This window comes from Budorcas taxicolor, chromosome 3 (genome assembly GCF_023091745.1).
Source record: "Budorcas taxicolor isolate Tak-1 chromosome 3, Takin1.1, whole genome shotgun sequence".
In the NCBI taxonomy this organism is placed as follows: Eukaryota; Metazoa; Chordata; class Mammalia; order Artiodactyla; family Bovidae; genus Budorcas; species Budorcas taxicolor.
In genome coordinates this window covers 18,751,136-18,895,314 of record NC_068912.1, presented here as the reverse complement: position 1 = coordinate 18,895,314, position 144,179 = coordinate 18,751,136, and the positions used below count along the sequence as shown (strand labels likewise).

General features: G+C 40.9%; 1 protein-coding gene and 1 non-coding gene across 2 annotated transcripts; both read right to left on the bottom strand.

Moving 5' to 3' along the window:
- Window positions 1–31,941: 31,941 nt before the first annotated feature.
- Window positions 31,942–122,458, bottom strand: HRNR (hornerin). Its single transcript, XM_052637321.1, has 14 exons — window positions 122,321–122,458; window positions 121,494–121,749; window positions 120,336–121,144; window positions 119,549–119,960; window positions 118,920–119,335; window positions 117,845–118,256; window positions 117,216–117,631; window positions 94,230–94,306; window positions 90,906–91,044; window positions 89,150–89,507; window positions 88,880–88,957; window positions 85,277–88,678; window positions 43,535–43,600; window positions 31,942–32,171 (listed from the first exon to the last, which is right to left on the bottom strand). The coding sequence occupies exons 1-14, from the start codon at window positions 122,456–122,458 to the stop codon at window positions 31,942–31,944; spliced, it is 7,209 nt and encodes a 2,402-aa protein (XP_052493281.1).
- TRNAS-GGA (transfer RNA serine (anticodon GGA)) lies at window positions 82,578–82,649 on the bottom strand. The gene has a single exon. It is a non-coding gene; the product is annotated as a tRNA-Ser (tRNA).
- Window positions 122,459–144,179: the final 21,721 nt, after the last annotated feature.

Here is a 144,179-nt window from a genome sequence, read left to right as displayed (position 1 = left end):
GTGCCTATGTCACTTCCAGACTATGAGTTCCCTCAGATGGTAAAGAATCTGCCTGCAATGCAGGAGACCTGGGTTTGATCCCTGGGTCAGGAAGATCCCCTGGAGAAGGGAATGGCTACCCATTCCAGTATTCTTGCCTGGAGAATTCTGTGGACAGAGGAGCCTGGTGGGCTACAGTTCATGGAGTCGCAAAGAGTCAGACACAACTGAGCGACTAACAGTTTCACTCATATGATTCCTATGTTACTTACAGACACAGCACATTGGTTGTCACATTAAGGTCCCCCTAAGTGTTTGCCAAATTGAATTGAAAGAGGAGTAAGGATCATGACTGCAGTGATCTGCATTGACCACTTCTATTTTTTCACAGGATTAGGATCTGTCCTTTTTCTTCCCGTGTTTACCTCAGAGGATATGATTTCACATGGATATAAACTGAATCATATGTTAAAGGTCGTCCTTGAGGACCTTGCTCTCCACACCATCTGTTGTAAATGTATAGCACAAGTCTCACTGAAGCTGGGTGAAGTCACATAGGCTTACAACTTATACAATATGATCATCAGGGATTGGGAAGGAGTGGTAGCAACTATTGGGAAATGATAAATTATATGATTCCAAATTCAACCATTATTAGGCTGCATGCTTTGTTCTAAGTGTTACTCAGAGGGCTGCAGAGTCAGTATCCATTCTGTGGCCATGTTTCCTCTGGATGCCTGATTTGGGCCAGGTTGTCACGCTTCATCAGAGGTGTGACCGAGACTGTGGAATTGCAGGGGAGGTGGAATTTGTTGAGGGCTAATTTCCTGCAGGAGCTGGCTGTCACCACAGAGGGAAGAAAGCATTGTGGGTGAAACATGTTTTTGGGGCCAGTGCTCTCCTGCAGGAGGGGTTGGCAAGCTTTTCTGTAAAGGATCAGGTATTAAATATTATAGGCTTGTAGACCAGATGGGCTACTCACCTCTGCTCTTACAGCATTAAAGGACTGTATAAGCAGACAAGCACTGCTGTGTTTCAATAAAACCTATTGACTGACCTGACCCTTAAATTTCATAATTTCACGTCACGTTTTTTTCAACTTAAAATGTGGAAAACATTTTTAGCTTATGAGTTGTATAAAAACTAATGATGCTCTGCTGCTGCTGCTGCTGCTGCTAAGTCACTTCAGTCATGTCCGACTCTGTGCGACCCCATAGACGGCAGCCCACCAGGCTCCCCTGTCCCTGGGATTCTCCAGGCAAGAACACTGGAATGGGTTGCCATGTCCTCCAATGCATGAAAGTGAAAAGTGAAAGTGAAGTTGCTCAGTCATGTCCAACTCCTAGCCTACCAGGCTCCTACGTCCATGGGATTTGCCAGGCAAGAGTACTGGAGTGGGTTGCCATTGCCTTCTCTAATGATGCCCTAGATAGGACCTATGGGATGTAGTTTGCCATCTGCTGGCCCTCTTTATTTGCTTCTCAGGAAGATTCACAGGTGCAGAGAATCTAGAGGGAACAGAAGGGCTGGAATGTGTGGGACATCAGGCCACTAACTGTTGGGAGAGAAATAAAGTTGGTGTATGTGAGGTTACAGGAAACCAAACAAGTGACCATGAAAGGGAGGTAAAGTTTGACTTGGTTAAAGGAAAAAACTTTTAATGTTTGTGTTAGCTGAAAATGCAGTGAGCTCTTTGGGAAGTTGGCTGAAAATTCAATGAAGTCTTTGCATAGTAGTTAAATTTTTTGTCAGGGGGTATTAAAGGAGCTTTCATGTATTATGTAAGCAGTTTTAATCCTTTCAGTGTTTTATTTTCTGATTTTCCTCCAAAATCAACAGCCAGTGTTTGCTGAGCTTAATTCTCAGTTTGTGTCATGAAAAAACAGGTATGTTGAGTGTGCCTTTTGGCCTCTTGTCTACTATTTGAGAATTACTAATGCAAGAATTGTAGCAGATTGTCACAGCAGTCCTTTTGAAAACCGAGATTCATGATTTTGTCAGAATAAGTTCTCCACATTAACAGGGTGGGCATGAAATCCCCCTCCCCAGTCTGCCATTGGTTTGGTTGCTGGTTTTCCCCTTGGAGGTGACAGGGTTCAGGAGAAGAGATTTCTTAAGACATGTGGCATGTTCTAGGTTTTTCAGTGCCTTATATGTTGGTAGAAGAAAGGAAATTATGTTCCCCTTTATGCCAAGCACAGTGCTCTGTGCCCTTATGTACATCATTCTATTAATCCTCACAATTAGAGAAAATATGAAACTTGTTTTTAGTCACTCAGTTATTAAGTGGAGAAGGAAGACTCACATCTATTTCTTTCTAAGAATAACTAGGGAATGGGGAACTCTTCCTGTCTTGGGTAAGGAAGGATTTGGGGAACAGTTCATGAGGAATCTAATTTTGACTTAAAAAAAAAATAACCAAGAAACAAATAAGACTGGTGAGGATAAACAGTGAGTTTTCTTCCCACCCCTGTTCACATATTCACTCTTGTCTGCAAGGTACACTGTTCTCGCCATCAACTGGGCCTGAAATATGCTAGGGAAAGTCTCTCTGCTTGTCCTTTCCTCTCCTTTTTCCCCATCTCCCCATAAAGTTTCTGAGAGCTCTTTGTAGTTTAGAATCTATGAATGAGGAAACTGTAAAAATAGGGACAGAACAAGCAGAGAGTGTTGCTGGTCATGATTGGGATATTCAGTTCGTTCAGTTCAGTCGGTCAATTGTGTCTGACTCTTTGTGACCCCATACACCACAGCACACCAGGCCTCCCTGTCTATCGCCAACTCCCAGAGTTTACCCAAACTCATGTCCATTGAGTTGGTGATGCCATCCAATTCTTTGATGCTCAGCTTTCTTTATAGTCCAACTCTCACATCCATACATGACTACTGGAAAAATATAAATGGAGTCAAAAGAAGTCAGCTGTAATATAAAACTGGCCAAGAAGCCTTTCTTCTCATATCCTTCTCTTCAGGTGTAAGGGTCATTTTTTCTAACTCAAAATAATAAAAATGGATCTGATATAACTTTATAGTTTATCATGGTTTATTTGGGAGTTGGGCCAGGCAACGTGATCTATCTTTGGGCTCCAGACTCAGGCCCTGGAATAAGTGCTTAAGGACTGACCTTCCTATTCAGTTGCTTCTTTGTCTCAGTGTTCTCTCTTTTTCCTTCAAGTTCTCACAAATGCCCTAGTTAGTTGGACTCCAGAGCTCATTCTTATTTGTATCCTCTTATTATTGTGACCAACCTAGACAGCATATTCAAAAGCAGAGACATCACTTTGCCAACAAAGGTCCATCTAGTCAAGGCTACGGTTTTTCCTGTGGTCATGTATGGATGTGAGAGTTGGACTGTGAAAAAAGCTGAGTGCCGAAGAATTGATGCTTTTGAACTGTGGTGTTGGAAAGACTCTTGAGAGTCCCTTGGACTGCAAGGAGATCCAACCAGTCCATTCTGAAGGAGAACAGCTCTGGGTGTTCTTTGGAGGGAATGATGCTAAAGCTGAAGCTCCAGTACTTTGGCCACCTCATGCGAAGAGTTGACTCATTGGAAAAGTCTCTGATGCTGGGAGGGATTGGGGGCAGGAGGAGAAGGGGATGACCGAGGATGAGATGGCTGGATGGCATCACTGACTCGATGGATGTGAGTCTGAGTGAACTCCGGGAGATGGTGATGGACAGGGAGGCCTGGCGTGCTGCGATTCATGGGGTCGCGAAGAGTCCGACACGGCTGAGCGACTGAACTGAACTGAACTGAACTGAGCTGATTCTGTCAATTTCTTTCACTAGTGTGTTTCCATCTCCTTAACTTGCTGTATGATTCTCTTACTGACATGGCCATTTATAGCCTGTGTCCCTTAGTTCCTGGCTTCCCTTGTAGCTCAGCTGGCAAATAATCTGCCTGCAATGCAGGAGACCCCGGTTCAGTTCTTGGGTTGGGGAGATCCCTTGGAGGAGGGCATGGCAACCCATTCCAGTATTCTTGCTTGGAGAATTCCCATGGACAGAGGAGCCTAGAGGGCTACAGTCAATGGGATTGCGAAGAGTCAGACATGACTGAGCAACTACATTAGGCTTTCTGCATGCAGACCTGGTCTGTCAAAATGAGCAGATGGGAGTCCTCCTTAGGGGTCCTCCAGGTGTTACAGAGGTGGCACAAAAGACCTACTAGTATGGGAAAGAGCAGAAAGGATGTTGGAGCTTCAGATACAGGGGCAGTAAGCTGAGACTTTGGTTGCTGGGAGTCAGATCCAGAACTTTTAAATTTTAGTGTTTGTGTGTGTGTATGTGTATGTGTGTGTGTGAGAGAGAGGGAGAGAGAGAGAGAGAAAGAGAGAGAGAGAGAATGAAAGGAGGGGGCAGGCAGTAGGGAGGAGGGACTGGAAAAAGAGGGAATGTAATGAATGTAATGAGTGTAAAGCTGATTGGGTCTCAGTTTCCTCTCTGACCTTCTAACCAAACACTTGAAGGCTCTGTCTATAAATTCAAGGTATTGCAGTCACAGTGATCTGGTGATGCTAGAAGACCTAATAAATCACCTTTAAGAGTCATGTGTAATATCAGATTTGGCACAGATATCAAAATGAGTGCTCATATGTAACTCTAGTTAACTCCACAAATAAAATATTTTAAATAAAATCATTAAAATTTAAACTTATACTATTATCAGATGCTAACCAAGGAAGACAAGTATATATTATCCTTTTAAATAAGATTAACACTTAGTGGAAGGATTAAAGTGGAATTGATAAAGTCATGATGATAATGGTTCCTTTGCACATGGCTCTATTTATAGCCTGGGTGTGTGGTATAATAAAAACTTTTTGTTTGCTTGCTTCCACTGTTACTTGTTGTCTCAGAGCTGCCATTCTGATGAACATCTTCATCTGTACCTTGCACTGTCCCTAAGTTGACTTTGCCCAGATACTTGTCTATGCCATCCATTGAGGTGTCTGACCTTGATGAGACCCTGAATGTATAAACTGCTTAGTGACTGGCCATAAGTGGATTCATATTTTTTTCTTAAACTGGATGTGGACCACCCATGGGTTTGTTCTGACTGCATCTCTGAATCTTATGATTGCCCTTCATTATCACTGGCCTGACCAATACTGGATCCATGATGTTTTCTTGTTCTGAATCTAATCTGTGTAAATGATGATTGCCTATGATATGACCCAATTTGTCCATAAATAGATCCATGTCTTTATCTTGTGATGAAACCTAATCACCTTGGTAGACCCTGCTCACCTATGAATAAATGTCCACTCTTGACAAAATGCAGACCTATTTCCAGATTTCCTACAGCTTGAGTAATCTCCTTCTCTTGTGCCAGACCCAGATTTCTCAGGCACATCGTGGGAAGGGGAATAGTGTCTTTCCCTGTTTTCTGACTGTCCTTCAGCATCTCTGACTATAACTGGATGCTCCTTGTCTATTGATAATGGACTCAGTAATTGATGACTTAATTATTAAGACTGAGTAAATGATGATTGTATATGAGTATATCTTGAGTGTCCACAGCTATGTCTTGTTTGCCCATGGATAAATTGCTCACTTTTGGATCTGGGCTGTTCACGAGTAAGTCCAGACTGACTTCCAGCGCTTTTATGTTCTTGGTGAGACTCTGAGTGTCTAGATCTCTAGTCTTCTGACTTCCTGTTTCTCAACTGTTCACAATCATACTCAAACCAGGCACAGACTGATGTTGACTTTCTGTATGTCTCCTGATTGTGCGTTATGAGTACTGTAACTGGACCCTCAGTAGACATTGCCGTAACTTGATCCATCCCTTGTATGTGCAGATTGTCTGTAAGAGTCACTATAGATACCTCCTGATTGTCCATAGCCATGTCTTTCTGTTATACTACACCATATTATCCTTGGGTGGACCCAGAATGTCCTTGAATTGCTGTCTGGCCATGCTGACATCCTGAATGTCTAGACTTGTCTTCTAATTCTCCATGGCTGGAACCTTGTCTTCCTCTTGTGTTGGACCAAGATTGCTCATGACTACACTCAGACTGACCACAAGTGGAAGCTGTCTAGTCAATCTCCTGATTGTCCACCACAATCACTAAATGGACTATAACTGGATGCCTATTTTCTGCTGACACTGATAGCAGGCTGTGTGAATGTAGACCTTGAATGTCCATTGCATTCTCTTGATTGTCTGTGGCTAGGTTGTTGTCTCTTTTTTTCTGCTGGATCTAGATTTTTTAGGGATTAATGCTGGTTCTCCATCTGAGTCTCCTGATTATCACTCACCTCCACCAGGTGAAGGTGACTAATAATCAGATTCTTGTTTATTTGTATTAGTTCCAGACTGTGTTAGTGGTGATTGTCTAGGAGCCGACTCTAAACATTTAGCACTATCTTCCAGGTGTTCATGGGTGTTTCTGTGTCTTTCTGTTTTGCTGGCTTTAGCTTCTCCATGATTAGATCTAAACTGTCCATGAATTTATGTGTGGCTGTGACTGGCACACTAAGCACAGGCGGCTGCGAATGGAAGCGCTGCCGAGAGGAGCTGCTCCATGTCCGAGGTCAGGGGCAGAAGCCGGGAGGACCCCATGCCCGAAGGACGACGGCCAAGAGGAGTTACCCCACGCCCGAGGTCAGGGGCAGTGGCCGAGAGTGCCAGGCTGCGACGGCGCAGGAACGGCCGAGAGGAGCTACCCTGCGTCCGAGGTTAGGGGCTGCAGCCGAGAGGAGCCACCCCATGTCCGAGGTAAGGGGCGATGGCCGAGAGGAGCCACCCCGCGTCCGAGGCCAGGGGCGGCGGCTGAGAGGAGCCATCCCGCATGTGAGGCCAGGGGCGGCAGCCAGGAGGAGCAACCCCACGCCCGAGGCCAGAGGTGGCGGTCAGGAGGAGCAACCCCACGTCCAAGGAGCGGTGGCTGCGCGGGAGCAGGAAGGCCTAGAGGAGCCATCCCACGTTGAAGGTCAGGAAGGGCGGTGGTGAGTAGATACCCTCATCCAAGGTAAGGAGCAGCGGCTGTGCTTTGCTGGAGCAGCTGTGAAGAGACACCCCACGCCAAGGTAAGAGAAACCCAAGTAAGATGGTAGGTGTTGCGAGAGCACATCAGAGGACAGACATACTGAAACCATAATCACTGAAAACTAGTCAATCTAATCACACTAGGACCACAGCCTTGTTTAACTCAATGAAACTAAGCCATGCCTGTGGGGCAACTCAAGACAGGCGGGTCATGGTGGAGAGGTCTGACAGAATGTGGTCCCCTGGAGAAGGGAATGACAAACCACTATAGTATTCTTGCCTTGAGAACCCCAGGAACAGTATGAAAAGGCAAAATGATAGGATACTGAAAGAGGAACTCCCCAGGTCTGTAGGTGCCCAACATGCTACTGGAGATAACTGGAGAAATAACTCCAGAAAGAATGAAGGGATGGAGCCAAAGCAAAAACAATAGCCAGCTGTGGATGTGACTGGTGATAGAAGCAAGGTCGATGCTGTAAAGAGCAATATTGAATAGGAACCTGGAATGTTAGGTCCATGAATCAAGGCAAATTCGAAGTGGTCAAACAAGAGATGGCAAGAGTGAACGTCAACGTTCTAGGAATCAGTGAACTAAAATGGACTGGAATGGGTGAATTTAACTCAGATGACCATTATATCTACTACTGCAGGCAGGAATCCCTCAGAAGAAATGGAGTAGCCATCATGGTCAGCAAAAGAGTCCGAAATGCAGTACTTGGATGCAGTCTCAAAAATGACAGAATGATCTCTGTTCGTCTCCAAGGCAAACCATTCAATATCACAATAATCCAAGTCTATGCCCCAACCAGTAATGCTGAAGAAGCTGAAGTTGAACAGTTCTATGAAGACCTACAAGACCTTTTAGAACTAACACTCAAAAAAGATGTCCTTTTCATTATATGGGACTGGAATGCGAAAGTAGGAAGGCTAGAAACACCTGGAGTAACAGGCAAATTTGGCCTTGGAATGCAGAATGAAGCAGGACAAAGACTAATAGAGTTTCGCCAAGAAAATGCACCGGTCATAGCAAACACCCTCTTCCAACAACACCAGAGAAGACTCTACACATGGACATCACCAGATGGTCAACACCGAAATCAGATTGATTATATTCTCTGCAGCAAAAGATGGAGAAGCTCTATACAGTCAGCAAAAACAAGACCAGGAGCTGACGGTGGCTCAGATCATGAACTCCTTATTACCAAATTCAGACTTGAAGAGTGTAGGGAAACCCACTAGACCATTCAGGTATGACCTAAATCAAATCCCTTACGATTATACAGTGGAAGTGAGGAATAGATTTAAGGGCTTAGATCTGATAGATAGAGTGCCTGATGAACTATGGAATGAGGTTCGTGACTTTGTACAGGAGACAGGGATCAAGACCATCCCCATGGAAAAGAAATGCAAAAAAGCAAAATGGCTATCTGGGGAGGCCTTACAAATAGCTGTGAAAAGAAGAGAAGTGAAAAGCAAAGGAGAAAAGGAAAGATACAAGCATCTGAATGCAGGGTTTCAAAGAATAGCAAGAAGAGATAAGAAAGCCTTCTTCAGTGATCAATGCAAAGAAATAGAGGAAAAGAACAGAATGGGAAAGACTAGAGATCTCTTCAAGAAAATTAGAGATACCAAGGGAACATTTCATGCAAAGATGGGCTCGATAAAGGACAGAAATGGTATGGACCTAACAGAAGCATAAGATCTTATGAAGCGGTGGCAAGAATACACAGAAGAACTGTACAAAAAAAGATCTTCATGACCCGGATAATCACGATGGTGTGATTACTCACCTAGAGCCAGACATCCTGGAATGTGAAGTCAAGTGGGCCTTAGAAAGCATCACAATGAACAAAGCTAGTGGAGGTGATGGAATTCCAGTTGAGCTATTTCAAATCCTGAAAAATGATGCTGTGAAAGTGCTGCATTCAATATGCCAGCAAATTTGGAAAACTCAGCAGTGGCCACAGGACTGGAAAAGGTCCATTTTCATTCCAATCCCAAAGAAAGACAATGCCAAAGAATGCTCGAACTACCAAACAATTGCACTCATCTCACACACTAGTAAAGTAATGCTCAAAATTCTCCAAGCCAGGCTTCGGCAATACGTGAACTGTGAACTTCCTGATGCTCAAGCTGGTTTTAGAAAAGGCAGAAGAACCAGGGATCAAATTGCCAACATCCGCTGGATCATGGAAAAAGCAAGAGAGTTCCAGAAAAACATCTATTTCTGCTTTATTGACTATGCCAAAGCCTTTGACTGTGGATCACAATAAACTGTGGAAAATTCTGAGAGAGATGGGAATACCAGACCACCTGACCTGCCTCTTGAGAAACCTATATGCAGGCCAGGAAGCAACAGTTAGAACTGGACATGGAACAACAGACTGGTTCCAAATAGGAAAAGGAGTACGTCAGGGCTGTATATTGTCACCCTGCTTATTGAACTTCTATGCAGAGTACATCATGAGAAATGCTGCACCTGAAGAAACACAAACTGGAATCAAGATTGCTGGGAGAAATATCAATAACCTCAGATATGCAGATGAAACCATGATTATGGCAGAAAGTGAAGAGGAACTAAAAAGCCTTTTGATGAAAGTGAGAGAGGAGAGGGGAAAAGTTGGCTTAAAGCTCAACATTCAGAAAACGAAGATCATGGCGTATGGTCCCATCACTTCATGGGAAATAGATGGGGAAACCATGGAAACAGTGTCAGACTTTATTTTTTGGGCTCCAAAATCATTGCAGATGGTGACTCCAGCCATGAAATTAAAAGACACTTACTTCTTGGAAGAAAAGTTATGAACAACCTAGATAGCATGTTCAAAAGCAGAGACATTACTTTGCCGACTAAGATCCATCTAGTCAAGGCTATGGTTTTTCCAGTGGTCATGTATGGATGTGAGAGTTGGACTGTGAAGACGGCTGAGCGCTGAAGAATTGATGCTTTTGAATTGTGGTGTTGTAAAAGTCTTGAGAGTCCCTTGGACTGCAAGGAGATCCAACCAGTCCATTCTCAAGGAAATCAGCCCTGGGATTTCTTTGGAAGAAATGATGCTAAAGCTGAAATTCCAGTGCTTTGGCCACCTCATGCGAAGAGTTGACTCATTGGAGAAGACTTCGATGCTGGGAGGGATTGGGGAAAGGAGGAGAAGGGGACAACACAGGATGAGATGGCTGGATGGCATCACCGACTCGATGGACTTGAGTCTGAGTGAACTCCGGAAGTTGGTGATGGCCTGGTGTGCTGCGATTTGTGGGGTCGCAAAGAGTCGGACACAACTGAGTGACTGAACTGAACTGATGAGGAGATATGGAGAAGGCAATAGCAAACCACTCTAGTATTCTTACCTGGAAAATCCCATGGGTGGAGGAGCCTGGTAGGCTGCAGCCCATGGGGTCACGAAGAGTCAGACACTACTGAACGACTTCACTTTCACTTTTCACTTTCATGCTTTGGAGAAGGAAATGGCAACCCACTCCAGTGTTCTTGCCTGGAGAATCCCAGAGATGTGGGAGCCTGGTGGGCTGTCGTCTCTGGGGCCACACAGAGTTGGACATGACTGAAGCGACTTAGCAGCAGCAGCAGCATGAGGAGATACTGATTGCCCAGAGCTGTCTCATGTCTGTTTAAGCTGTTTTTTCTTTCTAGTGTTGGATCCTGACTATCCACTTGGATATTCAGACTGACCACTAATGGATGTCTGTCTAGCCCTAGAGTCTATAGGGGTTTATAGTGTTATCTCTTCAGTTTCTAAGACTGAATCCTAGTTTTTCTCTTGTGTTTGAGTCCAACTATCTTTGTCTATACTGACTGCCAGTGGGTTTATTCTGACTTTTACTGTATCTTCAGATTGTATTTCATCATCATTGGTCTGAGTATAACTGTGTCCGTTGATGTCTGCATCACCTGGATCTAGGATATGTTAATGGTGCCTGTTTGTGAGTGGACCATGAAGTTCTGGTGCTGCCTGTTGATTGTCCACAAGTGGATCTATTTCTTTCCCATATGTTGAACAAAGTTTGGGTGGTTGAGTGGATAACCATCTTTGATGAGTTCCTGGCCTATCTTTTAACTGTCCATGGCTAGAGCCATCTTTTTCTTGTGCTAGATCCAGACTGTACATGCCTATATTCAGGTGGGGTTTGGGAATAGTCTATCCAATCTCTTTATTGTCCTTCATTATCACAGTAAAATTAGGGTCAGGGTAAAATTAGATCTCTACTGTTTGTACTGAATCTAGATTGCAGAGGTCAAGGACTGACTGTGAGAAATGTCCAGAGCTCTCTCTTAAACTGACTGTGGCTGAATCCATGTCTTCTTATATTGGGTCCAGATTCACCATATGTAGATCCAGATTGTCCATGGGCAAATGTTTGTCTTGAGGATCTTGCACTATCTTGTGATTGTCTGTGGCTAGAGTCTTGTTTCTTAATTTGTCAGATTTTGATTATTTATGGCTATGTCCAGATTATTCATGTCTTGATGCTGACTGTATCTGAGTTTTCTGATTGTCTTTCACTATAACTAGGTTGGCTATACCTGGGCACCATTGTCTACTTGTATTGACTCCAGAGTCTGTAGGTAATGATTGGCTATAAGATGATCCTGAATGTCTGGAACTTTCCTGATTGTCCATGATTGGATTCATGTCCTCTTATCACTGACCCAGATTTTCTTGCATAGAACCAGCTAATCCAGAACTACTTATTTTAGCCTGTTGAGGTCTTGACTATCTAAAGTTGTTCCTTCTTTGGCCATGGTTAGAGTTTTGTTTCCCTTATGTCACTGGGATGAATCTAGCTGTACCCACTGACACCGAAGGCATGCTACAGGACTGGGTAGTGACTACCTAGTAGATGTGTAGAGATGAAGAGTTGTTGCTGAACCACGCAAAGACACCAGGATTCTTGGCCTCCAGAGGAGAAGAATTCAATCTGGGGCCAGAGAGGAGGCTTGATCACTCAGAGCTTTTGTATAATGAAGTTTTATTAAAGTATAAAGAAGATAGAGAAAGCTTCTGACATAGGCATGAGAAGGAAGCAGAAAGAGTACCTCCTTGCTAGTGTTAGCAATGGAGTTATATACTCTCCAGTGAATCCAAAGAATGTCTGAAGGTTGTCAAGACCTCACCAGACCTACTCCCATAATTTACATTTTAAGATAACAGGATTAGCCAGAAGGTTTAATCCAGAGACTGTCCTCAGGCAGGATGCATTATTGTTATATAATCCTAAGGAATGTAGAGGAAAAAAAAAGTTTGTTCTTTCTTCCTTCTTGAGAATTCCAGATCCCTGTCTCCTTGGGGACCCATAGACTTCTTATCAACCTGCCTAGGAAATGACTCTCTCAGAGATATATGGGAAAAAAGTAAGGGATAGAATTGTTCAACCTTAGATCAAGCAGAGCCAGCTAAGCAGACCAGAAGTAATGGCCACTGAGGGAGGAGGACTCCATGAGAATATGGTATTGTGGGAGCCAAGAGGAATAAAGAGGAAGAGGTCAGTTGTGCTAAATGCTAAGATATCAAGCAGTAAAAATGAACATTGGCACATGGATGTTATTCAGCTGCCTTTTTGTATTTCAGGATGTGTGTAGGCATTCAAACCTAACGTGACCAATATAAATAGAACCATAAAAGGCACCATCATCTATCAACTTGGTCAGACTGTATTGTTGGAAATCATTCTTCATTCCTCATTTCCTCAGTATATAATCCATTAACAAGTCATATTAACTTTCTCTTCAAAATATCTTCCATTCATCATTTTTCCATTTTCTCTGCTACCAACCTAGTCAATGCCACCACCATCTCAGCTATATTATGGCAGTTACTCTCCCTCTTTCTTCTTGCTTCATTGCACAATCTACTCTATACAGCAATCAGCTTAAAGTTAAAAAATGTAAATCAGGGTGGTACTGCCTTACTTACAGCTCTCCAAGGGCTTTCCATATTATTTAGAATAGTAGATAACTTACTTATACCCTTTGTGATTGGATCCCCATTTGCTTTTCTGATCTCGTTTTGTACCTCTATTCCCTCCTTTTTTTTTTTTTTATCAGGTTGAAGACATACTGAATTTTTAAGCTTGGGATATTGTGTCTGTTCAGCCTGTACCTTCCCAAAGACCTTGTTTTCTAACATGAATCAATTCAGTTCAGTTCAGTCACTTAGTCGTGTCCGACTCTTTGTGACCCAATGAATTGCAGCACGCCAGGCCTCCCTGTCCATCACCAACTCCTGGAGTTCACTCAGACTCGAGTCCATCAAAACAGTGATGCCATCCAGCCATCTCATCCTCTGTCGTTCCCTTCTTCTCCTGCCCCTAATCCCTCCCAGCATCAAAGTCTTTTCCAATGAGTCAACTCTTCGCATGAGGTAGACAAAGTACTGGAGTTTCAGCTTTAGCATCATTCCTTCCAAAGAAATCCCAGGGCTGATCTCCTTCAGAATGGACTGGTTGGATGTCCTTGCAGTCCAAGGGACTCTCAAGAGTCTTCTCCAACACCACAGTTCAAAAGCATCAATTCTTCAGCGCTCAGCCTTCTTCACAGTCCAACTCTCACATCCATACATGACCACTGGAAAAACTACAGCCTTGACTAGATGGACCTTAGTCGGCAAAGTAATGTCTCTGCTTTTGAATATGCTATCTAGGTTGCTCATAACTTTTCTTCCAAGGAGTAAGTGTCTTTTAATTTCATGGCTGCAATCACCATCTGCAGTGATTTTGGAGCCCAAAAAAATAAAGTCTGACACTGTTTCCACTGTTTCCCCATCTATTTCCCATGAAGTGATGGGACCATACGCCATGATCTTCGTTTTCTGAATGTTGAGCTTTAAGCCAACTTTTTCACTCTCCTCTCTCACTTTCATCAAAAGGCTTTTTAGTTCCTCTTCACTTTTTGCCATAACCATGGTGTCATCTGCATATCTGAGGTTATTGATATTTCTCCCGGCAATCTTGATTCCAGCTTGTGTTTCTTCCAGTCCAGCGTTTCTCATGATGTGCTCTGCATAGAAGTTAAATAAGCAGGGTGACAATATACAGCCTTAACATACTCCTTTTCCTATTTGGAACCAGTCTATTGTTCCATGTTCAGTTCTAACTGTTGCTTCCTGGCCTGCATATAGGTTTCTCAAGAGGCAGGTCAGGTGGTCTGGTATTCCCATCTCTCTCAGATTTTCCACAGTTTATTGTGATCCACACAGTCAAAGGCTTTGGCATAGTCAATAAAGCAGAAATAGATGTTTTTCTGGAACTCTCTTGCTTTTTCCATGATCCAGTGGATGTTGGCAATTTGATCTCTGGTTCCTCTGCCTTTTCTAAAACCAGCTTGAACATCAGGAAGTTCACGGTTCACGTATTGCTGAAGCCTGGCTTGGAGAATTTTGAGCATACTGATGGTAATTACATGGTTACTGATTCTTTGTTTTATGCATAGCTGACTTCTGTTTGTAATTCTGGTTTCTGCTCAATTGATGCCTCCTCAGAGTAACTCTCCTTCCTGCCTAGATACTCTTACATATTTACTTTTTTTACATTATTTATTTATTAATTTATTTTAATTGGAGGTTAATTACAATATTGTAGTGGTTTTGCCATACATTGACATGAATCAGCCATGGGTATACATGTGTTCCCCATCCTGAACACCCCTCCCACTTCCCTCCCCATCCCATCCCTCTGGGTCATCCCAGTGTACCAGCCCTGAGCATCCTATCTCATGCATCAAACCTGGACTGGCGATCTGTTTCACATATGATAATATACATGTTTCAATGCTTTTCTCTCAGATCACCCCACCTTCACCTTCTCCCACAGAGTCCAAAAGACTGTTCTATACATCTGTGTCTCTTTTTCTATCTCGCATACAGGGTCATCGTTACCATCTTTCTAAATTCCATATATATGTGTTAGTATACTGTATTGGTGTTTTTCTTTCTGGCTTACTTCACTCTGTATAATAGGCTCCACTTTCATCCACCTCATTAGAACTGATTAAAATGTATTCTTTTTAGAGGCTGAGTAATGTTCCATTGTGTATATGTACTATAGCTTTCTTATCCATTTGTTAATGGACATCTAGGTTGCTTCCATGTCCTGGCTATTATAAACAGTGCTGAGATGAACATTGGGGTACACATATCTCTTTCAATTCTGGTTTCCTCAGTGTGTATGCCCAGCAGTGGGATTGCTGGATCATATGGAAGTTCTATTTGCAATTTTTTAAGTAATCTCCACACTGTTCTCTATAGTGACTGTACTAGTTTGCATTCCCACCAACAGTGTAAGAGGGTTCCCTTTTCTCCATATCCTCTCCAGCATTTATTGTTTTTAGATTTTTGGATAGCAGCCATTCTGACCAGCGTAAGATGGTACCTCATTGTGGTTTTTATTTGCATTTCTCTGATAATGAGTGATGTTGAGCATCTTTTCATGTGTTTGTTAGCCATCTGTATGTCTTCTTTAGAGAAATGTCTGTTTAGTTCTTTGGCCCATTTTTTATTGGGTCATTTGTTTTTCTGGAAGTGAGCTGCAGGAGTTGCTTGTATATTTTTGAGATTAATTCTTTGTCAGTTGCTTCATTTGCTATTATTTTCTCATATTCTGAAGGCTGTCTTTTCACCTTGCTTATAGTTTCCTTCATTGTGCAAAAGCTTTTAAGTTTAATTAGGTCCCATTTGTTTATTTTTGCTTTCTTTCCATTACTCTGGGAGGTGGGTCATAGAGGATCCTGCTGTGATTTATGCCAGAGAGTGTTTTGCCTATGTTTTCCTCTAGGAGTTTTATAGTTTCTGGTCTTATGTTTAGATGTTTAATCCATTTTGTGTTTATTTTTGTGTATGGTGTTAGAAAGTGTTATAGTTTCATTCTTTTACAAGTGATTGACCAGTTTTCCCAGCACCACTTGTTAAAGAGATTGTCTTTTCTCCATTGTATATTCTTGCCTCCTTTGTCAAAGATAAGGCGTCCATAGGTGTGTGGATTTATCTCTGGGCTTTCTATTTTGTTCCATTGATCTATGTTTCTGTCTTTGTGCCAGTACCATACTGTCTTGATGACTGTAGTTTTGTAGTAGAGCCTGAAGTCAGGCAGGTTGATACATTACTTAAAAGTTGTGTGGTGTCTCTCTTCCTGCTATAGAATGTATAAGCTCCTGGGACTTTCCTGGTGGTCCAGTGGTTAAGGATCCACCTTGCAATACAGGGGACACAGGTTTGATCCCTAGTCAGGGAACTAGGGGCAACTAAGCCCATGCCATGGGGCAACTAAGCCCATGCATCACAACTAGAGAGCCTACATACTGCAAATAAGACCAGACATAGCCCAATACATGAATTAATTAATTAAAAAAAGAATATGTGAGGTCTTTGAGGGGATGATTTTGTCTGTCTTGCCATCTGTAGTAAACTTAGAACCTGGAACAGAGCCTGGCTCAGAGTAGGCACTTATGAACAAATGAATATATTCATCCATATAGGGTGTCCTTCCTTAGCACATTGTTCACATTGTGCCCTTTGCACACTTAGCACATTGTTCTACATCTAGTATGTAATATACTAAATTATAGTTGGCATTTTATGAAATTGTCTCATGTGATAAGTAATCTTTGTAGTTTATTGATTTTTGTATCTTAAGAGCTGATTCATCTTTGTATCTCTAGCATATATAGAATACCTGTTTGATAGTAGAATTCAGTAAATGTTACCTGAATAAATGAAGTCATTGAATTATAATCAGATGAATTATTGAACTAGAATTTTACCATCATTTGTCTAGATAATAGGGAATCACAGGATTGGTCTCCTGAGATCAGCTTCTATTTCACTGAAGACTTGTCTAAATTTTCATATGTCCTAAAGGTTTTAGGAGGACATAGGAGTTTCCTACATCTTTAGATTCAACAGTACAGGAGGCAGTTTGACTCATCTGGTCCACAGTTAGACTTGTATGTTATTTAGATAAAGCTCTCTGAAGACAGTAGAGTCTATCAATGATGCAGACCCTCTTTTGGCCTCCCTTGTCTTATAGCTGTACAGTGAGGCTCTGCAAAGAGAGTACTGAGTGACTCAGAAAAGGTACATTTCTCTCCTCAGTTTCCTTTTTGTACAGAATCTCATGATAATAGGCAACTACTGTGGGCCAAGAATCACTGAGAAGAAATGGAGTGGCCCTCACAATTAATAACAGTCCGAAATGTAGTGCTTGGGTTCAATCTCAAAAACAGCAGAATGATCTTGGTTCATTTCCAAGGCAAACCATTCAACATCACAGTAATCCAAGTCTGTGCCTCAATGACTAATGCTGGAGAAGCTGAAGTTTACTGGTTCTATGAAGACCTATAAGACCTACAAAACCTTCCAGAACTAACAACAAAAAAAGATGTCCTCTTCATCATACAGGATTTGAATGCAAAAAGGAAGTCAAGAGATACCTGGAGTAATAGGCAAATTTGGCCTTGGAATACAAAATGAAGCAGGGCAAAGGCTAACAGTTTTGCTGAGAGAACACACTGGTCAAAACAAATGTCTGTTTTCAACAACACAAGAGACAACTCTACATGTGAATATCACCAGGTGGCCAATACTGAAATCATATTGATTATAATTTTTGCAGCTGAAGGTGGAGAAGCTCTATATAATCAGCAAAAACAAGACCTGGAACTGACTGTGGTTCAGTTCATGAGCTCCTTTTTCAAAAATTCAAGATTAAAGAAAATAAGAAAAGCCACTGGGCCACTCAGGTATGACCTAAATGAAATCCCTTATGATTATACAGTGGAAGTGACAAATAGATTCAAGGGATTAGATCTGATAGAGTGCCTGAAGAACTATGGATGGAGGTTTGTAACATTGTACAAGAGGCAGTGACCAAAACCATCCCAAAGGAAAGAAATGCAAGAAGGCAAAGTGGTTGTCTGAGGAGGCTTTACAAATAGCTGAGGAAAGAAGAGAAATGACAGGTAAGGGAGAAAGGGAAAGATATCCCCAACTGAATGCAGAGTTCCAGAGAATAGCAAGGAGAGATAAGAGGGCCTTCTCAAAGGAACAATACAAATAAATTGAAGGGAAAAATAGAATGGGAAAGACTAGAGATCTCTTCAAGAAAATTGGAGATATTAAGGGAACATTTCATGTAAGGATGGGCAAGATAAAGGACAGAAACAGTAAGGACCCAACAGAAGTAGAAAAGATTAAGAAGAGGTGGCAAGAATACACAGAAGAACTATACAAAAAAGGTTTTAATGATCCAGATAACCACGATGGTGTGGTCACTCATCTAGAACCAGATACCCTGGAATGTGAAGTTAAGTGGGCCTTAGGAAGCATCACTATGAACAAACCTAGTGGAGGTGATGGAATTCCAGCTGAGCTATTTAAAATCCTAGAAGATGATGCTGTTAAAGTGCTGCACTCAATATGTCAGCAAATTTGGAAAACTCAGCAGTAGCCACAGGACTAGAAAAGATCAGTTTTCATTCCAATCCCAAAGAAGGGCAATGCCAAAGAATGTTCAAACTAACATACAATTGTGCTCATTTCAAATGCTGGCAAGGTAATGCTCAAAATCTTTCAAGCTAGGCTTCAACAGTACATGAACTGTGAACTTCTGGGTGTAGAAACAGGATATAGAAAAGTCAGAAGAAACAGAGATTAAATTGCCAACATTCATTGGCTCATAGAGAAAGCAAGGGAATTCCAGAAACACATCTACTTCTGCTACAGTGACTACGCTAAAGCCTTTGACTGTGTGGATCACAACAAACTGTGGAAAATTCTTCAAGAGATATGAATACCAGACCACCTTACCTTACAGGAGTCATGTGTCCTGAGAAACCTGTATGCGGATCAAGAAGCAACAGCTAGAACTAGACACGGTGGTGTGCTCAGGGACTTGTTTGTGGAGCAAAGAGGATTAGAGTTACCAGCGTATTATTTGTAATTTCTCACCTATTGGTAGCTTAGGGGAGGATATTCAAGAAGTAGGAGATAATAACAATAATATAAATAAGTATCCTGAGCTGTGAATCTCTGTAAGACCAGAATAATCACTGAGATAGCTTCAAAAGTCCTTCAAGTATGGTCTTGTGTCACCAATGATGCATTTCTATGTTGAAGCCATAGATTCTTCAAGCAATGCTTGTAGTAGTTTCTCTATCAGTTTCTCCATTAACACTTAAATTACTTTATCAGCCTCCCTCAGTAATGAAATGCTGTCACATTTTCCTGTGGTTTCCCAGGGTTTATTGTAGATAAGGGGTTGGTTTCCTGGGCTGGTTTTTGCAGGTGCGGATCAGAGTTCTATTCTTATGCATGGTCTGGCCATTGTTTGTTTACATGTTCCATCTCTTAGGGCCAGAGTAGAAACTACCAGTCCTTGAAGACTAGGCCTGAAAATGACATTTTAACTCTGTTGGCCCAATCAGTCACGGGACATGGGACAGATTGAAGGGGAGTGGACATAGACTCTATCTCTTGAGGCCAAGAGTGACAAAGAATTTGTAACACTATGAAAAACCTAGACAGTGTATTAAAAAGCAGAAACATTACTTTGCTGACAAAGGTCAGTATAGTCAAAGCTATGGTCTTTCCAGGAGTCATGAGAGTTGGACTGTAAAGAAGGCGGAGCATCGAAGAATTGATGCTTTTGAACTGTGGTGTTGGAGAATACTCTTGAGAATCCCTTGGACTACAAAGAAATCGAACCAGTCAATCCTAAAGGAAATCAATCCTGAATGTTCATTGGAAGGGCTGATGTTGAAGCTGAAGCTTCAATACTTTGGCCACCTGATCTGAAGAACTGACTCATTGGAAAAGACCCTGATTTTGGGAAGGATGAAGGCAAGAGAAGAAGGGGACAACAGAGGATGAGATGGTTGGATGGCATCACCAACTCAATGAACATGAGTTTGAGTAAACTCTGGGAGATAGTGAAGGACAGGGAAACCTGGTGTGCTGCAGTCCCTGGGGTTGCAAAGAGTCAGACATGACTGAGTGACTGAACAACAACAGGGAGCATGCAGTTTCTCCCTGTAAAGATATTAATAGTTCTTTTCTTACTCTAATTGCCTTTCTTTTGAGAATTCTTCATAAAGAATTTAATGTGAAAATTTACTCTTCTCACACAGATGACAGCTTATGAACTCTTTTCCAGGAAGATAGCTACCCAAGGGTACACACAAGATGAATGCATGTTTCCCAAGGTTCAACCCCACACCTCTCTCACCCAGGTGAACTTTGTGACCAAGGAGAATTTCTTGAATTTATTATAGTCCTTTAGTTTAAGACCTGTAAGAGTGATTAGTCCTAGAAGCTTGTTTTAGGTTTCTTCCTCCTAATCTCGCTCTGATTCTCTCTTGATATTTAATCCCACCAAGTATCTCAGAACAAAGGAACACATAAGAGATCTGGTAAGAGGAAGAGAATTTTTGGTTCTTTACATCGTTTGGCTGTTTACATCATCACTGAATTGTATACTTAAAAATCGACGAGATGATAAATTTCATGTTGTGTATTTTTTTAACCACATATAAAAATCCATTGTCTTTACTGTGACTTCCATGATCTTGTTTCTGCTTAATTCTAAAAAAATTATGCTGACTGCTTTTCCAGCTCTCTGCCCAGAATCCATGTGTTCCAGGGCACTTAGGAATGGGAAAACCCTAAGGGATTTGGTTAGAAATTAATTTTTGATTTTCTCACAGAAGTAATGAGGCCAGTTCACCATTCTGAACTTCCTTTATTATGTCCAACTCTCCCAAAATAATTCATTCCTAAGTTTTCCAACAAAGTTTATATATTGTCACCTCTCCACAGAAATAGCTGTTTTCAAGTCTCAGATGTCAGGTTACCAAACCAGTGGACATATTTCATTCCTCATTTTACTTGACCATTCTTGGCAGTTGAACTATTGAAACTTTGATAAAACTTGTCTCCTTTTCAGTAAAAAGGCAAAATTCTTCTTGGACTTGGAAGACAAAATTCAGTTTCAAATCTTATTTCTATCACCTAGTTGTTATGTGGCTGTGGGCTGAACTTTTAATAGTAGGCTTTGATGGTGATTGCAGCCATGAAATTAAAAGATGCTTACTCCTTGGAAGAAAAGTTATGAGCAACCTAGATAGCATATTCAAAAGCAGAGACATTACTTTGCCGACTAAGGTCCGTCTAGTCAAGGCTATGGTTTTTCCAGTAGTCATGTATGGATGTGAGAGTTGGACTGTGAAGAAGGCTGAGCACCGAAGAATTGATGCTTTTGAAATGTGGTGTTGGAGAAGACTCTTGAGAGTCCCATGGACTGCAAGGAGATCCAACCAGTCCATTCTGAAGGAGATCAACCCTGGGATTTCTTTGGAAGGAATGATGCTAAAGCTGAAACTCCAGTACTTTGGCTGCCTCATGCGAAGAGTTGACTCATTAGAAAAGACTTTGATGCTGGCAGGGATTGGGGGCAGGAGAAGAAGGGAACGACAGAGGATGAGATGGCTGGATGGCATCACCGACTCGATGGACGTGAGTCTGAGTGAACTCCGGGAGTTGGTGATGGACAGGGAGGCCTGGCATGCTACAATTCATGGGGTCACAAAGAGCTGGACATGCCTGAGTGACTGAACTGAACTGAACTTCTCAATGTTCTATTCTTGGTTTTCACTTTGTACCCTTTCATTCAATCATACCTGTAGCTCCATCCATAATTGTAAATGTTTACTGAATGTTTGTTATGTTCTAGGCCACATTTCATGTATTGACACAGTCTTCACAACAATGTTAAGTAGGTATGTATTGTCTCTATTTGTACTCTTCAGATGAGAAATCGAGATCCTAAGTAAGTTGCCTAAAGTACACAGCAAATTAATGATAAAGCTCTGACTATGCCTAGACAGCATCTGGCTTCAGAACATTAAACCAGTTTAGTAAACTACCTATATATGGATGGCTGAGGTCTGATCTTTTGTTTGAAATAGAGATATTTATATCCATTTGCTCATAAGAAAGCTCCACCAGAATCTCTCCTGGGATTCTCAAGCTCATGATGTTCAAAACTGATCTTACTGTTTTTCTGTCTCTAATCTTATTCCTTACCTCACTGAATGGCCTCATTCTTCATTCAGTTGCTCAAGCAACAATCCTCTAAATAATCTTATATTTCTTCCTCTTCTTTACCTCTAGATTTGATCAATAATCAAATTCTGTTGACCTTATTGTTCAGATATTTCATGACCACTAAACTGGTTCAGATTCTCATTTTATCTCTCCCTTGGATCGATATGCTTTGGAGAGAGTTTTCCTGCAGGTAAGGGAAGATGGAGTCTGCCCTGTGAGATTGTCCTGGTCAAAGAAAAACTTAGAGACATTTAGTTATTTGGTAAGAAGGGTTTTGATTCACATGTGAAGGAGTTGGTTGACTGAGTTAAGGAACATTGTCAAAGATAAATTCCACAAGAGAAGAAGAGCATAAAGACTGAAGTCTAGAATGTTCCCAGTGAATCTTGTTTGCACCTTTTGAGGTAGATGATTTTCTGTCAGCTATCAAAGAGGAATGTCTGGTAATTCTGTCCTCGAGGGGATAGAAATATGAAAGAAAGCAATTTCCGTTATTTATGGCATCATAAGAAAAGGATGATAGTTTAGCTCTAGGGTAGGGCTATGCAGGCGCAGGAGGGCCGAGAAGAGCTACTCCGCATTCAAGGTCAGGAGGGGTGGTGGTGAGCGATACCCCTCGTCCAAGGTAAGGAGCAGTGGGTGCGCTTTGCTGGAACAGCCGTGAAGAGATACCCCACGTCCAAGATAAGAGAAACCCAAGTAAGATGGTAGGTGTTGCAAGAGCACATCAGAGGGCAGACACACTGAAACCATAATTACAGAAAACTAGTCAATCTAATCACATGGACCACAGCCTTGTCTAACTCAGTGAAACTAAGCCATGCCCTGTGGGGCCACCCAAGACTTAAATTGAAGAAAGTAGGGAAAACTACTAGACCATTCAAGTATGACCTAAATCAAATCCCTTATGATTATATAGTGGAAGTGAGAAATAGATTTAAGGACCTAGATCTGATAGATAGAGTGCCTGATAAACTATGGAATGAGGTTCATGAGATTGTACAGGAGACAGGGATCAAGACCATCCCCATGGAAAAGAACTGCTGCCGGGGGCCAGCGTGAGGAACTCCGCCCATGGCAAAGGTCATGAGGAAGGAGGCTTGGCATACGCAAAGGCGTGATCAAGCCTCAGGAAACCCCCTGTTCCCGAGCATCTAACCCCAAAACCAGAGTCTGTTTTATGCTCTCACCTATGCCTCTGACTTTACGGGGGGCTCTCCCCCATAACTGTTTCTCTCGGAGAAGGAGTAAACGTGCAGCTCCAAGGCAATAAAAATTCTTGGGTGTGACAAGAGTGTATCAGCTTACAGACTCCTCTGAAAGTTATCTAGCCCACCTGTATAGGTTTGTCCGGCCACATGTGATTGTTTACAGCCTCCCAATCTGAGAGGCATGAGATGTTTTAGACTTATTAAAGGCAAATTCTTTTGGGGAGTTAGAAATTATTAGTATAGTGGGTTGGTTAAGAATTATATTGGTGAAGGGTTTTTCATTTGTTGTGTTAATAATTGCTGCTAATTCCCTGCTCTGGGTGGGACAAGGATGTCTCAGGTCAAACCTCTCTGCTGACAGACTAGCTTGTATGACAGGATTATCCATACTCCTGCCATATGATTGTTTACTACCTCTTAACCATAAACAGCACAGAGAGTTTTGGAGTGTTTTGAGAGTCTTAATTAGCATAGGGCTTTTTCTTCTTGTTGAGTCAATGATTGCCGCCAGGCCTCCATATCCTTAGGCACCTGGGAATATATTAATCAATGTATTTGGAATATAGAAAAGGAAATATAGTAGTTTTTGATGTTAGCAATACTAGGCTTTTTGAGTTAATGAATTTTCTCTTTTGTAATAGATCACTGTACTTTGTTATAAATCACTGTGTCCTTGCTATGTAAAAATGTAACTTTATCACTATCTTAAGACTAAATAGATCTTTAGGGGAGCATTGGTGAAAGGATTTTCATTTGTTGGGCTGATGTTTGCTGCTAAATCTCCATATTCCCTGCCGTTATAATGAATATAACTAACATATAGGAGAAATAAGTATTAACCTTTCAGCATATAGGAGAAATAAGTATTAACCTTTAAGACTAATCATGTTAACCTTGGGTTAAATAAATTCCTTTCTTGATTGTAACTCACTACACCCTCACCCTATAGGAATGTAACTATTTGGAGGGTGGTGCCTGGTTTAAGAAAAAACACCCTTGGAAAAAATAAGTTTTTTGGTTATCAGAAAGAAAGGATCATAAAATCCCTAAGACCTTTTTATGTGAAGCACCTGATTTTGATAAAGGTCAGGACTGCTGACCCCCCCGTGACTCTGTATTCATCCCTATGTGTAACAAAAGGTATATAAGCAAACCTAAAAATAAAGAAAATGGATCAGTTTCCAGAAAGACTGATTCCCCCATGTCGTTCTTTCTTGCTCCTCGTTTTTCTGGCTGAATTCCCATCTGGAGCATGGATGCTATTCCACGTAATCCAAGTTATTCAGTCCCTTTTCTCCACTAATTTTCCTACTACACTATCCGTTTCTAATCTCTCTATATATTTGTGATTAAATATGTATTTTTCCAAAGATGCTGACTCCGTCCGCCCACCTTCGAATCACCCTGGATCCACCAGGGCTGGACCCCGGCAAAATGCAAAAAAGCAGAATGGCTATCTGGGGAGGCCTTACAAATAGCTGTGAAAAGAAGAGAAGTGAAAAGCAAAGGAGAAAAGGAAAGATATAAGCATCTGAATGCAGAGTTCCAAAGAATAGCAAGAAGAGATAAGAAAGCCTTCCTTGGTGATCAATGTAGAGAAATAGGGGAAAACAACAGAATGGGAAGACTAGAGATCTCTTCAAGAAAATTAGAGATACCAAGGGAACATTTCATGCAAAGATGGGCTCGATAAAGGACAGAAATGGTCTGGACCTAACAGAAGCAAAAGATCTTATGAAGCGGTGGCAAGAATACACAGAACTGTACAAAAAAGATCTTCACGACCAAGATAATCACGATGGTGTGATCATTCACCTAGAGCCAGACATCCTGGAATGTGAAGTCAAGTGGGCCTTAGAAAGCATCACTATGAATAAAGCTAGTGGAGGTGATGGAATTCCTATATTTCAAATCCTGAAAGATGATGCTATGAAAGTGGTGCACTCAATATTCCAGCAAATTTGGAAAACTCAGCAGTGGCCACAGGACTGGAAAAGGTCCATTTTCATTCCAATCCCAAAGAAAGACAATGCCAAAGAATGCTCAAACTACCACACAATTGCACTCATCTCACACTCTAGTAACATAATGCTCAAAATTCTCCAAGCCAGGCTTCAGTAATACGTGAATTGTGAACTTCCAGATGTTCATCTGGTTTTAGAAAAGGCAGAGGAGCCAGAGATCAAATTGCCAACATCTGCTGGATCATGGAAAAAGCAAGAGAATTCCAGAAAAACATCTATTTCTGCTTTATTGACTATGCCAAAGCCTTTGACTGTGTGGATCACAATAAACTCCGGAAAATTCTTAAAGAGATGGGAATATCAGACCACCTGACATGCCTCTTGAGAAACCTATATGCAGGCCAGGAAGCAACAGTTAGAACTGGACATGGAACAACATACTGGTTCCAAATAGGAAAAGGAGTATGTCAAGGCTGTATATTGTTACCCTGCTTATTTAACTTCTATGCAGAGTACATCATGAGAATCGCTGGGCTGGAAGAAGCACAAGCTGGAATCAAGATTGCCAGGAGAAATATCAATAACCTCAGATATGCAGATGACACCACCCTTATGGCAGAAAGTGAAGAGGAACTAAAAAGCCTTTTGATGAAAGTGAGAGAGGAGAGTGAAAAAGTTGGCTTAAAGCTCAACATTCAGAAAACGAAGATCATGGCATATGGTCCCATCACTTCATGGGAAATAGATGGGGAAACAGTGTCAGATTTTATTTTTTTGGGCTCCAAAATCACTGCAGATTGTGATTGCAGCCATGAAATTAAAAGATGCTTATTCCTTGGAAGAAAAGTTATGAACAACCTAGATAGCATATTCAAAAGCAGAGACATTACTTTACCAACAAATGTCTATGTAGTAAAGGCTATGGTTTTTCCAGTAGTCATGTATGGATGTGAGAGTTGGACTGTGAAGACGGCTGAACACCGAAGAATTGATGCTTTTGAAATGTGGTGTTGGAGAAGACTCTTGAGAGTCCTTTGGACTGCAAGGAGATCCAACCAGTCCATCCTAAAGGAGATCAGTCCTGGGTTTTGTTTGGAAGGAACAATGCTAAAGCTGAAACTCCAGTACTTTGGCCACCTCATGTGAAGAGTTGACTCATTGGAAAAGACTCTGATGCTGGGAGGGATTGGGGGCAGTAGGAGAAGGGGATGCCAGAGGATGAGATGGCTGGATGGCATCACCGACTCAATAAATGTGAGTTTGAGCGAACTCTGGGAGATGGTGATGGACAGGGAGGCCTGGCGTGCTGCAATTCATGGGGTTGCAAAGAGTCAGACACAACTGAGCGACTGAACTGAACTGACTGAGCTCTTATGTATCTGGCTATCTCTGGTGTAATAGCCATCACTGTCTTTCTATCAACCTCCCCCTTAGTGAGGCTAGGTCAGCACTATTTCCTTTGTTATAATTTAAATTATTCAGAATGTTAGTCCTGACTCCTCTAGAGAAGGGCCTTCAGTGGGAGTTCAATTGGTTGCCTTTGAGGCTAAAGAGGCAAATGTGTCACCAAAATGGAAAGAAGCATTTTTTCCATATCTATGTCTGTGGCAAATCCATGAGACCTGCATATTTGGTGCTGCCAACTTTGTAGCTTTGTAGGAGTTATTTGGGGACAGCACCTCAGGCAAGAAAGAAGGATACTCACTGTGGGTAGTGCCCCTTTTGTGTTGCTTATGGAGCGCAAGCATAGACATAATATTGTTTGAGTCTAATTAGAAGAACTGAGCTTGTTTTATTCATCCTGATGATGAATACATGGAACAATGACTATGTTGGAGTAAAATACAGGATTTAATTAAATTACTTCTTCCTTGTATTCCTTATTTATTTATTTTTGGTGTGATATACATCTGCCATTTGCAAATAGTTTTCAGTGAAAGAGGAAAAAGGTGTTATTCTTACGTTGGGGAAATAAATCTTTTAGGGTATATGAAAAATAAGCATGGAAGAGACATACTATGATATATGATCAATTGTTTATTTTCAATTTTGATGTAGATTATTTTACTGGATTCTACATGCCCAAGGAGATTAATGAATGCAGAATAATACAGAGTTCTAATAAGAGGATAATAGAAGCAGGTGTGCAAACCCATTACAATATAAAGCAGCCTTGATAAATGGAAAGTGACTATATACTATTTCCTTTGACATTATTGAATATATTGAGAACCAATCTGGATATTTAACCTCTCAAGAGAAAAATGCTACTTGAATGCCAAACTCTAAATATTCACTTTCTAAATAAGAGCATCTATGATATAGATTACATCCAAAACCAGTTTCTGACTGTCATATTAAACTGTTCTAAAAAGGAAGAGAAAAAACTAGGCTAAAAAAATAGTCCACTAAGTCCAAATAAAGAGAAAAAAATGAAAGTTTCCAGAAAGATTAATGATAATTTTCTTGTTTCAAAGCCTTGACATTCTGCTACTCTTTAAAATAATACTTTTTTTCTTTTTTTGGGTTAACTTCTCTCTAATAACGGTTTCCTGATTGCTCATAGGGGCCCACCTCTTCGGGGAAACTGCTGGGACCGGAGTCTCCATGGAAAGATTCGCTCTGCCTATGTGTGTCGGCCTGCCCATGACGTGACTCTGAGCGCCTAGAGGTGTCTCCTGCCTGGCCATGGGAAGACCCATGTTGGTTCCTTGAAGTGGATCCGGACCTTCCTTGGGTGGTCACAGAATGCCTGCCTTCATTTCCTGAATATCCTTCGCTGTCAGTGGCCTGACTAACACTGGATTCCCTGTGTCTCCTGCTTCCAGATCCAGTGGAGCTTTGTCCGTGGCCAGTCCCAGAGCGTCTGGAGCTGTCTCTCGATTGTTCATGGCGACTCCCCTGTCCGTGGGAAGTTCTGGATCCAGAGTCTCCATGGCTAGATTCTCTCTGCCTATGGCTGTCTGCCTGCCCATGACGTGACTCTGAGCGCCGTGATGTGTCTCCTGCCTGGCCATGGGAAGACCCACGTTGGTTCCTTGAAGTGGATCTGGACCTTCCTTGGGTGGTCACAGAATGCCTGCCTTCATCTCCTGAATATCCTTCGCTGTCAGTGGCCTGACTAACACTGGATTCCCTGTGTCTCCTGCTTCCAGATCCAGTGGAGCTTTGTCCGTGGCCAGTCCCAGAGCGTCTGGAGCTGTCTCTCGATTGTTCATGGCGATTCCCCTGTCCGTGGGAAGTTCTTGATCCAGAGTCTCCGTGGACAGATTCTCTCTGCCTATGTGTGTCTGCCTGCCCATGATGTGCCTCTGAGCGCCTAGTGGTGTCTCCTGCCTGGCCATGGGAAGACCCACGTTGGTTCCTTGAAGTGGATCCGGACCTGTCTTGGGTGGTCACAGAATGCCTGCCTTCATCTCCTGAATATCCTTCGCTGTCAGTGGCCTGACTAACACTGGATTCCCTGTGTCTCCTGCTTCCAGATCCAGTGGAGCTTTGTCCGTGGCCAGTCCCAGAGCGTCTGGAGCTGTCTCTCGATTGTTCATGGCGACTCCCCTGTCCGTGGGAAGTTCTTGATCCAGAGTCTCCATGGCTAGATTCTCTCTGCCTATGGCTGTCTGCCTGCCCATGACGTGACTCTGAGCGCCGTGATGTGTCTCCTGCCTGGCCATGGGAAGACCCACGTTGGTTCCTTGAAGTGGATCCGGACCTTCCTTGGGTGGTCACAGAATGCCTGCCTTCATCTCCTGAATATCCTTCGCTGTCAGTGGCCTGACTAACACTGGATTCCCTGTGTCTCCTGCTTCCAGATCCAGTGGAGCTTTGTCCGTGGCCAGTCCCAGAGCGTCTGGAGCTGTCTCTCGATTGTTCATGGCGACTCCCCTGTCCGTGGGAAGTTCTGGATCCAGAGTCTCCATGGCTAGATTCTCTCTGCCTATGGCTGTCTGCCTGCCCATGACGTGACTCTGAGCGCCGAGATGTGTCTCCTGCCTGGCCATGGGAAGACCCACGTTGGTTCCTTGAAGTGGATCCGGACCTTCCTTGGGTGGTCACGGAACGCCTCCCTATATCTCCTGAATATCTTTCACTGTCAGTGGCCTGACTAACACTGGATTCCCTGTGTCTCCTGCTTCCAGATCCAGTGGAGCTTTGTCCGTGGCCAGTCCCAGAGCGTCTGGAGCTGTCTCTCGATTGTTCATGGCGACTCCCCTGTCCGTGGGAAGTTCTGGATTCAGAGTCTCCATGGCTAGATTCTCTCTGCCTATGTGTGTCTGCCTGCCCATGATGTGCCTCTGAGCGCCTAGTGGTGTCTCCTGCCTGGCCATGGGAAGACCCATGTTGGTTCCTTGAAGTGGATCTGGACCTTCCTTGGGTGGTCACAGAATGCCTGCCTTCATCTCCTGAATATCCTTCGCTGTCAGTGGCCTGACTAACACTGGATTCCCTGTGTCTCCTGCTTCCAGATCCAGTGGAGCTTTGTCCGTGGCCAGTCCCAGAGCGTCTGGAGCTGTCTCTCGATTGTTCATGGCGACTCCCCTGTCCGTGGGAAGTTCTTGATCCAGAGTCTCCGTGGACAGATTCTCTCTGCCTATGTGTGTCTGCCTGCCCATGATGTGCCTCTGAGCGCCTAGTGGTGTCTCCTGCCTGGCCATGGGAAGACCCACGTTGGTTCCTTGAAGTGGATCCGGACCTGTCTTGGGTGGTCACAGAATGCCTGCCTTCATCTCCTGAATATCCTTCGCTGTCAGTGGCCTGACTAACACTGGATTCCCTGTGTCTCCTGCTTCCAGATCCAGTGGAGCTTTGTCCGTGGCCAGTCCCAGAGCGTCTGGAGCTGTCTCTCGATTGTTCATGGCGACTCCCCTGTCCGTGGGAAGTTCTGGATCCAGAGTCTCCATGGCTAGATTCTCTTTGCCTATGGCTGTCTGCCTGCCCATGACGTGACTCTGAGCGCCGAGATGTGTCTCCTGCCTGGCCATGGGAAGACCCACGTTGGTTCCTTGAAGTGGATCCGGACCTTCCTTGGGTGGTCACAGAATGCCTGCCTTCATCTCCTGAATATCCTTCGCTGTCAGTGGCCTGACTAACACTGGATTCCCTGTGTCTCCTGCTTCCAGATCCAGTGGAGCTTTGTCCGTGGCCAGTCCCAGAGCGTCTGGAGCTGTCTCTCGATTGTTCATGGCGACTCCCCTGTCCGTGGGAAGTTCTGGATCCAGAGTCTCCATGGCTAGATTCTCTTTGCCTATGGCTGTCTGCCTGCCCATGACGTGACTCTGAGCGCCGAGATGTGTCTCCTGCCTGGCCATGGGAAGACCCACGTTGGTTCCTTGAAGTGGATCCGGACCTTCCTTGGGTGGTCACAGAATGCCTGCCTTCATTTCCTGAATATCCTTCGCTGTCAGTGGCCTGACTAACACTGGATTCCCTGTGTCTCCTGCTTCCAGATCCAGTGGAGCTTTGTCCGTGGCCAGTCCCAGAGCGTCTGGAGCTGTCTCTCGATTGTTCATGGCGACTCCCCTGTCCGTGGGAAGTTCTGGATCCAGAGTCTCCATGGCTAGATTCTCTCTGCCTATGGCTGTCTGCCTGCCCATGACGTGACTCTGAGCGCCGAGATGTGTCTCCTGCCTGGCCATGGGAAGACCCACGTTGGTTCCTTGAAGTGGATCCAGACCTTCCTTGGGTGGTCACGGAACGCCTCCCTATATCTCCTGAATATCTTTCACTGTCAGTGGCCTGACTAACACTGGATTCCCTGTGTCTCCTGCTTCCAGATCCAGTGGAGCTTTGTCCGTGGCCAGTCCCAGAGCGTCTGGAGCTGTCTCTCGATTGTTCATGGCGACTCCCCTGTCCGTGGGAAGTTCTGGATTCAGAGTCTCCATGGCTAGATTCTCTCTGCCTATGTGTGTCTGCCTGCCCATGATGTGCCTCTGAGCGCCTAGTGGTGTCTCCTGCCTGGCCATGGGAAGACCCATGTTGGTTCCTTGAAGTGGATCTGGACCTTCCTTGGGTGGTCACAGAATGCCTGCCTTCATCTCCTGAATATCCTTCGCTGTCAGTGGCCTGACTAACACTGGATTCCCTGTGTCTCCTGCTTCCAGATCCAGTGGAGCTTTGTCCGTGGCCAGTCCCAGAGCGTCTGGAGCTGTCTCTCGATTGTTCATGGCGACTCCCCTGTCCGTGGGAAGTTCTTGATCCAGAGTCTCCGTGGACAGATTCTCTCTGCCTATGTGTGTCTGCCTGCCCATGATGTGCCTCTGAGCGCCTAGTGGTGTCTCCTGCCTGGCCATGGGAAGACCCACGTTGGTTCCTTGAAGTGGATCCGGACCTGTCTTGGGTGGTCACAGAATGCCTGCCTTCATCTCCTGAATATCCTTCACTGTCAGTGGCCTGACTAACACTGGATTCCCTGTGTCTCCTGCTTCCAGATCCAGTGGAGCTTTGTCCGTGGCCAGTCCCAGAGCGTCTGGAGCTGTCTCTCGATTGTTCATGGCGACTCCCCTGTCCGTGGGAAGTTCTTGATCCAGAGTCTCCGTGGACAGATTCTCTCTGCCTATGGCTGTCTGCCTGCCCATGACGTGACTCTGATCGCCGAGATGTGTCTCCTGCCTGGCCATGGGAAGACCCACGTTGATTCCTTGAAGTGGATCCGGACCTTCCTTGGGTGGTCACAGAATGCCTCCCTACATCTCCTGAATATCCTTCGCCTTCACTGGCCTCATTAACACTGGAATCTCTGTGTCTCCTGCGTCCAGATCCATTGAAGGTTTGTTCATAGCCAGTTCCATAGCGTCTGGAGCTGTCTTCTGATTGGGCATGGTGGCGTCCATTTCTTTGTGTAGTGCTTGATTCTGTTTCCGTGTTGGGAAAGTTGTTTCTTTCCAGAGTAGCCATCTTATGTGTTTTTCAACTTCTGCAAAAGAAAAGAAAATATAATTTAATCCAGTTCTTTTCTTTTTTGTGTTGTCACTGTTATTATAATTAATTTCCACATTTTTAGATCTACCACCTATTTGGACAGCTTTAATATTGAGATAAAGACAAAAGAGGAAATAGTTCTATCTTTTGCATTGTAAAATTAGTATTGTTTTTATTCAATTACTAAGACTACCAATTTCTTGTCCATGAATACTCTAATGGCAGGATCAGTATATTGTCACAGACCTCAGTGTGATGTAGATAAGTATGTAATGCTCATCTGACAATTTATTATCAGAAGTTTATAGAAGGACACTAACATCAGCTAATATAAATTTTGTTGACACAAATTTGCTGAAAATCAGCTTTCTAAAAGCTGCTTTCCAAAATGATTAGTGTGTTGAGGGACCATTTGCTGTAAGTCAGTTTGCCAAATGGCCCAGCACTCAGTGAGTTTTGGCCTAGTTTTTTATTTTTTTCCTGAGTAATTCATGAGGTTTTCAGCATTTTTCATTGTATAGCATGATTTTTATTTTCAGGATTAGAGTAAACTTTGTTTTTTTTCCTCTTAAGTAATAGCATATAAGCAATGTCATTTTATCTCTTTAAGGAAGCAAAGAAGCTCCCAAGCATTATCAGTAAATCTAAATAAGCATTTATCCTATAATAATACTACATAAAGTTTATTATAAAATGATAATTATGTTATTTTATGAAAACAGACAAACTAAAATAGTATAGGAAACAACAATGTGTAAGTCATAGCCATATTAGTCACACAAAAAGCATTTATGAACCTTGCCTTGTTTGATAAGAAGAAATAGGTGATGATCAGTCTTCGACATGGTTACACATGTAATTTTGGTTAGTTTATTGGAAACCCTGACAGAGTAGAATTTATAACTTTTTAAACATTAGAGGGAAAAGTGGAATAAAAAACACAATTTTCAGGCCAGGAAAGACCTGACACAGTAAAGGCTGGGTGAGGAAAATAAAAAATGAGTAGAATTACATACAATTTTATCATTCATTACAGTACATATAGTAGGAATAAGATTGCAGATCAAAAAGTAGATTCTAAATGTTGAATTAAAATAAAGTTACATGCTTCTTACGAAATAACACCCCTAAGATTTAAGAGATTTTCATTCTTTGTTATTTATGATAGTATTGAACCTTGAACTTGATTATAATTACAGTATCTCCAAAATCTTACTCTTGAGAATTGCACACTGACTTCCTCTTACACTCTGACTTCAATAATTCTTTGATCTCACTGTCTGTTTATGTTTTATAAATTCACTTTACTTTTTTCCTTGGTTAGCGATTATGTTTAATCTCTCTCAGTGTTCCTTTGTCACGCCCTCTATTCCTTAACCTACTTTTTGTTATATACACTGGGGAAGCTCCAATAGCTTCTTATTTTCCTTTATTTGAGGATATATCCTTGATTTGAGGGGCTTCTCTGGTGGCTCAGACAGTAAAGAATCTGCCTGCAATGCGAGAGACCCAGGTTCAGTTTGTGGGTCAGGAAGATCCCATGGAGAAGCGAGTGGCCTCCCACTCCAATATTCCTGCCTGCAGAATTCTATTTTATATACTGAGAACTTTGGATCTGTGAAAAAATAATTTCTTCATTTTTGGCAATGTCTGATCATCCAACCTATTGCATTTGTATCCATATAGCTTAACCGTCACTGCTGTTACACAGATAGATTAACTCTTTGTACTTCTGTCCTTTATTTTGGCACTGGATCTGACTCTCTCTTGACTGTTCAAACTCTTTTTTCAGTTATCCATTTCCATGCGTCATCAATTTATCTTTCTCTACTGGATAATTCCCTTCAGCATATATTCATGCTGATATGTCTCTTATTGAACACCCTCTCCTGCTGTCCCACGTAATCCTTGAGGCACCACCTGATTTATATTTTCTTTTTTGTAGCAAAATCACTCAAAATATATGCCCATATTTTCTTTCTTCACTTCTTAGTTTTTTAACTCAAATTTTCTTTCTTTCTCAAAAAGTCACCAAAACTTTTCATGAAGCTAAAAAATTCCCTTCACCCTACCAAATCCACCTATCCATTTTCATTTCACAAATTGCTTGACATATCAGTATCATTTGATGCCGCTTGCTACACCCTCCTTTAAAAAGACCTGACATTTTCTTGTTTCTCCTTCAGCCTCACTACTCACTTTCTCTTAGTCTCCTCTTTTGGCCCCCGATGTTGATATTTCTTGAGATTCACTCCTAAGCTTCTTTTATATTTATAGTCCCTCAGAGGCTCATCTAGCAGTAAGTCTGACAGATGAGTTTTCAAAAGAAACAACAGAAGCCAGAAAATATTCTCATCATCTTTCTGTAGGAAAATAAGTTCTAATCTAGAATTCTATACCCAGTGAGAGTATTCATGAAAAAAATAATCAGTAAGGATATTTTCAAGCAAATAGATCTGCTATGAAGGAAATGTTAAAATGTGATCCTAGTTGGAAGCACAGGGAAGTGGGAAAGAATGAAGAATAATTAAAAGAGTAAATGTGTGGGGAACTCTAAATGGAGATTGATTGAATAAAAATAATAACAATAATGGTATCTTCAGGATATGAGATGGAAAGAATTAAAATGTATAACAGTATTAGATAATACTACATAAGGATCAAGTGAAATTCAACTATTATAGAATGCTTGAATTTTGGGGGTAGGTAGTGGTTAAAATATTTTTAATGATATTCTCTAATAAGTCAATTATATATACTGTCATCTTTAGGGTGAGCATGAAAAGAGTAGTAGAATATATAATTAATAAACTAGTTGGGCTTCCCTGATAGCTCAGATGGTAAAGAATCTGCCTACAATGCAGGAGACCTGGGTTTGATTCCTGGTTTGGAAAGATCCCTTGGAGAAGGGGATGGCAACCCACTCTAGTATTCTCACCTGGAGAATCCCATGGACAGAGGAGCCTGGTGGGCTCCAGTCCATGGAGTCGCAAAGAGTTGGACATGATTGAGTGCTAACACTTTCTTTTCTATGAGGAAAATTAGGTGATAAAAATTTAATTTATTCAAAAAAATTAAGAAGAGGAGACGTGACTGAAGCAACTTAGCATGCAAGATCAGCAGTTTACTCCTAAGAATATTCCCAGTAGAAATCGATATGCGTTTGTAACCAAAAATCACGTACAAAAATGTTCATAGCTGTATTATTTATAATACCTCTGCAAATGGAAACAACCCAATAACTATCAATAAAAAAAAGACTAAATACATTGTGGTATTTTCATATAATAGAGGTGAGAGTGAAGGATAGCCTAGACTAGGATGGAAGTGGTAGACAGGAAGACAGATGGATTGGCATGTATAGCAGTCAGAGTTAGCTGGTCAGGGTGGTGAATCTGGTGTGAAGGAGAGAATGGAGACATGCATAGCTTCTAGATTTAGGTTTGAACAAAGAGTGATGTCTCACTATTTCTATTACCCCTTCATCTCTGATGAAGTTGAAAATGCAGTCCATCTCCTTGCTCCCACCATTGCCTATGATCCTATTTTCCACATAGACGCTCAGAATGATCTTGTTATTCTTCCTGCTTAATACTCTCCAATGGCTTCTCCTCTACTTCAGATAATGTGCAGACTCCACTCTGCCCCTCTTTACATGGCCTACCCATTTAGCTCTGTGACTCACCATAGACCACTGTTCCTCTTTTACTCATGCTCTAGGCACACTATCTTCTTTTAAAGCAAGTTTACTCTTGCTTTAGAATCCTCTTATTTGCCTTGACTTGTTTCTTCTGTCATTAAGATCTCTGCTCAAAAGATAATTCCCCAGAGAGGCCTTTTCTAACCCTCCAATCTCAAGTACTATCCTCCTATTACATTACTATATCACTGTCTTATTTTCTTCATTGTACTTATCTCTATTCAAAATTTTCGTTCATTTCTTGTTTACTGAATGTATCCCCCTACTAAGTTTACATTGTTCACTGCCACATAATCAGCCAAGAGCAGCATATGGCAAATGGAAGGTAGTTAAGATGTATTTATTCAATGAATGGATAAATAGATAATCCAGCAATATTAAGAGAGTAGCCTTGTGAAAAGCAAATTTATGCCCTCGTTTTTGTTCTATATCAAAGTGAACTTTTAGTAACATTGCCACTAAAAACAGAAAACCCCAAACATCCAGAACTTTTGGCCTCAGACCACACATACATTGAGATCTCCACTTGGCTTAAGAACAAGTAGACAAGGTGAGATTTAGTCCGTCTTACTTACTTCCTTCCTTCACCAGAAGAGCAAGGAGATTGTAGCCCGGAGGAGCTTGCTGGGTGCTGAAGTCTGGGATCATTGCCTTTTTATAGCAGGTCCATCTAGGGAGGAGCCATCTTCTGTAGGATGGTCTGATTCATTCCTAACCAAACTCTGATCCACCCATATCTCCACCTCGATTTCTCCAGAGACCTGTTTACTTCCCAACTTGCTCACGTACTCATCTGTACTTGTTTTACCAAGTTACAATTTAGGTTTACATCATTCCCGTGCATACTGTAGCTTTCATGAAAGATTCCCTTTGGCTAGCACAGGCTCTTTGTGTGCAGGGTCCATACCTTCTGGGTGTTGTTGTTGTTACCCCCACTTTGAAAGGTAGATGCTTGATGAATATCTACAGATTAGTGTGCTTCCTTATCCTTGTCTCTAGAGGAAAAGTAGAGTATACATTTTTGAAAAAATTAAATTTGGGTTATATTTAAGCCAGTGTTACAAGCACCTATCTACAGGTCCCTTTTATTAATAAATTCCATCTCTGAATCCTGAGAGAACTTGCCATGATGAACGTTGATCTTCTACAAAGTATAGTGAACACAGAGAAGATAGGCATATTTAATTTTGATTTTTCAAAAAAGCAAGAACGTGGGCTCTTGAGTTAGAAGCAGTGATCACTAGGAGCTGACATGAACTTATTAGGTAAGAATCATTAGTCTTGTTTTCAAGGTTGTTAATTGGGGTACCAGAGACATGTTCTACTTACTCTTCCTGTGGGATAAGCTGTGGCTTTTCTCATTGACCTCATAACTATACAGGGAATGCCTATCCTTGGCCTCTCTTAATTTCTAAACTATATTTCCACTTGGACGTCCCCTAGTTACCTCAGTCCATACTGTTCAAAACTGAACTCATTTTCATGCCTTATGCCAAAATATACTATCCTCCAGAGGTCCATATATTGGTCCATCCACTGAGTATCTAAAGCCACATAAAGTCTTTTTCTGTTTCTCTCTATCTTTAGCCCTTATGCTCACGTCATACTTGACATATCACTTCTCCCTAGACTTGTATTATGTTCTTAATATACAGGCTTATCCTCTATCTCCAGCATGGCAATTTTAGTTCTGGACCTCACCATCTTTCAGTTGGACATTAGTAAAAAGTACCATAACCAGCCCCCCTACTAATAGCCTGCTGGATTCGTCTTTTACCCTTTTCACTCTTTTTGGTGGCTGCTGCTTGCCTAGAGAATTCCAAATTTCTTTACTTGATGTATAAGCCTCCTCACGGTAGGAACGAATCTGTGTCTTTTAAGCAGCTTCTCTGATCACCTTATTTTATGGGAAAGTCACTCTAGACTGATCCACATTCCTTGCATGACCTTTTTTTTTTTTTTAAATTTTAAAATCTTTAATTCTTACATGCGTTCCCAAACATGAACCCCCCTCCCACCTCCCTCCCCATAACATCTCTCTGGGTCATCCCCATGCACCAGCCCCAAGCATGCTGTGTCCTGCGTCAGACATAGACTGGCGATACGATTTTTACGTGATAGTATACATGTTAGAATGCCATTCTCCCAAATCATCCCACCCTCTCCCTCTCCCTCTGAGTCCTAAAGTCCATTATACACATCTGTGTCTTTTTTCCTGTCTTGCATACAGGGTCGTCATTGCCATCTTTCTAAATTCCATATATATGTGTTAGTATACTGTATTGGTGTTTTTCTTTCTGGCTTACTTCACTCTGTATAATTGGCTCCAGTTTCATCCATCTCATCAGAACTGATTCAAATGAATTCTTTTTAACGGCTGAGTAATACTCCATTGTGTATATGTACCACAGCTTTCTTATCCATTCATCTGCTGATGGACATCTAGGTTGTTTCCATGTCCTGGCTATTATAAACAGTGCTGCGATGAACATTGGGGTACATGTGTCTCTTTCAATTCTGGTTTCCTCGGTGTGTATGCCCAGCAGTGGGATTGCTGGGTCATAAGGTAGTTCTATTTGCAATTTTTTAAGGAATCGCCACACTGTTCTCCAAAGTGGCTGTACTAGTTTGCATTCCCACCAACAGTGTAGGAGGGTTCCCTTTTCTCCACACCTCTCCAGCATTTATTGCTTGCATGACCTTTTAATGGTACAGCACTATTCAGATTCTCTACATGCTGTCCTTACTACTGGGGAGTCCCTCACCCTTAGCTTCTTTTCATCCTTTAAGCCTCTCCAGAATCACCACCTCCTTTATAAAGCCTCACCTTACATCTCCAGATAGATCATTGTTCCTTCATATACTCTGTAGTTCTCTCTCTTTTACCACTGGTGATATTTTAATGATTTATTTTTGTGTCTGCACAAAATTGTGTCCCAATTTTGTGTCTCTTCTCACACGGTCGACTGGATCTTGACTCACTTTTTGTGTTCTTAGACCCATATAGTTCCTAAGACATGATCAAAACAGAAGTGCAGGGTGGGTTGGGGATAGGGTGAAGTTGATCTTGTCAAGGAGGTAGAAATATGCCTGAGTTTTACTACTTTGTTCAGAGACCTCATTTTTAACCTTATGAGACCACCAATTATTTCTTTTCTCTTGTGGAACATTTAGTTAACATCCACCGAACACAAGTCTTCATTTTCTCCTCCTTTCTTTTGGGCTTAATTGTCTTTTTGTCAAGAACTTTTTGTCTCTCTCTTACTAGGCTATAATAATAGTTAAAATCAATGTTGCATGGCCATTCATTATGTGCCAAGAATGTGCTAAGGTTTTACACACATTCCTCCTAATCCTCAGAACAATCCTGTGAGGTCATTATTATTATCTGTAATTTTGAGATGAGGGAACTGATAGTAATGCAGCGCCCAAGATTACCCAGTGAGTAGGTTACAGAACCAAGATTCAATCCCAGGACATTCAGACTCCAACTCCCACATTATTTCCAGTGTAACACATTGCTCTGGGTGTGTGAATCTCCCCCCACAAAGCCATTTTTGTATTTTGGTGTTTTAAAACAGTGTTTCTCTCAAAGTGTCCTACATCCTGGGTGAACTCAACCTTGGACATCATTGCAGGGGCAGCAGTGTGAGTGAGCTGAGGAAAGTGGAATCAGAAGAGTGGCAAGAGTGGGGCAATCTGGGCTCTGATGTTTTAGTGACCAGAGGACACAAATCTTTCAATTTCCTATCCATAGAGGGCAGACCTGGTAGTCGGCTCCTGCACTATTTTCTTGACTATGTTATGATAATTATATTCTTATCAATAACTTGGATGAAAATATGTGCAAATGGCAGATATTTTTAGGACAGAGTGAAGTTTCAAGGACATTGTATTGCATCGCACCAATAGCTCAAATCTAATAAAAATGTTTTGTTTAGTCGCTAAGTTGTATCCAAGTCTTTGTGACCCCATGGACTACAGCCTGTGAGGCTCCTTGGGCCATGGGATTTCCCAGGCAAGAATACTGCAGTAGGTTGCCATTTCCTTCTCCAAGGGAATCTTCCTTGACCAGGGATTGATCCTGCATCTCCTGCATTGGCAGGCAAATTCTTTACCACTGAGCCACCAAGGAAGCCCAGAAAGAGACAAACTGAGGACTGAGCTTCAAACTGAGGACAGAGTTAATACCACAACTGACCAGAGTAGGTTGGATGGAGAAAAAAGGAAGCAGCAAAGGCCTTTGTACAAGACAAATCCCACCATCTTTCAGCTGATGGGCCAAGATTTCAACTACAGGATCCTGGGTGGGTTTAGTTCTGCTCCTGCAGGCCAAAGGCTGGAGATGCTAGCAGCACAGTGAGTAAAATTCTGACTTTGGTTCTAAATTAAACTTTACAAGGACAAGGTATAAGCCATGAGAGGGTAAGAGAGGGGATACTGTGGCAGTGGCAGTGAGATGTAGTGGCCCCAAATGTTTAGGCTACATTAAAAGAAGCACATTAACTGGAGCAAAATAAGTGGTGCTGTTCTTCACTTGGTACTTGTCAGATTGTTTCTATAGCTTTTTCTTTAGTTCTCACCCCAACTTCTCAACAGGGATGTTGTCAACTTGTTATGTGTTCTGAATCAAGTAAGTAGGGTGATTGACCAGATGGGTGGTAAAGGGAATGGCATGAGATGCAAGTGGTGGAAACAGAATATTTGCTTTCACATATATGGGAAGCTCTGATAATTGGGTTGTATAAACGCTCAGATAAATGGGTAGAAAACATAAGAAAGTGTATTTTGGCTTTAAATAAGAAAGGACATTTTAATAGAATTGTCCAAGCATGAAAATAAGATGGTTTGGAGACAGTTCCCTGTCACTGCCTAGAGAATGTTGAATTGGATGAGTTGTTGGCATTCAGTTAGCCTAGGCTCTTTGTACTGTGGTTGACCGTTAGGAGGTCCAATGCTACATGCCTTATAAAGCAACAATTCAGGACTTGGGCCTCCAACTCAGATTTTTCACTCCAAATGCACTTTGCATCTGCATCTATTACTGGAGATAGGGTTAATTTTGAGGGTTGTTGAGTAGAGGAATATTTGGGTGGATGTTTGATAAATCCCTCTTTCAAACTGAGAGTTGTGATTCTATGATTCAGGTAAATTGCTTTGCCTGACTTGATTCAGCTCAACTCAGATGGCCTGAGTGCAGTTTACTACTTGATCAGTGTGGTTTACCACTGCAGGGGTAACAGAACTATTAATGCCACTTTATAGTAGAATTTCCACTACACTCTATATATATGGAATATGCTTCCATATTCTGCTTCCTGCTAACACACCTGATCTCTCTTACATATTAGCTTTTTACTTTTATAATCCCAAAGAATTTTCCTTTTAAACCTTTAAAATCACTGACCATGGTCTAGTAAACTCCAAGATGTAAGGTGTCTTCTCTATCCTCAAAGAGACCTTACTCTTCACCTCAGTGTTAACCAGACAATGAAATGGTTTCAGAGGCATTTTAGGTGTCCACAGTTACATCTCATGGCTGCCAGGATTTGTTAAGGTATGAAGTGCTAAGTCTGAATCATGTCCAACACTTTGTGATCCCATGGACTGTAGCCCACTAGGCTCCTCTGTCCAAGGAATTCTCCAGGCAAGAATACTGGAGTGGGGTGCCATTTCCTCCTCCAGGGGATATTCCTAACCCAGGGACTGAACCTGCATCTTGCGTTTCCTGTATTGACGGGCAGATTCTTTACCACTGAGCCACCTGGGAAGCCTAAGTTGTGAAGAAAGCTCCCCAAATGTCAAGCATTATTGACAAATCAGAAATTATAGGATTTCAGTTGCAATCATTCATTTGTGGTTGTCCCTCCCTTTTCCTATCCAATGGGCTGGAAGGGCATTATGCTGCCATATGGCCTGTAGGCTGCTGATGTGGGTCAAGCTGTCACGATTCAAGGGAGCAGTCCTTTGAGATGTGTGACTGAGGCTGTAGGAGTGAAGGGGAGGAATTTGTGGTTAAATGATTTCCTATTGGAGTTGTAGTCATCTCCTGGGAAGTGCTGTTTTGGGGGGTAGAATTTTTCCAGGTTGAATATTCTCCTGGGTTCCTTGGCATATTGTAGGTTATGTTCCTACTTGGCTATCTTGTGGTGGAGAAATATCTGGCAGGAACACCTCTATTCATAGCTGGTATTTACCAGGACAGTAGTGAAAAAAAGTAGTGCTGATCACAAGGAAAAAGTCAAGTGGTCTTCTGTGACTTCAGGTTCTTCTTCAATTGTGTATATGTGTGTGTGTGTGTGAGAGAGAGAGAGACAGAGAGAGAAATAGAGAGAGAAAGGAGAGAAGGGGGATGAGAGTGAGAAAGAGTTTTTTCTAGATGTACACAAGACATTTTATGCCAATCTGGATTGCCTCTCAGTTTTTTTACATGCCCAATTGACAAATTGGAAATCAATAATTGAACTGAAGGAATCCTATTGCGAAAGTGTGTGTGTGTGTGTGTGTGTGTGTGTGTGTGTGTGTGTGTGTGTGTGTGTATGTGTAATTCATGTGATTCCAGCTACTAAAGATACAGGTCATACACATAAACACACGTACACACACAATTTGAAAATGTATGGGACAGACACAGTGGAAATGATTGAAGACAAATCCTTTGAATGTGCTAAGTCACTTAGTTGTATCTGACTCTTTGTGACCCCGTGGACTATAGTCTACCAGGCTTTTCTGTCCATGGGATTCTCCAGGCAAGAATACTAGAGTAGGTTGCCATTTCCTTCTCCAGGGGATCTTCCCAACCCAGGGATCAAGCCTGTGTCTCTTATGTCTCCTGCGTTAGCAGGCACTAACACTTTACCACTAACACCACCTGGGAAGCCAGATCTTTGGAACGGTGGGGAAATATTTCCCAGGAGCACTTATATCCGTAAGACATTATTTTTCTGAAAAGCATAATGGTTTAATAAATTTCTCATGTACAGCTCCAGAGAAGGCCATAAGCTTTCTTGGATGAGAAGGGAGTAGCATCTATGCAGTACTGTGTTATATGAAAATTTTCTCTAACAATTATGGACAAAAACAAGAAGAGAAAAAATAATAGAAAGGATGATAGAAAATGCAACTGATTACCTCGTTGTTGTTAAGGAAAAAGGCTTCATGACTTAGCTTTTGAATGGTTATGAACAAAGGGATTATAAGATCTTTAGAATGGTCATATTGGCAATGACTAGTATCAGCACTAAAGGATTGACCTGTCCCCATTCCATGTTCCATAAAAACAGTGCGTTTGGGTGACAGAGTGGTACAGCATTAGGAAACTGAAAAAGAGGGATCTAGGAGCAAGCTAGGACAGAGACATTATAGCTATTATGACCAGACTTCACCAGTGTCACCTGTTCAGACAGAGACTAGCATAGACCAGTGATTCCAGGAGAATGTGGAAGAATAGGAAGGGCTAGAACTTGGAATAAACTCCCACTCCCCTTCTTACCTGCTCCCTTTATATGTAGGGATATTATAGGCAGAGATAGATTAGAATGTATTCTGGAGGGAATTTTTTTGCAGATGTCAGAGGGAAGTTCAGATGAAGAACAGGTCACAGCATTCAGGGATCATTCATTCATTCAACAAACATATATCACCAGCTGACTACTCACCAGTCATGCCTACCATGGCGGCATCAGTGAAGAAGTTATGCTTGTCATCCTCAAAGAATTCATAATCTAAAAACAGACATGTGAACAACATGATATATATTCATATATGTATATGAATGTACATTTTACTATATGTGTTATATATCTATATATGAATAAAAATTTCTTTATCCACTCATCTGTTGAAGAACATTTAAGGTGTTTCCACATTTTGGTGATGTGAATAATGCTGTAAATATCTCTGAGATTCTGATTTTCTTTTCTTAGCTATATACCCCAAAGTAGGATTGCTGATAGTTCTGTTTTTCGTTTTTTTGAGAAATCACTGTACTGTTTTCTATAGTGATTGTACCAATTTCCATTCCTACCAGCAGTGTATAAGGTTTCCCTTTTCTCAACAACTTCACCAACATTTGTTATCTCTTGTTTTTGAAAATAGCCATCCTAACAGGTGTGAAGTGATATAGCTCACTGTGGTTTTGGTTTACATTTTGCTGATGGTTAGTGAGACTGAACACCTTTTCATGTATATATTGGCCATTTGCCTGTCTTTTTCCAGAAAAATTTCCATTAGTCCCTTTGCCAATTTTAAATTTGATTATTTGCTATTTTTGCTATAAAGTTGTATGAGTTCTTTATTTTTGATACTAGCCCCTTGTCAGATAAATGTTTTACAAATATTTTCTCTCATTCTATAGGTTACCTTTGCAATTTCCTGACTGTTTCCTTACTGGGCAGAAGATACTTAGTTTGATATAGTCTCTCTTGTTCATTTTAGCTTATCCTCTTTTAGAGAGATGAAGAAGATTTGATACCTGAGCTGAGTTTTAAAGAATGTATATTTTTGGAAAAGAGCAGAGGGAGATGAACCTTGAAAGTCTGTATGGAAAGACCTCAAAAGTCATAGTAAGTCATGTGATGTTATCTTATTTACATTGGATAGCAACTGGAGAGTTTTTAACTAAAAATGTGTCAAGATCTAATTCTTATTTAGTAAAATTAACTCTACTAAGATTATGGATGGTAAGTTGAGATTGCTATAGGCAAGGATGCAACCATTTTGTGAAAAAGAAGGGAGATAATGATATTTCAAACTAAGGTGTTGGCAGTAGGATTGAAGGGAGGAGACATTTCAGAATTAGAGCTTGACAGTGCATTGGATACAGAGGTTGAGGGAAGGCAAAGAACAAGGGCAATAGGTTCGAGTTTTGCCATTGTGGGCAGACAGGTTAGAGAGGAAGAGGGGCAGTCTCAATACAGTAGGGTCTGACTGGTGGACAGAACTCAGTGATGGAGAACCTAGGAACAGGAGACTTAGATGGGTAAGTGATGGGGAATTGCGATCAACAATATCAGTTAGTGGGTAGCAGGATTTTAGGGCTCCTATTTCAGACCAAGATTTTAATTTTGGAAGCAGAAAAGGCAGAAAAACAATGTCCTCACATGGGACACCAAAGAACCAGGAATCAGGCAGAGACCTGATTATCACTACTGAGAGGGATCAAAGCCAGACTAGCAGAACAGGTGACCTAATACTGATTCCTGAACTTTGGGCAACTTCCATTCTTAAAATCCTTCTCCTGAAGGTCAATACTTGTTCTGGGTAATGAGGAATCTCATTGAACTTCCAGCACCTGAAGACCCCTCTACCTGCTCTGCACCCACCTTTTTTTTTTTATCAACTTGGACGTTAGTTGCAAATTTCTTGGTTATTCATCCATCATAATCCACCACCTACACACTGTAGATTAGGCAGATGTTTGGCTGATAATCTTCATAATTATAGGTGTTGAGTAACTCCAGCTGTATCACACCCTTCTCACCCAGGTGTAGCTGGGGGAGGGCCCAGAATAATGTGTGTGACTTAGCTGTGGGGCCAGAAGTTTTGCGTAGTCTACTAGACTGATGGGTTCAGAAGGTGAACCACTCTGGCATATTGTTTATAATTTCTGCTTATTGCAAATATAAAAAAATCACTTATGACTCTAAACTACCATATGTCCAGAAGAATTGCTGAGATTGAAGGCTACAAAGTCCTTAAAGTGTGACTTCATGAGATAAATGATTCTATTATTGTTAACCACAATATTGGTTTTTGTTCTATCCTATTGTTGTTAACCATGTAGATTTCCTCATCAATGGTGGTCTTGTTGAAGTAGATTGAAGTGGAGGGGGACTCTCGGCACACCAACATTTCCACTTGATTTTTCAGCATTGCCTAAAGTATGACCAGATTTTCTCAATTTCTTTTTTTTTTTTTAGTCAAGTACCCTGTATTTAAGGGGCTGTTAGCTATCTAGAAAAGATTATTACAGTTGTTTATGTTATTTGTATTTCAGTGAGAGATAAGAGAAATAATAGCACAAATAACCAATTCTAACTCTTGAGGTCAGGAATCTCATATCCAATTGGCATAAAGATACAGTGCTTAGGACCCACAATAATTTTAGGGGTCTATGAAAATATTTTAATTTCTTTTAAAACAATAAGCTTTTAGGTTAGGTAGAAATATATTTTAATATATTATTAAATTCAGTTTTATAACAATTCAACTCTAAAGTATAAATTTTAATTTTAGTAGAGAAAGGGGTCCAAAGAGGAAAAATTGCTTAAAATCCACGAAAGTAATAAAGCAGTCATAGTTAGAAGAAAGATAAAGAAAAGTTTCTTGAGGAGATGGCTATTTAAGTTGATTAAAATGAAGATAGTTGCTCTCCTATAAGAGGAGGACAAGAGAAGCATTTCAGCTAAAGGGAGTAGCAAGAGCTAAGGTCCCAAATGTATGTATTGGCTTAACATATGTTTCAGAAACTCTAAAAACACTATCAGCTCAAATGTATGGAAAAATTCGAGAATGAGTATGGATGTCACCAAAATTTGTTTATGTACATGTAGCTCTTTTGGTACATTAAGAAGCAGAATACCTCAAGGATGAGAAATAGAAGACTGATTTATTTCTGTAATAGATAGGAGCACAGGAAAACAAAGAAACAAAAAGAACACTGACAGACAGTACTATATCTTAGTAATTAACTCAGATAGAGCTCCTCACTTCTAGGCAGGTAAGTATACTTCTTGTGGCTTAGCTGGTAAAGAATCTGTCTGCAATGCAGGAGACCTGGATTCTATCTCTGGATTGGGAAGATCCCCTGGAAAAGGGAAAGGCTGCCCACTCCAGTATTCTGGTCTGGAGAATTCCATGGACAGTCCATGGAGTTGCAAATAGTCAGACATGACTGAGCGACTTTCACAAGTATACTTTTTTAAAAAATATAAATTTATTTTATTTATTTTTTAAATTTAAATTTATTTTAATTGGAGGCTAATTACAATATTGTATTGGTTTTGTCATACATCAACATGAATCTGCCATGGGTGTACATGTGTTCCCCATCCTGAACCCCGCCTCCTACCTCCCTCCCCATACCATCCCTCTGGGTCATCCCAGTGCACCAGCCCCAATCATCCTGTATCCTGCATCAAACCTGGACTGGCAATTCATTTCTTATATGATATTATACATGTTTCAGTGCCATTCTCGCAAATCATCCCACCCTCTCCCTCTCCCACAGGGTCCAAAAGACTGTTCTGTAGTGGTTTTGCCATACATTGACATGAATCTGCCACGGGTGTACATCAGACCTGCTCAATAAAGGAGTCAATGACATCTCATGTGTTTCCATTGGAATTTCTATGTAATTCCATCCTGTTCTTGGGAAGTGTAAATAACAATGCCTAATCAACCCAGGACAAATAAAGACATAATTGCTGATTACGAATTATCTGTTTTAGTGAGTCTGAAAATGGATGGTGATGTAGCATGGTGGTAACTAGGTGGAAAAACCTCTCTGACTTCTAAGTTGTAACAGTTGACTCCAGACAGTTGACCAGTCAGTGAAGTAGCAAGGAACAAAAATGTCCCTGAGAAAGAGTCACCATGATTCAGTGGACCTTCTGCCCAGCTTAGGAGAGAGTCTAGTATTTCCAGTGGCCAAAGTCACAGCCTGTGGTACTTCTCAGCAGCCCAGTACCTATTAGTTTAGAGAAGTCAGAGCCTGCTCTTTTCATAGAGAATATTTTGAGCTAATTTTTCTAAAAATGCCATGGTGGTTCTCTTCAAAGTTAGATGATAGGAATTAATCGAGTTTACTGAAACAAAAATCTATAAAACAAATAGGTAACACAAGACCACCATAAATGGTACTTTTCCGAGTAAGCCCAAGAATTCTACATTCTGAGACCATAGTGATTTAGGACAGGCTTTCTCAACCCCATCACTGTTGATCTTGTGGGCTGGATAATCCTTTGTTGTGAGGGGCTGTCCTGAATATCATTCGATATTTAGTTACATCCCAGATTTTCTCAATTTCTAACAGCATTGATTTTGAGGAATTTTTCTTATTTTAGGGTATCCTGACAACCTGGGGCAAAGTCCCCCAGGGCTGGATCATTCACCTTTTCTTGACATTTCACAGTGTTGATTATCAAACCAGTGTGTTAGTCTGCAACCCAGATATTCTGTCTTTGGCTTTTCTCAGAATGATTTTGCTCTTCTGTGACAACCCTTGAGAAACTGAAATAGTTTCTGTCCTCAATTAAAAAAAATAATTTAAATCCGTATTCCCAGATTCTACCTCTTTAATGCATATAGTTTTTATTGACTTGGTCATTAGTTACTCTTACAAAATATACTCTGGTAGGAATTCATATAAGCAATTCATAGAAAACTATTTGCAGTTCTTTTTACAGTATGAATTTAATAATCCTCAAGTATTTTATTTCCCCATGAAATTACTAATTAACTTTTAAGATTAAGTACACTAAATGATTGAACTGAAATAACTCTGTGGTCACAATGTTGGTGTCTCACTGGTGCCTGGATCCCCAAATCCATGATTTAGGCTTGAGAGCTCAGTTTCACAAGTCCTACAGATTGCCCTAGACCTTTAGCTCCTCTAGTTACCAGCTCTGTGATTTTGAACAAATTGCTAACTCCGTGAGGGTTTAAAGTAAGAATAATTGTACATACTTTGCCTGGTTGTTGACGGTATTAAAGGAATTATATGTAAATGATTTGGCACTTTGCCTGATATTATTAGCAGATGTTCAATACATGGCAGTTCTCAGTACTTAGTGTTATTATAAAATCTTACAGAATTGGTAACTCAATGTGAGGGACTCTTTATTTTGATTTGATTTTTACATATGTTTGTATATCCATCAAGAGAGAAGAGTAGGAAGTATTTATCTTTTCCTTATTTTGAAGTATAGTTGATTTGTAATATTATATTAGTTTCAGGTGTACAGCATAGCAAATCAGTATTTTCACAGATTGTACTCCATAAAAAGTTATTAAAAGATAATGACCATAATTCCCTGAGCTATAACAATGTATCTTTGTTGCTTACCTATTTTATACACAGTAGTTTATACCTCTTAATCTCATACCTCTTTCTTGCCCCTCTCTCTTCACTTTCCCACTGGTAACTGCTAGATGTTTTCTGTATCTGTCAGTCTGTTTCTGTTTTGCTATATACATTTGTTTGTTTTATATTTTAGATTCCACATATAAGATGTAAACAGTATTTGTCTTTCTCTACTATTTCACTAATGATAATTTTCTAGGTCCATGCACATTTGTCGAAAATCACAGAATTTCATTCTTTTTTTTTGACTGAGTACTATTTCCCTGGTGGCTTAGTGGTAAAGAATCCACCTGCCAATGCAAGAGATGCGGGTTTGATCTTTGGGTTGGGCAGATCCCCTGGAGAAGGAAGTGGCAACCCACTCCAATATTCTTGCCTGGGAAATCCCATGGACAGAGGAGCTTGGTGGACTATGACCCATGGGGTTGCAAAAGAGTCAGACACAACTTAGCAACTAAACAACAACAACCATTTCATTGTGTGTGTGTGTATATATATAGATACAGATACCACATCTTTTTTCTAGTTTTATTTTGTTTTGGAGTATACTTGTTTAATAATGTTGTGTTAGTTTCAGGTATATAGCAGAGAGATTCAGTTACACATATTTATGTATCTATTCTCTTTCAGATTATTTTCCCATTTAGGTAATTAGAAAGTATTGAGCAGAGTTCCCTCTGCTATACAGTGTATCCTTGTTGGATACATATTTTAAGCATAGTGGTGTGTACATCATGTCAATCCCAAACTCTCAATCTATTCCTCCCTACCTCTTTCTCTCTGGTAACCATAAATTCATTGTCTAAGTCTGTGAGTCTGTTTCTGTTTTGTAAATAAGTTCATTTGTATTGTTTTTTAGATTCCACATATAAGTGATATTATGTGATATTTGTCTTTCTCACTTCACTCAGTTTGAGAATCTCCATGTCCATCCATGTTGCTTCAGATGACATTATTTCATTTTTAATGGCTGAGTAATATTTAATTGTTTATATGTATCACGTCTTCTTTATCCATTCATTTACTGATGTGCACTTGGGTTACTTCCATATCTTAGCTATTGTAAATTGTGCTGCTATGAACATTGGGGTGCATGAATCTTTCAAATTAGTATTTTCATTAGTTTTGGATATATACCCAGGAGTACAATTGCTGGATCATATGATAGTTTTATTTTCAGTTTTTGAGGAGCCTCCACGCTATTTTCCATAGTGGCTGCAACAATTTGTACAGTCCACCAACACTGTAAAAGCATTCCCTTTTCTTCACATCCTCACCAACATTTTTTTATTTGTAGACTTTTGATGGTAGCCATTTTGCTGCAGCAATCTTACAATGATAGGACACCAAAAATGGAGTCAGCAGAGAGGAAAGCAGAGCTGGAAATTAAGAGATGCTCTCAGTCCTGATGATACCATACCCTTTGATCCTTGGACTGAATACTATCTGCCAGACTCATTCAGGACTTTTCAATAAATATAGAAAAGCATAGTAAGATAACCAGGGTACCTTAAGGAAAGGGTGTTAATAGAGAAAGGCAGAAAGAGGAAAATCAAGCTTCCCGCAAATTCTTTAATGGCTTCCTTTTCCCTCTAAACCGAAGACTGAACCAATATTCATCACATTATGATTTTTTTTAAAGGATACATTCTTTTATGAGAAAGAGTAAGGGCCTGCCTGAGGATGTTGGAAGCCTGTTTGGATGTTGGAACCTCTGCAGAAAGAAAAGTGTGTGTCTGTGACCTCTGCCCTGTTCAATGTTAGAAGCTACCTGGCAGTCTAAGCATGGTTTCTATTTAGAAAATGATTTAATTTTCCTTTGTCCAACTTCCCTTTTGTCTTCTGAAGTCAGAGATCCAGAATCTGTTTTTCCTTAGGTCTGCTATTCTTTCCTGTGCCTTCACACCTGCCAGCCCTTCTCATGGAAAGTTTTGTGATCTTATAATATTACATTTGATAGACCTCGACCTCAGGCTTTTTGCTGACTTGAGACTATCAACACCCAGGACACCAAGGTTCATCCACCTCATTAGAACTGAATTTAAATGCATTCCTTTTTAATAGCTGAGTAATATTCCATTGTGCATATGTACCACAACCTCCTTACCCATTCACCTGCTGGTGGACATCTAGGTTTCTTCCATGTCCTAGTTATTGTAAATAGTGCTACAATGAACACCAGGGAGCACGTGTCACATATTTCTTACTTTGTTTAAAATTTGTCTTTAAAATTTGCGTTGTTATTTATGTGTATGTGTGTACTTTTCTTTTATGTAGTGCTATTATATGGTAGATCTCGTTCTGTTTCTTACCTCTTTCACTTAGCATCCATCCTGCTCTATTGTGTATCTAGCCCATTGCTTATAGCTTGCCGTCGTCATGTACCTACTCTGTATCCCTGTGAGCTCCCCTAGTAATGGACATTCATTTGCTTCTAATTTCTCAGCACTAAAAACAATGTCATGATGAATATCTTCTTATGTCCATTAGGGATATCTGAGGAGTGTTTCTCGCAGGCTCTAAACACAGGAGTAGAGTTACCTGGTGGTAGGGTATGTCTGTGCTCGATCTGACAAAATACTGATTGGCGCTACCACAGCTGCACCATTTTACTTTCCCATCAGAAGTGCTTGAGGTTTCCTGAACACACATCTGTCCCAGCCAACTCCTGGCACTATCTAGTCTGTTTCACTAGCGCCTCAATTTGTGTTTCCCTAATTAATAATAAGTTTGAGTATCTCTATGAATATTTTAAAACCACTTTGGTTATCTATTCCATAAATTGCCTGTTCAAATACATTTCTCATTTTTCAGTTAATTTTTTTGATTTAAAGGAGTTCCTTTTATGTTCTAGATGCTACTCCATTGTTGGATTTAGACCCTGCAAATAATTTCTCCCAATCTGTTACCTGTCGGTTCATGCTGCCTTTCACTGAACAGAAGTCTTTAATTATGATGTAGTTAAAGTGATCATTATTTTTGTTTTATGTTGTGTGCTTGTAGAGTTCTGTCTACAATGTCTTTTCCTGCCCTGTGATTATGAAAATATCTTCCTATGTTTTCTTCTGTTTACTTTATTGTTTTATGTTTCACATTTACATCTTTATTGTATTTGCAGTCTAGCTTTGAAATCATTTTAGATAAATTTTATTTTAATTTATAGTGTGAGCTAGGTTTGCAACTCTATCAGTGAAACAGTCTTTCTCCCACTGGTGTGTGGCGCCCACTTTATTGTGTGTTAAATTCTAATGGTTATATTTGTAAGCTCTCCATTACGTTTCACTGATTTATTTGTTGTTGCAATATCACACTTATTATTATGACTTGTTCAGTCACTCAGTCGTGTACGACTCTTTGAGACCCCCATGGACTGCAGCACACCAGGCTTCCCTGTCCTTCACTATCTACTGGAGTTTGCGCAAACTCATGTCCATTGAGTACGTAATGCCATCCAGCCATCTCATCCTCTGTTGCCGCCTTCTCCTCATGAGCTCAATCTTTTCCAGCATCAGAGTCTTTTCCAGTGAGTCAGTTCTTCGCATCAGGTGGCCAAAGTATTGGAGCTTCAGCTTTAGCATCAGTCCTTTCAATGAATATTTAGGATTGATTTCCTTTGGGATTGACTGGTTTGATCTCCTTGCAGTCCAAGGAACTCTCAAGAGTCTTCTCCGGTACCACAGTTCAAAAGCACCAATTCTTCAGTGCTGAGCCTTTTTTATGGTCCAACTCTCACATCCATACATGACTACTGGAAAAACCATAGCTTTGACTATACAGACCTTTGTCAGCAAAGTGATGTCTCTGCTTTTTAACACACTGTCTAGGTTTATCATTGTTTTTCTTCCAAGGAACTAGCGTCTTTTAATTTCATGGCTACAGTCACCATCTGCAGTGATTTTGGAGCCCAAGGAAATAGTCTGTCACTGTTTCCATTTTTTCCCCATATATTTGCCATGAAATGAGGGGACCAGATGCCATGATCTTAGTTTTTTGAATGTTGCATTTTAAGCCAGGTTTTTCACTCTCTTCCACCTTCATATAGTACCTAATACCTAGTGGGGCACATTCCTCCTCTTTGCTCTTCTTTTGTTGACTTGTTGACTTACCTATTCATGTATCTTTATTCTTCCAAAAAATTTTTAGATTAAGGTTATCGCCTTTCTAAAAATTTTATGGTGTATTTGTTATTATATTAAATTTATAGATTCACTTGCTAGATTAATTAGGGATGAGCTGATATATTTATAATATTTGGTATATCCCAAATAAGAGATGGAATGTCTCTCCATTTATTCAGATGATCTTCTATGTTATTTGTTAGATTTAAAATTTTTCTCTATGGAGGTTTTATGTATTGTCATTAATTTCTAACTTATGTTTTTGTTGGTAGCCTGAATGATATCTTGTTTTTTTAAATACACTTTATAATTGGTTATTTTTGGTGAGAAAAATTGCTTTTATTATTTGTATGTTGACCTTACTGACAAATTGTGAATCATTATATGAGTTATAATAGTTTTCTGATTGTGTCTTTTCTAGCTTAAAGATTATATCACCCGCAAATAATAATTTTCTTTTTCTCTCCCCCTCACCCAATCAATATGCTTCTTTTTAGCATCCATCAGAGCACCTCATACTTTAAAAAATACTAACAGTGATATGGTCCCTGATTCTGTTTCTGAAGGAAATGCTTCAGTGTTTTTTCATAAATTGTGAGGTACAATGTAAGGTTTTGATATATAAACTTTACCAGTTTAATAAACTTTCCATTCCCATCTATTTCTAGTTTGAGTTTTTAATCTCTGATATGCTTTGAGGTTCATCAAATACATTCTCTGCATTGTTTTATTTACTTATTTTTATTTTCAGCTATGCTGGGCCTTGCTGTGCACAGGCTTTCTCTAGTTGTGTCGAGTGGGACTGCTCTCTAATTCTGAGGTGTGTGCACTTCTCATTGCCATAACTCCTCATTGTGGAGCATGGGCTCTAGAGCAAGCCGGCTTCAGTATCTGTGGTGCCTGGGCTTAGTTGCCCCATGGCATATGGGATCTTCTTGGACCAGGGATCAAACTTGTGTCCCCAGCATTGGCAGGTGGATTCTTAACCACTGGACCACCAAGGAAACCCTAAAATGAAATATTTTATCACAGCAGAATTTCTTTACAAAAAAATGAAAATGAGACCACAGCCAAGGGAAGTTTCTGAGTGACTCATTTGCTAGTCAAGCAAGGAAAACTGTTTGCCTATGTTAAGTTAATTAAATCATATTCAATTGCAGCAGGTGATGAAATATGTCCAGAGAAAATCAACTTGCTGTAAAAGACTAGGCTTTTGGAAAAGACTGAAGAAACTTCACAAATGTTCAGTTAAAAACAAAGCAAATAATTTTGAATGATTTTCTGTTGTTCCTGAGAGTTGATGGATGGTCTCAGGCTGCTTAGTTGTTAATCTGAGGAGTAAATGCTGAGTTAGAAGTTTCTCAAGAATTAGTTTCTGTGAATAATCTGCATGTAACAACTACCTGCAAGGATATTTTCAAAGTAGAGAAAATACTAATTTCTGAAGTAGAATCTGCTAAGCTATGTGACAACTGATGGTAAAAATCCATGTGGAAAAAAAAAGGCTGAGTTGGAAAAATGTTCAAGCTCATGAAAATGTATTGTTAAAGCCTATGACTAATTATGGTGTTATTCATCAGCAGATACTCTGAAAATGTTTGCCTTTGATGTTATGAAACCAGTGGTGTCAGCGGTGAAATTCTTTCACTCTTATGAACTTAGTCATGCTCACTTCTGGGATTCTGAGGTCAGAAGCTGAAGCTGAATACCCTCATTTGCCCTATCACACAACAGTTGAAGGCTTAGCAATGACCATGTTTCATTGTGATGTCTTGAGTTCAAGGCTGAGATTGAAATTTTTACTGAATGAAAAGAATCATCTTCAGCCACTGTTTCTGAACATGAATGGCTTTGGAAATTAGCTTTTGTGGCAGACTTGATAATGTTTTTAAATTAATTTAATCTAAAGTAACAAGGAAAACAGTGCTTAGGTGTGAAAGTTATATTGTGGTAAAGTTATTTCAAAGACAACTAACATTGTTTGAATCATAACGTTATAACAAACTTTTATTGGCTTCCATATTGTCCAGAGTTAAAATAAGAAGTGGGGTCTTCATTGCCATACAGATTTGTAGCATATATATATTCTGAGCTCAGACTACAGTTCCAGTAGCACTTTTTTAGACCTCAAACGCATGTGTAAGGAAATTTCTATTTTTCAAAATCCATATAATTGAAGAGCATTCTCCTTAATCTTCAATTTGAAGGAATTACTTTTTAATATAATGCCATGTTTTAAAGTAAATATCAAGAGATTAATCTAGTAGAATTCTATTAATACCTTCAAGGAATGAATATGCTCCATTAAATTCGTATTTGTGGATTGATATTGGTACTTGGCGATATGTACCATGTGAGATATGAAATATGTAAAATATCATTACACATCAGTAATTAATAGATGACCATTTGCAGTAGATTTTGGTGATAGGAAAAAATGACTTTGAGCCTCAGTTAAATGTTAGTCCTTGAAATTGTAGTTTTTCTCACTGGTAGACCTATATTACAAAAAATTGTATTCAACTACTGGTTTAGAATTTTTTATGTTTCAAATACATTGCCAATATCCTGCATTTGTACTCTCTTCTTCTCACAGTTGTTGGTTTTGATATATTTGTGTGTGGATGATTTCCTATGTTTACTATATATTTGCTGTTACCAGTGGGATTTCCCATTTGTAATTTTCTTATTTCTAGTTATGGGCTTTTCTTTTCCATCTAGAGAAGTTCCTTTAGCATTTGTTGTAAAGTTGGTTTGGTGGTGCTAATTCTCTTAGCTTTTGCTTATCTTTAAAGCTTTTGATTTCTCAGTTGAATCTGAATGACAGTCTTCCTGGGTAGAGTATTCTTCGTTGTAGGTTTTTCCCTTCCACCACTTTATTTTTTTTCAATTTTACAAGGTGGTTTTATCATTAAATTATTTATCAAGAGTGTAAATATTATGTAAGAGATGAATATTAAATGTAAATTGGGTGATTTGACTTAGAGACCTAAATAAAAAAATTTAATGAAGTATATTGATTTAAAATATTATGTTAGTTTCAGATGTACAGCATAGTGATTTAGTATTTAGCAGATTCTATTCCTTTAAAGGTTATTGCTGTAATATTTATAATGCCTTTATATTTTTTATAGTGGGTATAATTCCCTATGTTAAACAGTGTATCCTTACTATATAACTATTTTATATGTAGTAGTTTGTATCTGTTAATCCCAAACTCCCAGTTTGTCCCTTCCCTCTTCTTTTTCCCCTTTGGTAACCACAATTTTATTTTCTATGAATGTGAGTCCTTTTCTGTTTTGTATTATATTCATTTGTATTTTTTTATTTCACATATAAGTGGTAGTATATCATATTTGTTTTCCTTAGTCTGACTTATTCATGAAGTATGATATTCTCTAGGTCCATCCATGTTGATGCAAATGGCAGTATTTCATTCTTTTAACAGCTGAGTTATTTACACACACACACACACACACACACACACACACATACATAACACACACACACATGCAGTCCACGGGGTTGCACAGAGCTGGACATGACTCAGTGACTGAACAACAACGACAGCATATATGCCACATCTTCTTGGCCTAGTTGTCCCTTGTTTGGCACTTGGGTTCCTTCCATGTCTTGGCTATTGTATGTAGTGCAGCTGTGAACATATGTGTGCATGTTTAATTTGAATGAGTGTTTTTGATCTTTCTGGATATATACCCAGGAGTGGAATTGCTGGTTCATATATTAGTTATATTTTTAGTTTTTTAATGAACTTCCATACATTTTCCCCCAGTATCTACACCAATTTAGATTGCCACAGCAGTGTTTGAAAGTGTTCCCTTTCCTCCACAACCCCTCTGACATTTATTATTTGTAGATAGTGTGACAGGTGTGAGATGATACCTCGTTGTGGTTTTGATTTGCATTTCTCTAATTATTAGTTATGTTGAGCATCCTTACATGTGCCTGTTAGCCACCTGGATGTCTTCTTTGAAAAATATCTATTCAAGTCTTCTGTCCATTTGTTTTATTACATTGTTTTTTTTTTAATTAGATGTTAAGTGTATGAACTGTTTGTATATTTTAAATATTAACCCTTTGTTGGTCACATTACTTGAAAATATTTTCTCTCATTCTGTAGGTTGTCTTTTTATTTTGTTGATGGTTTCCTTTGCTGTGCAAAAGCTTTCTTAAGTCCCATTTGTTTATTTTACTTAATTTCTTTTGAGTTGGAGACTGATCCAAGAAAATATTGCTATGATTTATATCAAAGAGTGTTTCATCTATGTTCTTTACCACTTTAAATATATCATGCCACTCCCTTCTGACCTGAAAGAACTTGTGCTGAAAAATCAACTGATAACCTTATGGTGATTTCCTTATATGTTATTTATTACCTTTCCCTTGTTGCTTTTAATATTTTCTCTTTGTCTTTAATTTTTGTCAATTTGATGAGTATGTGTCTCTATGTAGTCATCCTTGGGTTTATCCTGTATGGGACTCTTTGCATTTCCTGGACTTGAGTGAGTGTTTCCTTTCTCATGTTAGAGAAGTTTTTGACTATTATCTCTTCAGATATTTTCTCTCTCTTCTCCTCCATGGACCCCTAGGATGTGAATGTTTGTGCATTTAATGTTGTCCCAGCAGTCTCTTAGAATGTCCTCATTTCTTTTCACTTGTTTTTCTCTATTCTGTTCCCTGACAGTCTGTCTTCCAGCTCACTTATTCATCTACCTGCTTCATTTATTGATTCCTTCTAATGTATTTTTCATTTCAGTTATTGTATTGTTCATATATTTTTGTTCTTTAAAGCTTATAGCTCTTTATTAAACATTTCTTGTATCCTCTCAGTCTGTGCCTCCATTAATTTTCTGAGATCTTGGATCATCTTTACTATCATTATTCCAAATTCTTTTTCAGATGGATTGCCTTTTTCCATCTTACTCAGCTGTTCTTTGGGGGTTTTATCTTATTCCTTTGTCTGGAGTCTATTTCTCTGCCTTCTTATTTTGTCTAACTTTCTGTGTTTGTGGTCTTCATTCCTCAGGCCTTTGCTGTCTTCTGCCAGTTTTTCCCAGGATTCTTCAGGCTCTGGAGCAAGTGGAATGTCCTAGCTGCAGGTGTTAGTAGATGTAGGTAAGGGAATCCACGTGCCTTCTGTGATACGGTACCTGATGTTCTCCTGCCAGCTATTGACAGATATCCCAGGGTCTTATAACTGTAGCAACTTTGGAGCAGAGTAATGTCCAGCTGGTAGGGTAGCATCTCATTTTTTTCACCAGCTGTCAGGGAGGTTCTTCTGCCTTGTTTTAAATACTGTCCTCTGCTACTGAGAAATTGAGAGTGGGGCTGCTCTTTGTATGGTTTTGTGTTCAAGAAGGAGGGCAGGAACACTATTTTACAGCTAAGGAAAATTAGGCTCAGAGAAGCTAAGTAACTAATCAGTAACTTAACATATTCAGTATGAGGTGGAGTGAGGATTTAAACCCAGGACTCTGCCTCCCCATGCTGATCCCTGGGCATGCTGGACACAGTTGGTTGATTGATCAGAGGATCTCAAGAGGACTTCCCCATTCAAATGGTGAAAAGTGAAAGTGAAAGTTGCTCAGTCATGTCCGACTCTTTGTGACCCCATGGACTGTAAGCCCACCAGGCTGCTCTGTCCATGGAATTCTCCAGGCCAAAATACTGGAATGGGTAGCTGTTCCCTTCTCCAGGGAATCTTTCCAACCCAGGGATCAAACCCAGGTCTCCTGCATTGCAGGCAGATTCTTTACTGTCTGAGCCACCAAATGGTACTGTGCTGCAAACCCAGCAGTAGATTTGCTCATGGCTTTCTTGAGGCACTCTCTTTCAAAATGTGGATTGGCATATTAAGGCATTAACATTCTTTTTTTTCTTATATAAAGGATTTTTTTTTCAGATTTTATTTTATTTTATTTTTACTTTACAATATTGTATCGGTTTTGCCATACATCAACATGAATCCGCCACGGGTGTACACATGTTCCCAATCCTGAACCCTGCTCCCACCTCCCTCCCCATACCATCTCTCTGGGTCATCCCAGTGCAACAGCCCCAAACATCCTGTATCCTGCATCAAACCTAGACTGGCGATTCATTTCTTTTTTTTTTTATTTTTATTTTATGATTGATTTTATTTTATTTTATTTTTATTTTTTTAACAGTGATAGAGTTTCTTTTCTTTTCTTTTTTTCCTTTATTTTTTTTAAATTTAATTATTATTATTATTATTTTTTTTTAATTTTATTTTTATTTTTATTTTTTTGAATTTTTTTTTTATTTTATTTTTTTTAATTTTAAAATCTTTAATTCTTACATGTGTTCCCAAACATGAACCCCCCTCCCACCTCCCTCCCCATAACATCTCTGTGGGTCATCCCCATGCACCAGCCCCATTCTTAAGTAGGTTTTCTTCATTTACTCACATCCAAGACAAGAATGTGATGCTGAAATCAGGTTTTCCCTGAGTTTTGCTCAGGGCCTCACAGGACTCATATCACATGAAAACTTGTTTTTCTAGCAAAGAAGAAGGAATCTGGACTCTTCCAGGTAATCTCAGCAGTTGGTCTGTTGCCTGAACCTCTCACAAGGTGCAGGCCTGTCCCGGTGCCCTTCCCCATGGTGGTGTCCAGCCTGTGTGTGGTCCTTCCCTCTGATGGAGGAGGCCCTGGGAACTACCCATAACTGGGTAGTTACAGCCATGGGGAATATCCATCTGCTTGGAGCTATAAAGCTACCTGGGAACTCTGTTCCCTGGTTCCCATTCTGCCTTCTGGAACAAATTAAATCAGGGCTCCTCAGTTTCTTCCTTCAGATGATTTAAGAAAACAATTGTCCAGGCTCCTTCTCACATCTCCCTTTATCTGTCTCTATCTCTTCTGTATTTTAAAGTTTTTGTATAGGACAAGCTCTCCAGAACATTCACAATCCTGGCTGCCAGCTTTGGTCACACTATAATTTGTCAACTCCTCTCATAAAGTTGGCACTCAGAACTGACTGGTCACATTCATTCATGTTAGTTTATTCAACAAACATTTATGTGAGCTTGCTCTGTGCTGAGTCTTGAGCACATGCCTGGGGGATGCAAGATCAGATTCAGTTCTTGGCTTTGTGGTGCTGATGAATTATCAAATAATCAGATTCATTCTCTCACCTACAGTCTGTCTGTCTCACCCCCCTTTCTTCTCTTTGAGAAAGACACAGGCAGAGATAGGCTAAAGTTAGCTGCACAAAAAAGTGTTGGGAAAGGCTCTGGAAGAGCTTTGAGGCAGGGCTCTGTTGGCTCAGCCAGTTCTGGGGAATGCTATGTCTGGGTGGCCATTTTTCACAGATATCAGGGACTTCGCCTCATACCAGTGAAACTATGGTTCCCTCTATTGTCTTCCCTGGCCCGGCACCAGTTTCAACCAAAGCCAGCTTGGTTGTCCTAGCCTGGCCCACTGGCTAAGTCTCAGAACTCTGGATGTCCGTTGTAGCCAGAGATGGTGCAGGTTAGTATGGCTTTTCCTGCCAGTCTTAGAGTTATGACAGTTAGGTGCAGACTGCATGTCGTAGTGAAGTAAAATCTTGGTCTGTTCCCCTGGGCTCTTAAATAAAAAAAGACCAATTGATAACAGTATTACTTTTACTCTTGTTGCTCATGTTTCATTATTATTATTATTTTCTGTAAACTGATTGTTATGATCATGCAAAATCTAAAGAGGAGTTTCATTTCTAACAGTCAGCCCAGAGCCTAGTAGCTCACCCAGGTCAGAAGAAACCAGAGGGCATTATGAAAGGGCCAGACCTGAAGGGGAAGGCTTCCCCCAGGTGACAGAGCTGGAGCTGGGGTTGGTGGCAGGATTCTGACTTTGCAGATGATGAGGCACATTGGGATGAGAAGGCTGCATTGCCTCTTAGTTGAAAGGAGGTGAATTTCCACCCATCTCCCTCTTGATGGGCTTGGGAGCGTGGGGCCCACCTGCAGCGTTCCTTCCTGTCTGAGGGACTGTAGACCTGGCTTTGGAGTGTGACCTGGTTATTAGAAGGGAAAAGGGTTATAAGGTTGAAAGAGCTCACGATTGAGGCCAAAATGAGTAGACACAGAAAGTTTGGAAGAGAACAAAAGGCAGACGGATGGTCATATGAAGAGCCTTGGATCCCTGCTGTGAAATCTGTTTGTCCTCCTAGCCGAGGAGCACTTTGCAGCTGAGCTGAGCACTAATCAGCCTCTCAAACCTGGGTTCTAGTGCAGAGTCCTCAACTGTCCACTACCAAACCATGAGTCCTTGGGCTAGTTACTCCCCTCTCTGTTCCAGCTTCCACTTTTGTCGACTTAGGAGCCAAAAAGGGAAAGTATGTGTCTGTAGACCTGGTGGCAATTTAGAGGAATTAAAGCCAGGTCATCAGAGAGCAGAGCCCTGTGTACATCACTCAGGTGTGTGTCATGTGTCCCAAAGCAGTGCCTGCGTTTGGAAGCTAAGTTAGTCAATCTGATATCAGTCTGAGGGTTTTGTTATGGGAAGATTGTGCTGTTTTCTAACCCAGGTTTGTCTAGAAATGTATCCTTGTTCCTGGCCCAAATGTTCACATTTGGTTTAATTTAACTATTCCCATGACTTCTGTCAAAAGTTTCTTTTCTAGATCCCACAGATTTTGTTCTAGAAGTAAAATGCTTGTGGATCTGGAACTAACACAGTATATGAAACATGTTTGTTGTTGTTTAGCCAGTAAATTGTGTCTTACTTTTGGGACCACATGTACTGTAGCCCACAAGGCTCCTCTATTCATGTAATTTCCCGGGAAAATACTACAGGAGTGGGTTGCCATTTCCTTCTTCAGGGGATCCTCCCAAACCATGAATCCTGCATTGGTAGGTGGATTCTTTACTGTGGAGACATCAGGGGATCCCCATTGTGCTTAGCAAGTCTTTCAAGCCCCCATTATTATCCCCATTCTATAGAAGAAAAAACTGATATACAGAGATGTTGAATGACCTACTAATTTCATATAGCTAGTTATGGAGAGGGAAAGTATTTGAACCTAAACAGTCTACTCTCATTCTCTTTTAACTTTGAATAAACCACTGACTGATTGATAGTCATGTATGTTTCTTGAGGGATCCTAAAAGAGGGCTTACTCCAATATATGTTTTCTGCTGAGGCTGTATAGCTGTGTGATGTTTACCATAGAGCATTTCCCTTTCTCAGTTTCTTATAATATGTATGAAAGATTACATCAATCCATTGTTGTTGTTGTTTAGTTGCTAAGGCATGTCTGACTCTTTTGCAACCCATGGACTGTAGCCTGCAAGGCTCCTTTATTCATGGGATCTTCTAGGCAAGAATATTGGAGTGGGTGCCATTTCTTTCTCCACATTGATCCATTAGAGAGAATAAACTCATTAGATGTCTTCATTGTCTTATTGAATTGAAGTGGTGGAAGGGCTCGAAGAATCGTTGCATTTTGCTGAGGAATGTCATAAATCACATCCTGCCCCTTGCTCTATTTCTGAACAGGTTTAGAAAATTAAACAGGAGGAAATATGGTAGCCAGAATGCCACTTTCTTACTGATGGTCATACAGTTATAGTCCATAACTCTAGGTTCTGTTGTTAGGTAGATCACTGCTCATGGTAGACCCCATGGTTAGGCAGAGTTACCCACCTAATGGCAGTACTGGGCTGAGGCAGCTTTCCTGCACAGATGTAGGACCCTGTTATGGCATGGAGGATCCCTGAAGCTCCCAGGAGAAGGAGAGCAGACCTGAGCCAATTACCCTTACTAAATTTATCAATCAGATAAGTCTTTCTACTATTTCAGAGGCAAATCAAGAAAGGGGTGGAAAGAGGCCAGGCACGGGGAAAGGCACTCATATCCTCCAGAGATCTTAGATATCTTGTAGTCATGCCCTTTTATTCTGTAGATACAATCGAATTCTGGAGAGGGACAGGACTCTGATAAACCAATGTTGCAAGGTCATCAGGGAGCAGAGCCAGGAAATTAAAATATCCTGACATGAGTCCAGACTCCACCTATTTTGCACTACTTAGTTCTCCTCCAGGAAGAGTGAGCAGTGGGAGTGCTCCAAAACCAGGTGTGCAAGGGCCCTGGTGGGAAGGGAAGGACAGAGCAGTGAAATGGGGGTGAATGTGGCTACTGAACAGGAAATAGAGTGATCCCCTCTGGACTTCAGAGCATCAGGTATTGATATTTCAGTCAAACTTTCTTTCCCCTGCTGTCCTCCTCACAGCTCTGCTGCTGCTGCTGCTGCTGCTGCGTTGCTTCAGTTGTGTCCGACTCTGTGTGACTCCATAGATGGCAGCCCACCAGGCTCCCCTGTCCCTGGGATTCTCCAGGCAAGAACACTGGAGTGGGTTGCCATTTCCTTCTCCAATGCATGAGAGTGAAAAGTGAAAGTGAAGTCGCTCAGTCATGTCTGACTCTTCGCGACCCCATGGACTGCAGCCTACTTGGCTTCTCTGTCCATGGGGTTTTTCAGGCAAGAGTACTGGAGGGGGGTGCCATCGCCTTCTTTGCCTCACAGCTCTGCCTAGTGTGAAAGCTGGAAAGACTACTTGCGATGACCTATCCTATTAGCTGGGCTTCCCAGGTGGTGCTAGTGGTAAAGAACCTGCCTGCCAATGCAGGGGAGACATTTGATCCCTGGGTTGGCAAGATCCCATGGGGGAGGGCATTCTTGCCTGGAGAATCCCATGGACAGAGGAGCCTAGCAGGCTGCAGTCCATAGGGTCACAAAGAGTAGGACACAAGTGAGGTGGTTTAGCATGCATGTACTCCATGAGTTAGGATTCTTCAGTGAAACAGAGCCAATACAACATGTGTATATGTAGGAAAATGTTTCTTATAAGGAATTGGCTCATTGGAGCCAGGCAAGTCCAACATCTGCACCTTGGCGACGCAGCAGATCCTATGTTACAGATGCAGTCTGAAGGCATTCCACTGGAAAATTCCCTCTTGCTCAGGTTGGTGTTTTTATTCTGTTCACACCTTCAGCTGAATGGATAAGATCCACTCATGTTATGGAAAGTCATATGGATATGCTGTACTCAAAGTGCATTGATTTAAATGTTAATGTCAGGGAAAAACACCTTTCAAGTTGACACATAAAAGTAATCATCATACCCACATATTCCCTTCATTTTCCTTGTAAGTCTGATAGTTTCCCTGGATTTTAGTCATTTGAGTACAAGTGTCATGATTTTTAAATGCAAAATCCATGTATTATTTATTTAATTATTTCGTTTACACTAGTGTTAATCACTCACTTTTAAAAAGCCTCAGGGAAAAATAATATTTGAGAAGAGGCATTGTTGTACTAGTAATTTCTTTCTAAAACACTCAAGAGTAAATAACCCAAGTATTTCAAAAGAGCAATCAGTTCAGTCGCTCAGTCATTTCTGACTATTTGCGACCCCAAGGACTGCAGCATACCAGCCCTCCCTGTCCATCTCCAGCTCCTGGAGTTTACTCAAACTCATGTCCATTGAGTCGGTGATGCCATCCAACCATCTCATCCTCTGTCATCCCCTTCTCCTCCTGCCTGCAATCTTTCCCAGCATCAGGGTCTTTTCAAATGAGTCAGTTCTTTGCATCATGTGGCCAAAGTATTGGGGCTTCAGCCTCAGCATCAGTCCTTCCAATGAATAATCAGGACTGACTTCCTTTAGAATGGACTGATTTGACCTCCTTGCTGTCCAAGGGACTCTCAAGAGTCATCTTCAACACCACAGTTCAAAAGCATCAGTTCTTCGGCGCTCAGCTTTTTTTATAGTCCAACTCTCACATCCATGACTACTGGAAAAACCATAGCTTTGACTAGATGGACCTTTGTGGCAAAGTAATGTCTCTGCTTTTGAATATGCTATCTAGGTTGGTCATAACTTTCTTCCAAGAAGCAAGCATTTTTTCATTTCATGGCTTCAGTCACCACCTGCAGTGATTTGGAACCCAAGGTAATATAGTCTGTCACTCTTTCCACTGTTTCCCCATCTATTTGCCATGAAATGATGGGACCAGATGCCATCATCTTAGTTTTCTGAATGTTGAGTTTTAAGCTAGCTTTTTCACTCTCCTCTTTCACTTTCATCAAGAGGCACTTTAGTTCTTCACTTTCTGCCATAAGGGTGGTATCATCTGCATATCTGAGGTTATTGATATTTCTCCCGGCAATCATGATTCCTGCTTGTGCTTCATTCAGCCCAGCATTTCTCAGAATGTACTCTGCATACAAGTTAAATAAGTAGGGTGACAATACACAGCCTTGATGTACTCCTCTCCCAATTTGGAACCAGTCTGTTGTTCCATGTCCAGTTCTAACTGTTGCTTCCTAACCTGCCTACAGATTTCTCAGGATGCAGGTCAGGTGATTCCTTTGTCCGTGGGATTCTCCAGGCAAGAATACTGTAGTGGGTTGCCATATTCTCCTCCAGGGGATCTTCCTGACCCAGGGATCCAACTGTATCTCTTATGTCTTCTGCACTGGCAGGTGGATTCTTTACCACTATTGCTACCTGGGAAGCCCCTTTTAAATCAGTGTTTAAATGGCTTCATTGCTTTACATAATGGAAGACAATTATTTTAAAAGGAAGTTTTCTTATAAAATTGTGGTAATAGTATGTGTTAAATCCAATGGATGGATTTACAAGATTAAACAAAGTACATGAAAGTTCTTTAAACAGTGCCTGACATGTAAGATCTCAGTACTTGATTACTTAGTGTGATTATCCTAAGTGGAAAGGAGTTCTGGGAAACACTGGGATATATGGTCCTTCAGTTCAGTTCAATTCAGTTGCTCAGTCCTGTCTGACTCTTTGCTACCCCATGGACTGCAGCATGCCAGGCCTCTCTGTCCATCACCAACTCCGGAGTTTAGTGAAACTCATGTCTGTTGAGTCGGTGATGCCATCCAACCATCTCATCCTGTCGTCCCCTTTTCCTGCTGCCTTCAATCTTTCCCAGCATCAGAGTCTTTTCAAATGAGTCAGTTCTTCACATCAGGTGGCCAAAGTATTGGAGTTTCAGCTTCAGCATCAGTCCTTCCAATGAATATTCAGCACTGATTTCCTTTAGGTTGGACTGGTTGGATCTCCTTGCTGAGATGGTTTTAGCTCTCTCTTCCAAAAACTTTTGGAAGCTCCTGATTTACAGTCTAGCTTTCTTTTCCCTTTTACATGTGTAGCCCAGAATGTCCTCACTGGCCAAAGGGAGAATTTCCCAGCAACTCTACTGCTGCTGCTGCTAAGTCACTTCAGTTGTGTCCGATTCCGTGCGACCCCACAGACGGCAGCCCATCAGGCTCCCCCATCCCTGGGACTCTCCAGACAAGAACACTGGGGTGGGTTGCCATTTCCTTCTCCAATGCACAAAAGTGAAAAGTGGAAGTGAAGTCGCTCAGTCGTGTCTGACCCTCAGCGACTCCATGGACTGCAGCCCCCTAGGCTCCTCCGTCCATGGGATTCTCCAGGCAAGAGTACTGGAGTGGGGTGCCATCGCCTTCTGATACCCACTGGAAATTCCTGTCAGGTTAATTGTGGAGGTAACTACTAAATAGAGTTGCCAGCAGGTGGCCCCAGAGCACCATGGTCGTGTTTGCCTCTTTGGGTCCCATTAAGAGGGTATTAGCCAGTCAGAATGTCTGCGATCCAAAAATCTGCCAGCAATAAATGCTGGAGAGGGTGTGGAGAAAAGGGAACCCTCCTACACTGTTGGTGGGAATGCAAACTAGTACAGCCACTATGGAGAACAGTGTGGAGATTCCTTAAAAAATTGCAAATAGAACTACCTTATGACCCAGCAATCCCACTGCTGGGCATACACACCAAGGAAACCAGAATTGAAAGAGACACATGTACCCCAATGTTCATCACAGCACTGTTTATAATAGCCAGGACATGGAAACAACCTAGATGTCCATCAGCAGATGAATGGATAAGAAAGCTGTGGTACATATACACAATGGAGTATTACTCAGCCATTAAAAAGAATTCATTTGAATCAGTTCTGATGAGATGGATGAAACTGGAGCTGATTATACAGAGTGAAGTAAGCCAGAAAGAAAAACACCAATACAGTATACTAACACATATATATGGAATTTAGAAAGATGGCAATGATGACCCTGTATGCAAGACAGCAAAAAAGATACAGATGTGTATAGTGGACTTTTGGACTCAGAGGGAGAGGGAGAGGATGGGATGATATGGGAGAATGGCATTGAAACATGTATACTATCATGTAAGAATGGAATCGCCAGCCTATGTCCGATGCAGGATACACCATGCTTGGAGCTGGTGCACGGGGATGACCCAGAGAGATGTTATGGGGAGGGAGGTGGGAGGGGGGTTCATGTTTGGGAACGCATGTACACCCGTGGTGGATTCATGTCAATGTATGGCAAAACCAATACAGTATTGTAAAGTAAAATAAAGTAAAAAATAAAAATAAAAAAAAAAAGTTTTACTTGAGAATTCAAAATTAAAAAAAAAAAAGAGGGTATTAGGGCTTCACTTGTGGCTCAGTGGTATAGAATCCACCTGCTTGTGCAGGAGATATGAGTTTGATCCCTGGGTTGGGAAGATCCCCTGGAGAAGGAGATGGCAACCAGTATTCTTGCTTGGGAAATCCCATGGAGAGAGGAGCCTGGTGGACTTAGTCCATGGGATAGTAAACAGTCAGACATGACTTAGTGACCAAACAGTAACAAGCAGGTGTTCATTTAAGGATGCTTGAGAACATGAGCAAGAGATTTCTGATTGTTTTTTTTCTCTTTCACAAGACTTTGGCCTTCATTTGGTTCGTTCATATAGTCATTCTTCAGATATTATTTTGGATGCCTGTTCTGTTCCAGATGCCATTCAGAGACTTGATATCAATGAACTAAAACAAAGATCCTTGCTGTCATGGAGGTTCCATTCTAGCAGGTAGCAATAAAGATAGTAGATAAATTATATAGTGTGTTAGAAGTGTTATAGGCTTCTCTGCTGACTCAGTGGGTAAAGAATCCACCTGTAATGCAGGAGACACAGGGGATGTATTTTTGATCCCTGGGTCAGGATGATCCCCCAGAGAAGAAAAGAGCAACCTGCTCCAGTATTCTTGCCTAAAAAATCCCATGGACAGAGGAGCCAGGCAGGCTACAGTCCAAAGGGTTGCAAAGAGTTGGACATGACTGAGCACACACAGAGAGGTGTTATAGAGAAGAAAAGTATAAACCAGAGTCTTTTGGGATAGGCTGGTTGTAGTATTGAATACGATAGCTAGGTCAGGCTCATTAGGGAGACAGGATGTGAGCAAGATTCAAAACAAATGAAATTAGCCAAGCAGAGATCTGGGTGAAGGGTATTTTTATTTGTAACAGTTACATTTACTCTGATTGAGGCTAGAGAAGTGAAATGACATGTCTGAGGTTTTATAGGAGGTTGCTGGCAAAGTTGGTGTAATTTCCCCTCTTCATTTCTACCCCCATCTTCCTCACCATAGGAATTACCTCACACAGACATTACCACTCTGTGTTTCCCAGGGTGATGAAGGTTTCTTGTAAATCTGCAGTAATACATAGCTTGCTTAAGTTATGACTCACATTTGCTTGGCATATTTCCCCAATTGGGTGATACCAAACTCTGTGATCTGTCTTTTTTTATGTAATAAATGAGTATGTGCTTCATGCTGTGGAGGATAGAATTTTAGCAGCAGCCTTGCACCTAAGGGCCTAATAATCTATCCATGAACATTTTGCTCTTCATTTTTTCTCTTTCATCTACTTTCCCCACAAAATCCAGTGATAATCTTTGTCTACAGCTTAACCTTAGAACTGAGTCAGATGATCAAACTTAATCCCCCAGCTCTGGTGTCTATGTTCCTGAACTCTCCCCCAGATCCTTTTTGTTGCCTCTTGATAAATGATGCCCCTGCGTATCCCCTGGTCAGAGAGTGCACTTGCTCTAGCCTGTGTTGGACCAGGTCTATGAGACAAGACTTATGCTTTATCCTCTACTCCTAGGCTGTAATTACATACCCTACCTGGGCTTTTATCCCTACCCCCAACTGCCATCCCCCTGCCAGAACTATCTCTCTGCCACTTTTATTCACAACTGTAGAAATCTCTTCACTTGACTGGAGACTCTGTGTCTTCCTGTTTGGAAATCGTGCTTCTTGGACACCGGTTTGTGGGCTTTTGCACTGTTCCTGGTGCCTTCAAGCTGCTTCTCTGAGCCTGAGTCAGTTCTCTCAGCCTCTGACCCTGAGAACTCTGGTCATATACTGAATCCCCTTCCCTTCCTGCCCACATGTTCTGTGAGGAGATTGTGATTGTCTTTGTTAAAGTCCTTGGTGCTTGTGAAACAGCAGTGAAACTCAGCAAACTTTGAGGTATTTAAGTGTTTGAGAACTAGTAGTGTAGAGGACTCTTGCCTGGAAAATCCCATGGACAGAGGAGCCTGGTAGGCTGCAGTCCATGGGGTTGTGAAGAGTTAGACACAACTGAGCGACTTCACTTTCACTTTTCATTTTCAATGCATTGGAGAAGGAAATGGCAACCCGCTCCAGTGTTTTTGCCTGGAGAATCCCAAGGACGGCAGAACCTGGTGGGTTGCTGTCTATGGGGTTGCACAGAGTTGGACACGACTGAAGCGACTTAGCAGCAGCAGCAGCAGCAGTGTAGAGGAGAGGGAGCTTTGTAAGCCTGCAGTAGATAAAAATGAGGAAGCTTGGTCTTGAAGAGTGGGTAGAATTAATAGGTTTAGTGAGAGAACAGAGTGGGTTGAACATGAGGTTTTGTGGGACAATGAGACATTAGCCTAATGGAATGGAGAGGGTGTGTTTGGAAGTGGTGGTGTGAAGAGGCAGGTAGGTAGGCCAGGGCTGGAACAGAGCCTGGAGCACAGGTCAAGAAGGTTGCATTACAGCAGCAGCAGCAGCGAACTATTCTAAATAGGGATTTTCCTGGGAACTTGACATAAAGTCATAAGAGGGGCATGTCATTAGGACCTATATATCCACCTGCCTATCTTTGAGGATCTCAAATTTACAACATTTCCAAATGGTGCTTATAAAAGAGGTTCCCTGGGCTGTTTGTTCATGGCATCCTGTTTCTTACCTATCTGCTTGGTTTTTTTTGCTCAGTCTCCTCTAGTGTCGGGAGCCACATTAGGCATTACTGACAAAATGGAGGCACAGTCCCAGCCCCCTCTCCTCATTCTGCAGGCACGGTCCCGGGGTGAAGGAGTTATGTTTTGTTATCCTGACTTGTTCTTTCCTTTCTTTGGTTGAGTTGGCTGGAAGAAATGTTAAGGTGCTTATTGTTCGTGAGAGAAGCATGAGAAAGCACAAAGCCTTCTACAGTTGTGTGCAGAAAATAATCTATAAAGCAACCATTGACATTTGTTCAAGGATTTTCACAAAGAATTTCCCAGGATGAGCACGTAGGCCACACCTTGAGGCCATGGGAAAAATTGTTATCTGAGACCTGTTTGTGAGGGAAATGTTTATGGCAAAAGAAGTTTGCTGAGTTTAGGGTTTAGGAATAATTAAGAATAGTTAGAAGCCTTTTTAAGAGATAGTGAGTTTAGGATACTAGGGGCAAGCAGGATTTAAAAAGATAAGAAATAAAATGAAGAATGTGGTATACAGCCCAGACATAAGCAGGAGTTACAATGTAATGACAAGTAAACACAATTCTGAGAGAATCCCTGAAGCAGGAACTCTGTTTGAAGGGCAACAATGAGACAATAATCTGGGTGAGGGGGAACTGAAAATGTCAAACCTCTGACCTAATGCTTTTGAAAAAGTGTAAAAGAGAACCTGATGCTTGAAATAAACATGTAGTCCTGTACCTCGAGTCAGAGGCTACATCATTTCCCGCTGACACCGCTCATCCCTTCAGGCTGATCCCCTGGCTGCTGGAGCTGGACTCTGGCACTCTAGCGATTCCTGGAATGAATGCTGCCAGATTCTGGTTTCCTTTTGTGTCCCCAGAGTCCCCCACAGTATCAAATACTCAGTGCTGTGAAAATACTTGTTGATTGAGTGAATAAACTAAATATCTGTTTCTCCCAAGGATTGCACAGAATCAGACACTACTGACGAGACTTAGCATGTGTGCACACATGCACCCAAGCTTCTCTGCCCTCTCAATGCTCAAATATGTTAGTGCTGACACAATCAATCAGGCTTGCAAAGTTGGAAACTTGGAGTCAGTCTTGGTGAAGATGTGAGCACAGGACCTGGCTGCTCCTGAACTTGACATGGGGACAGTAATCCCACTGGGACCTTGTTTTTTTTACTCCATATGACAAGATAACACTTATATACCCTGTTGCATTTTAGATGTGAAGGCTGAAAGCCTCAAACTTAAACATTGATAGGAGTGAAAACTCATTGGAAGGCAGGGCTGTGAATTGTAAATTACATATTTCTACAGGTAACCATCATGTTACTGTTGTGATTTCTTCCAAGGGGCAGAATCACACAGTGGTCAAGAGTATGGGCTCTGGAATCAGATTCAGTTCAGTTCAGTTCATTTCAGTCTCTCAGTCGTGTCCTACTCTTTGTGACCCCATGAATTGCAGCATGCCAGGCCTCCCTGTCCATCACCAACTCCCGGAGTTCACTCAAACTCATGTCCGTCAGGTCCATGATGCCATCCAGCCATCTCATCCTCTGTCATCCCCTTTTCCACCAGCCCCCAATCCCTCCCAGCATTAGAGTCTTTTCCAATGAGTCAACTCTTCACATGAGGCGGCCAAAGTACTGGAGTTTCAGCTTTAGCATCATTCCTTCGAAAGAACACCCAGGAGTGATTTCCTTTAGAATGGACTGGTTGGATCTCCTTGCAGTCCAAGGGACTCTCAAGAGTCTTCTCCAACACCACAATTCAAAAGCATCAATTCTTCGGTGCTCAGCTTTCTTCACAGTCCAACTCTCACATCCATACCTGATTACTGGAAAAACCATAGCCTTGAATTGCCTGGGCTCAAATCCTTGTTGTGCTACTTACCAGCTGTGCATCTTTGGGAAAGCTGTGTAACCTCCCTATGGTTCAGTTTTCTCCTGTGTAAAATATGGGTGTGAATAATACTTCCCTCACAGAGTTGCCATGATCCAGTTCTTAGAGCAGTGGTGGCACATATTAATGCTCAGTAAGGTTTAACTATAATTATTCACTCTGGGTACTTAATGGGCCATTGAGACAAGCTTGTTTCTCTTGCCCTTTGGGGCTGCTGCTCTGAGACAAGTGGCCTGGCCTCATTAAGATGTGGCCAAGGGTGTGGTAGGAAGAGATATTTAAATTTGTTGAGTGAGGAGTGGGTTCCTGCAGGAGATGACAGTGGGCACAGAGGGAGGTCCCAGGTCCAGACGGGATTATTTCAGGTGGAATGCACATATAATTCCCTGACACAGTGAAGGAAATGTTACTGCCTAGCTATGTATACACAGTGCTGCACAGAGATGGAAAGATCTCTGGTCTGTCCTGGTTTTGCTTTGTAGTAGGAGAAGGCAGCCCAGTCTGAAGACTGTGTTTGGCCTCATCGCAGTCCTGCTCTACTTCCCCCTCCTCTCCTTCCTCAAATGACTCTCCAGCTCAGCGAGCTTAGCTGGACACTTCGTTCCAAGAGTGGTGGTGGTGTCGAGGTAGACCAGAGGGCTTGGTGGTTTTTCCAAACTGGTTAGCCATGAAACATTACTTTTCACCACTAAGTTCTAGTTCCCCGCTGCTGCTGCTGCTGCTAAGTCGCATCAGTCATGTCCAACTCTGTGCAACCCCATAGACAGCAGCCCAACAGGCTCCTCTGTCCCTGCGATTCTCCAGGCAAGCAGTATCAAGCATTTAATTCTCTTACTACTTTGCGTACAAACAGAGCAAAGATGGATTTGTTAACCAGTTATTTTGCACTGTCTAGTGAGTTTTATTGTGCTGACTTTTAAAATACTTGGAAATGAAAGGTTTTTTTTTGTTTTTTGTTTTTGTGTGTTTTTTTTTTTTAGGTACAGAAACATCTGTGGTCAGCCATGTGTAGTATTAATGAAGTCTTTCCCAGCCCACTGTGGGCTTCACACAGGTGTGCTCTGAGGGCTGCACAGTCCAGATTGAGGGACCTGAGGACAAAGATATCAGCATCCCTTTCTTCTGAATGCAGAAGGCAAGGTGCAGGTGTGAGACGTTCAAATTTGAAAGATGTTGCTATTTCAAGGAACCTTTATTTTTTCCTACTCTGCCTCTATGCAGAATAGAGAAAAGACTGCCTAAACAGAGATGGACGGGAGTTGGAGAAAAATAAAGAGTAGGATACAGTTTGTGGGTCTGTATCCTTTCTTTTTTTAATTTTTATTTTTACTTTATTTTACTTTACAATACTGTATTGGTTTTGCCATACATTGACATGAATCCACCACGGGTGTCTGTATTTCTTTGCCCCAGAGTTAGTGTGAAAGATGGTGAGTTTTTTTTTTTTTTTTTTTAACAGAAAGGCATCATTGTATTTTCTGAATAAGACCTTGATCAGGGTAAGCAGTTCTTTGCGTAACACATTGTACTCTTCCCAGAAATAAAGGAATCTCTTTAAATAAACATTTCCAATGTCAGTGCATAGTCCTGTCTCTCTAATGTGGGCATATTAGAGATGAGGGGACACATGCCTCTGTTAGTGTTACTAACTGACAGTCCTTTCAGACTATGGAGGACAAACGTGATCTGACACGTCTTGGGATAAGTGAGGGGGCTGAGTTTCTCCTAGCTCATAAGTGGCATCAAAGGACACCTGCAAGTTCCATCCAATTATTCCTCTTCCTTTCCTGGATACTTGTCTGTCTTCCTCTTCACCATTCTGACCGTGTCACTTTTCTATTTTGAAGTCTTAGGATATGGTTTCACCTTGTCCATTTGGGTCTGTTTAGACTCAACCTCAAATATGTGACCCCTCTCCATTCATCCTTTGACACTTTCCTAGACCTGTTTCCAGAGCCAGAACCACTTCCTGAACTGGAGTCATCTCTTTGTTGACAATATTCTGAAATACCTCTAGCTTCTCCCTCCTGTCATTTCACTCCTTCAGTGCCAACTTGATTTCCCAGAACTGAGCACTTTACTGCCTGTGGCAGGTAGGTAGGACCACAGCTAGACTTTGGCATCTTTGTGTGAGAAAGGCTTCCTCTTTGCATGGATCTAGTCCTCTGGAAACATCACTTGGCAAATAGGGGGTCCCTGGGGAAAAGAAAAAAGTACTCAGGTAGATATAGTTTTTTGCTAAGGATACATGGGTTGTTAAGTGGACATGGATTGGATTTCTTGAACTTGCTCCCTGTGGGTACTTCTGGACAGTGGACAGATTTTACAGCTGTAGTTTGTGCCTTGTGTTAAGAAGAAAAACTTCAGAATCACGCCACTTGTGTTCAAATGCTAGCTCTGGTGACCATAGCCAATTACTTAGTTGCTGTGCTTCACTGTCCTCATCAGTAAAGTGTGTATATGGGATTATCTCTCATGGGGTAATTGAAAGGGTTGGAGTCCATAATCACACTTTTGAAAGTATGGGTCTCAGTCATGTTATAATGCATTATGAGTATTGTCAGCATTGGGTAAGCATCTCAAAGAGGTGCAAATCTGATCACCCCAATTGCTCCCAGAGTGGGCAGAAGAGAAGGCTTGGATTAAGGGTGCATCAAGATCAGCTCCTCCTGCTAAGCTTGATGACTCCTCATCTAGACAGGGCTTCCACCTCCACTGAGAGATGTCACAGATAATGACTGTGATGTGCTGAGCTTGTTTTCTTCTCACTTACTTCTCCTCCCTGTCCTCTCCCTCATGTCCTCCATGTACATATTCCTTCAATCAGCAATCTGATATAATATCTACAACTGCGTATTGCTTATTACTTGCTTTCCTGTCACTGTTAATTCTGTATTCTGCTTGTCTCATTTTCTTTAGTTCTATTTCCAAGAAAGGTCCCTATATCTTTAATTCTTCCTTTGGAAACTCCCTGCAACCCCATGTTCTGTGAGACATCTGGTTTTCTGTGATGCTGTTTCTCTTTACTCTGTGGAGTGGAGCCTGCTGCTCCCAGTGAAGGCAGTGTGGGCTGGTGGATTGAGAATGAGTTTTGTGGTCAGTCCCATCTGACCTACACATCCTGGCTGAGCTTTGTGTCCTTGGACTCACAGTTCACTTCTGAGAACCCCAGTTAGCACACAGAAAAGCTTAAGGATCTCTGCTCCAAAGAGTTGTGAGGTTAAAAAGGAATAAGTGACCCAGCATTGATACATCAGTCCTAGTATATTCCATATTGTTACTTTACCTTTACCTGAAAAGCTGCTGCTGTTGCTTGGAAGGCCTGTCTTTACCACAGTAATGGAATTAGGGGGAAATTTGATGGCAAAATTATCACTACTTTCACAGATACACAGTTTGGGTTCAGAAGAGGTCTTGTCCCTTTTTCCCATTCCTGTAACCCTCTCTAGGGTTCATTCAGTGTCTGGGACCCTTCACTTGTCCTTTCACCTGCCCTGCCAATTCCATACCTGCCATTAACTTCACTTTATTTTCTATGCTTGCTCTGCCAGGTTGTTGTGTGTTGGTGAATATCATGTACTGCGGTGCGTTCGCTGTTCTCTACACATTTGTGATTTTCCATCTTATGTCAGTTCTGAATCCTCCCTGACAATCTCTTTCCTCATTCCTAGTTGATGCCCTTCCCAGACCTCTCAGTGCTTCACACCTTTCCCACTTGTTTCAAACTTCCTTCCCTCCCTCCCCATATTCTCTTGAGCAGATTATTTCACATCCTTTTTTGTTAAGAGGGAGAAATGCCTAAAAAAGCATTAGGGGTCCACTCTTGAGAAGAATGTTTGAATAAATGACATGGAAGACATTTAAAGAAAAAAAAATGTCTTTGAGGTTACCAGGATTACAGTTGGTCATTTGTTGTGGTAAAACAGCAATTTCCCCACATGGTTAATTATCATACTTGTAGATATCATTATCGTGAAAGTCAGGGAGAAACATTTTTACATTAGGGAGTCTGCAGTTTATAGGAAAGGGCTCAAGACTTCATTGACTTAAAGAAACTAATTCTAGGTAGAATCTTGTTCCTTATTTTCAGGTTATCTCAGGAGTAAAGATTTTTTTCCCATCTGCAAAAGTGGTATCTGTTGTACTTGGTTGTAATAGTGATGGACAAGGGGTGAGTTTTGTTTTCTCCATAGGGGCATGTGTGGTTGCTAAGTTGCTTCAGTTGCGTCCAGTTCTTTGCAACCCTATGGACTGTAGCCTGCCAGGCTCCTCTGTCCATGGATTCCCCAGGCAAGAATACTGGAGTGAGTTGTCAGACTCTCCTCCAGAGGATCTTCTTGACTCAGGGGTGGAACTTGCATCTGTTTATCTCCTGCATTGGCAGGTGGGTTCTTTACCTCTAGTGCCACCTGGGAAGCCCCTCCATAGGGACAATAGATGTGATTTCTCCTAACCTCCATTCTTCTCAAAGGAATCCACTGGATCACAGATCATTTAAATGTAGATTGCTAGATCCTGTCTTCTAGAAATTCTGACTCAATGGGTCTGGGATAGAATCCATGAATTGGCTTTTCGAATAAGTACCTCAGGTGATTATTCTCATCCTAGGAACCTCTTTTAGTAACACTGAGATAAGAATGTCTTCACTCATTTTTACCTCCTTTTAGCCTCAATGTACTCTTGAGAGTCCCTTGGACTGCAAGGAGATCCAACCAGTCCATTCTAAAGGAGATCAGTCCTGGGTGTTCTTTGGAAGCACTGATGCTAAAGCTGAAACTCCAATACTTTGGCCACCTCATGTGAAGAGTTGACTCATTGGAAAAGACCCTGATGCTGGGAGGGATTGAGGGCAGGAGGAGAATGGGATGACAGAGGATGAGATGGCTGGATGGCATCACCGACTCGATGGACATGAGTTTGAGTGAACTCCGAGAGTTGGTGATGGACAGGGAGGCCTGGCGTGCTGCAATTCATGGGGTCGCAAAGAGTCAGACACGACTGAGCGACTGAACTGAACTGAGCCTCAAGTGTATAGGGAAACCTACCCTTTCCTAAGGCCAATTTTGGTATATGTGCTCTTGTTTCCATTTCTGTCATTTCTTCCAGGTCCTTGAGCCAGCAATGAAACCTCTTTCTGGCATCGACTATCTCTTTTCAGTCTCCTTCTGAAAACATGGCTTCCAAATATTAATATTTTTTCAAATATTTCCAATTATTAACATTTTTCACTCATTTAGTAAACTTTATTGGGTGTCTCCTAGGTTTTCAACACGTACTTTAATTTCCTTCTTTGTAAAGGCTTCTTCTCTCTTCCTTGCCTACTCTTGTACTTCTCTTTCCTGTCAGACTTCTTGAAAGAATCTTTCCTTTCCATACTGACTTGTAATAACAATAACAGCAACAACAAATAGTAACAAGGACAATAATAATAACACTTGGAGGATGACTGTGGACCCGGCACTTTTCTAAGTGCTTTACATATGTTAACTATGTAGCAGATACTCTGTGTGTCCTTTAAAAAAATGTATATATTTTATGTATATATGTGTGTATTGTTCTTGTTGTTGTTAAGTCACTTCAGTCGTGCCTGACTCTGTGCGACCCCATAGATGGCAGCCCACCCAGCTCCCCCGTCCCTGGGATCCTCCAGGTAAGAACACTGGAGTGGGTTGCCATGTCCTTCTCCAATGCATGAAAGCGAAAAGTGAAAGTGAAGTTGCTCAGTTGTGTCTGACTTAGTGACCCCATAGACTGCAGCCTACCAGGCTCCTCCATCCATGGGATTTTGCAGGCAAGAGTACTGGAGTGGGTTGCCATTGCCTTCTCCGATATGTGTGTATACACACACACACACACACACACACAACACACACACATATATATATATATTTCTGGACTGTTTATTCAAACATGTTGATCTATTTGTTTACTCTTTTTCTAGTTCTCTTTGGCTTTATTTACTATAACTTTATAAAATACATTTTATATTCATGCCTGTTACTGGAGTTCTCTTGGCTTCTGAAAGCAGCACTTTCTCCTTCTTCCTCTATTCACCTTTATCAACATTCTTCACTGACTTTTCTTTTTTGTGTTCCTCACAGTCCACTTAAGTCTTTCCTAACTAGCATTTCCAGCCACAGTTCCTGATCCTTTTTGCCTGCCTGCTTCAGTCAAAGACATCTACTCTTTGTTCCCTGAACACCCTACCTCTTTGATGTCTTTGCACATGGAGTTTCGTTCTCTGCCTATGCAATCTGAGAGTATATTGTATGGCAGATTGTCACAGCTGTGTCTCGGAGTACCTGGTGGTTTAATATCTTCAACATCTGGAATGCTCTGACTAAGAGTTGTAGACAAGGACCAAGCAGGAGCTGGGAGGGTTGCTCAGGGATCTTTCATTTATGCAATAAAGCTTACAGAGTCGGGGAGTCGGAGGACACAGGAGGGGGTGATGGTGGCAGGGCTGAGACAGGGGATTCTGGGTATTGACCTTGGATCATTGTTTTTAAAGAGTGCTAGACTGTGGGAGGTTGTTTATAATTAGTCCCTTAATGACTAATGAGCCCCTTAAATGAGGCTTGCACTAGGGAGGACTAGGTCAGAAATGCCACCCTCTGGAATTGAAGCTAATGAGAACCATTAACTGTGATGAGACAAATAAAATGTGAGCAGATGAGTTATCTGCAGCAGGGATCCTCCCTTAGGATTGTTCTTAGGTGTGTTGCTGATGAGCAAGAGTGTTTCTCAAATGTTCCTTAAGGACATTAAGTATCTGCATGGAGGGTAGGAAAAGGAGAGTCAGAGGATGAGTATCAGTTGGTGTGTCTCCAGCAGTGTCTAGACCATGGGGCTGATCCAGTCCTAGGTGTTTGACTGTAGTTGTTTAAAGAAAAATATTACCAGAGTGGACGACATATGGTAACAACACATGTGCTTTTGAGTCAGAGTGGGTATAAATCTTGGCTCTACTAATATAGGCAAGTCACTTAACCTTTCAGGGTTTCAGTTTTCTCTTCAATAAACTGAGTGTAGTTCCTCTAGTCCTAAGGTTTCTATGAGAGTGAAATTAAGCAATAAGTAGTATATTAATAATATATATAAAGTGCATGATTTTATATTCCCAGTTCATAAAATGTTAGTTTCATACTCTTTCCCTTTGGAGACAGATTATTAAAATCATCAGTTTACTATTTCATGGTAGGCCAGCTCTTTGAGAATCAAGCTTCTTTGCTGTAAAGCTCATTGAAGAATCTCTGCTGTTTCTTAAATGAAACCACCCAGTGGGAGGGAAGTTCCCAAGATAGACAACTGGTCCTGTTCTCAATGCATATCTGTCTTGCATAAAAAAACCTGGACCATTAAGACTTTGCTTTAGTATGAATCTGTCTTCCAGAAATTGATTACATATGAGTGCACAGAAAAAAATTGACTTTATTTTCTGAATTGGGATGCAGACTCTGGATAAGTTACTGAGGTCCTGTAAGATTCTACCCTCAACAGTTAGTCTATCCCTTTCTATTTTTTTTCTAGGTGAAATATTACAATTCTTAGATTTTGGAGTCATAACAAGGAGAAGAGGAATAGTATGAAAAATTTGACTTAGATATACAATGAGGTATTTATTTGAAAATTTTTGCTTAATCTTAATTTTCTTTCTCCTGAACCCTAAAATTTAGAAGAGGTAAAGAATAAGGTTGAGATATTGCCTGGTAAAAGGGTCAGATTTGGTCCTCATCCTTGTAGACTTAGATGTTCACTGATGTTGGTGTCTCAAGAGTTACTTAGATTCAGAAAAGCTGTTTCTCTGTAACTAACCTAACCAGGTCTGCAATATGAAACTAGAATGCCAGCTTATTAATTTCCAGTCAGAAATATGCCATCAGAAACACTGATTGTCTCTATTTTTAAAATTCATTATTTATTTATTTTGAGCTGCACTGGGTCTTTCTTGCTGTGCAGGCTTTTCTCTAGCTGTAGAGAGTGAGGGCTCGTCTCTAGTTGTGGTGTATGGGTCTCCCATGGTGGTGGCTTCTCTTGTCACCGAGCACGGGCTCTAGGCACACAGGCCTCAGTAGTTGTGGTACACTGGCTTAGTTGCCCCACAGTGTGTGGAATCTTCTCGGACCAGGGATCAAACCTGTGTCCTCTGCACTGGCAGATGGAGTCTTCACCACTGGGCCACCAGAGAAGTCGCTAGGTGTCTTTTTAATCTGATTAGTCAGTGCTTCCTCCTTTGGGGAAAATAACAGGAAGCCAGCATTTCAGAAGTCTCCCTGGTGAGTGTCAAGTCTAAATCACACAGGTGGTTGTACGATTTGGATGGTGAATCTCATTAGGTGTTGATGTGCTGATTCATTTATTTCAACCATATGTCAGTTGAGTAGCTTGTCAGAACACTTTCTCCCTTGAATGGTCTTTGATGGCATGCTCACGTTGATCTTTGTGTCCTTATTTTTGTGAAATATTGAATAATTATGGCTTATAAATTAGTGTAGGGAGTAATATAAGAATAAATATCAACTTACTTAAGAAAACTTGTGGACTTTTTTGTTCAGTCCCATTTTCTTCCCTCTCTCCAGAGGTAACTGCTGTTCTGAATCTGGTGTTTTACATTCCCATAAGGACTTTTATATTTACCAAATATGTGTTAATTACAAATAATAATTAAGTTAACACATATTTGACAAGTAATAATGGGCTACCCTTATAGCTCAGTTGGGAAAGAATCTGCCTGCAATGCAGGAGACCCGGGTTCAATTCCTCAGTTGGGAAGATCCCCTGGAGAAGGAAATGGCAACCCACTCCAGTATTCTTGCCTGGAGAATCTCATGGACAGTGGAGCCTGGCAGGCTACAGTCCATGGGTTGCAAGAGTCAGACTCTACTTAGCGACTAAACCACCACCACAAATAATAATATAGGTATTATGATGTATATTGTAAGACTTTATAAAGGGTAACACACAGTATAGAGATGTTTTACAGGTTTTCATGTAATGTTTATATTTTGGGGACTTCTCCGAATTGAGATACACAGATAGTCTCTGACTTATAGTGGTTTGGCTTATACTGTTTTCAGCTTTGTGATGGTTTGAAAATAATAAGCCTTCAGTGGAAACTGTTATTTGAATTTTGAATTTAGATCTTTCCCTAGGCTAGTGACATGTGGTACAGTTCTCTCTAGGTGCTGGTCAGTGGCAAGGAGCCATAGCTCCTGGGCAGCTATGCAATCACGAGGGTAAACAACTGATACAACCATTCTGTTTCTCTCTTTCAGTATAATGTTCAATAAATTACATGCAGTACAATAAATTACATGTACTACAATTTGTTATAAAATAGGCTTTGTTTTAGATGATTTTGCCCAGCTAAAGACTAATATAAGTGTTCTGAGCATATTTAAAGTAGGCTAGACTAAACTATGATGTTTGGTAGAATAGATGTATTAAATGCATTTTCAGTGTAACGTATTTAACCTTACAATGATTTTGTTGGGATGTAGCTCCCATCATAAGTTGAGGAAGATGTGAATACACTTAGGAGCAGAAAACTTCTTCCCTGCTAGTTTATGTGGCTAGCCTATTAATTAAGCTGATATAGATTAACTGGAGAAAACCAATTTTAATTTCACACCTATGGGAGTTGCATAAGAATATGAGACTCAGAGGCAGTCAGGCAGTTGAGGCTTATATAAACGTCCTGAGCAAAGGAGAAGAGGGTGCTGTGCTATGCTGTGCTTAGTTGCTCAATTGTGTCCAACTCTTTGCTACCCCATGGAATGTAGCCCGCCAGCCTCCTCTGTCCACGGAGTTCTCCAGGCAAGAATGCCGGAGTGGGTAGCCGTTCCTCTCTCCAGGGGATCTTCCTGAGCCATGAATTGAACCGGGGTCTTCTGCATTGTGGCAGATTCTTTACCAGTCGAGTTACCAGGGAAGCCCAGAGACGAGGGTAGGGGACTTCAAAGGGAGGAAGACAGTTCATAAGAAGATGAGAAGAGCAAATGTTTGGTAAACAAATGTTTTCCAGGCCATGGAGATAAGTCTTCCTGATACAAAAAGTTCTTTCTGCTAATAGCTTTGATCCTAGTATAGGCCTTGTGAAAAGTGAAAGTGTTTGTTAGTCACTCAGTTGTGTCTGACTCTTTGCAATGACTGTAGCCCACCAGGCTCCTCTGTCTGTAGAATTCTCCAGGTGAGAATTCCCTTCTCCAGGGGATCGTCCCAACCCAAGGATCAAACCTAGCTGTCCTGTATTATGGAAGATTCTTCACTGTCTGGGCCACTCGAGAAGCCCCAGTGGGCCCTGTACCTAAACTCTTTTAGACAGTTAAGTGAGTGAGTGAAGTCACTCAGTCATGTCCGACTCTTTGCGACCCCATGGAGCCTACCAGGCTCCTCTGTCCATGGGATTCTCTAGGCAAGAGTACTGGAGTCAAGAGTACTGGAGTGGGTTGCCATTTTCTTCTCCAGGGGATCTTCCCGACCCAGGGATCGAACCTGGGTCTCCTGCATTCCAGGCAGACGCTTTAACCTCTGAGCCACCAGGGAAGTGGGAGCGGCAAAAACAAACAAACCCCAGAAAAGGAGCTCTTCCCGAGTCAGCTAGGCCTTGATTACCTTCAGCTCAGAATAATCCATATGCCAATGTAGCATAATTTTTGGTGTTGTATTCTGTACTCCCTCCACCCCTGCCTCAGGTATATCTTATTAATTTTAACTGTTGTATAGCATTCTAGTGTATGGATATATCACAATTGATTTATCTATTCTTCTCTTGAACTTTTAAGTTATTTGCAACATTTTCTGACTCTCATGTCATCGCCAAATTGCTTCCTAAGTGGTTACCAATGTAGATCTTCATTGCTCAATATCCTCTCTAATGTTCTATGCCAGAATAATTTTTTTGTAATCTGATTGGTATGAAATGATATTTCATTATATCTTAATTTTATGTTTCTCTGAGCATTGTTTTAAAAATGCCACTTGGCTGTTAAAATTTCTATTTTGGTGAACTTTCTTTTTATAAGTTTTCCTGTTTTCCCCCACCATACAAAGAACCATCAGCATATAAAGAACTTATAAATATCAAATTAGAGGAAGAACTGACTCATTTGAAAAGACCCTGATGCTGGGAAAGATTGAAGGCAGGAGGATAAGGGGGTGACAGAGGATGAGATGGTTGGATGACATCACCGACTCAATGGACATGAGTTTGAGTAAACTGGACATGAGTTGGCAATGGACAGGGAGGCCTGGCATGCTGTAGTCCATGGGGTCACAAAGAGTCGGACATGACTGAGTGACTGGACTGAATTGAAGAAATTGCCACACTGTTTTTCAAAGTGAATATGTCATTTTACTTTTCACCAGTAATACCAGCTCTTGGTATTGCCCACATTTTAAACTTTGGCCATTCTAGTGTTTGTGTGGTAGTATCTTACTATGTTTTAATTTGCATTTCTCTCATGACTAAGGACATTGAGCATCTTTTCAAGTACTTATTGGTCATCTTGTTTGGTAAGTATCAAATCAGAGCTTTTGTTCATTTTAAAACTAGGTTGTTTGTCTTGTTTTCTCGAATTAAAAAATATTTGTATATTCTGGGCTATTTGTGAAGGACTGGGTCTTGGACAATTACTTTTTAAGTTAGTTTCTAGTATGACCACCTGTGTGTGAGAGTGAACTGAAGCAGAGATGAGACAAACCTCAGTATTTCATCATCATTATTTATTGTCAGTTTTAATGCAGTCGTTTATTTGAATCCAGAGACTTGAAACAAATATACTACAGTCAAACTAAGAAACTGTAAAGTAGTTGCTGACAGTATTTTGTTCCATTGCTGTATAAATGATATTTTCCTCTGAGGAAGGCCAGTGAACTACAGAGGTAGTTTGGAGCCATTGTGTTTTCATGCTTTCTAATTTTTTTTTTTTAAACCTGGAGGAAATTCTTAGTAGTAGGAGTCAAAATCTTTCTTGCTGAAACCAAGTCAGAGCTAACATTTAGATCCTTCAATCCTGAATTGATTCATCCCTGCCCTTTAAGAAAAAAATGCTCTCACTCACAGGTTAGGGAGAAGCACCTGGTGCCAATTTTTAATGCCTCTTGTTAGTTTATTCATTAAAAATGCAGCTAAGAAAAGGAGCTTGGTGGTTTTGATAAGCAAAGATGCTATTGATGCTACATCTTTGCTTTTAGGGTCTTTTCTGCCACCATCCATTGTGGAGTATACAGAAAATTATGGTCCATGTTGCTATAAGCGAAGCTTTGGCTCCAGAACTGGTAACACATGTATAATTTTTTGCTCTTTAGAGATGAAAGATTAGTTTTGGCATCATATGATGAGTAAGGAGCTGTCAAAAAGACACCTCACCTAAACCCCAAGCTCCTTAAATGTTTTGCATTATTCTTCTGAATTTATTTTCATACATCATTTATTTAACTCTGTATTTCCTAGCAAAGTAGTCCCCATACCCTACATTCTTTGGAAGGAACACAATAACAAGGAATTAATTACAGTTACATGTTTAAAAGGAAAAGACAGAAATAGATGTATCTACTTTTAGAAAGAAGTTTGGTAATGAATTGCTTGTATGTAAGTTTCATATTTTTTAAACTACTACTTGAGTTAACTTCACTTCCATTTACTATTCATCACTTGAATTAACACCTCTGCTCTTTGACATACTCATAGAGTGGAGTGCTGCTCCGTAACTTGTAGAAACTTGAGTTTGTATCTCTCCCTCCATAGTGACCTCCTTCTCTCTGGTCATAATAGCCACCCTGTCTGTTATCCTCCTTGCAAATTAACAATGTATTGCTAGTGTTAGATCTAGATTCTCCATAGCATGGTGTAAACTGTCTAAAGCCACAACTTGAGGAGCTTTCCTCTTGTCTATAACTACCTCCTGGTTGCCCTTCTTTACAATTTAAATAGCTGTAGCCAGATTCCGTTTGACCCTGGCTGCATCCTTGGCTTTGTTGCCTACACGTTTCTGATGGTCCACAAATACTCTCATATCCATCAGACTTGCTACTTGTTGGGCTACAACTCCTACTTCTTTCTTTTTGACTGTATCCTGAGCATTCCTGGCTGTTTCTTCTTGATTGATTGGGAGTTGAGCCTATTTGGGGTCTACTATACCCACCGTGAATGCCACTTGAACTTGACCTACATCTCCCTTGTAATTCATATTGCTCATAGCTAGAACACTGACCAGATCCAGAATCACATTGTCCAGAGCTAGATGAGTGACATGAGCCAGGCCCATGTTGTTCAGAAGTAGAACACTGACCCAGGCCTGATCCATGCTGACTCTGGGTAGAACACTGACCTGAGCCAGATCTGTGTTGGCCATAGCTAGAAGACTGACTCCATCCAGACCCAAATTGACTGCGGCTAGAGGACTGACTTGAGCCAGTGCCACACTGGACATGGCCAGAAGACTGTCCTAATCCAGACCTCTGTTGACTATAGTGAGAAGATTGACTTAATCCAGACCCACATTGGCCATAGCTAGAAGACTGACCTGATCCAGATATATGTTGACCATAACTGGAAGACTGACCTGATCCAGATATATTTTGACCACAGCTTGATGATTGTCCTGAAGTAGACCCATGGTGTCCATATGTAGAGGACTGACCTAAGCCAGATCCATGTTGACCAAAGCCAGATGACTCTCTTGAGCTAGAACCATGCTGACCACAGCTAGAAGACTGACCTGAGCCAGATCCTTGTTGTCTGCAGCCAGAAGACTGACTTGAACCATATTGACTTGAGCCACGTTGACCATAGCTGGAAGACTGACCTAAGTTAGATCCCTGTTGGCTGCAGCTTGATGACTGTCCTGAAGTAGAACCATGTTGTCCGTAGCTAGAGGATTGACCTAAGCCTGAGCCATGTTGACCAAAGCCAGATGACTCTCTTGAGCTAGAACCACGCTGACCACAGCTAGAAGACTGACCTGAGCCAGATCCATGTCGGCTGTGGCCAGAAGACTGACTTGAGCCAGATCTGTGTCGGCTATTGCGAGAAGATTGACTTGAGCCATATTGACTTGAGCCCCATTGACCATAGCTGGAGGACTGACCTAAGTTAGATCCCTGTTGGCTGCAGCTTGATGACTGTCCTGAAGTAGAACTGTGTTGTCTGTAGCTAGAGGACTGACCTAAGCCAGATCCATGTTGACCAAAGCCAGATGACTCTCTTGAGCTAGAACCATGCTGACCACAGCTAGAAGACTGACTTGAGCCAGATCTGCGTCTGCTGTGGCTGTAAGATTGACTTGAGCCATGTTGACCATAGCTGGAGGACTGACCTAAGTTAGATCCCTGTTGGCTGCAGCTTGATGACTGTCCTGAAGTAGAACCATGCTGTCCATAGCTAGAGGACTGACCTAAGCCAGATCCATGTCGGCTGTGGCCAGAAGACTGACTTGAGCCAGATCTGCGTCTGCTGTGGCTGTAAGATTGACTTGAGCCATGTTGACCATAGCTGGAGGACTGACCTAAGTTAGATCCCTGTTGGCTGCAGCTTGATGACTGTCCTGAAGTAGAACCATGTTGTCCATAGCTAGAGGACTGACCTAAGCCAGATCCATGTCGGCTGTGGCCAGAAGACTGACTTGAGCCAGATCTGTGTCGGCGGTGGCTGTAAGATTGACTTGAGCCATGTTGACCATAGCTGGAGGACTGACCTAAGTTAGATCCCTGTTGGCTGCAGCTTGATGACTGTCCTGAAGTAGAACCATGCTGTCCATAGCTAGAGGACTGACCTAAGCCAGATCCATGTCGGCTGTGGCCAGAAGACTGACTTGAGCCAGATCTGCGTCTGCTGTGGCTGTAAGATTGACTTGAGCCATGTTGACCATAGCTGGAGGACTGACCTAAGTTAGATCCCTGTTGGCTGCAGCTTGATGACTGTCCTGAAGTAGAACCATGCTGTCCATAGCTAGAGGACTGACCTAAGCCAGATCCATGTCGGCTGTGGCCAGAAGACTGACTTGAGCCAGATCTGTGTCGGCGGTGGCTGTAAGATTGACTTGAGCCATGTTGACCATAGCTGGAGGACTGACCTAAGTTAGATCCCTGTTGGCTGCAGCTTGATGACTGTCCTGAAGTAGAACCATGCTGTCCATAGCTAGAGGACTGACCTAAGCCAGATCCATGTCGGCTGTGGCCAGAAGACTGACTTGAGCCAGATCTGTGTCGGCGGTGGCTGTAAGATTGACTTGAGCCATGTTGACCATAGCTGGAGGACTGACCTAAGTTAGATCCCTGTTGGCTGCAGCTTGATGACTGTCCTGAAGTAGAACCATGCTGTCCATAGCTAGAGGACTGACCTAAGCCAGATCCATGTCGGCTGTGGCCAGAAGACTGACTTGAGCCAGATCTGCGTCTGCTGTGGCTGTAAGATTGACTTGAGCCATGTTGACCATAGCTGGAGGACTGACCTAAGTTAGATCTCTGCTGGCCACAGTGTGACGACTGTCCTGAAGTAGAACCATGTTGCCCAAAGCTAGAGGATTGACCTAAGCCTGAGCCATGCTGACCAAAGCCAGATGACTCTCTTGAGCTAGAACCACACTGACCAAAGCTGGAAGACTGACCTGAGCCAGACCCATGTCGGCTGTGGCCAGAAGACTGACGTGAGCCAGACCTGTGTCGGCTGTGGCTATAAGACTGATTTGAGCCATATTGACTTGAGCCCCGTTGACCATAGCTAGAGGACTGACCTAAGTTAGATCTCTGCTGGCCACAGCCTGATGACTGTCCAGAAGTAGAACTGTGTTGTCCATAGCTAGAGGACTGATCCAAGCCAGATCCATGTTGACCAAAGCCAGATGACTCTCTCGACCTAGAACCATGCTGACCACAGCCGGAAGACTGACCTGAGCCAGATCCATGTTGGCTGTGGCCAGAAGACTGACATGAGCCAGACCTGTGTTGACTGTGACCAGAATACTGACTTGAGCCATGTTGACCATAGCTAGAGGACTGACCTAAGCTCGATCTATGTTGGCCACAGCTTTGTGACTGTCCTGAGGTAGAACCATGTTGTTCATAGCTAGAGGATTGACCTAAGCCAGTTCTATGCTGATTAAATCCAGAAGACTCTCCTGAGCCAGACCTGTGTTGTCTACAGCCAGAAGACTGACCGGAGCCAGTCCTTTGTTGGCCATAGCTAGATGTCTGACTTGATTCAGACCTATGCTGGCCATGATTAACAGATTGACTTGATCCAGAACTCTGTTGGCCACAGCTGGATGACTGACCTGACCCAGATCCATACTGACCACAGCTAGTAGAGTGACTTAAGCTAGGTCCATGTTGGCTACAGTTCGGTGACTGTCTTGAAGTAGAACTATGCTGTTCATAGCTAGAGGATTGACCTATGCCAGTTCCGTGGTGACTAAAGCCAGAAGACTGACTTGAGCTAGATCTATGTTGTCCATAGCCAGAGGATTGACCTGATCCAGACCCATGTTGGATACTGCTAGATGGCTGTCTTGAGCCTGACCTGCGTTGGTCATAACTAGATACCTCACTTGAACTAGAAGTAGAACAGTTTCCTTGTTCTTCACAATTTCCTGATTGATATCCTTCATTTGATTCATGCCATCTCTGCTGAGAAGGCTGGCTTGAGCCATAGCCATGACCATAACCAGCAGGCTTATTTGAGTTTGACCAGCGGTCTTGTCCTCCACCACTCCCTGAGATGAATCCATGATGCTCCTTACTAGGTGACTGGCTTGGTTTTTTCTTATGTTGTCTATTCCCCAGAGATTCATTTGAGTCAGACCAGTTTTGATCAGAACTGAAAGACTGATCCTCTGAGTGGCTCACATGCCCTTCTTCTCCATAAGTGCCTGACCAATTTCCTGAGTTTGATCTTGTTCTGTGGTTGCTTGAATGAGTATAACCAACTTCTTCACTTCTAGACCTTTTGTGCTGATGAGAGCCATGCTTGTTTTTCTTGCTACCCTCGGAGTGGCCTGAATTTGACTCCCTCCTTCTTTCCCTAAAGCTTTGCCTGTCCCCAGAACTAGACAAGCCTCCTTGATGCCCAGTTATTCTGGACCTGGACCTAGACCTGTGTCTAATGCTACCTCCCGAGCCTCTGGAATGGGAATCATTCTCTCCTTCACTCCAACTTAAGTTACTGGAAGATGATTTTTGCCCTTCATCCTCCTCTTCTATTTCACTCTGTTCCTCTTGGTCCTGGTGACTGTGATCTCTTTGCTTTGACCCTGAAGCTTGGCAGTAATCTTTGCTGACAATTTTATTACAGGCCCGAGCCAGCTTGAATATCATCAGAAGGTACTCAGTAAATTCTACTTTCTTGTTATGGTCTTGATCTAGATTTTGCATGATGATATCTACAGTGTCTGGATCATCTGGATTCTGTATAGGAACAAAGTACAAAAGGAAGCTCTGTGAGTGTACAGCACACACTGAGCTAACCAGCTAAAGGAAGACTGTAGAAATGTGAGTGCTTAGCTTAATTAAGTGGAGCTCAATCTCATAGTCCTTTAGGCTGGACTGCCCTCTTCTTGGGAGAAAGAGAGAAAGGAATATGCAATGAAGACCTAGAGGAGGATGCAACTGGGGATGACAAGGAACAGGGAATTATTTTTTAAGGAATGAGTCAAATGAATATGATTAGCTACTTTATAAATAATAACAACCACTGGGGGTTCAAGGATGGTTAATGAGAGAAAGTGATGTCTTTTGAATGATGGGTTGGATTAGTCAAATAAGGATGTAGCGAAAGGGGAGGGGAGAAAGGTTGTTGCAGACAGAGGGAACAATATGAAGAGAGAGCTGGAGTTGAAAGAAAGCATGGCTCATACAAGGAACTGAGAGATTCGGGATTGCTAAATGTGAAGTCTCAATAGTCAAGAGATATGGCTGGAGAGATAAATCAGGACTAGATCATGCGTTTTGAGTTGTGTTAAGGAAATTTGGAATTTTAGCACTGGGAACTGTGAAGGATTTTGAGTTGAGCTGTGAAATGATTCTATTTGCATATAATATTGAGCTTGGAAGTAGAAGGTGGTCTGAACCCAAGGATTAGTAATAGTGATGGAGAGAAATGAGCTGTTGAGAGACTGTTGGTGAATTTTATGGGGTTGGAGGGTGGAGGATCCTGCTGAGAGAGAAAGCCAAGAATCGCACCAGATTATGCCTTGGTTGAAGAGGAGTAAGGAGTTTAGAGGGGCAGATGATGAATTTCACATCTGGTATCGAATTTAAGACCTCCATACCAATCCAAATAAAACTATTCAGTACACGGCTTGATTTAATGAATTGAAGATCAAGAGCTAGATCTAAGTTTACAAATATTTACTCCTTAGCTAACATTAGAGGGTGGTATTTACTTTATTTTGTGTTTTAGGAGTAACATGCTAGTTTCCTGAACTCAGAAGCATTATTATGCCAGAATCTCAGAAATGGACAGTGGTCAGGATATCTGAAGAAAGGCAAAGAAAGGGAAGAAGATAAATTTCATCTGTTTTTCAGTTTTTCTGAGAACCAGCTCAGTTTCTTTCCAGAACAATTACTCACACAGGACATTGTTTAATCCACTGATTTTCCCCCTATTGTTTAGTAGGATCACTTCCCTTGGACATGTTATGGAAAAATTATGCATCAACTTTTGACCTTACTGCAAGCCTGTGCTAAACTCTGTTATCACCAGGTAGGAAAAGTCCTCTATGAGTTTGACATCTATGACAAAAGGGTAGGAAGGGGTGACAAAAAGAATTGCAGCTGTGTTCAGTCCTGACACGGAATTCTTACCTTCAGAATTTGACCAAACTCATTTTCCAAAAGTTCTTTCAGTTCTGCCTTGTTCAACATGTCACACTCCCCATCCTGGTTGGCATATTGGTAGAAAATATCGATGACAGTAATGATGCTTTTTAGGAGTTTTGACATCCTTTTGTAAATTCAAATTAACCTAGAGGGAAAATAAGGACAGAGATCCACCTACTATTATCCTTTTCTCATGTTTAAATAGATAAGTAGAGTCATTTGTAATAATTGTGCAGCATTAGTCAGCCATAATTAATTTCATCCTGTCGCAATCAAGAACCAATCCAGAGTTGAATGACTGGTTCAACCCAAGTAGCAAGAAAGTGATGTAATTAGGAACAGTGTCTCTTCTTTCTATGCCTGAGTAAACGCAGCAGCAATCACTTTCTGTTTCAGGCTCGCTGCTTATACCAGGGATAGTTTTAAGAGCTTTGTTGTGGAGCTATAGGAATCCTAGGTGCTCTAGTCTATCCACTTCCTCAGTTCTCTCTAGATACAAACCCTCACTCTAGGGAGGGGCAGCCCCATCATCTTTGTTTGTGCCTGACTCCAGCTGAGAGGCACCAGGACTCACTTGGATGCTCAAGACTCTAGGCCAGAGGAAGTAGACAAAATAGGCAAAGCCAACCATAAGCCTAGGCAATATGGAGCTAGGGGCTGTTGGCTATGAGGCTCAGCTTCTGTTTTTATTCTTTAAGCAGGACTGACCCTCAGGCTTCGGGCTTCCCAAGCGGTCCAGTGAGTGGTAAAGGATCCTCCTGCCAATGCAGGAGACCCAGGAGATGTGAGTGCAATCCCTAGGTCAGAAAGATCCCCTGGAGGAGGAAATGGCAATCCACTCCAATATTCTTGCCTAGAGAATCCCATGGACAGAGGAGCCTGACAGGCTACAGTCTATGGTGTCGCAAAGAGTTGAGTGTGACTGTGGATGATGAGCATGACTCTCAGGCTTTACAGCAGAGAGAAAAATCTCAAAGGAGGCAACTTTCCTGGTGGATAACGAGCCTTGTGATCTTTAAGGAAATGACACCAAAGAAGGACATACTACTCATTTCAGTCTTCACTTTCCTCCTCAACAAAGTTAAATTTATAGCAAAGTTCCCCCAAGTATGTATATTAAAAAGGAGCCTGGTACCCAGAGCCTGTTTGCCTTAGAGCACGTCATGGATTCTCATAATTTATACCCCTAAATGCTCCTCACTTACCTGGTTCACCAGAGGAACAAGTAGGATGGAGGCTGAAGTAGCTTACAGGGTGATGCTAATGGGGACAGTGGCCTTTTATAGAAGGAATAATGGTCCATCTTAGGGAGGAGCTGCTCTCTTTGAGATGTCCTAATTCATCCCCACAGAAGTCCAGTTCCACCTCCATCTCCACCTTGTCACTTCCTTACCCACCCACCTGAGATTGCATTAGCAGTTCCCAAATCTGGGCTAGTATCAACCCCACCTGCCAGAGACCTCTTTGCTGTTCAACAAGGTTATAAAGCATAATGTACTGATTATGAATTATCAACTTTAATTGAAGTTGAGTGGAGTGTGTGCAGGGACACCAGAGACCAAATGTTGATAAATCATGAAATCAGATCTTTAGAAAGAACCCTGAAGATCATCTAGTCAAACTGTCTTTTTTAAACTTTTTTCTTATTTAAGATTCCAGTCAAGGTGTCACCCATGCTATTATTAACTCTTGGAATGGATAATGATTGCAGAGGCTCTTTTATCTCCTTACTTGAGTCTGTTTATGAGACCATAGTGTGTGCCTGTGTGTGTGCTAAGCCACTCAGTCGTGTCCAACTCTTTGTGACCCCATGCAGTGTAGCCCACCAGTCTCCTCTGTCCATGGAATTCCCCAGGAAAGGATACTGGAGTTGGTTGCCATGCCCTTCTCCAGGGGATCTTCCTGATCTAGGGATCGAATCTGGGTTTCCTGCATTGCAGGTGGATTCTTTACTGTCTGAAACCTTAGTGACCATTCATAAATGCAGCTTTCACTCAACCAGTATTTAACCTTGGAAAGAAATCCAAGCTCTTTCTAGCATGGTATTCAGAGTTCCTCATAATCTGGCCTGTGGCCACTCTACAACCACATCTGTTTACTCCCTATTCTTCTTTGTGCTCAACCAGTAATTAACTTCATAAACATTTCTGAATATATCATACTATTTCATATATATATTTTGGAATATTTTTTGTTGTTATCTGCTTGGAAAATTGCTATTCATTTTTGAACCTTACCTTTCATATTCTGTAGGAAATCTTTCCTGAATTACTTAAGAGAGAGATATAATTTTATCTCTTATTTGTATTAATCACACACTATCATAGCCTTTTAAAATTGTCTTACTATGTAATTAATATTAATAAAATTAGAAAATATAGATAAATATAGAAAGGTTAATGAAAATGCATGTACGCTTATTGCCCAGAAATAGCTGCCATTAGTTATTTGATGCATATCCATTCATACACACACGTATTTATTTGTCCATGTGCCTTTGTCACTTCCAGGCTATGAACTCTTTAGAACAGAGAACAGGCTTTATATAATCTCTGTGTCATTTGCAGACACACCACATTGGTTGGCACATAAAGGTCCCCATAGATGTCTGTCAAATTGAATTGAAAGAGGAGTAAGGCTCATGACTGCAGTATCTGCACTGACACCTCTGTTTTTTCGCTGGTTAGGGTCTGCCTTCTCTCTTCCTCTGTTCGCTTCAGAGGACATGATTTTCCCTGGATATAAACTAAATCTTAACTAAATCTTCCTTTACATTAGGAATCGTCCCTGAAGACTTTACACTCCGTCTGTTGGAAATGTGTAGCACAAGTCTCACTGAAGCTGGGTGAAGTGACATAGACTTACAGCTTACACAATATGATCATCAGGGATTGGGAAGGAGTGGTAGCAACTATTGGGAAATGATAAATTATATGATTCCAAATTCAACCATTATTAGGCTGCATGCTTTGTTCTAAGTGTTACTCAGAGGGCTGCAGAGTCAGTATCCATTCTGTGGCCATGTTTCCTCTGGATGCCTGATTTGGGCCAGGTTGTCACGCTTCATCAGAGGTGTGACTGAGACTGTGGAATTGCAGGGGAGGTGGAATTTGTTGAGGGCTAATTTCCTGCAGGAGCTGGCTGTCACCACAGAGGGAAGAACGCATTGTGGGTGAAACATGTTTTTGGGGCCCCTGCAGGAGGGGTTGGCAAGCTTTTCTGTATTAAAATTATTAATTTAAATTATTAGGATCAGGTATTAAATATTATAGGCTTGTAGACCAGGTGGACTTTGTTGCAACTACTCACCTCTGTTCTTGTAGCGTGAAAGCATCATAGATGATGTGTTTTTTGCCCCCCCCTGCAGGAGGGGTTGGCAAGCTTTTCTGTATTAAAATTATTAATTTAATAATTATTAAATTATTAGGATCAGGTATTAAATATTATAGGCTTGTAGACCAGGTGGACTTTGTTGCAACCACTCACCTCTGTTCTTGTAGTGTGAAAGCATCATAGATGATGTGTAAACAGAGCAGCATGGCTGTGTTTCAATAAAACCTATTGACTGACTTGACCCTTAAATTTCATAATTTCACATGTGACATATTTTTTTTTTCCCAATCCTTAAGGGTGTAGAAAGCATTCTTGGCTATGTGCCATTTTTAACAAACTGGTGATGCCCTATGTATGGCCTGTGGGCTGTAGTTTGCCTCCTGCTGGCCCTGTTCTGTATTTACTTGCCAAGAAAGGAGAGGAGAATTATTCACAGGAGATGAGAATCTAAAGGGAAGAGAAGGGCTGGGAAGTGTGGGACGTCGGAACCACAAACAGTTGGGAGAGAAAAGTGTGTATGTCTGTGAAAATCAGCATACATGAGGTGGCAAGAAGGGGAAAAGTGACTGTTCAAGGGTGGTAAATTTTGACTTGATATTAGGGGTAAACTTTTAACATCTGTGTTGGTTGAAAGTGCAGTGAGCTTTTTACAAAGTAACTGTATTTATTGTCAGGGGTATTAAAGGAACTTTCATGTATCATGTGGCAGTTTTAATCCTTTCAGTACTTTATTTTCTGATTTTCCTCCAAAATCAACAACTGGTGTTTGATGAGCTTTACTTCTCAGTTTATTGTCATGAGAAAACAAGCATGTTGAGTGTGCCTTTTGGCCTCTTGTCTACCTTTTGAGAATTACTAATGTAAGAGTTGGAATGATTGTCACAGAAGTCCTTTCTAAAACTGAGATTTGTGATTTTACCAGAGCATGTTCTTTACATTAACAGGGTGGGCATGAAGTCCTGTTCCCCAGTCCACCATCAGTTTGGTTCTTGGTTTTCCCCTTGGAGGTGACAGGATTCAGGAGAAGAGATTTCTTCTTCTTTTTTTTTTGCATTTCAAAAAATTTTAGAACTGTTTTATCTTTTAAAATATAAATTTATTTATCTTAATTGGAGGCTAATTACTTTACAATATTGTATTGGTTTTGCCATACATTGACATGAATCCGCCACACCTATTATCTGCTGTGCCCTTATGTACTTCATTCTATCAGTCCTCACAACAACCATATGATGTGGGTAATCTTACCTCCATTTTTCAGATGAAAAAACTGAAGTTCAAAAACAAAACTTGTTTCTAGTCACTCAGTTATTGAGAAGGAAGAGTCAAACTCAAATTTTTTTTTTCTTTTCTTGGAAAAGAAAGGGTGTGAAGGAAAGTTCATGAGGACTCTAATTTTAACTTAAAACAAAACAAAACAACCAATAAACAAATAAGACTGGTGAGGATAAATAGCTGCTTTCCACCCCTGTTCAGTCACATTTTCACCCTTGTCTGCAAGGCGCACTGTTCCTATAGCGCCATCTGCTGAGTCTGATGGAAATGCTAGGGAAAGCCTCGTCCTTTTACCTTCAAATCCTCAAGTAATTTCTGAGTGTTCTTTAAAGTTTAGTGTCTTTGAAAGAGGAGACTGTGTAAAGACATGGGAATAACCGCAGAGAGTGTTTCTGGTCTTGATTAGGGGATAAATGGAATCAAAAGAAGTTAGCTGTAATATAAAACAGGCCAGGAAGCCTTTCCCCTCATATTCTACCTAGGTACAGGGTTAATTTGTTCCTTATCTCAAAAGAATAAACAATGGATCTTGTATAACTTTATAGCTTTGTATGATATGTTGATCTATTTTAAGCTCCAGTCCCAGGCCCTGGAATATCTCTGCTTGAGGACTGGCCTTCCTTTTCCTATTCTGTCTCAGTATTCTCTCTTTTTTGGCCACCTGATGTGAAGACCTGACTCACTGGAAAAGACCCTGATGCTGGGAAAGATTATGAGATGGTTGGATGGCGTCACCAACTTGATGGACATGAATTTGAGTAAGCTCTGGGAGTTCGTGATGAACAGGGAAGCCTGGTGTGCTGCAGTCCATGGGGTCGCAAAGAGTTGGACACAACTGAGCGACTGAACTGATTCTCACTTTTCTCCTTGAAGTGCTCACAAACGCCCCATATGCTGGGAATCTAGTGCTCATTCTTACTTGTATCCTTTTATTTATTCTGTCGATATCTTTCATTAGTGTGTTTCTATCTCTTTAACTTGCTATTTGATTCTCTTATTGACATGGCCATTTATAGCTTAAGGAACCCTTAGTTCCCAACTATGTGAGGCTTTCTGCATGCACACCTAGTCCGTCAATGTGGGCAGGTGAAGGAGGGTGATTGGGAGTGCTCCCTAGGGATTCTCCAGGTATTACAGAGGTGGCACAAAAAACCTGCTAGCATGGGAGGCAGAAAAGGGGTTGTTGGAACTTCATGTGTGGGAGGGGGTAAGCTAAGACCTTGGTTGTTGGGAGTGAGATCCAGAACCTTTGTCTTTTAGTGTGTGTGTGTGTGTGTGTGTGTATGTGTGTGTGTGTGTGTGTTAGTGAGGGTGGAGGAGGGGAATGGGGATGGGGAAGGGCAGAGGAAGGTGGAGAGGGACTGGAAGAACAGAGGAAATGTAGTGAATCTTTTGAGTGTGAAGCTGATTGGGCCTTACTTTCCTTTCTGACCTTTTCTCTTCTTACTTGCCCTCTCCTCATAGACTGTGCTGCTTAGAATCTGAAGCCCCACTGCTTCCTTGTTATTCTCCAGAACCTTCAGGCACACTCTTCCCTTAAGAATTTTATTTTAAGAATGTCTTCCCTCAGCCTCCATTTGGCTTAATCTTTTATCTCCTTCAAGTCTTTGCTGAAATATTACCGCCTCATAAGGCCTCCCCTGCTTGTTCTATGCAATCCAAATGTCTAACATACTATATTATGGTTGGCTTATTTATTGTGTAGGGTTTTGAGCAGACGGGAGGCATGATCTGATTCACTGCTGTGTTACTTGACAGTAGGGAGATGAGGTCGAATCAGGAAGGTCAATGAGGTGAGAGATGAGGGAGTGGGAGTACCCGTCTTCTGGCTTGGATGACTGTGTTGTTATCATACACACTGAAAAAAGCAATGCATGAGAAAGGGAGGACTTGAGATAGGAGACGATGAATTGTCATCTAAGTTATCTCCATCATCTTATTCTTCCCACCCATTCATAACTCTGCTTTCTAAGAGAGCAGTGAGCACTCTCTGTCTCTGACTTCCGTATCTTCTATTTACTTGTCAACCCTTTATGACCTAAGTTTCAGGATATTTTGAAGGCTCATCTTCAAGTCCTGTAAATGCTTTTGTTCTGCAAAGTTCCATCCTTAGTTCTCAGCTTGTCTGGATCAATTTTTTTTTAACCACTTACAGAGTTAGATAATGGGTAATGAATGAGGCAAGACAGAATATTTATGCTTTTTATTGGCAACTTTTATGCAGTTAGACAGTCTGAAACCAAACACTTGAAACTTCTGTCTATAAACTCAAGATATTGCAGTCATAGTGGTCTGATGAGGCTGTAAGACCTAATAGGTCAGCTTTGAGTCACATGTAATATCAGACTTGGCAGAAACTTCAAAACTTGAGTGCTCATATTTAACTCTTATTGAATTCTGCAGTTGATGGTCTTCCACCTCTGTTAGATTCAGACTGATCACTGGTATCAAATTAAGTTTATAACTTATTCTTGAGTTCAGTTCAGTTCATTTCAGTCACTCAGTCGTGTCCAACTCTTTGCGACCCCGTGAACCACGGTACGCCAGGCCTCCCTGTCCATCACCAACTCCTGGAGTCTACCCAAACCCATGTCCATTGAATTGGTGATGCCATCCAACCATCTCATCCTCTGCCGCCCCCTTCTCCTCCTGCCCTCAATCTTTCCCAGCATCAGGGTCTTTTCCAATGAGTCAGCTCTTCACATCAGGTGGCCAAAGTATTGCTATTTCAGTTTCAACATCAGTCCTTCCAATGAACACCCAGGACTGATCTCCTTTAGAATGGACTGGTTGGATCTCCCTGCAGTCCAAGGGACTCTCAAGAGTCTTCTCCAACACCACAGTTCAAAAGCATCAATACTTCAGTGCTCAGCTTTCTTTGTAGTCCAACTCTCACATCCATACATGACCACTGGAAAAACCATAGCCTTGACTAGACAGACCTTTGTTGACAAAGTAATGTCTCTGCTTTTTAATATGCTGTCTAGGTTGGTCATGACTTTCCTTCCAAGGAGTAAATGTCTTGTAATTTCATGGCTGCAGTCACCATCTGCAGTGATTTTGGTGCCCCCCCCCAATAAAGTCAGCCACTGTTTCCACTGTTTCCGCATCTATTTGCCATGAAGTGATGGGAGTGGATGCTATGATCTTAGTTTTCTGAATGTTGAGCTTTAAGCCAACTTTTTCACTCTCCTCTTTCACTTTCATCAAGAGGCTAAAGTTCTTCACTTTCTGCCATAAGGGTGGTGTCATCTGAATATCTGAGGTTATTGATATTTCGTGAGTACCTAAAATGAAATCCTTGCCTTCCTGTCTTACCTGTTGATCTGAACTCTGAATGATTAGAAGCAGATCCTGAGTGATCAAGCCTAAGCTTGTTGTACTTTTAATCCCAAATTTCAGTGACTGGAATCAAGGCTTAATGTTCTGTTCTATTATGTTCAGGCATCTGTAGTCATATTTGGCACTTCTGTAACTATGATGTTTGTAGTTACAACCCAGATGTTTGCCTTTGTCTCTACTAATGGCTGTCTGTATGTGATTAGACCCAAATTGACCTTGGTTTGACTTGTCTGTCTTCTGAGTGTACTATCTCCTGCCTGATTATTACTGTGCCTAAATTTTTCATGGAAATAACTTGTTGTATACATTGTTCTTTTGGTGTTGGATTCTGGCTGCTCATGAGTAGATAACATTTATTTATGACTAGACCCTGAATTTCTAACATTGTCTTCAGAAATATTCATGAATGGATCTTTTGGGGAGTTATTTTTTTGGTTCTGTTTGTCCATGGCCCCTACTCACATTGTCTATAGGTTTATGTTGACTCTTTGAGTCTCCTTTACCACCGCTATGGAGAAGGAAATGGCAACCCACTCCAGTATTCTTGCCTGGGAAATCCCATGGACAGAGGAGCCTGGCAGTTTAGACTGAGCATGTCACACCATAAGGAGATGCACTGTGGACACCTGAAATGCCTCTGAAACCATTTCATTGTTTGGTAACACTGAGGTGGACTATGGGAAGTAAGTGACTGTCTATCCAGTCTCCTGATTGTCCATTGTCACTGGACTGAGTAAAATTAGATTACTACTGTTTGTTTGTACTAAATCTAGACTGCAGAGGTGAGAAGTGTCTGGAGCTCTCTCTTAAATGACTGTGGCTGGATCCATGTCTTCTTGTATCGGGCCCTGTATTGGGCCCAGATTTTCTGTGTATATATTCAAACTGCCCATGGACAGATGTTTGTCTTGAGGATCTAGCCCTATTTTATGATTGTCTGTGACTAGAACCTTGTTTCTTATTTTGTCATATTTTGATTGTGATCAGCCCTGGGATTTCTTTGGAAGGAATGATGCTAAAGCTGAAACTCCAGTACTTTGGCCACCTCATGTGAAGAGTTGACTCATTGGAAAAGACTCTGATGCTGGGAGGGATTGTGGGCAGGAGGAGAAGGGGACGACTGAGGATGAGATGGCTGGATGGCATCACCGACTTTATGGACGTGAGTTTGAGTGAACTCCGGGGGTTGGTGATGGACAGGGAGGCCTGGTGTGCTGCGATTCATGGGGTCGCAAAGAGTCGGACACGACTGAGCGACTGAACTGAACTGAACTGAACTGAGCTGATTGTTTATGACTATACTCAGACTATTCATGACTGGATGCTGACTGTCTATCTCAGTTTTCTGATTGTCTTTCACTGTCACTAGATTGACTGTACCTGGGCACCACTGTGTACTATACTGACTCTAGCCTCTGTAGGTAAACATTGGCCATGAGATGATCCTGAATGTCTGGAACTCTTTCCTGACTAGCCATGCTTGGATACATATCCTCTTATTGCTGACCCAGATTTTCTTGCATAGACCCAATCTATCCAGGACTAGTGTTGGGGCTTGTTGAGATCTTGACTGTCTATAGTTGTTTCCTCTTTGACCATGGTTAGACTGTTGTTTTCCTCTTGTGCTGGATCCCTGTTGCCTATGGCTATCCTTAGACTGGTCATGCATGGATATGGACTATTCTTCTGAATCTTCTGATTGTTCTTTCCTGTCACTGGACTGACTCTAGCTGTACCCAATGACAAATTGATGGCATGCCAAGGTACTGGGTTTGACTCCCTAGTAGATGTGTAGAGATATATGGAGAAAAGCAAAAGGTAGAACTGTAGAATTAAATTGTAGAATTAACCTTTAGCGGTCAAGCAGAGCCAGCCAAGCAGACCCAGAAGTAGTGATAATGAGGCAAGAGAAACCCATGAGAATATGGTGTCATGGAATACAAGAGGATTCAAGAGGAAGAGGTCAACTGTGCTAAATGCTGCCAAGATATCAAGCAGTAAAAATGAACATTCAGTTTGGCACATGAATATTATCCAGATGCCTTTTTTGAATTTCAAGGTGTTTGTAGGCTTCAAACTTAACATGACCAAACCAGAGGGAACATAAAAGGGACCATTGTCTATTAACTTAGAGTCAGTTGTTAGAAGTCATTCTCCATGCATCTTTTCCTCATCTTTGGTGTACATCAGCAAATGTGATTGACTTCCCTTCGAAATACCCTCCACTTATCTCTTTTTTTCCATCTTTACTGCCACTAGCCTAGTCCCAGACCACTGTTTCAACTATACAGTGAAATTAATGTCCTTCTTTCTTACTACTTTGTCCCACAATCTACTTTCAACACAGTAATAGCCTAAAGTTTAAAAATGTAAACCAAAATGTAGCTTTCCTGTTTAAAATACTGCAAGAACTCTTTTTCATACTTAATTGAAAGCTTCTTACTACTATTCTCTTTGTGATTGGACCCCCATCTCTGTTCTCATTTTGTACCTCTATTCTCCCTTCTTTCATCACGCTTAACATACACTGAGCTTTCATCTCAGAAGACTATCATGTCTTTTCAGATGTACCTTCCTGAAGACTTTGTTCTCTGACTTGGTTATTGATTCTTTGTTCTCCACATAGCTGACTTCTATTTGTAATTCTGTTCTCTGCTCAAAGAGTCCTCCTCAGAGTAACTCTCCTTCCTGCCTAGATACTCTGATACATTTATTTTCTTTACAGTATTTACTACCATTTGAAATTCCTGTAGTGTCTATCACCCCCTATAGAATGTATAAGCTTTTTGAGAGAGTGATTTTTCTCTGTCTTGCCATCTGCAGTGAACCCAGAGCCTAGTATAGAACCTGGATCAGAGTAGGCACTTATTTATATCTGTTGCAAAAGTGAACACATGAATATATTCATCTATGTAGAGTCTCCTTCCTTCATTTTTCCTTAGCACATGTTCATATTGCATCCTTTGCACACTTAGCACATTGTTCTACATATAGTATGTAATGTACTAAATTATAGTTAACATTTTATGGAATTGTCTCATATGTGGAAAGTGATCTTTGTGAGGATAGTTTATTGATTTTTGTATCTCCACAGCTTATTCATCTTTGTGTCTCCAACAGGTATGAAAGTACCTAGTCAATGGTAGAACTCAATAAATACTACCTGAATAAATGAAGTCATTGAAGTATAATCAGATGAATTGAATTAGAATTTAGCCATTATTAATGTAGATAATAGAGAGTCATGGGATTGGTCTCCTGAAATCAGCTTCTATCTTACTAAAGATTTATCTAAATTTTCATATATCCCAACTGTGAAGAAAGCTGAGCACCGAAGAATTGGTGCTTTTAAACTGTGGTGCTGGAGAAGACTCCTGAGAGTCCCTTGGACTGCAAGGAGATCCAACCAGTCCATCCTAAGGGAGATCAGCCCTGGGATTTCTTTGGAAGGTGAGATGCTAAAGCTGAAACTCCAGTACTTTCGCCACCTCATGCAAAGAGTTGACTCATTGGAAAAGACTCTGATGCTGGGAGGGATTGGGGGCAGGAGGAGAAGGGGACGACAGAGGGTGAGATGGCTGGATGGCATCACTAACTCAATGGACATGAGTTTGAATGAACTCCGGGAGTTGGTGATGGAAAGGGAGGCCTGGCGTGCTGAGATTCATGGGGTCACAAAGAGTCGGACATGACTGAGCGACTGAACTGAACTGAACTGAACTAAAGGTTTTAGTGGGACATAAGAGTTTCTTGCATCTTTAGATTCAACAGTGCAGGAGGCAGTCTGACTCATCTGATCCACAGGAAGAGCTGTATGATATTTAGATAAAGCCCTGGAAGACAGGGCTTCCCAGGTAGCACAGTGGTAAAGAATCCACCTGCCAATACAGAAGACACAAGAGATATCGGTTTGATCTCTGGGTCAGGAAGATCCCCTGGAGGAGGAAATGGCAACCCACTCCAGTATTCTTGCCTTGAAAACTCCATGGGGTCACAAAAGAGTCAGCAACTGGGCACAAACACACCCTCTGAAGACAGCAGAGACTATCAGTGATGCTGACTCTCTTTTGGCCTCGGATGTCTTAGGGCTGTATAGTACAGCTCTGCAAGGAGAGTAAAGGGTAATCCCCAAAAAGGCTCATTTCTGTCATCAGTTTGCTCTCTATACAAAATGTCATGCTAATAGGGAGCCTAAAATAAAGAAAAAAAAGAAAGCCAAGCTTCCAGTGGTATTATGCTTTAGAGCACATTCCTAGATTTCCACCTTGGGTAATATTAAGTAGGAATAGTTGTATACATTTTTTCTTACATAGTTTGCCAAAGGAGTTGGCAGGGTGCTAAAGGAGTTGGCAGGATGTGGCCTGAAGGAGTTGGCAGGTTGCTGAAGGTCAGGAGAGTGGCCAATTTATAGCAGCTAAAGCTTCATACTTAGGAGGACTTATCCTTTATGAGATGGTCTGATTCATATGGTGAAATATATATTTGGGCTTATTTGCCTCATGGTATGTGGGAATCTTCCCAAACCAGAGATTGAATCCATGTCCCTTGCATTGGCAGGTGGATTCTTAACCATTGGATCACCAGAGAAGCCCCTCATAGCTTCTTTAAGTACTCGTTTCTGCTAATACTCACAACTTCCAGGTTTAGATTAGTACTAGTGCCATCTACAAGACATTTTTACAGAAAGATTTCTTTGGAAATCACACGTTCCTTGTATACATCTATCATCCCTTATACATCCTTGTGTCTGCCATTGTGACTTAACAAATGCTTGATGTAATTTGCTGAAGAGTAGTGATCCTTGAACTGAGAATGAACGAATATGCATGTGAAGAGGTCCAAGAGAGGTCAAGAGTGTCAAAGAGTATGCCCAGCTAGGATTCCATGTGACCTGGTTGGTTACTGTGAATTCCATCTCTGAGTATTGAAGAAACCTGCCTATGAGATTAGTGAGTCACTCACTTCATGGGAAATAGATAGGGGAACAGTGGAAACAGTATCAGACTTTATATTTTTGGGCTCCAAAATCACTGCAGATGGTGACTGCAGCCATGAAATTAGAAGATGCTTACTCCTTGGAAGAAAAGTTATGACCAACCTAGATAGCATATTCAAAAGCAGAAATTACTTTGCCGACTAAGGTCCGTCTAATTAAGGCTATGGTTTTTCCAGTAGTCATGTATGGATGTGAGAGTTGGACTGTGAAGAAGGCTGAGCGCCGAAGAACTGATGCTTTTGAACTGTGGTGTTGGAGAAGACTCTTGAGAGTCCCTTGGACTGCAAGGAGATCCAACCAGTCCATTCTGAAGGAGATCAGCCCTGGGATTTCTTTGGAAGGAATGATGCTAAAGCTGAAACTCCAGTACTTTGGCCACCTCATGTGAAGAGTTGGCTGATTGGAAAAGACTCTGATGCTGGGAGGGATTGGGGGCAGGAGAAGGGGACGACAGAGGATGAGATGGCTGGATGGCATCACTGACTCAATGGATGTGAGTCTCAGTGAACTCCGGGAGTTGGTGATGGACAGGGAGGCCTGGCATGCTGCGATTCATGGGGTCGCAAAGAGTCGGACACGACTGAGTGACTGAACTGATCTGAATAGTAGTTTTTGAAGCACTGTGGTAAATAGGACAGAAAGGACATTGTAGAAGGAAAAATTTAGTTATGTCCTCCTGAGTTGGGAGGAGGGTCTATTTCTCTCAGGGCTACCCGATGGCTCAGTTGGTAATCCACCTGCAATGCAGGAGACCCCAGTTTGATTCCTGCCTGCTCCAGTATTCTGGCCTGGAGAATTCCATGGACTGTATAGAGTTGGAGATGACTGAGCGACTTTCACTTTCTATTTCTCTCTCTTTCCCTAGTGGCTCAAACAGGAAAGAATCTGTCTGCAATGCAGGAGATCTAGGTTCAGTCCCTGGGTTGGAAAGCTCCCCTGGAGAAGAAAATGGCAACCCACTCCAGTACTCTTGCCTGGCAGGCTACAGTCCGTGGGGTCACAAAGAGTTAAACAATGACTGAGTGACTTTCACTTTTTTCACTCTGAAGTACTGTGGTAAATGGGACAGAGAGGACATTGTAGGTGGGAAAATTTAGTTATATCATCCTGAGTTGGAAGGACAGTCTATTTTTCTCTCTTTTATCATTGTTATTACCCTGGAATATTAGGCATAGGCCATATATAGTGTTTTTACTGCTATAAAAACACCACTAACTCTTTGGGGACACATTCAGCCTTGAACTTCATTTTTCTAGACCATTATTTCTCTCTGCCTAATGATTCATTCTCCACTTGGTACTTAGATGTCCCTGTTATCTCAAACCTAAGAAGTTCAAACTGATTCCTTATAACATATAATGAGAAGTATCTTTTCTCCTGTTACCTTTTGTTGTATCAGTAATATCATCATCGTCAGGCTATGAGCTTCTATCATCATTCTTCATTTCTCACCTTTTTTTAAACCTGCATCCTGAGATAACCACCACATCCTATCCTGTTAGTCCTACACCAGACTTTTCTTCTAGACCCAGCTCTCCTCTGTCTTCAGCACTGCTAGTTTTATTTTGACCCTGGTCACCTTGCATCTTGACCTTTACAGCAGCTTTGCAATCAGTCTTTCTCTGCCACCTGGATACCTCCCTGCTACTCCTTCTATACTGCTGCCCAGTTCATCTTCCTATAAATAAATCTTATCATGTCATTTTCCTGCTTTAAAGCTCATGGTGTCTCTTTTTTGCCTATAGAATAATTTCAAATTATTTGAAATTTAGACCCACAAGCCTCCTTGAAATTGGATAGGAATCCACTTTTTTAGCTTGTTCTCCTACCACCGTCTCTTATGGGATTGTCCTTTTGAATGTTAAAACTATTCTTGATCACACCCTCACTCTTAATCTCACGTCATTGCCTATGCTATTTTTTCTGCTGCATATATTCTCTGTCCAACAAGTTCTCCTGTATATACTGTAAGATCTGCCTGAAATGCCATCACTTATATGCTTTCTGTGACTTCCTCTGAGGCCATGGACTTTACGATCCTATGAATCCCACCAGGCTCCTCTTGCCTTTTGATTTCCAAGGCAAGAATAATGAAGTGGTTTGCCATTCCCTTCTCCAGGGGATTTTCCTGACCCAGGGGTTGAACCTGGGTCTCCTGCATTGCAGGCAGATTCTTTATCGTCTGAGCCACAAGTTAAGGTACAGTATTCGGGACCATTAAGGAAGGCACACACTGTTCTCTTGGAGGCACCATGTGCAGTAAACTATGAAAGGCTCTGACTCTGAGGTGCTGCACCTGAGACCCTTGTCTAACCAGGATTTCCCATATGTTTTTTTACTTTGGAATTCTTGTTTTGAAGAAGAATGCATTATTAGTTAGGAAGATAGTAAGGGAAATGCTTCCCTATGTTAAACACTCTCTGAAGCATAATAAAAGGACAAAAAAATCAATGTTTTTAAGCATTCACTCCTCTTACTTTCTCCTCTATTTGTGTGTGTGTGCGGTCAGTTATGTCAACTTTTTTGTGACCCCATGGGGTGTGGTCTGCCAGGCTCCTCTGTCCATGGAATTTTCCAGTCAAGAATATTGGAGTAAGTTGCCATTTCCTGCTCCAGGGGCTCCTCCTAGCCCAGGGATTGAACTCACATCTACTATGTCTTCTGCACTGGCAAGTGAATTCTTTACCATTGAGCCACCTGGAAAGCCCCTTCTCAGAAGCTTTTGGCACTTAATGACTCTAGCCACATTGCTGGAAATGTATGAGGTAGCTGAGGCCCTCAGGGGAATGGTGGCAGGCTCTGTCCTTATGATGAAAGGCATCTGAATCTTGTTGACTCATGGGTTGCTAACAGTTTGCAGGGTGGTTAGCTGGTGTGCTGAAAAACTGTTTCCCTGGTTTGTAAGTAGGTGGCCATTTTAATCAGTGACTTGAACAACAAAGTGAATAGATGGCCAATATGTTGTATGTAAGATTCAACACCACTGAAGATATAGACTCAGAAAGAAATGGTGTAAAAATTTAGCAGAGGTCATTCTAATAGTGATAAATGTGATAAATGTTAAAATCTGAGTTTAGAAATAAAATAGCATCCTTATCTTCAAGATTATTGACCTAGCTTTGCACAAGACTCTGTGTACCACATTGCATATTGTTTGCAATTTTCTGCCCACATAAACTGGGGGAGATTATTCAAAAGGTAGCAGATAATAACAATAGTGTAAAAAATTATCTTGGGCTGTGAACCTCTATAAAACCAGAATAATCACTGGGATACAGTTCCAAAAGTCCTTCAAGTATGACCTTGTGTCATCAATGACACCCTTTTATGTTGAAGCCATAGCATCCTCAAGCAGTGCTGATCTCATGGTGAAGTCTGGCTCAGTCTCTCCATCAGCATTTTAATTCCTTCATCAGCATCTCAGTTTTGAATCATGTTTACCATGTCTTGTAGTTTCCCAGCTTTACTTTAGGATTTTCTGATCAACTGAAGACAAAGCCCTTCACACTGGATCAGATATTTTTAGTGGTATCCCCAGTGGTAGTGAGCATACCAGAGAAGTGATGTGGAACCCAGGCTCTTTCACTACTTCAGGGTGAATTCTCTTCCCTCAGGGATATTCTTTTAAGAGGTTTGGGGCTGTCTTTCTCCTTTCATCAAAACTCTTCATCCTCATTCCCTGGGATCCAACTCTTCTCCCACTATTTTACATTTCCTCTCTTGGGACCCATTAAGTGCCCATGCACCATGTACCCCTATCACTCAAGATAACTATCACTGAATTGTGTGTAATTAATATGTGGTGTGGTTACATTTCAACTAAATTTTTAGTGCAATTCTATTTTTAAAAATCTTGTGAGTTAAGTTTATATCTTGGGGTTGACCTAAAAAACACACCCACTACTACTTTCAAGTAGACCAGACCATAAGCCAGCCTAGAATAATGTCGACTGCTAAAGTTTTGGAGTCTGACCCACTGAGTTTGCCTCCAGACTCTTCCGTTTGCAGCTCTATGACCTCAGGCAAATTACCTAGTGCTTTTGAGTTGGTCTCTTATCTTTGTGTGCATGCTAAGTTGCTTCAGTCATGGCCGACTTTTTTGCGATCCTATGGACTGTGGCCCTCCAGGCTCCTCTGTCCATGGGATTCTCCAGGCCAGAATTCTGGAGTGGGTTGCCATGCCCTTCTCCAGGGGATCTTCCTGACCCAGGAATCGAGCTCATGACTCTTACGTCTCCTACCTTGGCAGATGGGTTCTTTATTACTAGTGCCACCTGGGAAACCTCTCATCTTTATGATGGGGATAAAATGCCTGTTTTAAAGGGCTATTGAGAACATTAAAGAAGTTAATTCTGTCAAGTATCTGGCACATTGCCTCAAAGTTTAGTGATATTAAAACTCATAGCTAATAATTAATTATATAATTATCAGAGTTTAGTAGTCAGCCAAATGTTGACTGTCTTAATTGGGTGAACTTACGTACTTGTATGTGTTTCCAGTAAGAGAAGACCTAAGAATGTAAATGTCTTTTTCAGGACTTTTCCTTTTAGGGGATACTTCCCTGGAGCGCTCAAGGAGCATACTGCAGTGGGTACAGTGTGATCTGGGTGCTGCCCAACCCCCTTTCTGAACTTCAGAAAATCATGGTAGGTTTTCATGTCACTTGGAGTACAACCTCAGGGAAATTGTGACTTGTGAGTAGAGTTCCTCCAAATAGTGCTTTTTCCTTTCTCCAGGGAATCCTGTCCACCCAGGGATCAAACTCAGGGCTCCCACATTGCAGGTGGATTCTTTACCAGCTGAGCCACAAGGGAAGCCCTGTCCTCAGAAGAAGATGCTAATAAATCTGTGCCTTAGCTCACATCATCAAAAAAAAAATCTACAAACTATAAATGCTGGAGAGGATGTGGAGAAAAGGGAACCCTCTTGCACTGTTGGTGGGAATGTAAATTGATACAGCCACTATGGAGAACAGTATGAATATTCCTTAAAAAAAAAAAACAAACTAGGAATAAAAACTACCATATGACCCAGTGATCCCAGTTCTGGGTATATACCCTGAGAAAACCATAATTCAAAAAGACACATGTATGCCAATGTTCATTTCTACACTATTTACGGTAGCCATGACATGGTAGCAACTTCCATGTCCATAGACAGATAGATGGATAAAGAAGGTATGGTATATATAGACAATGGAATATTACTCAACCATAAAAAGGAATGAATATGAGTCAGTTGAACTGAAGTGAATGAACATAGAACCCATTATACAGAGTGAAGTAAGTCAGAAAGAGAAAACTCATATCATATATTAACGCATATATTTGGAATCTAGAAAAATGGTACTGATGAACCTATTTGTAGGGCAGGAATAGAGGTCCTCACATAGAGAACAGATTTTTGTATACAGTGTGGGAAGGGGAAGGTGGGATGAATTGAGAAAATAGCACTGACATATATATATATATATATATATATATATATATATATATATACATATACACTACCATGTGTAAAATGGATCGCTAATGGGAAGCTGCTATATAACACAGGGAGCCCAGCCTGGCACCCTGTGATGAACTAGAGGGGTTGGGGGGTGGACAGTGGGAAGGAGGCTCAAGAGGGAGGGGATATATGTGAGTATATATATATATACTCATGGCTGATTTGAGTTATTGTACAGCAGAAGTCAACACATTATAAAGCAATTATTCTTCAATTAAAAATACAAGAAGGAAGGCAGCTGTTCATGTTTTTATGTGGAATCATCCAACTAAATCAGATTCAGAATACTTGAGCTAAAATGGTGCAGACCAAATAAAACACATCTGTAGGCCAGATTTTGCCTTTAGGTGACTAGTAAAACCTCTGATTGGGATGTGATTCAACTTTAAAACTATTAGAAAGTTCCTAGTAAAGTACATTCATCTATTAAAGTCTTGTTTTCCACCTCTGATATGCTCTATTTACTTAGAAATCCAAGCCAGAAATCTAGTAGAGCTTCTGAGACTTTCCTCTTGCACAATCACCACATTCAGTGTATCCCCAAATCATATTCATTTTGTCTCAGTCATGTCTTTGATATTCAGTTCTGCTTTGCTGTTACTGACCCATAACATAATTTTGCGTAGATTTGCAATGGTCTCCTAGCTAGTCTTCTTGCCACTGATGTCATCCCTTTCATGTCTTGCCACCAAATGATCTTTCAAAATGCAACTGTAATCATATTTTCTATTAAAACCCTTTGTTGGGTCTTCCTATCAGACTGTGGAGACCAAATCATTTAGGATGGTTTACCAGGGGCCTTTTGATCTGGTTCCTAGGTTTCCAGAATCACCTAATGCCGTGTCCCAACATTCATCTCATATCTTAGCTATGTCGAGCTACTATCACTTCCTTTACTGCACCTTTATTTATTAATTTATTTCATCTTAGGGGTTCTGCACAGGATGGTTAACTCCCCTGGAATACTCTCCCATCTAAGTCATCATGGCACATTTCCAGGCATTTGTAGAGATTCAGTGTATGTTTCTTCTAAATTCAAAAGTTTTATCTGAACCAGGTCTTCCTTACCAGTAAATACTGTTAGCTAGCACCTTTACTTTCAATCACCACTTCATATTAATAATATATTTTTTAATCTACTTGTCATGCTATTATGGCTTTCCTCCATCATTAGTGATTTCTTTAAGAAACAGATCTGTCTCATTTTTGTAACTCTAACATTTAGTATAGAGACTAACAATTAAATTATTAATAATTTCCTTGAATCCTCCTGATGAAAGAATGAAGTAATGTTCATCAGGAGCCAACCAACAACCCATATTATCTGGATTCTGATTAGTCTAATCCTTATTCTCAGCTTTCTGTTTGAAGATGTGTGGAAATGTGTTTGTCTAGAGCCAGACATCCATTGACATGTACTTAGCCAAACCTTCCCTCACGTGACAGGCTGGGAGAGGTGCTGAAAAGAGGAACAAATTTTTGGAAGGGAAGAGCAATGAAAATTGATGGCTATATGGGCCCACAAAGAGCTAGGGACTATTTTGTTCATTTTCCTATGAAGCTATATAGATAAGTCTATTGTTAAATTAAAACTACAGTCTTATTGCCAAGAGTTGTCACTTTGGTAATAGCGTATGATATGATTGTGATTTACTCATTTTCTTCTCACGTCTCCTAGTTCCCTGAATGTTAACATCTTAGCAGTAAGTGGTCATCTTGGTGGTATGATTTCTTAACTGCTTAGAACCTGAAATGGCACCATTAGTCAATGATTGATGCTTTTGTACATTTTAATGGTATATTTTTCTAGAATCAAGAAGAGACTCTGCTTGGATTATGATAAGCTTTTATTTTGAGAATTTTAAGTTCAACTGATTTTCTACTAAAGTTTTACTGCCAAGGAAGGAAAAAGGCATTGCTGAGTGAATGTGAAAATTTGCCCTCTCTTTTTAGACTCTAAAACTAGAGCCGTGAGCTGTATTTTTAGAGGAAAATAGGAAAGGAAACTTGCTTAATCTGGATCCATTGTGTGTCAGAAATGTTGCTAGCCAGTATGTTGTAGTAGAAGGGGCCTGGGCTTTGAGGCTTTATCATTCAGTCCATCAGTTCAGTTTAGTTCAGTCGCTCAGTCATGTCCGACTCTTTGTGACCCCATGAATTGCAGCATGCCAGGCCTCCCTGTCTGTCACTAACTCCTGGAGTTCACTCAAACTCATGTCCAGAGTTCGCTCAAACTTATGTCCATCGAGTCGGTGATGCCATCCAGCCATCTCATCCTCTGTCATCCCCTTCTTCTCCTGTCCCCAATCCTTCCCAGCATCAGGGACTTTTCCAATGAGTCAACTCTTCACATGAGATGGCCAAAGTATTGGAGATTCAGCTTCAACATCAGCCCTTCCAATGAACACCCAGGGCTGATCTCCTTTAGGATGGACTGGTTGGATCTCCTTGCCAGGCCAAGGAACTCTCAAGAGTCTTCTCCAACATCACAGTTCAAAAGCATCAATTCTTCGGCACTCAGCTTTCTTCACAGTCCAAATCTCACATCCATACATGACCACTGAAAAAACCATAGCCTTGACTAGACGGACCTTTGTTGACAAAGTAATGTCTCTGCTTTTCAATATACTGTCTAGGTTGGTCATAACTTGCCTTCCAAGGACTAAGCGTCTTTTAATTTCATGGCTGCAGTCACCATCTGCAGTGATTTTGGAGCCCCCCCCAAAATAAAGTCTGACACTGTTTCCACTGTTTCCTCATCTATTTCCCATGAAGTGACAGGACCAGATGCCATGATCTTCGTTTTCTGAATGTTGAGCTTAAGCCAACTTTTTCACTCTCCTCTTTCACTTTCATCAAGAGGCTTTTTTGTTCCTCTTACCTGTAGGTAAATTATTGTTGATGTCTTTGCTCATCAGTTTTATAATTTGTAAAGGGTAAATTATAATCCTTTTCTTTACTATATTGTGAGTAAGGTGATGTGTAGTGAGAAATCAATAAAGTTCCACTCTCTTTTTATATGGTAGAAAAAATAACACTGTAATTCAATATTTTGAGTAAGGTCAACTTATAGAAGTTTACTACCAGTGAAGTAGAATGTTGCTAGCTGTGGATGAATTTTTTTTTTTAATTTATGTATTTGACAGGTAACATTATATTAGTTTCAGATTTACAAACTAATTCAGTATTTTGTATACATTGCAAACTGTTTACTTCAATAAGTCTGCTTAACATCCATCACCATATATAGTAGATGTTTTTTCTTGTGATGGGAACTTTAAAGATTTACTCTTTTAGTACTTTCAAATATGCAACACAATATTATTAACTATAGCCACTATACTGTGCATTATGTCCCCTTGACTTATTTATTTTACAACTGAAGAAGTTTTGGCATCCAGTACCCATTTCGACCACCCTGAAACCTCCACCAGCCACCAGTGTGTTCTCTATATCTGTGAGCTTGTTTTCTCTTTTTTTTATTTATTTCTTTTATATTCCACCTGTAAGTGAGATCATGTGGTATTTGTCTTCCTCTGTCTGACTTAGTTCCCTTAGCATAATGCCCTCAAGGTCCATCCATGTTGTTGCAGATGTCAAGATTTCATTCCTTTTTAATGGCTGAATAATATTCCATTGTGTGTATATATGTCACATTTTCCGTATTCATTTATCTACTGATGGACATTCACGTTGTTTCCAGATCATGGTTATTATAAGTAATGCTTCAGTGAATATGTGGATTCATATGGAGTATATCTTTTTGAGTTACTGTTTTTGTTTTCTTTGGATAAATACCCCAAAGTGGACTTGCTGGATTATTGTTGTTGTTCAGTCACTAAGTTGTGTCTGACTCTTTGTGACCCCGTGGACTGCAGCATGCCAGGCTTCCCTGTCCTTCACTATCTGGAAGTGATAGTGATTAGATTATATATAGTTCTAACTAGATTATATATAGTTCTAATTTTACTTTTTTGAGGTACCTCCACACTGTTTTACATAGTGACTGTACTGATTTACTTTCCCACCAGCAGTGCATAAGGGTTCTTTTTTCCCCCTTATTCTCACCAACACTTGTTATCTCTTATCTTTTTGATAATAGCCATTCTAGCAAGTCTGAGGTGATGTCTCACTGTGGTTTTGATTTGCATTTTCCTCATTCGTTGTGTTGATGGTCTTTTCATGCATCTGTTGGCCATCTGTATGTCTTCTTTGAAAAACTTTCTATTGAGATCTGCTTGTTTTTTAAGAATTAGCTTTTTGTTCTTGTTTTTGTTTTTGCTATTGAGTTGTATGAATTCTTCATACACTATTTTGGATATTAACTCCTTATCAGATATATGACTTGCAAGTATTTTCTCCTACTCAGTGTGCTGCCTTGGATGAATCTTGACTTTAAGCTGATGGTATTCAAACTTAACTTCTTTCCTTGAGTTCCTTAGATTTCACGTTTGAGCCTACACAGATTATCTAATTGTATTCCAAGTTTCTGCATATTCCTTTAACTACAGGAAGCTGACCTCTCATCCATATATTCTAATTGAGGAATTCACTTAAATTCTTTACCTTTAAAATTTTTATCGTAGAAAAAATTGACAAAGTGTAGTGGTTTTGAAAAATGTGCTTCAATTGCTTGGCAATTCTCTCTGAAAGATGGGGGTCCTTCTGCTTGAATTTGGGCCAACCTTTGTGACTTGCTTGTAACCACTAGAATACAGAGGAAGTGATTCTTATGCCATTTCTGAGAGTAATTTAGAAAAAACCATGTAGCTTCTACTTGGTTTTCTTGGCATGCTTTCTCTGGGGAAGACAGGCATGTAAGACATCAGACCACTTTGGGATTACCAGGCTGGAGAGGACACATAGAGGTGCTCCAGTCAATGGCCCAATTCAGCTCCCAACTGACAGCCAGTCTTGTGGATGAACCACATGTATTTGTATCTTTTATCTAGTTGAGCCTTCAGATGATTGAAACCCCAGCTGACATCTATTTATTACTTACAACTTGATGAGAAACCCCAAGTTAGAACTGCTCAGCCAAGCCCTTCCAAGCCCAAAGATCTGGGAGTTAGCCTTGAATCTACACTGTCTCATATACTCCAGAACAAATCCATCAGCAAGTTCTACTGATTCTGTTTTTAAAATATATACCAATTATAACCATTTCTTACTCCCTCTATTGCCTCTGCCCTCATCCCAGCTGCTATAATATTTTGTATTGACTCCTGTTAATCTTCAGTCTTGCCTTTAAACCCCACTAAAACATATCTTCCATCAGGCAGTTAAAATGATGTTTTTGAAATGAAAAATCATATTATTATCACTCTACTGGTTGAAATCCTTCAAAAACTTCCTATCAAATCAGAATAAAATTCAGCCTCCAGCCCAGGCACCAAAACCAAAATTAAACAAATGGGACTATATCAGACTTAAAAAGTTCAATACATGAAAAGATAGAAAAGCAACTTCTCTGGCAATCTAGTGGCTAAGACTCTGCAGTCCCAATGTGGGGAGCACAGGTTCAAACTCTGGGCAGGGAATTAGATCCCACATGCTATAACTAAGAGTTCTCATGCTGCTACTAAAGATCCCTCTTACCACAGTGAAGATTGAAGATCCCATGTGCCATAACTAAGACCTGGCTTACAACCAAATAGATGAATAAATAAACAAATATATTTTTTAAAAAAGAGCAGAATGAAAAAGCAATGTATGTTACAGGAGAAAATTTGTAAATTACATATCTCCAAGGGGCTAGTATCTAAAATATGTGAAGTCCTATTAACATATCAGCAATTAAAAAGAACTGATTAAAAAATGGGCAAAGGTCTTGAATAGACAGTTACCCAAAGATGATATATAAAAGATCAGGTGTGCAACACCCCAATTATTAGAGAAATGCAAATCAAAACCATAATGTGATACCACCTCATACTCATTAAGATAGCCACTATCAAAAAAACAAAAACAACAGGTGTTGGTGAGGACCTGGAGGAATTCGAACTCTTGTGCACTGTTGGTGGGAATGTAAAATGCTATAGCTCCTATGGAAAAAAGTATGCTAGTACCTCAATTAAGTATGAAATTTCCATATGATCCAGCAACAAAATAATTGAAAGCAGGGTGTGGAAGTTATATATCTACAACCATGTTCATAGAGGCATTATTCAAAATAGCCCAAAAGTGGAAGAAACCTAAATGTCTAACAGATGAATAGATAGACAAAAGGTGGAATATACACACAGTGGAATGTTATTTGGCCTTAAAAAGGAAAACATCTTCCCATACTATAATACAGCATATCCCAGTTTCCTTTGGAAAATGTCTTTATGTCTTTGTAAGAAGGACTTCTGGTCAGTGTTTTGTTTCCTGATCTTGGTTTGACATGGTTAATAGTCACTTGGACTGATGTTCTGATAATTATGCTTCTGTCTGTGATGGCGCTAAGCCTTTTTTCATCTTGATGGTGATTGTATGGAACAAAGACTATGTTGGAGAAAAACACAGATTTTGATTAAATTATTTCTTCCTTGGACTCCTTATTTCTTTGCATGGTATACATCTGCCATTTGGACATACAGTTGTCAGTGACAGAAGAAAAAGATGTCATTCTTACCAAGGGGAGATAAGTCTTTTAGGGTCTATGAGAAATAAGCATGGAAGAGACAAACTATGATATATGATCAATTGTTTATTTTCCATTTTCATGCCATTCACTCTTTTATATTCTATATGCCCAAAGTGATTAATAAATGCAGAATAATACAGAGTTCCAAAGGATACTTGAGGCAGGTGTGCTGACTGATACTAAGATATAGCAGATATGCTTGATGTAACAGTGACTTTGTCCTATTGGTTCCTTTAATATTTTTGATTAATATTAATCTGTACCAATCTGGAGAGGTCCAGATATGTACCTCTCAAAAGAAAAATCCTTCCTTGAACCACAGCTCCACAAATACTCATGGTTTTTCAAGTTTAAAATTCCACGATATCTATTTCTTCTATTAACCAGTTCTTAACCACAAAGCTCAAAGTTTCCTATAGAATAAAAAGAAATTATCACCAATGTAAAGAAATAGTGTCACTAATTTTTAAAATATAATAAGAAGAAGTAACACCCTGAGGATAATGAAAATTTCCTTGAATCAAAGTTATGCCGTTGTAATCCTAAACTTTGGGTTAATTACTATATTAATACTTTATTAATACTCATTCATAATAATAGTTTCTCCATGACTGTCCAAAGCCCAGCTGTTTTGAAATATAATTTGAAAGGCCATAAGTTCCAGGGTGTATATTATGGACTGTTATATTGGATCTCATTAGTTCTCTATATTCAGGTTTGTCCCTGTTTTCCATGTGACTGGAATTGTGACTGAAATTTTCAGCTGGAGAACCAGTCCCTAGCTGTCCATAGTCATAATTGGAACTGCCATAGCTGCCATGTCTCCAAACTTGGCCTGCACCATGATTTTGGATCCTTGAGTAGAATGCAGACATTCCTTGGTGGGTCACAATCTGATTACCTGAACCTCTCGAATGACCCTTGCTGTCACTGGACTGACTAACTCTGGATTCCCTATATCTGCTGCTTCCAGATCCAGTGGATGTTTCTCCATGACCAGTTCCAGAGTCTCTGGAGCTGTCCCTTGACTGCTCATGGTGGCTCCCCTGCCTTTGCCCAGTGCTAGATCCTGACCTTCTTTGGAGAGAATCACTGTGCCTCCCTTGATGAGACTCTGAGTACCTAGAACTGTCTCCTGTCTGGTCATGGGAAGATCCATGGTGGTTTCTTGAGCTGGAACCTGGCCTTCCATGAGTTGTCACGGACCGTCTACCTGAGTCTTCTGAATGTCCTTCGCTGTCACTGGCCTGACTAACACTGGATTGCCTGTGCCTACTGCTTCCGGATCCAGTGGAGGTTTGTCCATGACCAGTTCCAGACTGTCTGGAGCTGTCCCTTGAGTGCTCATGGTGGCTCCCCTGCCTTTGCCCTGTGCTGGATCCTGACCTTTCATGGACAGATTCACTGTGCCTCTCTTGACGGGACTCTGAGTGCCTAGGACTGTCTCCTGTCTGGCCATGGACAGATCCATGTTGGTTTCTTGAGCTGGAACCAGGTCTTCCATGAGTTGTCTCGGAATGTCTACCTGAATCTCTTGCGTGTCTCTCGTGGTGGCTCCCTTGATTGGTCTCTGAGCGCCTAGAACTATCTCCTGTCTGGCCATGGGAAGCTCCATGTTGGTTTCTTGAGCTGGAACGAGACCTTGTGTGAGTTGTCACGGACTGTCTACCTGAATCTCTTGCATGTCCCTCTCTGTCACTGGACTGACTACCACTGGATTCCCTATGTCTGCTGCTTCCAGATCCAGCAGAGGATTGTCCATGTCCAGTTGCAGACTGTCTGGAGCTGTCCCTTGACTGCTCATGGTGGCTCCCCTCTCTTTGCTCAGGTCTAGATGCTGACCTTTCATGGACAGATTCACTGTGCCTCCCTTGATGAGATGCTGAGTGCCTAGGACTGTCTCCTGTCTGGCCATGCGAAGATCCACGTTGGTTTCTTGAGCTGGAACCAAATCTTCCTTGAGTTGCCACGGACTGTCTACCTGAGTCTTCTGAATGTCCTTCACTGTCACTGGCCTGACTAACACTGGATTGCCTGTGCCTACTGCTTCCGGATCCAGTGGAGGTTTGTCCATGACCAGTTCCAGACTGTCTGGAGCTGTCCCTTGACTGCTCATGGTGGCTCCCCTGTCTTTGCCCCGTGCTTGATCCAGACCTTTGGTGGACAGTATCACTGTGCCTTCCTTGATGGGACTCTGAGTGCCTAGAACTGTCTCCTGTCTGTCCATGGACAGATCCATGTTGATTTCTTGAAGCTGAACCAGGTCTTCCATGAGTTGTCACGGACCGGCTACCTGAGTCTTCTGAATGTCCTTCACTGTCACTGGCCTGACTAACACTGGGTTCCCTGTGCCTACTGCTTCTGGATGCAGTAGAGGTTTGTCCATGTCCAGTTCCAGAGTCTCCGGAGCTGTCACTTGACTGCTCATGGTGGCTCCCCTGCCTTTGCCCAGTGCTGGATCCTGACCTTTCATGGACAGATTCACTGTGCCTCTCTTGACGGGACTCTGAGTGCCTAGGACTGTCTCCTGTCTGGCCATGGACAGATCCATGTTGGTTTCTTGAGCTGGAACCAGATCTTCCATGAGTTGTCTCAGAATGCCTACCTAAATCTCTTGCATGTCCCTCACTGTCACTGGCCTGACTAACACTGGATTGCCTGTGCCTACTGCTTCCGGATCCGGTGGAGGTTTGTCCATGTCGAGTTCCAGAGTCTCTGGAGCTGTCCCTTGACTGCTCATGGTGGCTCCCCTGCCTTTGCCCAGTGCTAGATCCTGACCTTCTTTGGAGAGAATCACTGTGCCTCCCTTGATGAGACTCTGAGTACCTAGAACTGTCTCCTGTCTGGTCATGGGAAGATCCATGGTGGTTTCTTGAGCTGGAACCTGGCCTTCCATGAGTTGTCACGGACCGTCTACCTGAGTCTTCTGAATGTCCTTCGCTGTCACTGGCCTGACTAACACTGGATTGCCTGTGCCTACTGCTTCCGGATCCAGTGGAGGTTTGTCCATGACCAGTTCCAGACTGTCTGGAGCTGTCCCTTGACTGCTCATGGTGGCTCCCCTGCCTTTGCCCTGTACTGGATCCTGACCTTTCATGGACAGATTCACTGTGCCTCTCTTGACGGGACTCTGAGTGCCTAGGACTGTCTCCTGTCTGGCCATGGACAGATCCATGTTGGTTTCTTGAGCTGGAACCAGGTCTTCCATGAGTTGTCTCGGAATGTCTACCTGAATCTCTTGCGTGTCTCTCGTGGTGGCTCCCTTGATTGGTCTCTGAGCGCCTAGAACTATCTCCTGTCTGGCCATGGGAAGCTCCATGTTGGTTTCTTGAGCTGGAACGAGACCTTGTGTGAGTTGTCACGGACTGTCTACCTGAATCTCTTGCATGTCCCTCTCTGTCACTGGACTGACTACCACTGGATTCCCTATGTCTGCTGCTTCCAGATCCAGCAGAGGATTGTCCATGTCCAGTTGCAGACTGTCTGGAGCTGTCCCTTGACTGCTCATGGTGGCTCCCCTCTCTTTGCTCAGGTCTAGATGCTGACCTTTCATGGACAGATTCACTGTGCCTCCCTTGATGAGATGCTGAGTGCCTAGGACTGTCTCCTGTCTGGCCATGCGAAGATCCACGTTGGTTTCTTGAGCTGGAACCAAATCTTCCTTGAGTTGCCACGGACTGTCTACCTGAGTCTTCTGAATGTCCTTCACTGTCACTGGCCTGACTAACACTGGATTGCCTGTGCCTACTGCTTCCGGATCCAGTGGAGGTTTGTCCATGACCAGTTCCAGACTGTCTGGAGCTGTCCCTTGACTGCTCATGGTGGCTCCCCTGTCTTTGCCCCGTGCTTGATCCAGACCTTTGGTGGACAGTATCACTGTGCCTTCCTTGATGGGACTCTGAGTGCCTAGAACTGTCTCCTGTCTGTCCATGGACAGATCCATGTTGATTTCTTGAAGCTGAACCAGGTCTTCCATGAGTTGTCACGGACCGGCTACCTGAGTCTTCTGAATGTCCTTCACTGTCACTGGCCTGACTAACACTGGGTTCCCTGTGCCTACTGCTTCTGGATGCAGTAGAGGTTTGTCCATGTCCAGTTCCAGAGTCTCCGGAGCTGTCACTTGACTGCTCATGGTGGCTCCCCTGCCTTTGCCCAGTGCTGGATCCTGACCTTTCATGGACAGATTCACTGTGCCTCTCTTGATGGGACTCTGAGTGCCTAGGACTGTCTCCTGTCTGGCCATGGACAGATCCATGTTGGTTTCTTGAGCTGGAACCAGATCTTCCATGAGTTGTCTCAGAATGCCTACCTAAATCTCTTGCATGTCCCTCACTGTCACTGGCCTGACTAACACTGGATTGCCTGTGCCTGCTGCTTCCAGATCCAGAGGAGGTTTGTCCCTGTTGAGACCCAGACTGTCTGGAGCTGTCTCTTGGCTGCTCATGGTGGCTCCTCTGCCTTTGCCCATTGCTGGATCCTGACCTTCCATGGACAGATTCACTATGTCTCTCTTGATGGGACTCTGAGTGCCTAGAACTGTCTCCAGTATGGCCATGGGAAGATCCATGTTGATTTCTTGAGCTGGAACCAGGTCTTCCATGAGTTGTCTGAGAATGCCTACCTGAATCTCTGGCATGTCTCTCATTGTGGCTCCCTTGATTGGTCTCTGAGTGCCTATAACTGTCCCCTGTCTGACCATGGGAGGAACCATGTTGATTCCTTGAGCTGGAACCAGGTCTTCCATGAGTTGTCTCAGAATGCCTACCTGAATCTCTGGCGTGTCCCACACTGTCACTGGCTTGACTAACACTGGATTCTCTATGTCTGCTATTTCCAGATTCAGCTGAGGTTTGTCCATGTCGAGTTCCAGAGTCTCTGGAGCTGTCTCTTGACTGCTCATGGTGGCTCCCCTGTCTTTGCCCAGTGTTTCTTGACCTTCTGTTGACAGATTCACTGTGTGTCTCTTGTTGGGATTCTGAGTGGGTAGAATTATCTCCTGCATGAGTCTGGACAGAATCATTTTGATTCCTTGAACTGGACCCTGATCTTCCATGAGTGAATACGGATTTCCTACCTGTATCTCGTGAATGTCCTTCCGTGTATCTGCCCTTCGTGATGTTTGACCCATAGTTTTTACTGTGACTGGATTGAAAATTCGTAGTCACTTTGTCTTCACAAACTTGATAGGAGTCATCATACTCTGATCCTATACATTTTGTACTTCTTTTACCTTTATTTTCATAACCACATTCTTCTTTTTCTTCATATCCCCTGGTTGGGCTAACACTTGAAATGTGCCTTCTTTCTTTTGGTTCAGTAGAGCTTGATCTCCTTTTCTTTTCCCTTCTTGACTCATGATGTTTTTTGCTACATCCATGTCTGTGTCCAGAGGTTGGTGTGTCATCTCTTCTTTGTTTACTTCCAGATTTAGATCCATGTCTCTTTTTTCCTCTTCCTCTTGGGCTCTTTGATCTGTCTTGATTCTTTCTACCACTTCTTGAATGACTGTACTTTCTTTTTGTTTCTTCTTTTTCTTCTTCTGTATCATCTTCTTCATCTTCGTAGCGGTATGTATACTTTTTCTGTTTTTGTCCTGCTGTCTGTAAATTCTGTCTTTGAGTATAATTATAATATGCATGAGCCAACTTGAATACCATCAGAAAAAACTCTGTAAAGTCTATTTTCTTGTTGTGATCTACATCGAGGATATGCATGAAAACTTCAGTGGTGTCTGGGTCATCTGGATTCTATAAACAGGAAAGACAGGAAGAGTACATGAGAGTGACTGAAGTGGAAGATTAAATAATTAAAGTGAACTTTGGAAATGTGAATTCTTGCTATATAAAAGTAGAACCGAATGTTTTCTTTAATGATGTTTGTTTTATCTTGACTTAGTAAAGAGCTGTTGGTACTGTCCTAAAAGACCTAAATCTTAAATGCTAGTATGGTGACACAAAAAATTTGATGGGGCATGTTCTTCTTTTAATTCTTCAAGTGTCAGCATTTTGTAAATTTTTCCATGGAATTATCTTTTAGACATACCCTCTTTACATTCTAGAAATTAGAGGGACTATTATGATAAGTTAACTTTTGTTTACTTCTTTTTAACAAATATTTGTGTTTTTCCATAGACAATGTGTATGTATGATATATATATAGAGGTATAAAGAGCTGAACAAATTATATCTGTTTTGAAATAAAATTATATTTGTTCCTATGCCAAGAGAAAAAACTCATAAAGATTTCACAGTAATATTTTGACATTTTTTGATGCAGAACAAAAATGATATACTGTTTTATCTGGCAAATAACTTTTACCTTCAAGACGGGCCGAAACTCCACTTCCAGCAGTTCCTTCAGCTCTTTTTTACTCAATGTGTCAGCCTCCTTATCTGTTTTTGAATATTTGTGGAATATTTTGATGATGCCATTGATGTTTTCCAGGAGAGTCGACATCTTTTGGAATTATAGGTGAACCTAGAAAGAAGTTAAAGTGCACATTAATTTATTTAATTTTGTAGGTCATATCAATTATGATGATAAATTTTCACATTTATAAACCTATATCTTTTCCTAGGTAGTCCAGCTTTAAAAATGGAAGGTGGCCACAAAAAACTTCTATCCATCACCTACGTGATGAATATCAACACACAGTTTGACTGGACTGCCAACATTTTGGCCTTGATCTCTCTTTTTCTTCCCCCACATCAAACTATTCTTCTATTTGCATGCCTAGAATATCATAAGTCACAAAATATCAAAATATCTCTCAAAACTCACTTTTCTTTTTTACTTCTCTACTCAATAGGTTTATTTTAAAAATTTTATTTAATTGGGGGCTAATTGCTTTACAATATTGTGGTGGTTTTTGCCATACATTCAATGAATCAGCAATGCATGTACATGTGTTCCCCATCCTGAACCCCCCTCCCCATCCTATCCCTTTAGGTCATTCCAGTGCACCAACCCTGAGCACCCTGTCTCATGCATCAAACCTGGACTGGCGATCTGTTTCACATATGATAATATGCATGTTTCAATGCTTTTCTCTCAGATCATCCCACCCTCGCCTTCTCCCAGAGTCCAAAAGACTGTTCTATACATCTGTGTCTCTTTTGCTGTCTCACATATAGGGTTATCGTTACCATCTTTCTAAATTTCATATATATGCATTAGTGTACTGTATTGGTGTTTTTCACAGTGGAATTTAGATACTCTCACAGACCTTTGGCAAAAGTTGCAATAGATTCTTCCTTTCCTTTATCTCAGAAGATGACGTTGATTTTTATTTCACTGAAAGCTTGTGATCTATTAGGAAAGAATTTCATTTTTCCAGAATCTGTTCATCCAGCCTATTGCATTTGTATCCACATACTTTAACTTTCACTACTGTTTTGTGGATAAATTGGCCTTCTGTCCTTTATTTTGGCACTGGATCTCCCTCTCTCTTGCCTATTCAAACATTTGCTTTTGTAATTATTCACTTTTTCTCCTACCTCATCATTTTTTTTTTCTGAAACATTCACTACAGCATGTGTTCATGCTGAAATCTCTCTTATTTATATCCCCTCCCTCATCCTACATCTTCCTTTGTGCACTACCTGATTTATCTTTTCTCTACTATACCAAAACCCCTCACAAGATATACCTATATTTTTTCTTCACTTTCTATTTTCTTTTATTCAGATTATCTTTCTGTCTCAAAAATCCACTAAAGCTCTCATGATGATTAAAAAAATACCTTTTAACTTACTACGTCCAACTATCCATTTTCATTTCACATATGCTAGACATATCAGCAGCATTTGATGTAGGTGGCTACATCCTCCTTCAGAGACCCCATTCTCTTTAGTTTTTTCCTTCTGACCTCACTGCCTATTTTTCTTAGTCTCTTATCCCAGGCTCTAATGTTGATGTGCCTGAGATTGAGTCCTTAGTTCCTTTTCTGTATTTTATGCTCCCTTGGGAGGAGTGGAGGGGTCTCAACTGGCTGTGTAACTTTAAATCCTATGTAGGTTGACAACTCTGAAATTTATATATCCAGCCGTAAAGTCTCCTCCAAGCTTGACATATGTATGTCTAAGTACTTATCAAATATTTCTGCTTGGGCCTAAATGAGATCTTAAGTCTACCATGTTCATGACGGAAGCTTTAATTTCCAACTACTTTATGCCACCTATCTCTCCTCCCCAGTTATCCCTATCTCACTGATTGCTCAAGCCACAAACCTGGGATTTAGTCTTGGTTATCCTTTTTTTCACATCCTGTATCTAATTCATCAACATGTTTTATTGAGTGTACTTTTAAAATATCCCTTAAATTGGCCACTTTTCTTCCCTCCACACTATTGCCTTATCTAGTAATTAATTTTGATTCATAGCAAAAACATGCTGGAGTTTGTTCCGTCTTGAAGATCTTCCCTTGAACAATATTTCACCCACCATCAAGATATTCCACTCTATCCAGCTCTCCTAGTGAATGGTTTACTTTCTCAGCAAAGAGTCTTCAAAGAATTTTCTGTGCTTCCCCTCATTTTATGTTTACCACTCATTTAAAACCAGTTCTCTCAAATTTTTGTCTCCAAACTTGAAACTGATTTGTGTTGAATAACCTATGGTCTATAAGTTGCTAAATACAGTGGTCAGTTGTTCATCCTCCTCATCTTTCGTCCTCTTAGGGGTGTAGAATTGCTCATTCCCTTTTTCATGGAATTTTTGGTTGTTTGTTTCTTGGATCTTAACACTGCATTCTCCTTATATACCTCTAGTCTATCAGCTGCTCTTTCTCAATATTCTTTACTAATCTCTCATCTTTTGCTTAATTTCAAAATGTTGGAAAATCCCCATGGCCTATGTCCTTGACCGTCTCTTTTAAAATATATCTATTCACTGAAATCTCATTGGACCTCTTGACTTCAGATACTGTCTAATTACTTCTAGATTGATACCTCCAAGCATGACCTTACCTTTGATTTCTACACTCACTCATTCATACCTTAATTTATTTAACAAATATTCAACACCTACTACAGGATTAGGTACTATTTTATGCTCTGGGGATATAATAATAAACAAGATGAATGAAGTACCTATTCTTCTGAAGACAATAAACAAATGAATGAAGAAATTAGATATTGAGAAGTGACATGCATACCATTAAAATAAGAATGGTGCTGTTAATATATAGTGTTATTGTGAGGGATGTGCTTTAGATTGATCAGAGGAGATTTTGTGTTAAAAAAGGACATTTGAGCTTAAAATAGAAAAATAAGAAGGAATTAACCTTGTTGATTAGTTGAATAATTTTAGGTAAAAGGAACAGTGCAGTCATGTGAATGTGGGAATCAACTTGGAAGATTAGTGATATAGAAAAAATACCAATTCCAGAACAAATCAGGAGTAATACAACTTAAAGTCAGACTTACAGACAGAGGTTAGAAAATGATGATTTTCTAAATAGGGTAACATTTGTGCTTTTTATTGTAAGTGTAATGGGAAGTCACTAAATGATTTTTTTTTTTTTGAAACAGAGTAATCTGATTCAGTTTTTAAAGGATCATTTTGTAGAATCACTAATTAGGATTCTTTCAAAGTAAGATTCTTTTAAGGACAACTGGAAAGCTGGTGTTTATGTGTGTGTGTGTAGGTATCATAACACTATCAAAATTGTGATAATTTGTTGAAGCTTACATTCAGATTAGAAGGGAACTACAGTAATTTGGGGAGTTAAATAACTGCAATTATTAAAAACTGGTGGAAGATATCAAGCCACAGATTCAAGAAGTATTATCAACTCCAAGCAGATATATAAAAGAAAACAGTACCTAGATACATAATAAAAAATGTCTGAACACTGAAGACAATGAGGAAATCTTAAAACCAGCCAGAGAAAAAACATATTATCTTCAAAAAACCAACTACTGACTTTTCAAAAGAAATAATGGAAACCAGGAGACAGTGAAATGTTTTTCTTATCTTCCTGTACGAAAGTAAGTTCTACCCTAGAATTCTATACCCAGCGAAAGTATATATGAAAAAGAAAGCTTAAGTAAGGATATTTTCAAGCAAACAAAACAGATTTACCTTACACCATAAGATTTACTCTAAAGGAAATATTAAAGAATGATCCTAGTCAGAAGCACAGAGAGGTAGGAAAGAATGAAGAAAAAGTCAAAAGTGTAAGTATAGGGGAAAATCTAAATGAATAGTGATGGAAAAAACAGCAATAATAATATCTTTCAAGATTTATGATAGTATATAAATATCATAAATAAGGTTGGAAAGGGTAAACAGAGTTCTGGTGCTATAGGATACTTGGATTGTTGGAATGTCACATACTCTAGTAAGTCCAAGGGTAGGTGTTGTGTTGTAATGTCTAAGGTAAACATGAAAAGACCAGTAAAAGGATGTGTAATTAATAAGCTGATATGACAAAAATTAACTGATGAATATGTAATTCATCCAAAAAAGTTAGAAAAGAGAAAAAGAAATGTAAAACAGGTAGGATATTAGACACCACATAGTAATAGGGTAGATTTAAACCAGATAGATTTAAGCAGTAATGATGCTGAATAAGAATGGACTAAATCTACAAGAGACACACTTAAGTCTGATATATGTTGGAAAAAGATATGTTATTCAAATGTTAAAGGAGAGCTATTGTTTTTGCTATATTAGCATCTGTAGAGTAGATTTTAAGACAAAAGTATAACTAGAAGGATATTTCATAACAATAAATGGCTAGTTCATGAGGAAGATATAAGAATTTAAATTGACACGTACTTAATAACATAGCCTCATAATATGTACAATAAAAAATGAAAGAATTATAAGGACAAATTGACAAATCTGTAATTATAGTAGGTAACATACTTCTCTCAGCAACTGATAGAACAAGTAAACAAAAATATTATAAGGCTATAGAAGAGTTCCACAAAATTCATAAGACAGTAACTAATATATATGGAACACTGTGTCTAACAAATATAATATACATATTGCACTGAAATGAATATGAGACTTTTGAAAATTTACTATATGCTAATCATAAAGAAAATTTCAACAAATTTTAAAGGATTAAAATCATGCAGAATTTGTTTTGTACCACAGTGAAATGAAGCTAGATTTCAACGATAGAAAGAAACATACAAAAATCTCCACAAATGTTTGGAAATTAAGCAGTAACTTCTAAATAACAAATAGGTCATACAATACATTGCAGTGTAAATGAGAAAATATTTTGAGCTAAATACAAATGAGAAAATATGTAATAGCAAAACTTGTGGGATACAGTCATTCCATGCCTAATGAAAAATTTATAGTTTTATTACATATATTACAAAAGAAAGGCTGAAAAATCAATAACCTAACCATATATGTTATGAATTTTGGAAAAGAACAACAAATTCAGTCCAAATAAAGTATAATAAAGATAAAAACTGATATTAATGAAATAGGAAACAAATTTAGAGAATCAAAAAGCCAAGATTTATGAAAATTTGATAAAACTGAGAAACTCTGAATAAATAAGAAAAGAGGAGAAAGGCATAAGTAGTCAATATCAGGAAAATAAAGGGGATATTGCCTTATGTTTTATAGGTGCTAGAAAGATAAGTGCATATTATAAACTTTATAGAAAATTTTTGAAAATTTAAATGAAGACATATTTCTAGAAAAATGCTTCCTATGCAAATGTAAACAACAGGAAGTATTCCATATTGAAGGGAAGGGTGACTACAAATCAGTTGGCTTTAGTAGTGAATTTTGTTTAATATGTAAGAAATAACTCTAATACCACAGATTGTTTCAGGGAAATTAAAAAAGGAGAACACTGATTTTATGAATCCAACATAACCTCAGTACCCATAACCTGACAAGGATATTACAAGAAACAAAGTTTTCAGAAGAATTTCCTTTATGTACATAGAAAGAATCTGAAAATAATAAACTCAATCTAGTATTGTACAAAAAGAATATGCATTATACTTAAGAAAGTTTTATTCTTAAAAATCATGTTTGTTTTAATATATGAGAACTGATAGAATACTGGGAAAACAGTTTTTTTGAACCTCTTAATAGATGCAAAAAACATTTGATAAAACCCCTACAATGGACATGCAAATTAAAGCTTAGCATATTCCTGGCTTAATTTTTCTTTCATTCCAATGGAATCTGAAAATTCTGGCAGTGAATGAATAAAATGCATTATAAGGAAGTAATTATAATAAAAATATATTCTTGTCCATAAAAAAATCCAACATTAATTTTTATTCACAAATATGAGTTGTACCTGCTGCTGCTGCTGCTAAGTCACTTCAGTCGTGTCCGACTCTGTGCGACCCCACAGAAGGCAGCACACCAGGCTCCCCCGTCCCTGGAATTCTCCAGGCAAGAACACTGGAGTGGGTTGCTATTTCCTTCTCCAGTGCATGAAAGTGAAAAGTGAAAGTGAAGTCGCTCAGTCATGTCCGACATCCCTGATAGTTCAGTTGGTAAAGAATCCGCCTGCAATGCAGGAGACCCTGGTTGGATTCCTGGGTCAGGAAGATCTGCTGGAGAAGGAATAGATTACCCACTCGAGTATTCTTGGGCTTCCCTTGTGGCTCAGCTGGTGAAGAATCCGCCTGCAATGCGGGAGACCTGAGTTCGATCACTAGGTTGGAAAGATCCGCTGGAGAAGGGAAAGGCTACCCACTTCAGTATTCTGGCCTGGAGAATTCCATGGACTGTATAGTCCATCGGGTCGGAAACAGTCGGACAGGGTTGAACGATTTTCACTTTCACTTTCACCTTGATGGTACTATAGTAAACAGCATACTTAATGGTTACATGGTGAATACTTTTCTCCCTCAGTTTTTGAATGAGATCAGTACACCTGCTAGTATACTATGCAACATTGTTTTGAAGTTCCTAGGTACAGCAAAAATTAAGACAAAGAATGAAAAACAGAATAATTGGAAATGAAGTAACAAAACTGTCATTATTAAGAATGATGTGACTTCCATATGTAGAAAATTTAAAAAAATGTATAAACTACTAGAATACATAAAATTAACAATGTTGCTGGATACAAGATAAATATACAAAATTCATTTGTGTTTCTATACAAAATCAAGAAACAGAAATTGAAATAAGGAATGATGCTATTTACAAAAGTATAAAAAGTCAGGAAACTGCTAGAAGTTAAATCTAACAAAGATTTATCCCAAAGAAAGCCAATGCCAAAGAATGCTCAAACTACCACACAGTTGTACTCATCTCACACACTAGCAAAGTAATGCTTAAAATTCTCCAAGCCAGGCTTCAACAGTACGTGAACCATGAACTTCCAGATGTTCAAGCTGGATTTAGAAAAGGCAGAGGAACCAGAGATCAAATTGCCAACATGCACTGGATCACTGAAAAAGCAAGAGAGTTCCAGAAAAAACATCTACTTCTGCTTTATTGACTATGCCAAAGCCTTTGACTGTGTAGATCAAAAGAAACTGTGGAAAATTCTTCAAGAGATGGGAATGCCAGACCACCTGACCTGCCTCCTGAGAAATCTGTATGCAGGTCAAGGAGCAACAGTTAGAACTGGACATGGAACAACAGACTCGTTCCAAATGGGAAAAGGAGTACGTCAAGGCTGTATATTGTCACCCTGCTTGTTTAACTTATATGCAGAATGCATCATGAGAAACGCTGGACTGGGTGAAACACGAGCTGGAATCAATATTGCCAGGAGAAATATCAATAACTTCAGATATGCAGATGACACTACCCTTACAGCAGAAAGAGAAGAAGAACAAAAGAGCCTCTTGATGAAAGTGAAAGAGGAGAGTGAAAAAGTTGGCTTAAAACTCAACATGGCAAAACCAATACAATATTGTAAAGTAATTAGCCTCCAATTAAAATAAATAAATTTAAATTAAAAAAAACTCAACATTAAGAAAACTAAGATCATGGCATCTGGTCCCATCACTTCATGGCAAATAGGTGGGGAAACAATGGAAACAGTGACAGACTATCTTTTTGCACTCCAAAATCACTGCAGATAGTGATTGCAGCCATGAAATTAAAAGACACTTACTCCTTGGAAGAAAAGTTATGACCAACCTAGATAGCATATTAAAAAGCAGAGACATTACTTTGCCAACAAAGGTCCATCAAGTCAAAGCTATGGTTTTTCCAGTAGTCATGTGTGGATGTGAGAGTTGGACCATAAAGAAAGCTGAACGTCGAGGAATTGATGCTTTTGAACTGTGGTATTGGAGAAGACTTGAGAGTCCCTTGGACTGCTAGGAGATCCAGCCAGTCCATCCTAAAGGAAATCAATTCTGAATATTCACTGGAAGGACTGATGCTGAAGCTGAAACTTCAATACTTTGGCCACCTGATGCAAAGAACTGATTCATTTGAAAAGACCCTGATGTTGGGAAAAATTGAAGGTGGGAGGAGAAGGGGACGACAGAGGATGAGATGGATGGCATCACTGACACAATGGACATGAGTTTGAGTAGACTCTGGAAGTTGGTGTTGGACAGGAAAGCCTGGCGTGCTACAGTCCATAGCATTGCAGAGTCAGACACAACGGAGAGACTGAACTGAACTGAACTGAACTGAAATCTAACAAAAAATATGAAATATATGTACTCGGAAAATTATAAACATTATTGAGACTAATTTTAAAAGATATGGATAAATGGAAGATTGTGTCTTGTTTGTGTGTTGAAGGTGTCAATGTTGTCAAGATGTCAGATCTCCCCAAACTCATTTTTACGTACAGTAAGATTTCATTCAGAATCTGTGAAATGTGGGGTGGGGGGAAGGGTCCAGGATTAGCCAGAACAACACTGAAGAAGAGCAACTTTGTGGACTTATTGGATGTTAAGTGTATTATAAAAGAAGACAGCATGACACTGATGCAACATTAAACAAATAGATAAGTAAAAGATCAGATATATCATTATGCACATTTAATTTATGAAAAAGGTTTTGATGAGAGTTGGCAGGGAAAATATGGTCTTTTGAATAAATGGTGCCGGGTTAATTGAGTTCCCATACGGAAAAATGAATTTGTTCCCAGGTGGATTTTACATGTGAAAAATAAGAGACTGAACTTCAGTGGCTAAGACTCCACACTCCTAGTGCAGGGCCCAGGTTCAATCTCTAGTCAGGGAAATAGATCCCACATGCTGCAACTAAAACATCCCGCATGCCGCAATGAAGATCAAAGATCCCATGTGCTGCAACTAAGACCCGGCACAGCCAAACAAATAAGTGAATATTTTTAAAAAGAGATTATTTGCCTACAAAGTCTAAACATAGTCTTTCAAAAATGGTGAAGGAGATAACATAGGAGAATATTTTCAAGAACTTGGGGTAGAGAAATACTTCTTAGAACTTAAAAAATATTAATGATAAAGAACAAGATTGATAAATTGGAGTGCCTTAAAAATAGGAATGTCTGTTTATTCAAAGACTCTATTAAGGAGAGAAGGAAAGCCATTGAGTGGAAGAATATATGCAACACATTTAACCAATAAAGGGCTCTCTCTTGAATATAAAAATAACTCCTATAAATCAATACAAGAAATATGGATGGCCCCATAGCAAAATGGTTAGACAGTACAAGAGCTTTGCAAAATAGGATATACAAATTGCTAATAAACACAAAAAGTTCTCAATTTTGTTAATCATCAAGGAGCTACAAATTAAATTAACAGTGTGAGACTATAACACCCCCACCAAAATGACTAAAAAGACAAAAAGAAAAAAGAATACTAATTCTACATATTGGTGAAGATATGGAGAAACTAGGTGTTTCATACACTCCTAGAAGGAGCATAAGCTGGCAGAAATACTTTCAAGAATTGTTTGATAATACCTAAGACCAGCAATTTACTCCTAGGAATAACCCCAATAGAAATATATACACATTTGTAACTAAAAATCATGAACAAAAATGTTCATAGCTCCATTACTTATATTATCTCCCCAAAGGAAAACAACCCAAATATCTATCAATAAAAAATGAATAAAAAAATTGTGGTATTTCCATATAATAGAGGTGGGAATGAAGGGATAGCCCACATTAAGATGGTAATGTGGATAGGAAGACAGATGGATTGGCATGTCTTACAGTCAGATTTGTCTGGTCAGAGCGATAAATCAGTGTGGTGTAAAGGAGAGAATGGAGAGATACATAGTTTCTAGATTTTTGTTTGAACAAAGAGTTATTTCTCACTATGTCTATTACCCTGTCATCTCTCATCTAAACTGCAGTCCATCTCCTTTCTCCCACCATTGCCTATGATCCTATTTTCCATATAGCAGCTCAGAGTGATCTTGTTATTCTTCCTGCTTAATTCTCTCCAATGCCTTCTCATCTACTTCAAATAATGTACAAACTCTACTGTGCCCCTCTTTACATGGCCTGTCTAGTTCTGTGACTCACTATATACCACTATTCCTCATGTTAAACATGCTCTAGGCACCCAAGCATTTTTTTGTCCTTTAAAGGATTTACTCTTGCTTTAGAATCCTCTTGTTTGCCTCGACTAGTTTCTTCTGTCTTTAAGATCTCTGTTCAAAAGATAATTCCCCAAAGAGTCCTTTCCTAACCCTTCAATCTCAGGTACTATTCTATTACTTAACTATATCACTGTCTTTTTTCTTCATTGTTCTTATCACTGTTTAAATTTATATTCATTTCTTGTTTACTGAATGTTTTCTTCTGCTACTAAGTTTATGTTGTTCATTGCTGCATAATCAGCCAAGAAACAGCATATGGCAAATAGAAGGTAGTTAATATATATTTGTTCAGTGAATAGGTAAACAGATAAACAAACAATATTAAGAGAGTAGCCAGGTGGAAAGCAAATTTATGCCCCCATTTTCCTTCTGTGTCAAAATAAACTTTTAGTAACATAGCGGCTAAAAATAAAGGACCCCAAACATCTAGAACTTTTGACCTGAGACCACATGTACATCCGGATCTCCACCTTGCTTAAGAACAAGTAGACAAGGTGAAAGTTAGTCCCTCTTACTTACGTCCTTCCTTCACCAGAAGAGCAAGGAGATTGTAGCCCGGAGGAGCTTGCTGGGTGCTGAAGTCTGGGATCATCGCTTTTTTATAGCAGGTCCATCCAGGGGAGGAGCCATCCTCTGTAGAATGGTCTGATTCATTCCTAACCAAACTCAGATCCACCCAAATCTCCACCTCTATTTCTCTAGCGACCTGTTTACTTCCCAACTTGCTCACGTACTCATCTGTACTTGTTTTACCAAGTTACAATTTAGGTTTACATCATTCCCGTGCGTACTGTAGCTTTCATGAAAGATTCCCTTTGGCTAGCACAGGCTCTTTGTGTGCAGGGTCCACACCTTCTGGGTGTTGTTGTTGTTTTTATTACTCCCACTTCGAATGGTGGATGCTTGATAAATATCTACTGATAAGTGTGCTTCCTTATCCTTGTCTCTAGAGGAGTAGTAGAGTACACATTTTTGAAAAAAATTAAATTTGGCTTATATTTAAGCCAACATTACATGCATCTACCTACAGATCCCTTTTTATTAATAAATTCCATCTCTGAATCCTGAGAGAATTTGCCATGATGAATGTTGATCTTCTACAAAGTGTAACGAATTCAGAGAAGGCAGGCAAATTTAATTTTGATTTTTCAAAACAGAACAAGAAGGTGGGCTCTTGAATTAGAAGCAGTGATCACTAGGAGATGGCATAAACTTATTGGACAAGAATCATTAGTCTTGTTTTCAAGGTTGTTAATTGAGGTATCAGAGGCATGTTCTACCTACTCTGCGTGTGGAATAAGCTGTGGCTTTTCTCATTGACCTCATAAATATACAGGAGATGCCTATCCTTGGCCTCTCTCTTTATTCCTAGACTGTATATTGAACAGATTACATTTCCATTTGGATGTCCCCTTGTATCTCAGTCTGTACTATTGAAACTGAACTAATTATCATGCCTTGTACCAAAATATACCGTCTTCCAGGTTGAGGAGGATGAGACCGCATGTACACCCAGATCTCCACCTTGCTTAGGAACAAGTAGACAAGGTGAGATGTATTCCCTCTTACTTCCTTCCTTCACCAGAAGAGCAAGGAGATTGTAGCCTGGAGGAGCTTGCTGGGTGCTGAAGTCTGGGATCATGGCCCACGTTACATGCCAACGTTACAAGCACCTACCACAGGTCCCTTTTTATTAATAAATTCCATCTCTGAATCCTGAGAGCACTTACCTGACACCTCTATCTGCTGAGTGTCTAAAGCCCCACAAAGTCATTTCCATTTCTCTCTCTCTTTAGCCTTCACGGCATGTCATGATGCATCACTTCTATATGAGGGTCTATTATGCAGACCTTCCTCTACCTCCATGGCAATCTTAGTTCTAGACTTCACCATCTTTTGACTGCTGCTGCTGCTGCTGCTAAGTCGCTTCAGTTGTGTTCAACTCTGTGCGACCCCATAGACGGCAGCCCACCAGGCTCCCCCATCCCTGGGATTCTCCAGGCAAGAACACTGGACTGGGTGGCCATTTCCTTCTCCAATGCATGAAAGTGAAAAGTGAAAGTTAAGTCACTCAGTCATGTCTTACTTTTAGCAACCCCATGGACTGCAGCCTACCTGGCTCTGCTGCCCATGGGATTTTCCAGGCAAGAGTACTGAAGTGGGGTGCCATTGCCTTCTCTGATCTGGACATTAGTAAAAAATGTCATAACCAACCCTTCCACTATTAGCCTGCTTGATTCATTTTTTACTCTTATCATTCCTTCTAATGGCTCCTACTTGCCTGGAGAATTCCAAATTTCTTCACCGGACGTATAAGCCCCTTCACAGTAGTAATGAATCTGTATCCTTTTAGCTACTTCTCTTACCACCTGCATTTTATGGGAAAGTCACTCTATACTGATCCACGTTCCTTGCATAACCTTTTAATGGTCTACTACTATTCAGATTCTCTATATGCTGTCCTTACTACTGGGGAGTCCCTCAGTCTTAGCTTCTTTTCATTATTTAAGCCTCTCCAGAATCACCACCTCCTTCATAAAGCCTCACCTTACATCTCCAGGTAGATCACTGTCCTCTCATATACTTTATATTAATCTCCCTTACAGCACTGATGATACTTTAATTACTTATGTATCTGTAGTGCCCAGTGCCCCATTTTGTATTTCTTCTCATTCTGGTATTGACTGGGTCTTGAATCATCTTTTGTATTCTTAGACCCTGTAATAGCTCCTGAGACATGATGAAATAAATGCATGGGTGTGATGGTTGGCAGGGGTGGGGGTATGGGGTGAGGAGATGATCTTGTTTACAGTTGGTGAGGTATGCATATGTCAGAGCTTTAAAATCTTTGTTTAATGTCCTCGTTTTCTTTCCTTTTGTGGAACATTAGTAGTTAACATCCACAGAACATAGATCTTCATTTTATTCTCTTTTCTTCTTAGGTTTATCTTTGTGTGCCAAGAGCTACTGCCTCTCTCACCAAGATATAATAATAATCATAATCTATACTGTATGCCCATTCAGTATGTGCCACGAATGGGTAGGATTTTGCACATATTTCTTCTAATCCTCAGAAACAATCCTGTGAGGTCCTTATTATCATCCCTAATTTTGAGATGAGGGAGCTGATAGTGATAGGGAGAAGATTACCCAGCGTGTAAGTTACAGAACCAGGATTCAATTCCAGGTCATTCTGACTCCAGCTTCCACATTATTTCCCATATACCACATTACTCTAGGAGTGAACTTTTCTCCTTTTTAGAAAGACATTTTTATATTTTTGGCATTTGAAACAGTGGTTTATTTCAAAGTATCCTATGTCCTGGGTGACCTTAATGGTGGAATCATTGCAGGGGCAGCAGTGAGTGAACTGAGAAAAGTGGAGTCCAGACAGTGGCAAGGCTGGGGCAATCTAGGCTGCAATGTTTTAATGATCAGAGGACACAAATCTTACAGTTTCCTATCCATATAGAGGACAGTCCTAGTAGTTGGCTCCAGGACTGTTTTCTTGACCATGTTATGATCATTATATTCTTATTAGTAACTTGGATGAAAATTTGGGCAGAGGGATTTCCCTGGTGGTCCAGTGGTGAGGATTCTGTGCTTCCATTGCAGGGGGCATGATTTGATCCTTGGTTTCAGAATTAAGATCCCCATGCTGGGTGGTACAGCCAAAAAAAGAAAAAGAAAATAAAAGATAGAAGATGGCAAATATTTTTAGAAGAGACTGAAGATCCAAGGAGATTTTAGCATATCACAGAAGTAGCTCAAATCTAATAAAATTGAATCTTACTGAGTTAAAAGTAAAATTCTGACTTTGGTTCTAAATTCTACTTCGCATGTACAGGGTAGAAGCCATGAGTAAAAGAAGGGGTTTTGTGGAAGTGGTGGTGTGATGTTGTGGCCCAAAAGGTAATGCTATTTCAGGATGCATTAAGAAAAGTACATTAACTAGAACAAAATAAGGGGTGGTGTCCTTCAGTTGGCCCTTGTCAGATGGTTTCTTTAGCTTTTCATTCAGTTCTGACACTCACTTCTCAATACGGATGTGGACAGCTTGCTATGTGTTCTGAATCAAGTAAGCAGATGATCGGCCAGATGGGTGGTAAAGGGAACAAGGGCTTTCTAGGTATCTTAGTGGTAAAGAATCTACCTGCCAATGAAGGAGCTTCAGGTTTGATCCCTGGCTCAGAAAGGACCCCTGGAGAAGGCAATGGCAGTCCACTCCAGTATTCTTGTCTGGGAAATCCCATGGACAGAGGAGCCTGGTGGGGCTATGGTCCAATGGGTCACAAAAGAGTTGGACATGACTTAGCAACTAAACAACAACAACAACAACAACAAAGGGAACAAAGTGAGAAGCAGCCGGTGGGAGAAGATTATCTGTTTTCAATGATTATGAGAATCTCTTGTAATGGGTTGAATAAAAACTCAGATTGGTAGAAAGCACAGGCAAGTGTACTTTAACTTTGAGTAAGTAAGAACATTTTAATAGTCAGAATTATCCAGTCATGAAAAGAATTATCCCTGGAGATAATTCCCTATCACTGCCTAGAGAATGTTGAATTGAATGAGTTGTTGGCAGTCAGTTAGTCTAGGCTCCTCATATTGTGGTTGACAATCAGGAGGTCCAATGCTGCATAGCTGATAAATCAACAGTTCAGGACTCAGGCCTGCAACTCAGATTTTCCCCTCAAAATGCACTTCATTTTCCACAGGTTGCATCTATTACTGGGAGATGAGCATCAGAAAAGGATATTTTGGAGGGTCATTAAGTAGAGGAACATTTGGAGGATGTCTGATAAATCCCTCTCACATGGGTGAGAGCTATGATTCTGTTATTCATGTAAATTTCTTTGCCTGACTTGATTCAACTCAGCTCAGATGCCTGTTTGGTCAGTGCAGTTTGCTAACTGCAGGCATAATAGGACTAGCAATTCCACTTTATGTGGAATTCCCACCACATCCTATGTATATGGTATATGTTTCCATATTCCACTTCCTGCCAACATGACTGATCCCTCTTGCATCTTAGCTTTTTATCTTTAGAATGCAAAAGAACCTTTACCCCCTAAATCTTTAAAATTACTGACCAAGGAATAATACAATCTGAGATTTAGGGCATCTTCTCTATCCTCAGACAGAACTTAACTCTTTGCCTGATTATTCCCAGACAATGAAATGCTTTCAGAGGCATTTTAGGTGTCCACAGTTATATCTTCTGGCTGCCGAGATGTATTAAGGTATGAAGACAATCCCCAAATGTCAAGCATTATTGACAAATCAGAAATTACAGGATTTCAGTTGCAATCATTAATTTGTAGTTGTCCCTCCCTTTTCCTATCCAATGGGCTAGAAGGGCATTATGCTGCCAAATGTGGGTCAAGCTGTCACGATTCAAGGAAGCAGTCCTTTGAGATGTGTGACTGAGGCTGTAGGAGTGAAGGGGAGCTGGGATTTGTGGTTAAATGATTTCCTATTGGAGTTGTAGTCATCTCCTGGGAGGTGCTATTTTGGGGATGGAATTTTTCGTGGTTGAATATTCTCTTGGGTTCCTTGGCATATTGTAGGTGATGTTCCTGCTTAGCTATCTGGTGGTGGAGCAATATCTGGTAGGAACATCTCTACCTATAACTGGTATTTACCAGGACAGTAGTGAAGAAAAGTAGTGTTGATTCCAAGGAAAGATTTCAGGTTGTCCTCAGTGATTTCAGCTTCTTCTTACTTTAATCTTTGTGTCTGTGTCTGTGCGAGTGTGTGTATGTAAAGGAAAGATAAAGAGAGGGGGAGAGAGAAATGTTGTAGGTGGAGTGAAAGTAAGGATGAGCTTATTCTATATATAAGCATGATATTTTATGCCAGTCTGGATTGCCTCTCAGTTTTTTAAATACCCAACATAATAATTGGGCAAGAGAGTTCCAGAAAAACATCTACTGCGTTATTGACTATGCCAAAGGCTTTCACTGTGTGGATGACAATAAACTGTGGAAAATTCTTCAAGAGATGGGAATACCAGACCACCTGACCTGCCTCCTGAGAAATCTTAATGCAGATCAGGAAACAAGAGTTAGAACTGAACATGGAGCAACAGACTGGTTTCAAATAGGAAAAGAAGTAGTACATCAAGGCTGTATATTATCACACTAATTATTTAACATACATGCAGGGTACATCATGAAAAATACTGGGCTGGAGGAAGCATAAGCTGGAATCAAGATTGCCAGGAGAAATATCAATAACCTCAGGTATGCAGATGACACCACCCTTATGGCAGAAAGTGAAGAACTAAGGAGCCTCTTGATGAAAATGAAAGAGGAGAGTGAAAAAGTTGGCTTAAAGCTCAACATTCAGAAAACTAAGATCATGGCATCTGGTCCCATCCCTTCATGGCAAATAAATGGGGAAACAATGGAAACAGTTACAGACTTTATTTTTGGGGCTCCAAAATCATTGTAGATGGTGACTGCAGCCATGAAATTAAAACACGTTTACTCCTTGGAAGAAAAGTTATGACCAACCTAGATAGCATATTAAAAAGAAGAAATATTAGTTGCCAACAAAGATGCATCTAGTCAAAGTTATGGTTTTTCCTGTGGTCATGTATGGATGTGAGAGATGGACTATAAAGAGAGCTGAGCACCGAAGAATTGATGCTTTTGAACTGTGGTGTTGGAGAAGACTCTTGAGAGTCCCTTGGACTGCAGGGAGATCCAACCAGTCCATCTAAAGGAAATCAGTCCTGAATATTCATTGGAAGAACTGATGCTGAAGCTGAAACGTAATACTTTGGCCACCTGATGTGAAGAACTGATTCATTTGAAAAGACCCTGATGCTGGGAAAGACTGAAGGCGGGATGACAGAGGATGAGATGGTTGGATGGCATCACCGACTCAATGGACATGAGTTTAAGTAAACTCTGGGAGTTGGTGATGGACAGGGAGGCCTGGCATGCTGCAGTCCATGGGATCACAGAGTCGGACACGACAGTTCACATAAACTGAACTGAACATAATAATTCCTAGGTACTCACTGACAGTTTTATTTAGGTATGAAGAAAAGATGGAGTGGCCTCAGCATTGGAAATTGAGAATAGAATTGAAGGAACATGGGACAGACATGTGGTTTTGAGGGTGTGTGTGTGTGCATGTGTAACATGTTATTTCAGCTACTGCAGATGCAAGAGTCACACACACACACTCCAGATGAGAATGAAAGAGAGATTCAGAGAAAACAAAAATTAAAAGACATGTCTTTTGAATAGTGGGGAAGTATTTCCAGAAGTATTTTTATCAATTCAGTTCAGTTCAGTCGCTCAGTTGTGTCTGACTCTTTGCGACCCCATGAACAGCAGCACGCATCAGGGTCTTTTCAAATGAGTCAGCTCTTTGCATCAGGTGGCCAAAGGATTGCTATTTCAGCTTCAACATCAGTCCCTCCAATGAACACCCAGGACCGATCTCCTTTAGGATGGACTGGTTGAATCTCCCTGCAGTCCAAGGGACTCTCAAAAGTCTTCTCCAACACCACAGTTCAAAAGCATCAATTCTTTGGCGCTCAGATTTCTTTATGGTCCAACTCTCACATCCATACATGACTACTGGAAAAACCATAGCCTTGACTAGACACACCTTTGTTGGCAAAGTAATGTCTCTGCTTTTTAATCTGTCTAGGTTGGTTGGTTATAACTTTCCTTCCAAGGAGCAAGCGTCTTTTAATTTCATGGCTGCAATCACCATCTGCACTAATTTTGGAGCCCCCAAAATAAAGTCTGATGCTGTTTCCACTGTTTCCCCATCTATTTCCCATGAAGTGATGGGACCAGATGTCATGATCTTAGTTTTCTCAATGTTCAGCTTTAAGCCAACTTTTTTACTCTCCTCTTTCACTTTCATCAAGAGGCTCTTTAGTTCTTCTTCACTTTCTTCCATAAGGGTGGTGTTATCTGTATATCTGAGGTTATTGATATTTCTCCTGGCAATCTTGATTCCAGTTTGTGCTTCCTCCAGCCCAAAGGCATTATTTTTCTAAAAGCCATAGTGGTTTATTAAACCCCTCAAGCACAACTGAAAAGATGGCCAGAGGCTTTCTAGGATGAGAAGGAAATGGCATCTATACAGTACTGTGTCTTTTGAAAGTTTTTTCTAACAGTTAGAAACAAAAGTAAGAAGAGAAAAAATAATAGAAAGGATGATAGAAATGTAACAGATCACCTCATTGTGGTTAAGGGAAAGACTTCATGACTTAACTTTCAAATGGTTATGAACAGAGGGATTATGAGATCTTTAGAGTGGCCACATTGGCAGTGACCAGTACCGGCACTAAAGTATTAACCAGGCTCTATTCTGTGTTCCATAGAAACAGTGAGTTTTGGTGACAGAGTGGTGCAGCAGTAGGAAACTGGAAAAGAAGGATCTAGGAGCAAGCTAGGACAGAGACTTTATAGCCATTATGACCAGACTGCACCAGTGTCACTTATTCAGACAGGGACTAGCATACACCATTGATTACAGGAGACTGTGGAAGATTAGGAAGGGCTAGAACTTGGAATAAACGCCTACTTCCTTTCCTACCTGCTCCATTTGTATGTAAGGATATTATAGACAGAAGATAGAGTGTATTCTGGAGGGACATTTTTGTTGCAGGTGTCAGAGTGAGGTTCAGATGAAGAACAGGTCACAGTATTCAGGGATCATTCATTCATTCCACAAACATCAGTTACTAGCTGACTACTCATCAATCATCATGCCTACCATAGGGCCATCAATGAAGAAATTATGCTGCCTGTCCTCAAAGCGTTTAATATAATGAAGAAAACAGACATATAAACAATGTGATATATGTTAGTATAGATATTTATAAATCATTATGAAAAGACAGATGAGGGAGCAACTGATTTTCTTCCACTTACTAACTTTTCCCCAAACTTTATTGAGGAATAATTGATAAATATACTTGTATATATTCAGTATGCAGTGTGTTGATCTGATGTAAATATGTACTGTGGAATGAATACCAAGATCAAGATAATCAACTCATGTATCCCCTAACATTGCCGGGAGAAATATCAATAACCTCAGATATGCAGATGACACCACCCTTATGGCAGAAAGCAAAGAAGATTTAGAGCCTCTTGATGAAAGAGAAGAGTGAAAAAGTTGGTTTAAAACTCAACATTCAGAAAACTAAGATCATGGCATCCAGTCCACTTCATGGCAAAAAATGGAGAAACAATAGAAACAGTGACAGACTTTATTTTTTGGGGTTCCAAAATCACTGCAGATGGTGATTGCAGCAATGAAATTAAAAGATGCTTGCTCCTTGGAAGAAAAGTTATGGCCAACCTAGAAAGCATATTAAAAGCAGAAACATTACTTTGCCAACAAAGGTCCGTCAAGTCAAAGCTATGGTTTTTCCAGTAGTCATGTATAGATGTGAGAGTTGGACCATAAAGAAAGCTGAGCGCTGAAGAATTGATGCTTTTGAACTGTGGTGTTGGAGAAGACTGTTGAGAGTCCCTTGGACTGCAAGGAGATCCAACCAGTCCATCCTAAAGGAAATCAGTCCTGAATATTCATTGGAAGGACTGACGCTGAAACTGAAACTCCAATACTTTGGCCGCCTGATGTGAAGAGCTGACTCATTTGAAAAGACCCTGATGGTTGGAAAGATTGAAGGCGGGAAGAAGGGGACTACAGAGGATGAGATGGTTGAATGGCATCACCGACTTGATGGACATGAGTTTGAGCTAGCTCTAGGAGTTGGTGAAGGACAGGGAGGCCTCGCATGCTGCAGTCCATGGGATTGTAAAGAGTCGAACACGAGTGAGCAACTGAGCCAACTAATTAATATGTAATATGTAATACATAAAGTTTTCTTTATCCATTCACATGTTGAAGAAAATTTAAATTATTTTTATATCTTGATATTGTGAATTATCCTGCAATGAATACGGGACTATCTTTTTGAGATACTGATACTTTAACTAAATACTCAGGAGTGGGATTGCTGGATTATATGGTAGTTGATAGTTCTATTTTTAGTTTTTTGAGGAACTTTCATACTGTTTTTCACAATGGCGCCATCAGTTTTTAATCCCTAGCAACTGGTATATAAGGGTTTCCTTTTCTACATATTCTCAAAACTTATCTCTTGTCTATTTCATAGCAGCCATCCTAACAGGTGTGAGGTGATATCTTATCATGGTTTTGCTTTGCATTTCTCTGATTAGCTTTCATTTCTCTGAGTAGTTCTGATTAGAGTCTCTGTTTAGTGATGCTGAGTACCTTTTCTTATATCATTTGGATATTTGTATGTCTTTGGGGGAAAATATCTATTCAGATCTTTTGACCATTTTTATAATAATGTGGATTATTTGCTCTTTGGCTATTGAGTTTTATGAGTTCTTTATGTATTTTTATCTTCACCCATTATCAGATATTTGGTTTGTAAATATTTTCTCCCTATTTGTAGGTTGCCTTTTCAATGTTTTATTTGAAGCTCTAGTTTAATATAATCCCTCTTGTTTATTTTAGCTTATTCTCTTTTAGAGAGTTGAAAAGATGATATTTGAGCTGAACTTTAAAGAATACATTTATTAGATTTCATGGAAGATTGACCTGAAAGGCTATATTTAAAGATTTCAAAAACCATGCTAAGTCATATAATGTTATCTTATTTACATTGGAGACCAACTGAAGAATTTTTAAGTGGAAAAGTGACAGGATCATATTTTTATTTAGTAAAAATACCTCTACTAAGAATATGGATGGTAAACTGAGTTTGATACAGGCAAGGATGCGGCAATTTGAGAAAAGGGAGGCAATAATGAGGTTTCAAAATAAGATGTTGCACTAGGATCAAAGGGCAGAGACATTTCAGAGCTAGAGCTTAACAATGCATTGGAAATGGTGGTTGAAGGAGGAAAAAAAACAAGAGGCAATAGGTTAGAGTTTTGGCAATAGCTGGTGTAGGCAGACAGGTTAGGGAGGGGCAGCCTCAGTAGTGTCTGAAAGGTGGACAGAACTCAGTAATGGAGAAATCAGGAATAGGAGATTTAGCAGGCAATGGGGAGTTAGTATCAGCAACATCATTAGTAGGTAGCAGGATTGGGGGGCTCATATTTCAGGCTAGAATTTTAATTTTGGAAGCAGGAAAGGCAGAAAGACAAAGAAGAGCTCCTAACATGGGACATTCAAGGACCAGGAACAAGCCAGAGACCTAGTTATCACCACTGAGAAGATCAAAACCGGACCAGCAGAACAGGTGACCTGATGCTGATTCCTGAACTTTGGGGAACTTCTGTTCTTAAATTTCTCCTGCTGAAGGTCGATACTTATTCTGGGTGATAACGGGTCTCACTGAACTTCCAGTATGTGAAGACACCTTTATCTACTCTGTACCCACTTTTTACCAACTTGGACTTTAGACCCCCCTTGCAAATCTCCAGGACTTTCCTGGTGGCTCAGAGGGTAAAGCATCTGTCTACAATGCAGGAGACCCGGGTTCAATCCCTGGGTTGGGAAGATCCACTGGAGAAGGAAATGGCAATCCACTCCAGTACTGTTGCCTAGAAAATCCCATGGACAGAGGAGCCTGGTAGTCTACAGTCCATGAGGTTGCAAAAAGTCGGACATGACTGAGCGACTTCACTTCACTTGCAAAT

Excerpts from the sequence above, each read along its gene's own strand:
- HRNR (XM_052637321.1), bottom strand. The coding sequence starts at position 122,458 with ATGTCGACTCTCCTGGAAAACATCAATGGCATCATCAAAATATTCCAC. Across the intron at positions 121,145-121,493 it reads GTACAGTCATTCAAGAAGTG|TCACAGTAAAAACTATGGGT; the intron begins GTAGAAAGAATC and ends TTTTCAATCCAG. Across the intron at positions 117,632-117,844 it reads AGTGAATCTGTCCATGAAAG|CTCAAGAAACCAACATGGAG; the intron begins GTCAGCATCTAG and ends GTCTCGTTCCAG.